The 121,896-nt window shown below is 44.9% G+C and overlaps 7 protein-coding genes and 2 long non-coding RNA genes across 12 annotated transcripts; 4 read left to right on the top strand and 5 right to left on the bottom strand.

Moving 5' to 3' along the window:
* Window positions 1-1,769: 1,769 nt before the first annotated feature.
* On the bottom strand, window positions 1,770-19,101 carry UBA2 (ubiquitin like modifier activating enzyme 2). Its single transcript, XM_071440218.1, has 17 exons — window positions 18,923-19,101; window positions 15,368-15,451; window positions 15,028-15,098; window positions 13,838-13,902; window positions 13,305-13,405; window positions 13,038-13,159; window positions 12,306-12,373; window positions 9,963-10,084; window positions 9,109-9,208; window positions 8,399-8,559; window positions 7,401-7,494; window positions 7,197-7,309; window positions 6,594-6,749; window positions 5,886-5,982; window positions 5,233-5,338; window positions 4,333-4,469; window positions 1,770-3,092 (listed from the first exon to the last, which is right to left on the bottom strand). The coding sequence occupies exons 1-17, from the start codon at window positions 19,064-19,066 to the stop codon at window positions 2,809-2,811; spliced, it is 2,025 nt and encodes a 674-aa protein (XP_071296319.1). The 5' UTR covers window positions 19,067-19,101; the 3' UTR covers window positions 1,770-2,808.
* Window positions 19,102-20,624: 1,523 nt separating this feature from the next.
* On the bottom strand, window positions 20,625-26,293 carry PDCD2L (programmed cell death 2 like). Its single transcript, XM_071440215.1, has 7 exons — window positions 26,053-26,293; window positions 25,788-25,951; window positions 25,564-25,633; window positions 24,137-24,576; window positions 23,018-23,131; window positions 21,278-21,426; window positions 20,625-20,784 (listed from the first exon to the last, which is right to left on the bottom strand). Exons 1-7 carry the CDS (start codon window positions 26,161-26,163, stop codon window positions 20,654-20,656), a joined length of 1,179 nt encoding a protein of 392 aa, XP_071296316.1. The 5' UTR covers window positions 26,164-26,293; the 3' UTR covers window positions 20,625-20,653.
* Window positions 26,294-26,333: 40 nt separating this feature from the next.
* Window positions 26,334-47,010, top strand: LOC139596183 (uncharacterized). Of its 2 annotated transcripts, none has more exons than XR_011681268.1 (5): window positions 26,334-26,468; window positions 29,359-29,492; window positions 29,997-35,195; window positions 46,135-46,268; window positions 46,773-47,010. It is a non-coding gene; the product is annotated as an uncharacterized lncRNA (long non-coding RNA). The 2 variants fall into 2 exon arrangements; XR_011681269.1 differs by having other exon boundaries at window positions 26,358-26,468; window positions 27,228-29,492.
* Window positions 28,659-38,047, bottom strand: LOC139596180 (fatty acyl-CoA hydrolase precursor, medium chain-like). 2 transcript variants are annotated; one of them, XM_071440211.1, is made up of 14 exons: window positions 37,901-38,047; window positions 36,417-36,609; window positions 35,605-35,749; window positions 35,028-35,161; window positions 34,539-34,692; window positions 33,569-33,670; window positions 32,635-32,739; window positions 32,449-32,502; window positions 31,834-31,974; window positions 31,664-31,750; window positions 30,547-30,694; window positions 30,230-30,361; window positions 29,827-29,899; window positions 28,659-29,401 (listed from the first exon to the last, which is right to left on the bottom strand). In XM_071440211.1, the coding sequence occupies exons 1-14, from the start codon at window positions 37,971-37,973 to the stop codon at window positions 29,227-29,229; spliced, it is 1,716 nt and encodes a 571-aa protein (XP_071296312.1). In that variant the 5' UTR covers window positions 37,974-38,047; the 3' UTR covers window positions 28,659-29,226. The 2 variants fall into 2 exon arrangements, with proteins under 2 accessions (XP_071296312.1, XP_071296313.1); XM_071440212.1 differs by lacking the exon at window positions 32,449-32,502 and having other exon boundaries at window positions 37,901-38,046.
* Window positions 45,435-54,693, bottom strand: LOC139596181 (fatty acyl-CoA hydrolase precursor, medium chain-like). The gene is made up of 13 exons (XM_071440214.1): window positions 54,527-54,693; window positions 53,201-53,393; window positions 52,390-52,534; window positions 51,813-51,946; window positions 51,324-51,477; window positions 50,353-50,454; window positions 49,421-49,525; window positions 48,618-48,758; window positions 48,447-48,533; window positions 47,323-47,470; window positions 47,006-47,137; window positions 46,603-46,675; window positions 45,435-46,177 (listed from the first exon to the last, which is right to left on the bottom strand). The coding sequence occupies exons 1-13, from the start codon at window positions 54,597-54,599 to the stop codon at window positions 46,003-46,005; spliced, it is 1,662 nt and encodes a 553-aa protein (XP_071296315.1). The 5' UTR covers window positions 54,600-54,693; the 3' UTR covers window positions 45,435-46,002.
* Window positions 54,694-57,898: 3,205 nt separating this feature from the next.
* LOC139596177 (fatty acyl-CoA hydrolase precursor, medium chain-like) lies at window positions 57,899-68,937 on the bottom strand. The gene is made up of 14 exons (XM_071440209.1): window positions 68,683-68,937; window positions 67,520-67,724; window positions 66,766-66,970; window positions 66,313-66,451; window positions 65,928-66,061; window positions 65,163-65,316; window positions 64,821-64,922; window positions 63,896-63,994; window positions 63,288-63,428; window positions 62,038-62,118; window positions 61,072-61,219; window positions 60,315-60,464; window positions 58,502-58,574; window positions 57,899-58,352 (listed from the first exon to the last, which is right to left on the bottom strand). The coding sequence occupies exons 2-14, from the start codon at window positions 67,593-67,595 to the stop codon at window positions 58,163-58,165; spliced, it is 1,692 nt and encodes a 563-aa protein (XP_071296310.1). The 5' UTR covers window positions 67,596-67,724; window positions 68,683-68,937; the 3' UTR covers window positions 57,899-58,162.
* Window positions 68,938-68,996: 59 nt separating this feature from the next.
* Window positions 68,997-71,321, top strand: CIAO2B (cytosolic iron-sulfur assembly component 2B). The gene is made up of 5 exons (XM_071440210.1): window positions 68,997-69,248; window positions 69,359-69,436; window positions 70,057-70,182; window positions 70,643-70,688; window positions 71,107-71,321. The coding sequence occupies exons 1-5, from the start codon at window positions 69,108-69,110 to the stop codon at window positions 71,202-71,204; spliced, it is 489 nt and encodes a 162-aa protein (XP_071296311.1). The 5' UTR covers window positions 68,997-69,107; the 3' UTR covers window positions 71,205-71,321.
* Window positions 71,322-79,478: 8,157 nt separating this feature from the next.
* LOC139596130 (uncharacterized) lies at window positions 79,479-80,786 on the top strand. Its single transcript, XR_011681253.1, has 2 exons — window positions 79,479-79,712; window positions 79,764-80,786. It is a non-coding gene; the product is annotated as an uncharacterized lncRNA (long non-coding RNA).
* An 8,331-nt stretch (window positions 80,787-89,117) lies between these two features.
* On the top strand, window positions 89,118-93,172 carry RRAD (RRAD, Ras related glycolysis inhibitor and calcium channel regulator). Of its 2 annotated transcripts, none has more exons than XM_071440207.1 (5): window positions 89,118-89,272; window positions 89,505-89,841; window positions 89,965-90,038; window positions 90,556-90,760; window positions 92,308-93,172. In XM_071440207.1, the coding sequence occupies exons 2-5, from the start codon at window positions 89,508-89,510 to the stop codon at window positions 92,583-92,585; spliced, it is 891 nt and encodes a 296-aa protein (XP_071296308.1). In that variant the 5' UTR covers window positions 89,118-89,272; window positions 89,505-89,507; the 3' UTR covers window positions 92,586-93,172. The 2 variants fall into 2 exon arrangements, with proteins under 2 accessions (XP_071296308.1, XP_071296309.1); XM_071440208.1 differs by having other exon boundaries at window positions 89,175-89,272; window positions 89,475-89,841.
* The last annotated feature ends 28,724 nt before the right edge of the window (window positions 93,173-121,896 follow it).

Below are 121,896 nucleotides of genomic sequence, written 5' to 3'. Positions count from 1 at the left end.
ATTGTCTCTATAAAAGCAGCCAGAAACGCTTATCTGCATTAGAGAATTTTGCATGACTATAAGCAAACAACTTGAAAACCCTGTGTGACAGCAGAGCCAATTTATATTACTGCAAATAGCAGTTTGTAGACTGATTTAATGAGCTGGGCTCCAAAATTGTTAGTGAAGACAGAGCCTACATTAGGTTGCTGAGCCAAAGCACTGGGAAGAATTTCTCCTCCATTTTAACATTTAGATCTTGTGCCTTGCAACAGTACCTCCTTCCATATGACCATTCCTGCTATTAGGAGTTGAACAAATAGTCATTTGAAAAATGGAGGGCTTTTTAATTACTTGAAAACTTAATTAACACTTCCATTTTTATTTTTTTTTCTAAAGAGCAAAGGAAAGTTGAAGCTGGAAGATTCTACATTAATACAATGTTGGTGCCTAGCAGCCAATTAAGGACACATACTCCACCAGTTCTGAAAAGCAGCTTTTCATTTTGCACAGCAGCAGTTTGCATTTAGTGGCTCATTCTGTATTGCCCAACTTGCAAAGAACTGACCAGAGCAGCCAAGAGCTGTCCCATGTTCTGTGGGAGCAGCCTGTGGAAAGGAAATACATTACAAATGCTTCACTGCAAAGGATGTGACAGGAGGGGTGCAGGAGCATTCTCAGGAGCATTGCCCAGGCAGGAGCAGCACAACTGCACCTTCCAAATACATCAGCAGGCCATGCCTTGTGCAGCCCATTCTGGCCCTTCATGCTGCAAACCAAATGATGGCACAGGTTAAGAACAGTAAACAAGCAATAACTTGGGGAGCAGCCAGGGACACAGAATAGAACCCCCCTGGTTCTTTTCACCTTTGAATCTGTCAGGGACATTTCAGCCCAGCTCATACTCCACTCAACTTCCAACTCACATTCTCAACTTCAGTAAAACCAGGTTACCAGGATTATACTCTCTACTGTGTTTTTTAAAAAAAAAAAAAGTTAGAAAGTGAAATAAAGCAGTAATTTTATTTTTAATAAAGATTAAACCCAAAATATGTCAGCCTTAATTTTTGGAAGATGTCATTAGACATTAAATTCTCATGCTTCACCTGTTTATGGCAAGAAGTTTTCCACTGTAGCACTGCAATCCTTCCTCTAACACCTTATTTACATCTTTACCTCAGTCTTCACTCCTGCCAGCCAAGCAGCAACTCATTCAAAAGGATTTCACTGTGAACTATTATGCCTCCAAACAAGCCACTGCATATGACTGTTACTGCCTAAAAGAAGAAATAAAACATTAATTGCCTCGTAGAAGCTGTCTTGCACAGCATTGGCAATTTTACCACAATGATGAGCTGGCCTTTGTTTTTTAACACTCTCCTGTAAAACTCACATTTGCTTTACAATTCTCTCAGCCTGCAAACTGGAACAGACTAAACCTTGCTGCTCAACTGCTGTGCTCTGTAAGGCTCACTGCACACTCACCCAGGACTGGGAGCACTTTTGGGTCCCTGGCACAAAAGTGGGAGATTCTTTTGGTACAGTGACAGAAATGGCCAATTATTGCATTTTGAAAACCAACAGTGACAGTTTTTTGAGAGTTAGCAACACAAATGCAATAGGATTTAAGGCACTGATTCTAAACATGACACTTTTGTCCTACACACAAGGTGTAATGTATAAAATCAGTTTTCTTCCTTCTGAAGGCATGATGTGGTGAAAGTGTGTGTGTGTGGTGGTGCAACTGCTGCAGCTGAAGAGCCCAATAATTGATTGTCCAAGGAAAAAAAAACATTCACAAAAGTTTTATTAAAAAAATTCCCCTTTCACCTCAAACAAGTGAAGCTTAAGTTCTGTACTACTAGGTTATGTTTAGAAAAATGGAAATAATACAGTAATTTTTGAAGGCTATACATTGTAAAATCCCATAAGTCAGCATAATTTTGGACTGTGCAAGCAAATATAGCAAGTATTTCAGATGTTATTTATTTGGTCCATCAGATGTACAGTATAGTAGTAGTATCTGAGTTTACAAAACATCAAATATAAATAACCTGAAACTGTAACAATACACAAAAATTTGCTTCTTACATTGACATACCAGGCAGTACGAGCTGAAAAACTGGAGTAAATTAACAGTTTTACAGTAATGTACATAGTGCCAGCTGATGTTTAAGAACACTGTTAGAACGTGGCACTAATTTGCTTTGTTGGATTTTCTTTACTTGTTCAGAGTGTGAAAAATGTTTAGGACTAGGCTAGAAATGTTATTTTTCAAGCATCTGTGATTTTGTGAATGCTGGAGGTGGAGCAGTCACACTTGCAACATGGCCTCAGAAAGGGATAAGCAAATATGCAGGCAGGCCACTGCTGGGAAACTTTAAAGGTAATCACAGAAAAATAAAAAACGTAATTGCTTAAAATGTGGGCATCTGGTGATGGCCCTTTCACTAAACAAAAGTAGGGTTTTTTTGTCCTATTGTATAATACCTAAAAGGTATTTACACAAAAATACCATGCTGTTTTCATGTTTAGGTAGATACTTATCTGTAGGTATTCATAGACTACGTTTCCACTACATTTAATATATGGAATACAGAAAAACCTTTCTGAGTCTATTGATACGAGAGCTTTTTCATCGAGAGAAACACACACCAATTATTTCAGCCAGCAATTTGGTTTCCACTTGAACCAAGGCCTTAGAGTTAGTCTAGTTCTGGACATTTTTCACATCCCAGCACAATTTGCTGTTACAGTATGACATTATGTGAATCACTTTGCCAAGGGGCCTTTGGAGGTTCCCCAAATGCTCTTCATCTTGCTCTTAGCTCAGCACACGCTCTTCGCCCCGACGCACTCGCACCCTTTCTCTTCAAGTTTCCTCTTGTGGCTCCTGCTCTCCTCCTCGCCCAGGCTGCTGGCAGCCCCCTCATCCTCAGACTCCACGATCATCAGGTCATCCTGCTCCTGCTCAGCCCGAGATCTCTTGGCCCCCCCACACTCACAGCCCTTCTCCAGCTTCCTCTTGCGGCTCCTGCCCTCCGCATCCGCAGCGTTGCTGGAAGTGCCTTCGTCCTCAGAGTCAACAATCACCACATCCTCCTGCTCTGGAGCTGCAAAAGAGGTGCCTGGGATTCAAATGGATCCTGCAATGGATGCAGTCTACTCTCAAAGCAGTTTTCCTACATAAAAATTGGACCATTCTTTATCCACATTCTTTGCCATGACACTGCAAGTGTCACCGTTGAAATGACACGGATAAACGAGTGACACACTCCAGGCATTCCCAGAAGTTAATAATAATTTTATTTAGGAACCCATTCCTTTTTATACTCTAGTTCACTACAGGTGGACATGATTGGTCCTTTAATCAAAACACCATCACCACTGGTTCATTAAGAAACCACCCTTTTGGTAAACAACCTTATGGGAAAACCTTGTTAAAAACCACCTGCAGATTATTTACAATTCTTTCTCTCCAGCTCCCTCAGACCAATTAATGGGAAAGTTTATCTAGCTTTCTCTCTCTCTGACCAGACTGTCACATCCACACAAGAGTATCTTTAATGTCCCTGAAATTACTATAAAATATGGTTTTCACACTGGTATTCCTTTTTCAATACAGGTGTGGAAAATACTGCAATAAGCCAAAAATATGGGAAATGCATTAGTTAGCATGACTTTTTTTTGCATGTACAAGGCCAAAGAATTGCTGTTGTCTGCAGTAGTTGCTGCAGTTGCTGGGAAAAGAAGTTTTGCACACAGCAAGCTCTAGAGCAGCCTCTCCTTGCCCTACTGCACTCAGCAGAAACCCAGGAGAGGCCACATTCCAGGAGAGAGAAGTCTCAAAGACAGGGAGAAGTGGAAGGGTGAGCAGACTTACAGAGCTAAAGGATAACAATGGATAGTATGAAGAAGGGGAGAGCCAAATGTGAACTTTCAAGACATCTAGTGGATTTTGTTTGGTTTTAAACACAAATTCACTGGAAAAACTTATCAAATTATGCAATTTTTAGGAAATTTTAGCAATACTCTTAAAATTTAGTTTTCCCTCAAACAAGAGGGAAGGGACTACATACTTTGTGTCTTAAATCTGTGCACATATCTTACAGGCAAAGGAACACCATGTAAGTAACAATTTCAAAGTGTATGTACTAGAAACTTCTGTACCTTTTGTGCTCTTTGTAAAAATTGTAAATGTGCATTTTTCTATTTAGTATTAGTTATACAGAGAGGCAACTTAAATGCCTTTTACTGTGCATTGGCAAAGTTAAATCACACAACTGGAGACAACTTTAACTGGACTGCACTAGAGAAGGACTGTTTTGGTTAATATTGATTAGTGCTGATTACCTGTTGATGTTGAGGGTTGTGCTCCATCATCACTACCATTGCTAATGTTCCTGGATGTTGGTTCTGATGGTTTAGGGCCAATTCTTTCAGGGGTATCACCAACAACTTCAAATTCTACATCTTTTTCTAGGTCTTCACTGCAGAAAAATACACATGCTTTTTAACAGCCAGAAAATAAAATCCTGTCTTTTACACAAAAAACAACCTATTCAAGTATTAGAACACACTGCAACTGTGACAAAATGAGAAAACATACTGAAAAAGAGAAAAATCTGTTCAGTCCTCTTTTATGATTTATGCTTTGTCTATTCCTAAACACTATTCCACCCAGTGCTACCAACTCCAAATGCTTAGGAATCAGAAAAACCATTGCCTGAGCTTGTCCTTCTTCCTTAACAGCACAGCCCTCCTCCCACTGAACATGCAGTGTGAGTTTCTGTGTGTGTCTGTTACTTGCCCAGGGTTCAATACACACCCCAGAGAGTGCAGAGGGACTTCTGAACACAGGTAGGCAAGGAGAGGATCTATTATCCCAGCAGGCTGGGGCTTTTTTGCCTTTTTAAATTTTAGGGTTTTTTTAAAATGCCAGTTTCTTGCTTGTTGGTTGCCCCAAATGTTAATTTGTTTTTGCAATGTATTCTTATGTTGTGTAACAACAAATTACTGAAATAAACCTCTTTCAGTTATTGTTATAAAAAACAAAACCACAACAAAACAAGACTACAACAAAAAAGACACAAGACAAAACCCCTTAAACTATAATTTCATAAAAAATAACCTTTCCTCTTTTGCCTCTATATTTCCTTTCAGCAGCTTAATCTTTGAAATTCGTTGATGTATTTAAATTGTGAGTGAAAAATTCCCTGTATGTACACAAAACATTGATTTCAGAATCCTTACCTGTGAAGCACATTGATTAACAGAGTATAGTCCTGCAGGAAGTCATCTGCCTGTAGTCGACTGCCATTTCGAATTCCAAAGTCTGATAATTTCCTGTGGTTATTTGCTACAAAAACAGTAAAAACCTGCAGTGTACAGAGCTATTTACAGAAAGATCTTTACATCTGAATAAATAGGGAGTACTCCAGAACTTTTATGTAGGAACATATGATTAACATGCAATAGCTATATTTAAATTAAAAGCTGACATTTAAGCCTATTAGGAGTTGAAGCTACTTATGATGTTTGATTTATTTACTCCTCATGCCATCCTGTTTAAGCACTTCACAATTACTGCATCTGGGAATATTTTGGAGGTGCTTTTTGGCATCATGAGCAGAGCAGCACCTATGAGCCAGCAAATGCAGGGTACCTGTCCCTGAAAGGAATCCTGGCATGCCAGCTTTGCAGTGCCCTGTGCTGGAAAGCTGAGCTGCACGTGCAGCTCGCACACAACAGCCCTGGCTGTCCTCAAGCCACTCCAAACACTCACAAACCCTCTTCAAATACGAGTGCACAGGGTGAGCACTGCAACATCTGCTACACACCTGCTCTGCAGAGTCTGTTCCAAGGGTTTGTGTACTCTTACCCCAGACCCTCAGGAGCATACATACCTTCTGTTTCACCTTCTTCTGAAGAGATCAGGATAGTTCCCTTTCCATCTTCTATTTGTACATCTGGTGCTACCATAGCAAATTTTTCTTTCAGTATCTGAAAATACAAATATATTAAAATATATTCAATCTCTGACTTAAAAAGATTTACTAAAAAAAGAACCCTGCATTATGTTGATTTTATTATTCTGGCTCATTTTCAGGCATCTACTGAAAGCCTACACTTTTTTGTTCACTTCCACAAACAAAATTGTTATATTTTGAGGTCTGATACTTACAGGTTCATTTAAGCTAGAAAATTTTTGGAATACTTCATAAAATGACAGAATTACAAATCAATTGTGACTACAACTGTAATGTAGCTACTGAACATTCAACTGAAATGCAAATTTCTTTTTTTTTGCTCTCAGATATGAATAGGTTTTAGAACCACCAAAATTTACAAAATACAAACATTCTTTTACAAGACATACAACACACATGGACAAGAAGCATAAGAAGCATATTGGATAATCAGCTCTTCTTGTAGAGAGAGAATTATATTTATATTTACTATACATTGAGAGAAATGTATAGTAAATATAAACAGCAGATGCTAGGTCAAAATACACTGTATATATTGTATAATATACTACAGCAAATACCTAATTTTAAGAATTTACAGAACTAGATTTGAAATGAAAGCTACAGCTGTAGCTCAAGATTTACCTTATCCTGGAGTGTCAACACAGTAACTTTGTGTGTGTTAAGTTTCACAGTCACTTCTGGCTTACTTGCACATACATAACAATTGGGATTTGGTGGATCCAAAGCACAAGGAACCAATAGCTTCTTCCTGGGATTTGGCTGCTTGTTCAGAAAAATCTTGAGGACAGACAAAAAGAAATCAGGTTATTCTGGAATGACCAGCATGTCTAAAGCCTGTTTTCCTGCAGCTTTCTTGTCCTGGTCTGACAGGCTGTCCTGTTTCCAGATCCTCCCTGCTGTGCCTGCTGAGCAGGAGTCCCAGTGCAGTGCAGCCCGTGCTGACTGAGCAGCTCCTGCCAACAGCTCTGACACCAAACAGCCACACTGCAAGTGATGCCTCTCTCTCCTATCCAGCTGTAAATTTTTATTAACTCACAGGAATTTATTGATCCTTCAGACCTGCACTTCTCTTTTCATTGTGACTGAACGTTCCCAGCGTATTCAGAATCTACTGAAGCAACAAGTGAGGGACAGTAAAACTACATAATAGTGAAAAAATGTTAAATGTAACTTTTAAACAAATAAGAAATAGCAGGAAAGCAAAAGCATTTTGTTCTCACTTACCGTTCTACACTGATCTATTTTCCCCGATAAAATCTTCAAACCCTCCAGCACTATCAGCCCAGCTATCACTGCATTGGTAGTAGCTATAGCTGGGATAATATTTCCTGCCATTGCTGCAAAACAAACCAGTATGCAGATTTTTAACAGCAGAAGAAAACAAGAAGATTGTAATTTAAATAAAACAATGTTCCATTTTATCCTTACACTTGATATCAAATCTGCTCTTCATATTCATTCCAAAAACATGCATCCTGAGGTTTGCAGCAGCAGTGACGAAATCCATGGCAGAAGGGTCATCCTAAAAAGAAGTCAATACAAAAAGCATTTAAAAATCAGATTACTCATTGGAAAGAGTTTGCTACACATGGTTCCTAAAACCTTAAAAACCAGAATTAAAAAAAACCCTGTACAAAATTCCATTTCAAAGTCAATATACTTTCTCTTTCAGATGATGTACTCAGAGCAGTACTACTTTAAATACTAACTAATATTTAGTATTTAAACATGTATTTTAGTAGCAAATTAGTATATCTGTACTAATAAAATGCCTTGTACATTATAAAAATGTTTAAATCCTAAGTCTTACAATGTTTCAAACATTTTCAACATTGAATTTTAACTGTGAATCAGTTTCAAACACTGGGTGTTTCAGAAAGAAGTGTTTGTACTATTGGTTGTTGTAATATTCTAATATTTTGCCCCCACCTCCCCTATTTACAGACTATTTCTTATGCCAAATGATAACTGACTGGAAGTGATACTGTGTGTGGTGATAAAAGAGAAAATTCTTGTCTTCAACAGAACTTGTGTTGCACACCCATCATCAGCTGATTGCTCAGAACCTCAGTAACCCCCAGCTCCTGACACCTGCCTAAGAGCATGTATTGGAAACAGAAAAGGGAAAAATGAAGCTGCATTATTTAAGTATTTTCAAAAATCCAAACACGACAAATACTTGTGAATTTGTGCTTTTATGAGCTGGAGAATTTGGTGAATTAAGTTATTCACACCACAGCAGTTAATCCCTACCCTCAGTGAGTTACACAACATAGTGTTTAAAGAATGAATTTGTTTACATATGGAAACTGCTTCCATGAGGGGCCAGATAGTTTTGTGTTCAGTAGTGTCACTTTTGAAGGACACTGAATGAGCCCAGCTAACACTTGCATTACACATGTAGAGCTCAGACATTGCAAACCAACCTTATCCCATATAAGTGCTTCTCCATCAGCCTTCTCAGCCAGGTGAAGACTCAGGGTTTTAACACTCTTTGAAAACAGGTCTGCATAGCTCCTGACATTGAGAACCTGCTGATCCTTCAGCACTGCAGAGCTCTCATTCTGCTGGTCAGGTATGTTTTGCTCTTTGGGGAAAAGGAGAAAAAAAATAAGATCAGGAATATTTGTAAGTTCCACAGAAGTTCTCTCAAATAACTTTCCAATTTCAGCAGAATTCAGTATATTCTAAATGGAAGAACAATATCCTTAACCCACACTAGCCCAAACATTTTATAACAAATCTGCATTTTAAACTGCAACTATAGCTATGCTATCAGTCACCTAAACACACACAAATTACAGCAAACATAAATTTTCAACCAAACAACTTGCAGAGATAAATCTTATGAGATAAGGGCTTACAGTAAAGTGTCCTAGAATAAGCTGACATAATTTTATTAAATGTGTATTTTCTACAGCCAATACTGAGCATCTAAAACAACAACTTCAAACAGTCTTAGAGAAAGTGTTGTCTATACAGAGAAAACTTTGAAATCTTCAGGAAATGTAAAGAGTTAATATGTTCATTATCAGATCTCAACTGTGGCAGTAAAAAGAAATGTAAATATCACAGAGATGCATTAATAAACAGCAGGCATTATTTACAAATGTACAGTAGGAGGAGGGACAGTTACCTTGCTTTTGTACCTCAGCCCAGTCCAGTGGCACTGGAGGCTTTCTTTTCCTCCACAGCTTATCCATTGTCAGCAGATATCTAATGTCATCTTTGAAAAGCTGGAAACATGAAAAAAAAAATCAAATGAAAGGGGGGGGAAAAAGACACTGAAAAATCAGCATTACATTGATGAGGTTTTGATTTTCTCCTTGACAGTATTTTCAATGACATAAAAACAGATTCTACAATCTTATTGCCTCCTCTCTAACACTCATTGCATAGAGCAGACATAGCTCTGATTAATCTGGGGAGGAGTAAAGTGAAAAATCAAGAACCAATAGTTCAAACAGTGGTTTACCTGTCTACTGAAGCCATCCCTCCAGTTCTTTGTAGGCCCTCTCTGAGACAAGTGAATGAACAATGCCAATGGATTTCCAAAGAAAAGTTATTGCTACCTATGAACATTACATTCAAGCCCATTTCCTCTATTTATCCATTTTCAGTACTATTTAGAACAAAAACTCCTAAATCAGTTTGTCTTTTCTTATGCCAGAGCCTGATAATGCACAGATGACTGATGGCTTTTAGGTGATCAGATTGGTTCTGATTGTGCCCAGTGCAATTCCAGAGGTCAAACAGACCCTTTCCCATGAAAAGTAACTGCATGGAGATTTGTCTGCAGTGGCCAGGCTGCTGCAGCCATCTCCACAGGTGCAGATGGAATCCTTCAAAGAAGCAAATGTTGCAAGAGACCAACACAACAACAAAACTGGTGGATGTCACAACACATAACTGATGGCTAGCATTAAATATCCAAGCTCAAGAACCTCATGCATTTCAAATAAAGACATTTATTTGGTGTAAAGAACATACCTTAGTAAAAAGTTTAACTGGATCATAGCCAGTGGATTTAGCCCACTCCTTAGTTGAAACACGTTTAATCTCACCATCTTCATTGGATGCTAGTGCTCTGGCTTCTGCTTCTGCTGGCTCCCCTATTAACAAAGTGATAACCAATATTTTAAATTAAAAAAAAGAAAAAAAAAAGAATCCTATCCAAATATTACCCCCAGAGTCAATTACCAAAACTATGCAAGGACCATAAAATGGCTTTATAGCACCCAATAAAAACTGAATTAGGCACAGTGGCTTGTTCCTCTTTGCCTCTGAAACTGCAACTCATCGACTTAACCTGGTATCACCCAACTCCTTTATTGGCAGAAACAATAACAATTGTTTCCCACTAATTTTCTCCACATAATACTGCTACTTCAGGAATGTCTTACCACATCCTTTTAGTAGTCTCTTTTCTGGCTGAAGAGTCTTAGTTTGGTTGGGTTTTCAAAACAAACATAAAAATCGGTTTCCTCTCTCTGGTTCTTTTTAAGCAAAAAAAAATCTCTATAAAGATGCTAATAATTTTCTTTATTTCCCAGTCACATCCAACAATTGCTATCACGATTTCTCATAATCAGGTTGATGTTTTCATAGAACTATTTATTAACATGTTGACAAAATAAGAAAAATCAACTCAGAGACCATCACTTTATGTGTAAATTTGGGAATGTTTCCCCTCTTTCACCAACGCCTCATTTGCATTATTTCATATTTATCTGCTTCATATTTATTATTTATGGCAATCTACCATTGCCCAGTCATTCTGTATTGCAAAGCTTTCTACTACTTTTTCAAGTTAGGTCTCATCTTTTTGACTCTGAGTGACTTTGCCTAATCATCTGTGCTGAACAGCACACATCTCCCATCTGAGACTCCTCTAAACACCATTTACCTTCATCATTCAAGTAGTTTATCAATTTCAGGATCTTCAGTCTTTTTTGTCCCTTTGGCTGCTTATGTCCCTCAGGTTCCACTCAGTTTTTGGAGCTGCCCCCTGGACATTCAGAACAGCCTAAACCAGACACACTCTACACAGGCTTGCTGATTCCTTCCAGGGACCCACAGAGCCCTGCTGGGACAACTTCCCTTATAAATATTGCATTAACTCTTCCCTGGATGTCCTGGTTTGGCCTGGGAGACAGTTAATTTTCTTTCTAGTAGGTGGTCTGGTGCTGTGGTTTGGATTCTGCAGGAGATAATGGTGGTAACAGGCTGATGTTTCAGCTCTTGCCAAGAGGTTACTCCAAGTTAAGGACTTTTCAGTTTCCTGTGCTCTGCCAGTGAGCAGGAGCACAAGGAGCTGGGAGGGAGCAGAGCCAGCAGAGCTGACCTGAACTGAGCACAGGGAGATTCCAGACCTCAGAACATCCTACTCAGCACAGAAACTGGGGGAGTTGGCTGGGAGGGGCTGATCTCTGCCTGGGGACTGGCTGAGCAGCCACTGGCCAATGGGCAGTCACTTGTTTGAGTTTTATTGCCCCTCTCTTTATTCCAGCTGTGATCAATAGTATTACACATTTGTTTCACTATTAGTGGTTCTCCCTGCTCTGGGCAGGGCAGTGAGTGAGGGCTGTGCAGTGCTGAGCTGCCAGCTGGGGTCAAAGGTGGACAGTGCCACCCTGTGTGACCCAGCACCCTGACTGTGGGCAGTCTGTCACTGCAGACACCAGGCTCCAGCTCAGCACTCTGTGACTGCCCTGCTGTCTTTACTTAAATAAGTGGCATTGCATTTGCTACCTGCCAACTGCTTCAGCCATTGTTTTAAGTGACTATATTGCCACTCTTGTTAAGACTCACCTATTTCATTCTGCACTTCCTGTAGGAACAACCTGTCCAGTGATCACTATCTGATGTTCAAAGAATTTGAAGAGTCGGAGGATCCTCTAAGCTCCCCCTCCCAAGTCCATTCATCTATCAAAGGATCCAAAAGAAGCAACCAACAATGATGCTTATTCACCTCATAGTAACTATGATAACTGTCCTTACAGAAAAATAATCAATAGCTATAAAAATATCACTCAAAATGGACATATTTCCTATGTAGATTAATGCTGAAGTGTTGCAGGCTAGAAAAGTTCAAACACAATTCCTGAAGTTTCCTTGCAAACCCTCAGCTAGGAGTGGGAAATGCAGAGTGACCACAAATATCACTCAGTACTCTGTTCAAAATACAAGCCTCCCAGAGGCCAGAAACAGAATCTTCTTTAAAGAAAATTGAGCTGAACTCTCTAACCTTAAGAAATGTACAGAAAGGAGTCATAATCTCTGAAACAGAGCATTTCAGTAACAGGGTAAGCCACCAGCTTATATCACACTCACAGGCAGCTTCAGGATCAGCTCTGTCAGGAGAGACTTCTTGATCAGCATCTTCTTCTCCAAACAACTGGCTATATAATAATTAAGAACAACAACAAGACCAGAATTTCAGCATATGTGGTTAAAGACTCATGCATTTGCTAATTGATATATATTCATTTTATGATTCTTGCTTTCAGACAGACTGCCACTTTATCATTGCTTTTTAACATGTTGGGATTCATCACACGTGGATTTAACACGGGCAACACAAAATACCCAATACAAAAATGAATTCAGCCAAACAGTTTTCTGTATAACTCACTCAGCAGCTCACCCAATATTCAGCCTAACATTTACACTGCAGTACTAAATGCATTTTTAGAACCTCTAGGATATCCAAGATTCCAACAAACTTGTTAAAACATGCATTAAACTGAAAAATGTGCTTACTTCATACAAAGATGAATAATAAAGCAACCTCAACCTACACTGCTGCGCCAAACTACTCTGCCAGGTTTTTTGTGCTATTAAAGCAAGGCCCAAATACTAATGAACCTTCCATCTTTATAACTACCCCAGCACCCAGGACAAGGAACCAGAGTTTTTCACCATAATCTATCTAAATCAATTTAAAATGAATTTAAAATCCATTATAATTTTTTTTTAAAGTGTGTCAATTTTATTTCTTCCTCTGTATGCTTAGAAACCAAAAGAATGAAGCATAGCACCTGTTTCTTTAAAGAAGTCACTTACTTGAACAAATACTTGGCCCACACAATGCAATGGATAGGCTCCGAGGGCGTGTTTCGGATGGTGCAGCCTGGGAAAGTTTTCTGAGTTGGTTTAGGCTGACATTCATAACATTCTGTCACTCCCTGGTGAAAAATGAAGCATTTACTTGTCACTCTGAGAAGGCTACTGATCATTTGGGCTATTAACAGATGAGCTGTAACTTTATCTCCAAACACCCACTCCCTGCTGTCTAAAATAGCCAATGCCAAGAGTGACACCCCACCTAACCTTTTTGATAACAGTTACTTGTCCAAGGTAGCCTGCAGTTCCACTCTCTATAAGAGGAATATCAGCAGCCAGACACATCCTGTTCACATGGTTACGGGCAGCTGCAAATCAAGAGGGTTTTAAAGAAAAAATTTGAATAGTTAAGAAAAAAGAAGTTTTGCTTCTCCAAATTCAAACTAGCATCCTATGCACTTATCTTTAACATACCTTGTTTCTCTATAGAGCACTACACCATTTTCACAAAGCCCCATTTCCCACTCTCAGAAGATACATGGACATTAATGAACACAGCAAACCAGCTGACTACAGCTGCCCTGTACCCACAGTAGCCAGCAGTTCCCATGAAGCAGAATTAGCAGTGCACATTTCCTTTCAGAGCACCTGCAGAAGCACTAACCACCCCTTCAAGCCTCTAGCAAAGCCCACGAGGCTTAGTGCAGCTGCAGATGGGCAGGAGGATGCTTGTTATTCAAAGGACACTGCAGCAAGGAGCAAGCAACATGTGCAATATAAAATCATAGTGAAAACTTCACCTCTGTTATCCAGAGCATTCATAACCAACGTAAACTGGCGGAAGAACTCTACGTTATAGTCAGGGCTATGGAAAACAAAAACAACATTTCAAATGGCACATCCAAGCTCTTGGTTATTACTGCACAACAGAAACTCTACACATGCAGCCAACGTGATAAATTACACATTTTTTACATTTATAAATTTAGCTACCCTTTGACTGCCCCATTTGTCTTCCACCCACTTTAAAGCTGGGTGAAAGCATGAATTTTATGCTGCTGGAAGGAAGCTACTGCAATTAGTACTAATTTGACCAATGAAACGGGCAGACAAGGGAAAGTGATTAAACTACTCTGACCTAATGAGTAAATTGGCTGAGCTGTGGTAACTGACCTTAAAAACCATCAGCTGTAGCTAAAACATGCACACTGTAATTACCACAGCTCATCAGACAGTGCATAATTCATTGTGCTGTGACAGCTCCACTGGTTTGACTGTGTGGCCATACCCTGAGGAGCCAACATATGGGACCTTAAATCCTGACACTTCAGTTATCTTTATGTTGCATTTTTCTGACTTAAAGAAGAAGGTGGAGAAGAAGAGAGAGAAAAGAGGAAACAGGATTAACAGTTTCAGGAGAAGGAAGCAGTGAGTCAGTGTTTCACTGGCTAATAGCAACATCAGAGTTCAAACCTCCATGGTACAGAATATTAATTTTTTTACAAGCTGGGGCAAATATAAATTAAAACATGGGGAACAGATAATGGAACCCTACATAATCTTGTACTCTACTCATTGGTTGCAGATCATAAAGACTAAATTTCAACAGCTTGGGGCATATATAAATGACAGTTACCTACACACACACACAGAGGACTTAATTTTCTTAATCACAGACTCAAGATTCACATGTCTCTTAATTTAATTATTGCTCAAGACTTCAGGACATCCTTACAGAGTAGAAACTCATATGGCAAATGTTGCAAATAAAATGAAAAACAGACACAAACAAATTTCTACAGCTTACTACCAGAGCTTAAAACCCATGCAAAAGCCACACTCCCACTCAAGTGCATGGTAGTTCACATTTACAGCTATTTCTCCTTATTGAGAAAGCTTTGTAAAATACCTTAAAGCACACCATTGCAGCATTTAAATAACACAGTACTTGCAAATCAAACATGTAATTAGAGCTTAAAACCAAACATACTTCATGATGCTATCATGGTAAGCTATAATATTAGCTTCTGGACAAAACTGTAACACGCTTTCCTTGGCAACCTAGAAACAAAACAAACAAAAAAAGAAAACAAAAAAAACACTTATTATTTCTTCCTTCCTTCTAAAAGACAGACTTGATACCAGCTGTGTATTGAGTAAGTTGACTACCTTAAGAAATTTAAATACTTTAATAATGAAATGTTGTGGATAGCCATGATCAGCCAACCAACACTTACCTCCTCCCAGCAGAAACTAAATTGTGACATGTTTCTAACACTATCCATAAAATAATACTGAGTAATGAGCTTGAGCTTTGACTTTTTCCTCACCTGTGATTTTGATCTTCCAACATGTTTCTTCTGAAACAGAAACTGTCTGTTGAGATTGCTGACATCAATAGTATCCAAATCAATCTACAAACACAGAGAGGCATTTCACTTTCATAGGAACAAAAGGAACAAAACCAATAACACAGTTTGAAGAAAAGACAATTGGCCAAAATGCAGAAACTTTACAGACCCTTTCTCAGCCCTTTCAGGTGTCACATCAGACCTACAGCACCTGAAGAGGCACAAGTGGCCACCTATGGCTGCTGACAGGGGACCATGGCAGAAGTGCAGGACTACATGAGAACAAAGTTTCTGCAGAGATCCCTGCTGAAACTGCAGCCCCACACAGTGAGCAGAGATCCCTGAGATCCCTCTGAAGTTTCTGCAGAGATCCCTGCTGAAACTGCAGCCCCACACAGTGAGCAGAGTCACCCCTGACGGCCCTGCTGGCACAGGATGAGGATTTCAGCAGCAGCTCCTGAGGAGCACAGCACAAGCTCGGGTGGGAAATGCAGAAATCCATCAGACAGGTCCGGCCAGCCCCTCCCTGCCTGCCCCAGGCCCAGGAAAGGCTGCTCCAAACCAACTGGTCCTTCCACTTCCCAGAGCATGGCTCTGAGCACCTCCACCAGGGAATCAAGGGCTGCTCAGCCATCTCACACACACTGCAGGGCAAAGCTTCTACTGCTGTCCCCAGGACTGCCTAAGTGCACATTAACAAATTATGAAATCCACTTAGAAAAAAAGAAATCCAATCACACAATCAAAAAGTTTAAAAACATACAGCACAGAGCACACAAAGGATGCCATGACTGCAATTCCCTAACAGCTATGCTTACATTTATTAATATATACACAGGAACAGCATAAATTCCAGTACCTTTAGCCCTCACAAGAATTAAGATTTAACTAGAACTTTGACATTTACTCCTAGCTTTGTTACCACTACTTTTTGTGCAATTAAAGATCCTTTGACCAACAACTCTTGTTAGAAGTCTTCTCCTGTCCTTAACATTTTAATGAGGAGAGTGAGAGTTTTTCTGAGATATTTCAGAGATTTTTCTGAGATACATCAGAGATATTTCTCCCAAATTCCCACAGGTAATGCTGACATACTCAGCACAGTAACACCTTCAGCTACCCAGAGAGCACTCAGACTGTGCAGTGTGAAGGTTAAACGTGACCTGCTCAGGCTGCTCTCACAAGCTCCTGACTTTACTGACCAAACCTGAATTATGAAAAAAGCTCAGTGAACACACTCAGTGAACACCTCTGCACGAGGGATCCAAACCCCAGCATTAATCTACCTCTTTTCTCAAGGGAGTATTTTCAACTGAAGGACTAAGTTTTAACATACTAAAAACTGCAATTGCTACAGAGTTTTATTTGAACAGTTAATAAAAGCACCCGTGCATACAGAGCAAACAAAAAGATACAACGTTTTGAAAATATATTCTAGAGCTGAGAGTGTAAACATTGCTACCACTGTAACACAGTAACTACTCATGGCCTTGTCTCTTTTCATGAAAATAGTATTTGCATAATTCACATTTCTACCTCTGTTCCTTCCTCAAAAGACACAGGTTGCTTAGTCCACAGCCAGAAAGCCCAAGAACTTCAAGGGAAAACAATAAAGTGCAAAACTCTGTTAAAACCTTCACTACCCAGAAAGCTTTGAATATTTCAACTGGAGAAGATGACAAGCAACATCAGCTCCTGCTGAGAACAAGAATTACAATTAAAGGGAGCAAAGGGAGTTCTCCAGAGGGAAAACTTGAGACCACTAGACCTCAACAGAAGCTCCAGTCTAGCTAAGAATGATGAGAATTTCACGGCTCACTTATAAAACAACTACACTGCTCCCATTTTGGTAACCTGGAAGAAAAGGCATCATCACTTAACAACATTTACTCATGCTCTTAATTCAGACCTGGATCTGAAAAAACATAATTTTCTTCTTCATTCACAGGGCAAGAGTATGCCTTTCAACACTATACTTAAGTCACATATTAATTAGTTGTCTGCTATACAAAACTACTGATTTTATTTTAGTATTAATATTCTTTAAAAAAAAACACAACTTACTTATAAAAAGTATTTTCAGATGTTCAATTTTGTTAAGATTTAATAACTGAGGAAAACTCTCAACAATATCACAAACGTTGACAAAAGCACTTTCTTCTGCTAATAGCAAATTCCCTCTTTGTGTAACAAATCTTCTTTTGCTCTCACCTTGTCTTCTACCCACCTGTTCCCTGTTATCAAAACATTATTTATGTGTTGCATGAAACACTGCCAGCAATATTGTCATATGAAGGCAGATCCAATGTGTATTTAATTTAATGGGGTCCCCCCAGTCAGCCTGCAAAGGCAATGCCAACCCCCAAACCATAACAAGGAAAACAAAAAGCACACCCCGATGAGATTTATGCCTAATGACAAACTGGAAAACCAGGAGCTTTAGGCTCTGCTGTGATGAACTGCAGGAGTACATAACTGACACAGCAGAGCAGCGGGGGAAAAAAGAGAGGAACAGTGCAGAACAACTCCTCTGCAGTTATTTATTTCCCTGGTGCAATGTTCAAATTGGACAGGCTCTCAAACAAAAAGGAAAATTTGGAATTAAACATATTCTACAAGTTTAAAAAGCATTCCAATAGGAAAGCCCAAGCTGTAAGAACAACAAGGCAAACCAGTAATTCTTTTCATCTAGAAGCTGATAAGGTTTTAGATACAAGCTCCTATGCTCAACAAGTCTGGCTGCAAACCCAAACTCCTCACAACCTGTCACAAAACTCTCAGATGTGACTCCTGGGCACGTTACCAAAAAGGTATTGAAGGAAGCAGACCTCTGCTCTAGCTGGATGTAAAACCATGCGCTCTTCTTTACTACAATAAAGGTCTGGACACCACGCAATCGTAGTTTCACCAACAGTATTTCTCTCGATCTCTTTTCATTACTACCCTCTCACATCTGCCCTTCCCGCACGTGTTCACAGATTAATATCTGGAAGCAAAAGTGAAAGCAGGAGCCCGCGGGAAGCGCCAGCGCTGGCGGGTTTACCTCCCGGGATCTGCAAGCACAGTTCACCTCTCCCGGGGGTTCCTCGCTGCGATTCATCCCCGGACCCTCGCCCCCAGCACCGGCAAAGGCGGCACTCGGCACAACTAAACACTTTCACGGTATCGCGGGGCAGCGAGCTCGGCACAGCGCGGTCTCCCGGGCGGTTCCACCCGCGGGCTCGAGGGGACGTTCGGCCTCGCCAGGAAGGGGCCTGAGCTCGGCGGGGGAAGGAGGAGCTCCCGCGCCCGGCGGGAGCCCGGGCTGAGGGGGGCGGCGATGGCGCGCAGGCCGCGGCCCCTTTGTGGCGCCCGGCCCGGCGGTGCCGCGGCGGCTCTGGCGGGCCGGGGCGCTTTCAAACCGCGCACGCACCGCGGCGGCGGAGCGGCCCCGCCGACACCGCGGCCCCCGCGCGGCACTCGCGGCCCCGGGCTCGGCCTCCCCCCGCCCGCCCGCCCGCCCGCCCCGGCTCCCGCCCCGGCATCGACCCGCACCACGTAAATGTTGCTGAAGCCGGTGAGCACCAGGTTCTTGAGCAGCTCGCAGCCGATGCCGCCGGCCCCCACCACCAGGACCCGCGCCTGAGACACGGCCTGCGCCAGCTCGGGGCGCAGCGGCCCCGACAGCGCCGCCGCCATGACGGACACGGCGGCGGCTCCGCGCGCCTCCTCACGGGCCCGCCGCGACTGAGCGCCGCCCGCGCGCGCGCAGCGCCCCCTGGCGCCCCGGAGGGCCCCGCGCTGCCCGGGAAAGCCGCGGCAGGGCCGGAGATCCGCGGGTTCGAGCCCCGCTGCCGCCGAGAGCCCCGCACTCCTGGTGCAACAGCGGATCATTATTTGTTTTGATATTTTTTAATATATAATAATATAATATTATAGTTTAATATTATATCATTATTAAATTAAATTAAAATTAGTTTATCTATTAAACTATAATATATAAACAATTTTAATATTGAACTATATATAATATTGTCCAATATTAAAATTGAACTATACATATTAAATATATTTATATGTTTAAGATTTCTTTGTATATTATGTTATTATGAAGAGAGCTCAAGGAGGATTTGGAAAACGCTCCCAAGCACACAGCAGGATTCATGGGGTGTCCTGAGCAGGGCCAAGACTTGAAGATCCTGATGGGTCCCCTCCAACTCAGCATATTCTATGATATTTTAGTTATATTTATTTCTTATGTATTTTTACATTATTATATTTATTTTTATGACTTCACCTAAGTTAAGTAACTTGGTGACATGGTAAGCTACAATTCTTCCTTAAAAACACAGTTTTGCCAGCATTCCATCACTCGTGTAATTTCCTCTCCTGCCCACCTCCCCTTATTTTAAACCCACAATTTTAGTGCATTAATTTAACATAAACATAATTAATTAACATAAACATAATTTATTAACATAATTAATTAACATAAACATAATTAATTATGTTGCAGAATTAAACTTGTACAGAATGCTCTAAGGAAACTCAAATTACTTTTCCTTCAGTCAGTAAAGATACTGCAGGTCAGCCTAAGCCAACAGGGAAGGCACAGGAGAATGCAGATGGTTCCAAGCAAAGCTGCACAAAATCGCCCTGCACCAAGGCAGGTGCTGAGCCTGCCCCAGTTTTGTACCTGTGAGAACACAAGGGTTAACTCATCCCTGCACCTTCTCCCCACACAAACCCATGGCACTGGCACAGCTCATTTCAGCACAAAAATGGAACCTTTCCTTCACTGGAGAAACACAGAAAAGCTTCATGTTGGCCAGCTGCAGGGACAGCAAGGCCCTTCAGCCACTGCCCATCGAATTTCCAATCCGTGCTCACATCAACGCAGAATTGGTTTTTAAAATCAGGCTGGCATTAAGTTCTCCACTGCTAAGAGTTTCTAAAAACTGATTCTGTGTGGCTGATGGATACTAATAGTATATAAGAAAGGTTTTCTCCTTTACTTCTTTCCCAAGTGCTAAGAGCAACTAGAACTGTGAAACAATCTCTACACTTCAGTTTCCATGTGTAACTGAAGTGTGCAAATTTTGCCACCACATTTTAGAGGCATGCTAATATCCTTCAATCAGCTACTCTTGGAAATAATCACAATGCTGTCAAACAAATTTAATTTTTCACCACATCTGAGGAAAATTTTTTTATGCAATTACATACGTGTAAAAAAAGAAACCAAAACACCCCAACAGACTTTTGATCTATGCAGAGAAATACAGTTTATTTAAATAATCTCTGATCTGGGTCTTCTTGTACAAAAATAAATTCTTCAAGAGGGGTTTGATGATTTGTCGGCCAACAGCTTCTCTCACATGTGTAAACTATAACAGTTCCAAATTCCACTGACAGATCTAAAAACAAAGCAACAGAGGTACATAAGGGTATGAAAAGTGACATAATCAGGGGCTAGTGCTTACCACTAGACTTCAGTCTTTGCACAAATTAATTCAGTCTCCTCTGTAAACAGCATTTTCTAATGTTAAACATTTTAAAGGCAGCCAAAACAGAATTTTCAAAGGGATTTTTACATGTCTGCAATCTTATCTCACAGCATTTATTATTTTCCAAGGCCTCCTTTAAGAGGTAATAAAGACAGATACTTCCATGGCCACGGAATTATCCCTACTGCAGTTATTAAAGTTCACTAGTGAGCAACTCAAGCTGTAATCAGAGTCTCCATGAAGAAGAGTTCTCTCTTTGCTCACTGAAATCTGCAATGGAGACAGCAGATTCTCTGATCTGTGGCTAAGCACATGTGGGTAGCTGGAAATAACCCAAATTGCAGTACACTGCACTTTCCCAAAAAGGAGACTGCTGGAACATTGATTCAGCCAAGCCAAGCACCTGAGTCACTCTGGAGCATGCTGACCAGCGTGGGCATCAGCTGGAACTCAAACACTCTGCTGCTCCCACAGGTACTGCAGGCTGGAATACCCTGCTCCAGGTTGGCTGGAGGAGACGTGATGAATAAAGGCTGGCCACCCCAGGAGTATCTGAGAGAAGACAGGGAGGAGAAAATTATCATTTTTTAAATATCTAAATTTGATAGGAAATCTTATGTGTTGGAAACAGTGTTCTGGAGTTGCTGAAATCTCTGAACCTGCTTCAAGCAAAACAATGGTGGTGAGTCAGAAGCTTCAAAGGAGTCATGAACCAAAAAATAAAGACAGGGAGGGGGAAATCCTTGGTAGGTTAATGCTTGGAAAACCTTAAGGAAAGAGCTGGATTAAGAGGAGACAAATGCTTTAAATGGACACCTCCAAAATATGCTGTACCAGAATAATTTCATTAAGCAAACTTACACTTCCCTGAAAAATGGAATCCTAAACAGTGGCAATAAAAGATAAAATTCAACAAGATTTAACACCGAATTGGTCTCAAGACCACTGCAGCTATGGCACAGAAGTGATGGGTAATTTGTAAGAGCTATCAGAGCTTCACAGCTAGCAGGAAACAAAGACCAAGGATGGTTTCCACTGAATGCCAAGCAGGAGATTCTGTGCTCTGCAGGCAGGGGCAATGGGAGTCTAAGAGCATTGACAGTGCCCAGGGAGGGCAAAGGGAGCCTATGGAAAGATTGTAACCAGGGACAGCCCGGGGAGCAGCAGAGCTGGCCTTTTAGAGGAATGGCAAATTCAAAGAGCACAATACTGCAAAGGGACAGACCCAGTGAAAAGCTGTCTGAAAATGCTACTTGCACTCTGCATTAGAAAATCTCCTGTATAACCCTTGACAATGAATGAAAGTTTCTCATGTTTCCTTTCTGTCTAAGCAGCCACTCAGACTTTTAACTCCTCATCAAAAAGGGCCCAGTCATTCTACCTGGTACTGGAAAGCTGGTGAACAAAAGCCCTGTCACTACACTGAGACAGCCTGACCAGACAGGCAGCACTGGACTCCCTGGAACAGCTGGTGTGATCCATGAAAACCTGTATTTTCTGGTACTATGAATGATTTATGATTTACTCTTCACTATATCCCATCCAGAATTAACTCCTCTCTCAGGAAGAGCAGCTACTCTGAGGTTACACCTGCTTCTGCTCTAGGAAAAACATCAGATGTACAAGACCTGAAGAGTGCTGGGTGCTGAGGGGAGTCCACAATGAGCTGCAGCTCTGGGGCTTTATTAACAAGAAATTCCCTGCAGGACAGACATTAGAAATTCCAAATAGATAACAAAATTTCACAGGAGCAGATAGCCTTGGAAATGTATCAGAACAGCAGAGCACTGTGTTGCACTTCTACCTCAACACTGCCTCTTGGAAACCTCTGTGCCTGGATTTCAGTGAGGCTCCAAAAACTCTCAGGGTCTCTCCTCATCAGGTCTGAGGTCTAAAGTCTCCCACAGCCAGAGCCATGGTCTCTGATCCTGCTGGGCTTTTCATCTACTTAAACTTTCTATGAAGAAAGCCCAGCCAGGGACTGAAGGCTGACCAGAGACATGGCAACAGCATCCACAGCACCTTTTTTTAAATTATGGAATTAAAACACACACATCTTTCCAAAGAAAGAATTTATTTTGATGTACCAACCATCCATGCCAATGATTTGTATCTCTCTGTTACAACCAGATTATCAACATACCTTAAAATCTGTTCAGGACATACAGATATTCTTTTCATGAATTTATGGAATGTGTGGTCCCAGTTTTTGACTTCACTCTTCTCATATTTTTCATTACCATCTTCACCTGCAAAACTGTATGAAAACAAAAAACAAACTGTCCAGTGACATTTTCAATATGACATGTTTTAAACAAGAAATGGTTACTATAAACTCACGGTAAATTATACTAAATACACTGAAAAAGATATACCTGTTCAGAGAAAATTCCTGTTAGAGGTTGCAAGTGAACATTTTGCTTCTAGTTCTTTGGTTTCTGGTGACCTACAATTTACTAACAGTGTTTTCAACTATCACATGGGAATCAAATCCACCAGATATCTGCTGTATTCCATCAAAAATCCTAGTAACTTCTCAAACATTTATGTGGTTCTTAAATTATGATGTTGTCTTTTTCTATTTTGAATCAAGCATAACTAAAACTCCACAATTTTATAAATGTCATCAAAAATCAACAGGACCCCCACTGCTGAAAAGTCTTCTATGCAGATTCTGCAGTTGACAGCAGCTTTAGCTACAAACAAATCCAATGCTGTCCCCAATCCAGGCACAAGAGGCCAGAAGTCCTCACTGTAACCCCTTAGTTAAATATTTCACTAAGAAAATATTTTCAGTAACCACGCTCAACAACTGTTTTTCAGGCAACCTTTACTAAACCTTCAGGTGTCTTTCCATCAGCCAGCTCTCTAGCCAAAATCCCTAAAAAAGGTAAACTCCTAAAAATGCCACTGAAATGCAAGAAAAGCTTTAGGCCTGTAAAGGGGAAAGTGTGGAATGTCATGATCTAAAGTCCTGCCATTTGGCACAGATCTTGCATCAGAGATTAACCATCCACTGCACCTCCTGGAGCCCATGAACACGGCTCAGTCACTCAGAAGCAGCTGAGCTAAAAGCACCTTGGAGTAACTCCAGCTTTGGCAGCACTGGGTGCACTGCACAGCGCCCCAATGGTTCCTAAAGGAGCTTCCAGCCAATTGTCACCATTCAGGTTTAGTGAGAGTGCCATTGAGATTCTCAGCCAGCATACAGGAAAGCACACAATTCCTTCAGTTTCACCATGAACTGCAGACCTGTTCTCACCTTTCTGCCATCATCTGTTCCAAATCAAGACACTCTCTCTGCTGATACTCCTTCAGTAGCTTATCTGCATGATCCGTATCAAGGAAACCCATGTAATCTTCCTCCTCCACAACATTAATGTAGAAGGGCTGGAACACAGGAGCTGAACCAGCCATTGCCATCAGCATGTCCTCACTGGCTGCAGGATGTGTGTCCTGGGCACCGGGGCCATCCATGTCCTCACTGGCTGCAGGATGTGTGTCCTGGGCACCTGGGCCATGGGCAGGCTCAGACAGGTGGAGCTGCTGGAGCTGGGATGCACACTCCACCTCGCTGCTCACAGCTTCCTTTAGGCCAAGCAGCTCCAGGGAGGCACATGCAGGAGCCTCTGCTCCATCACAGGCTCCCCAGTCATCTGCATCCTCACACCAATCCTTTGCAGCAAAGGTCGATTCTTGTTTCTGAGAATAAAATAAAAAGGGGAAGAGAACATTGCCAAGGTCTGCTACCCTGATGCATTTCAAATTCAGCTTCTCAGAGATGGGAGAACTGAGACCTTAACCTAATGCTCAGTGTTATTGCACCTACTCTCCTCACCGTGGTACTTCCCAACTCACCACGTTTACCTACCACACCAGCAGTTATGGCAAAACCACCTCACACTGGTGAATCTGAGCAAGAATTCATCAACCTTTGAGTGGCCCTGGTGCCTCCTGCTGCCGTGCCCTGGCTGTGACACAGCCCCTGCCAGCTGAGGGGCAGCTCCAGATGAAGCAAGCTCCTGCACCCAAGAGGAATTCTGCACCCAAAGGGCAGAACACAGAAGGAAATAATAATAACACCTCCATCATTTTACCAGAGTAAAAGCCCATTTACCACAGGCCAAGATTCCACACTGCAAATGCACCACCTGAATAAACCCTCTCTGCCCACCTCCACTAGTGTGGTGCCACCCTACTCTTCCAACCTGCTTTAGCCAATATGCAGTTTTTCCTCACAAGTATATTAATAATTATTGAGTCACATTAATTCAAAAGCTCATGTTAAATTTAAAGAGGACAATTTAAAAGAGCAAACAAAGAAAACAGGTTAAAAATCCAAACCTAAACATTATAGCCCATCCACTTGAAGTTGGAAAATAAAGTTTAAACAGCTGAACTAACTAGATTATAAAGTATCACTTTTGGCCATACAGCTGGACTGCAATGCCCCCATTAAAACCAGCCTGGCATAGATCACAAACAGTAGCTTAAACACTCTTTAACTGGCCTATAGTAAACAGCGTAGTGCAGTGACAAAAACTCTGTGCCCACGACTTCTCCACACAAGCCAGGACGTGGCTGGAAACCATCACAGAGAGCAGCTTCTAGAGGAAGATCCCGGTTATTTAAACAAGGCGATGCAGGGTGTGCAGAGCGTCCCCCCGGGCGGGCAGAGCTGAGCCGTACCTGTGTGACGCTGAGAGCTCGGCTCTGTTTATCCTGGGCCTGCGAGTACTGGGAGCGCAGCACCTTCCAGCTTCCATGTGCCGGGCAAAGAGAAACACAGGGTGAGGGGGACAACTGACCAGCGGCAGGAACAACAACCACAATAACAACAGTAATAACAGCAATAATAACAAGCACGATAAGAGCAATAATAACGACAGCGCCGATAAGCGGCCGGCGCTCACCTGCGGGCGGCTCCCCAGCAGCGCGGCGCGGCGCAGGCGAACACGTGGAGCGCGCGGTGCGCGGGGCCGCGCTCCAGCGGGCAGTACACCTGCACCAGCAGCAGCAGCGCGCGCCCGCACCGCGCGCACCGCGGCGGGCCCGCCCGCACGGCCGGCACCCAGTCCTGCAACACCGACACCTCCGCTCAGGCCCGGCCGGGGCGGCCGCGCCCCCCGCGCCCCGGCCGGGCCCCGCCAGCCCAGCCCAGCCCCACCCCGGCCCTACCGCGGTGCCGCCTAGCTTGTTGGTGGCCCACGCGGGGAGCGGCCCGGCCGGGACCGGCCCCGCCATGGCGGCGTCGCGCAGCCCCAGCAGCACGGGCGGCCCGCCCGCCATGGCCCCGCCGCCGTGCGCGCACCCGCCCGACCCGCCGTGCGCGCGCCCGCGGCCCGGGCGTTCCCCTCACGGCTGCTCCGAAGAGCCTCGGCCGGGGGACACGGGCCCGGCCCTTCCCTGCTCGGGGAACATGGGGTCGGCCCCGGACCGGCTCTTCCCTGCCGGAGTCCCGGCACCGATTCACCACACTGCTGCGCTGAAAGGCACTGGGTGGCAAATCCACGAAGCGAGCAGCATGACCAGCCAAACTTTCCACTCTTTACAGCTTTTAGCAAACAGAAACATTAATATGCATTGGTTACAAGGTACGTAGTTCCCCTATTAATTAGTATTCTCTCTTCTATTGGTTAATGAGTGTCTCGCCTCTCCTGCTGATCACTGCCACGCTCTCTCTTTCTCCTCCTTTGTCTCGCTGCTTTCCTGTGGGCCGCTCCGAGAGTTGGTGCTCCTGACCTGCCCCTGTAAAACTGCCACAAAACGGCTTCCCCCACAGCTTTTTCCTTGGAACCAGTCTTAGCCTAAGGCACTGTTTACTGCCTAGAGTTAGGGTTACACCTAGGGTTAAAGCTAGGGTTAGGGTTTTGAAACCACAAAGCCCAGAGCTCCAGGCACACTGCAGCTGCAAAAGGCATCCCAAGGGGAACACAAGACTGCCACAACCTGCCTTCCACCACAGCTTTTCCCTTGGAACCAGCCTTAGCCTAAATTCTCCTTTACCTGCTCGGAGCTGATTCCACGCAGTTACTGAGTGGCCTTGGTTTGTTCCTCGTCCTCGTGGCTGCTGAATTCTGTGTTCTCGGGTATCAGTGGAAATCGGTCTCCTGATCTCTGTTAACTTCCCACGGGGCTGAGATCATTGGAACCTGTCCAGCCTCAAACCTTAACAAGGCAATGCTGCTGACCAGGAATTTGTGTTTCTAACAGCTGCACATCACTTAGAGCTTGTTGGCCGCTCTGTTTCATGGATTAAATCTCCCTCCTTGTTGATCAGGTTTGCAAGGTACAAATTACCAAACAGCAAACAATATTGTATCTTAATAAAAATTTGCATATTTCACACTTAGCAACAAGATGATCTGAGAAGAGGGACTGGCACAGAACAAATATACTGACCACCTTGGAAAGGCAATTATAGTAATTATGGATAATTAATAAACTTCAAAAGAAAAGATGAAGGCTTTTATTGACAGAATGTGAAAAACAGAACAGCAGCAGTTCTTGCTGAATAGTGTCAGTAAATATACTGCTGAGAATTTCTTCAACGATAGCTGCATCTGGGAATCTGAACCAAGTGACCATGAATACTGAAGCTATGAAATAAAATGAGGTTTGGGACATAAGGTAAGGATCTGCTGTTTAAGTGTGGCCTATACTCTGTGGCCGTGGTGTCATTCCTTTCTCTTTAAAAGTGTGTACCAGTCTTTATATTTGGGCTTTAAAATCCACAGATGGACGGAACACTTCCCCTCACACAGTCAGAAACGACTTTGTTCTCATGTATGCCCAATGTGTGCCTCCCTTCTACCCAGGAGTTATACTGATGGTTCTGCATTCCCAAAGACACAGGATTCCTTCTGTCTTGTCAGGATAATGATTTTTGTGAATGTACAGGGACTGACACATTGATTCAACAAACACAACACTAATGGACATAAAGGCTGTGTCAGAGCAAAACAAGGGAAGGGGTAAGAAATGTGTGGAGAAGTGGCAGCATGGTTGCTGCAATTAGCTGTTCCTAATTGCCACAGCTGGAGTTTTTCACAAGTGATGGAAAATGCAGAAAAGGGGGTGGCCAGGTAGTGCAGATAGCACTGCTTGAGATCCAGAGGTGTGCAAAAGCAAGTGAACCCAGGGGTGAGCAGGAAGAAGAGGACACCTGCAAAGGGTCAATACCTGCAGCAGGAGCTTGGGCTGTCCCTGTGAGAGCCCCCTGGGTGCTGTGGGATGTGGGAGCTGGGCAGCAGTGCAAGGGGTAGTTGGAGTAGGGCTGTTTGTTTGTTAATGGCCATGAGGAGAGCTCTCCTGGCTTCCTGGATTCCCACATTGTTCCTCTGTATCCTGCTTGCCATGTAACCTGGCAAAAAGCCACTTGCCTCCCGGTGTGCCCTGAGCCCTTCCCCAGCTGGGGGAGCCTGGGGGTGCACACTCTGCACATCAGCAGATCTTCTCTCTGGTGCTGCTGAGCCAACAACCTGCAGGGAGCACCACCAGCCTTTGCTCCCCCCTCTGCCTCTGTGGGCATCTGTCCTGCCAGCACTGCGTGCTCCTGCAGCCCCTGGACTGGGCAATTGCCAGGAAGGAATGAAGGACACCCAGTCACACCCCAGAAGAGTCTGTGGAAGAGCCTTAAGCCTCAGGTCCTGCACAGACACCTGAAAAGATTCATACCTGAAACCATTTGTGTGGAAGAAAGAACCTGGGCACGTTTCTGGCTCCTCGCATGTGCCTTGACCTCTCGGAATGAGCCTCCATCAGTTAAGTGAAAGAAAAGGAAGTTCCAAAAAATCAAAGCAACATTTATTTAGAACAATTCACAAAGCAATAAAACAGGTAGAGATTTCTGTCCTCTTTTGTGAGATGTCAAGCCCACCTCACAGGCGTAGTTTGATGGATGCTCTGCTGCCTACAAGCTATTTCCAGTTAAAGAAAGCAGAAGGAGTCCCTAGGAAGGACAACTGGCCATGCCTTTCTGCAAGAAGAAGGGAATAAGCATATAAAATATTCTGACACTTATGGTATAGTCTATATATATAATTTCTTACAGATTTCAGTTCATTTGCCCATTCCCACCTCAGTATTCAGTTTTGATTTGCCTTGAGTAGGTACCATGGTCTGTCTGGACCTGGACAGATTTGGTTTGGTTTTTTCTGCTTGCTTCATTAAATAGTGATTTTCAGTCTGACAAACATTCTGAATGCCCCTTGTTTCTGTCCCTTCACTGGGATTAGGACAGCAGATTACACAACAGTGAGTTAGGAGGTGCTTATTACTCTGTATGCTGACAAACTCATTTTGTTTGACTTTCCTTTGGGCTTTAAAAGCAAACGGTGGCCTCCACAGTTCTTATAAATCTGTGTGTTTTCTCCTTCCAGTCTGACTTTGTTTCATGAGCTGTGCCCAAAACTGCACTCTGTGTTCTTTCAGTTTCTTTGCTGCCTTTTGCTCCAGGTCTATTGCCAGGTATTTTTCCTCCAGGTCATACTGAGGCCAATGGACCAAGCCCTCTCCGTTGGGATTTCTGGAAACAACAGAAGGACAAGTTAGCTCTCCATTTGCCAATCCATTGCTGTCTGACTGCCCAGGCTCAGAGCAGTTCAGAAAACCAACAGGTGAGCCCAGCTGATGTGATTCTGGTACCTGAATAAATGGACAGTATTTTATGAAAATGCTCATCAGTGGAACAGCAAAAGTGTAAAAGTTGCCATTCATTTTAGATCTAAAACTCCATTGCAGATGGAGTAACTGCTCTTAGATTTTTTCTTTCTCATTTCTGCTGGGTTTTATTGGTTGTTTTAAGACCATTAAGAAGAGATATTGCTTCAATATTTCTCTTAAATTCTGTCAAATTTCTACAAGCAGCATATAAGTACTGCTTCAGGCAGGTAAGTACCTTCTGGGCAGCACAGACTGAACTTGAGCTGTAATTAGCACTGTGATTCTCACCCATTTTTAGCAAAGTTGGTCCAGTATCTCATAACAGTCCTGCTAAGTTCATTTTCTTCTTCTGTAGCCCCTCCTGCAAAGGGAGAGATGGAAGGGCCACATTAGAAAGTAACTAATGAGCATCAGCTGTATCAATTGCAACACTTCTCCTGGTTGCCCTGTTTTTCTAGGAGGTTTTTGTAGGAGAGACCTGCAGATGAATGATGTAATGAAAAGTATCTGCTACTGAAGACAGAAGATGCTTATGCTCATAATGATGCTTATGATATATAAGGTATGCTTATAATAAGTATAATGTTTTTGAAGCATATAAGAGAGAAATTCTATTCTAAAGCCCTGCAGTAATTGAAATGAGACATAATGAGGGTCTAAAAGGAAGATGGAGTACATATGGGTACATTACCAGCTAAGAATGGCTTTCCAAAGACAAAGGCAATCTCAGCTCCATGATCTGCTTTTACAAACTCTGGTACCAAACCTTCCGCGGAACTCGGCCGATGTTGGAATTCATAAAAGTAGACTGGGTTGCCAGCATCTAGAGGATACAGAAAAGTGCTGGTTTGAGAGCTGAAAATACTGCTCCAGAGATGATAAACATTGATGAAAAACTGTTTTGGGTATATAAAAGCACTGTCAGTGCTCTGGATGGTGAAAAGTGCTGCACACTGTCCACACCAGCCCCCGACAGAATTGTACAGCTGTTCTGAAGCTGCTGGGTACCTCTGTGGTATCTGGCCACTTCCACAGATGAGATGACAAAGTAGACATCTCCCATTGCATCCAGGAGGCCATCTCGGACCTGAGCAGGGCTTTCTGCATCCCCCATGTACTCCTTGTACACTCTGTCAACAACTTCAGATGTAAGGCCCTGAAAGAGCAATGAAAAGTATTATAATGATGATGAATGTTACAAGGAGCAACAGCAGTGGGTGAGTGTGGCCTCTGCACATGCCTGGCTAATCCTCAACAACAGCTTTCAGAGAAAATCCCCAGCTGTGTCAGAGTGTGGCTCAGAGTGAAGTTCCACAGCTGTGGATACAGGTGATCTTGGGGAAAAGAGGGATGCAAGATCAAAGGATCAACCACCTTTAGATAAGCGGCAGTCAGTGATGCTGACTCTTCTCTCTTCTATGGAAACACCTTCACAACAGCATAGAAATCCTGCTGGATTTCATAAAATCCACTGATTGTTGTAGATAACCATAATTTCTCCCGTTCAGTACAAGCTTGGGCTCTGCATTTCCAAGTTCCTGGTGGATGTTTGTGTCATTGAATGATCCTTGCAAGTACTGGCCCTGCTTCTAGAGTCCTTAATTCTTACCTCATAATTTGTACTTTTCTATGGATTAGCTTCAGGAGAGCACAAAGGCACTACAAAGCCAAGAGATTTGTAAATTACAGGGCAGCAAAACCTCAAGAAACCTGAAGGAAGGTGTCAGAGCACCCCAAACCTCTCAGGCTGTCCTTTCCAGTGCCCAGCTACTGCTTTAGGAGGTGGTGTCCCATAGGTGTCCTGCCAGACCTGCTGCTACTCTGCACGTCTTGCATAACCTGGGAGGATCTACAATATCCAAGAGACCTTGTTTATGGACCTGCATCACTGCTGGATTCCCACAGAACTCCTTTGGAGGAAGATGGACATTTAGGCTGGAAATGGAGAGGGTATTTGCAGTCACTGGAGGTAACAGGAATGCAGCACATGTGTGCCTGTTTCTGCCCCAATTCAGGGAGCTGTCCAGCACAATGGCATTTCCCTGTGAAATGTGTCCCTCCAGGGGTGAAACCAGCCTGACCAGCCAAGCAGCAGCACTGGCTTATTCTGAAACTGGTCTCTTACCTTAATGAATACTGCTAAGTTGCTCTGTAAAATTTGACGTGCAACATCTTTATCCAGACCATCCACAAAAGGAGGAAATTTCATCATCTGTGTGATACAGAGAATCATACTATTAAAGAAGCCTCTATTTACAAAATGATGTTTATATATCAACTTTATAATTCTCTTACCATAGGAAGTAGATATCCAAATTCACAGTTATTTAATCCTATGATGTATGGGACAGCATTGATTGATTTTTCTGAGAGTAATTCCATGGGACTCTTTGGAAAAAATTCACCATCTACACATGCACTGATGAAAAAGAAATCCTGAACAAAAAGAGAAAAAAGAAAGCTTCATTAGTGCATTCATTTTGCTTCTGAAAGTAGTTCAGATTTTAACTGCAGTTCCAAAGTGAAGCCAAAAGAAAATACAAAAAGTAATGATATCCATGCCATCTTAACATTTTCTCAGACTGATCTACTGCTCTAGGAAGGAGGTTCTGTGAAGATTAACATTATATTTCTAATGTTTGTGAAGCAGAAGTCATTATGTTCAATTTACATCTTTCCTTTTTTAATTATGGCCATGGATTTGTGGAACAGTGGGGGAAAAACCACTCCTGTATTGAAGTTTCAAAAGCACCTAAGCAATGTGATAAGAACTTTTAAGTTGGACATAATATATGGTTTGATTTTCAGGTTCTCCAGAATCATCTGTGCCATTTTCTGTTCCTTGCCCTGGTAGAGCACGACAGCAAACCACAGGCAGCTCCAAGTGCATGCAGAATGAAGGGCAGGAACCTGTTTGCACTTTTCCGGCGAGGTGTCATTGCAGATCTGCAGTGCTGTCATGTCCTGAAAAAGTCAAGAACGTCAGATTTTACAACCTTCTTCAGGTTGTCCTAATATTACAGCCCACAAAGAGTATTCTCTGGGATGAAAAGATCTGAGGTGTCATTTAAATGCAAGAAGAATCATTTCACCTACCATTTTTTGAGTTATCTGTAGTAGTTCTTCTTCTGTTTTTCCTCTCAAGCATTCAACCATTGCAGCTGAACTGGATTTTTCACAGCCAGAGACAGCAGCAATTTTCTGCAAGCAGTGAGAACAAACAGTTTTGGACACATTTCCTCTGTCTGGCTCTGTGAGACACCGAGTGCAGCAGGAGCAGCCAAAGCTCCTGCACAAAGGGTGCTGGAGCCTGGCTTGTCCCAGCTCCTGAGAGAGGGCACTGGAAGCCCTCACAATCCTTCACACCATGGGCTGGGTATGAAGGGGAAAACCTCTGACTGCAGGTTTTTTTGATACAGAAATATTCTGAGACAATGCTGGTAACTAACAGGCTGGGCTGAGAAGGCTGGGTGACATAAAGGAGTTAGAGAATAAACCATCTGCAACAGGGAGCACATTCTACCACTCTTGGTGATGTCTTTTTGGCTGGAGCAAGAGCTGTCATTAGAGACAGCTGTCTCTCTTATGTCCCAGCTTCCAGGTTCTGGAAATTGTTCCTTGCAGTTGAAGAGAAAAGAAAGGGCTGGAAGCCTGTAGATCTCAAAGTAAAAAAAAACAACTGAATAAAGTCTTGTTTATTTGCACACTACAGGCATCAAACAGGAGGGGAAGAGAAGACTATTCAGTCTGATACTGGTTTCCAGCCAAACAGTGTAAGTTCAGTTTTTTGGAAGACACTACATGTTACAACATTCCTGGACTTTTCATTCTTTTCTCATTGGGGATATTTGGGTGTTTGAAAAGCAGCACATCATTAAACATGTACTATTTGCACACAGAAATACTGTCTTTAATGACTGCTTTGATCCACAAGAAATGTGAATTCACATGATTCAATATTTTGGACTGAACAGTGTAACATATGCAGAACTATGTGGAAAAAGGAATTAAAATTCCCACAAGTACCCACCTGTGCATCCTCCTTAGGCTGGTCAGTGAACAAGCCCAGGGCTGCAGTGCCACTCTCTGAAATGGCCTTGTGGAACAAGCCCTTGGCCAGGGGAGATAAGACCTGTGAGAAAGCAAGGACAAGCATGACAAGCACTGTGTTCTCCCTTGGCATTTTGGGTTTCAGTATCAGCAGTGGCCATTGGGAGCATTTGGAAAGGCCATGTGCTAAGAGTGTCCCTGTGCAGCCTCTGGCCATAGCCCAGCTGTTCAAAGTGCTTTGGCAGCCCTGGCAGGGATGGGGAGTTCAGGGCCTTTCCCTCCCCCTGCCCTTTGCTCCCAGGGCCTCCCAGCACCGCCCTGCAGGGCAGGTACAGAAGGGATGTGCCCAAGGCAGGCTGGCTCTGCTGCAGAAGGGCAGGAAAGAGCTTCTGGCCCGAGGAAGCAGGGATGTGTATGCCAGGTACAAGGAAGCCTGGCTGGGCTGTGTGAGCTGTACCAAAGTGGCCTCCTGGAGAAGGAGAGACTCACAGCCAATGTGCTCCGTGTTGGAGTAAAGATTGTACACAATCACAGGGTCACAAACTGCAGGGCTGCACCAGCTACCAGAACTATTCACCTCAATCACTTTGCACTGTCAAAGCAAACAGAAATTGGGCAAGAGTCCACAACTCCTCCTAAAGGACTTTTCTCATGAGATTAGACCTTGAGGGTTGTTTACATTGGGAAAAAACCCAAACGGACCAAAATTTAATTCAACAGATGAGTAATAACATTCTCTTGCTTAACCACAACATTTGAGCATGAAAATGACACATTTTTGTCATTCAAAAGCTGTGTTGTTTTGCCTTGTTGTGTTATCAAAGACGCAGGTGATGTGTCACTGTAACCCCGTCCCTTTTCTCTCGCTGACTTCCCATGCAGATACTGAAAATGGAAGGAGGGGGTTTTTTCCCCTAAGTAATTACAATTCAATATTACTGTGAACTTACAAGAGCAGAAACACTGATTCCTCCTGCAGATTCTCCAAAGATAGTGACAGATCCTGGATCTCCTCCAAAATGCATGATATTTTCCTGAATCCACCGAAGAGCCGCCACTTGGTCTAAATATCCCCAGTTACCTCGGGCATGCTCATCACCAGTGCTGCAGGGAGAGAACAGATTTGTTCAAGTGCTCAATGCAAGCCAGGAGGCAGAGGAAAGTACAATCTGTGGTGGGAGAAATCATCTGCCATTCTCTGCACAGAACTTCCCTCCACGACTGACAAATGGATGGCTGGGGCATCGCTGAGATTGGAGCAGCAGCCCCACAAGAACAGACCTGGAAGCTGCCTTGGCACTGGAAATTGTCCCCAGTGCTGCACGTGCAGTTCAGAAATGTTTCTTTGCATAAGCAAGTCTTCTGCACTTCTCTTTACAAGGACTTTGCACACATCCTTGTAGAAATCACTTAGGAAAAACTGAGATCAACCAACTTACCTAAAATATCCAGCAATACCTAATCTGTACTGAATTGCTACAACCACCACATTGTCAAATGCTGCAAGTACTGAGCCATCATATGATGAAGCTGCTCCAAAAACTAATCCACCTCCATGGATCCATACTAGGACCTGGAAAAAGGAACACAGGATCAACCCAGCACAGGTAAGAGCCCCCAGTGAGAAAAACTAAATATAGCCCAAGAAACAACATTTGGTGCTATTTCACTCCTGATTCTTTCAGAATACATTTCATAAATTGTAGAAATCATTCAAATCTAAGGCCTGCAGGGCTACAAAATGGCACTACTTTTGTTAAATGCTTACACTGTGTCAGTGCCCTGTGACTTTGGACAGATCCTTTGGATTAAATCAAGCACTGCTTAGCTAAATGGCAATACAATTTTACTTGTAAAATAGGGTTTTGTGTCTCTTTAATTTCAGTTAATATTGGCTGGGACAAAGGATGTAAATTGTTCACCACTACAAAAGTGCCCCTGCATGTCTGCTCATGGCAGAGGTTGAAGTTTCCTGTCAGATAATTTTGCTCAACATGTTTTAAGGATTTTGCTTACAGGCAGCTTCTCCTTTTCTCCTGTAGAAACTGGTGTGTAGACATTTAGGTACAAGCAATCCTCAGACACTTGCAGAGCAACTTTCTCTTTTCTGTTGGTAATCAAGTCTGAAAAATCCTGTCCTTGTACTTGGTCCTGTAGACACCTGAATAAATACAAAAGTAATAGGCAAGCTGAAACTAATTAAAACCTGAAAGCAGTGAAGAGAAGCTTTTTTGTACTTCCACAACAAAGTGCCAAGCAGAAATAGATCTGCAGCAAACTTTTAGATTGGTATGTGAAATACATATGAAAATATAAATGAATTATTTGAAGTCTTCAACCTTTTTCCATTGCAATTGCAGATATTAGCCTTGAGACACTAAAGAAGGCCAGTAGGACAACAGGAGTGAGTGAGACATTTACAAGGTAGATTGGAATTGCTGTGCATTTCCTATGTGCCCTTTTAAGCACTTGACTCGGCAGTTTCCCCCTAAGGCTGTGTTCCAGCATTTCCTCAGCTCCTTTCTGTCCTTGCTCCAAAGGTTTCCAGGGATTGGTAAGGGATGGCCAAGTGCTCCTGAGGCAGAGCATTGTCTGTAGGTGCTGCTCCATCTCAGCTCATCTGTGATGCCTGTCAAACAGCAGCTGCTGGTACAGAGAGCAGCTCCCAGAGTGTCTTTAGAAATGCATCCACTGGGACAGCTGCAGGTGCAACGAGGGGGGGCACCAAGGAATTTGCCTTCATGGATGGCCCTGTGAGCACATCAGTGTCATGGAAGTGCCCAGAGTTTAACATCATGAAAGGTTCAGTGGTTTGGTCATTGCCTTACATTGGTGGGTAGGAAGTGGCATCTCTGACACCTTCCCATGGCTCAGGTGGCTGGGGTTCAGAAAACCTCAGTGCTCCAAGTGGAGGCTTAGCAAAAGGAAGTCCCAAAAAGACATTTACAGTCCTGTCAGCTGTGTCCACTTGGAATTGGTACCCTCGGACTCTCCCGTATTTGGTCTCTGCTTCTGGTTGTTCTGTGGGACAGCAGCACAGAATCACATCACTGGTCTGTTTGTAAGGAATTGCTAGATTTGCTACTTAAATATACACCTTTTGTGCACTTAAACAAGTAGTTTTTATCCATAAAGCTTCAACAAACTCTCATCAGCTTTGACACGATACTGTCTTAATATGCTATATTATTTTACTCTTTTTTTTTACTAATTTGATTACTCGTGTTTACTCAAATAAATTTTACTAGTGTTTACTCAATTAAATTTTAATTTTATTTTTAATTTAATTTTTATTTTATCTACACACTTTCACTTTTATCTTTATTAAATCAGTAGAGCTGCCATTATTACAGCCTTCATTTTGATTGACCTGTATGTCCATCCCTTTCAGGTATCTAATTTGTATTGTCTTACCACACACGCATTGGTGGTTGCATAGAGATTTTAATATTTTTTTTTTCAGCCCTGGGTGGTTAGATAAAAACCCATTTTAAGATCTGTGTGCAAGTTCTAACATCAAATACAGATGTAGTACTGTGGCTGCTCAGCCTCAGCAGGCAAGATTTTGGGACAGGGATTTGACTTTGCTTATTGCAAAGGAGGCAAGTAAAACAAATGACTGAAAGCAGATTAAAAACAGAAATGAATTTTTGCTTCTGCAGCTTAGTTTGTGTGTCCAGATCAGGCGAGGGATTGAGCCCAGCTTTGCCCAGGATGTTTGCCTGGCTCAGTCCACGGTTTGTGTCCATCCCTACTCAAGATTTGTGCTCATTTCAGCCCAGGGTTTTTGCCCATCCCTGCCCAGGGTTTTTGCCTGGCTCCAGCCAGGGTTTGTGCCCGGCTCAGCCCCAGTTTTGTGCACATCCCTGCCCAGGGTTTGTGCCCATCCCTGCCCAGGGTTTGAGCCCATCCCTGCCCAGGGTTTGAGCCCATCCCTGCCCAGGCTTTTTTGCCCATCCCTGCCCAGGGTTTGTGCCCATCCCTGCCCAGGGTTTCTGCTCAGCTTAGCCGAGGGTTTGTGCCCATCCCTGCCCAGGGTTTTTGCCCATCCCTGCCCAGGGTTTGAGCCCATCCCTGCCCAGGGTTTGTGCCCTGCTCCCAGCCCAGGGTTTGTGCCCATCCCTGCCCAGGGTTTTTGCCCATCCCTGCCCAGGGTTTTTTCCCATCCCTGCCCAGGGTTTGAGCCCATCCCTGCCCAGGGTTTGAGCCCATCCCTGGCCAGGGTTTGTGCCCTGCTCTCGGCTGGCCCCGGGAGGCAGGTGCAGGTGCCGTGTCTCGTGCAGGTGCCCTGGGCAGTATCCCCGGTGTTTACCTGTGGCCAGCAGCGCCGTGCCGCCGAGGCAGAGGATCCAGGCCAGCAGCGCCGTGTCCCTCGCAGCTGCCATGGTGCCACTGGCACCGAGCCCGCGGGCCGGGCCTTTATAGGCTCGGCCTGGGCCGCCTTACGCAAGGCAAACCCGGCTGAGGCGAGGCAGCGCTCGGGCTGCGAGCCAGGCCGGCACTGCCGGGCTGGGCCCGGGAGCGGGGAGCCCTCCTGCCCACGGCGCTCCTGCTGCCTCCCCAGCGCTCCTTGGCCACGGCATTGCCAGAATCCCGGGCCCCGCGGGCTCCAAGTGCTTTGGAAACGGCCCGGCATTGCCGGGAGCGCTGTCCTGCTGCTGCAGCACGTCCGGCTGCGGCTCCGGGGGAGGCTTTGCTCAGCCTGCCCCGCACACACCTGCAGGACACCTCGGCTCTGCTCGCTCACATTCACTGCCTTTGGGTGCTGAGATCTCCGTGTGGGAAACAGTCTAGCCAAGACCAAACCTATAGCCCTGCAGGTGTACTTTTACTGAAGTAAATGTGGAGTCATTTTTATTCTCAGAAAAGCATTTTTCTGAACAAAAACACCAATACTAGGAAAACCCCAGCTTTTCCTGCAGCCTGCAGGAGGCAGCTGTGACTCAGTTCTGTGTGTTCAGGGATGTTTGGAATAGTGTTGCAACGCAGTAACAACCAGAAAGAGATGAATGATTAGCTTTTGTCAAGTGGGAGCAATAGTAAAGGGTGGTATTTGGGTGGTAACTCTATATCTAATGCCTCTGGAAAATCCAGAGGATTTATTTCAATACATTGCACACCCATAATTGAAGGATGATATGAAAAGGAGAGAAGAGAATAGCTGAGTAGAGATTTTCTGCTCACATTAACTAAGAGGTTGTGTTGGTTTTATGCAGGTATTAGGCTCTGCCTTTTTCTTCTTTTTTTTTCTGACTCAGTAGCTCTTGCCCCAGAAAGTTTGGCAGTTTTGCAATTTCCGATCATGTGAATTCTCAGTTGTCAGAACGAGCATTTCAAAGACTTTGATGCGTTTCAAAAGCTGATCTGATGACAGAATGGTTTGGGTTGGAAGAAACCTCCAAGCTCTACTCATGCCACCTGTGCCATGGGCAGGGACACCTTCCTGTCCAAGCTGGCCTTGGGCACTGCCGCGGGTGGGGCAGCCACAGCTGCTCTGGGCAGCTCTGGGTGCCAGAGCCTCAGCACCCTCAGAGGGGGGAATTTCTTCTGTGCATCTGATTTAAACCTACCTTAGTTGGTTTGAAGCCATCCCCCTTGTCCTGTTGCTACATGCCCTTGGCAAATGCCCCTCTCCATTTTCCTTGGAGGCTGCCTGGGGCTCCTGCAAGGGGCTCTGAGGTGTGCCCAGAGCCTTCTCCTGTCCAGGCTGAACATCCCAGCTCTCTCAGCCTGTCTCCACAGGAGAGGGGCTCCATTTCTCCAGATCCAGTCCTGCTCACACCTCTCTTTACAGCTCAGTGGCTTACAAGAGCCACAGTCTTCAAATTAGTTTAGCACATCTCTTTTGCTCCTGTTAGTGCTGAGTGCTGTGGCTGTGCTTGTGCACTTTACTCCAAATGCTCCTTGTGCACTTTACTCCAAATCTTCCCCTGTGTATTTGCACAGGTGTGATTTACAGTGCCTGGAGATAAACCCCAGCCAGCTTTAACCTGGCTGCTCCCAGGGCAAACGGGTGGCAGGCACTGCAGGTAACCCCAAGCAGTGCTGGCTGTGTCTGCAGCCTGTGCTGGGTTTGTGGTGGCTCCTGAGCTCTGCCCCAGTGCCCTGCCCACCCTGCCAGGCTGTGCTGGGTGCAGCTCCTGAGGCTGAGGGCACGGCCAGTGCTCACTGTGCACTGCCAGATGGGCAATGCTGTGAGTCTCAGCTGCTGAGAAAACAATGAGGACTGTAAACTCACGGTAAATTATACTAAATACACTGAAAAAGATATACCTGTTCAGAGAAAATTCCTGTAGAGGTTGCAAGTGAATATTTTGCTTCTAGTTCTTTGGTTTCTGGTGACCTACAATTTACTAACAGTGTTTTCAACTATCACATGGGAATCAAATCCACCAGATATCTGCTGTATTCCAACAAAACCCCCTTCCTCTAATAATTTCTCAAACATTTTTGTGGTTCTTAAATGTGATGGTATTATTTTCAATTTTGAATCCAGCATAACTAAAACTCCACAATTTTATAAATGTCATCAAAAATCAACAGGACCCCCACTGCTGAAAAGTCTTCTATGCAGATTCTGCAGTTGACAGCAGCTTTAGCTACAAACAAATCCAATGCTGTCCCCAATCCAGGCACAAGAGGCCAGAAGTCCTCACTGTAACCCCTTAGTTAAATATTTCACTAAGAGATATTTTCAGTAACCACGCTCAACAACTGTTTTTCAGGCAACCTTTACTAAACCTTCAGGTGTCTTTCCATCAGCCAGCTCTCTAGCCAAAATCCCTACAAAAATTAAACTCCTAAAAATGCTACTGAAATGGAAGAAAAGCTTTAGGCCTGTAAAGGGGAAAGTGTGGAATGTCATGATCTAAAGTCCTGCCATTTGGCACAGATCTTGCATCAGAGATTAACCATCCACTGCACCTCCTGGAGCCCATGAACACGGCTCAGTCACTCAGAAGCAGCTGAGCTAAAAGCACCTTGGAGTAACTCCAGCTTTGGCAGCACTGGGTGCACTGCACAGCGCCCCAATGGTTCCTAAAGGAGCTTCCAGCCAATTGTCACCATTCAGGTTTAGTGAGAGTGCCATTGAGATTCTCAGCCAGCATACAGGAAAGCACACAATTCCTTCAGTTTCACCATGAACTGCAGACCTGTTCTCACCTTTCTGCCATCATCTGTTCCAAATCAAGACACTCTCTCTGCTGATACTCCTTCAGTAGCTTATCTGCATGATCCGTATCAAGGAAACCCATGTAATCTTCCTCCTCCATAACATTAATGTAGAAGGGCTGGAACACAGGAGCTGAACCAGCCATTGCCATCAGCATGTCCTCACTGGCTGCAGGATGTGTGTCCTGTAGAGTGTGAGAACCTTGGTAGAATTGAAGCAGGGGAAGGCAGGGTGGCTCTGGGGCTCTGCTGAGCTATGTGGGGTAGCTGGTATGTTGGTGTTGCTTCGGCTGGTGCTGGTAAATGTTTTAGTTTGCCTCTTCAGTGCCCATGCTCAGGAGCTGCTGGTTTCCCACAGGGCTTGGTGAGAGGGTGTCCTGCTCTTAGCTACTGAGTGATGGGGTGCCATGTGGTCAGCACTATTTTTTTGGCAAAGGCAGGTTTGTTTGCTACAGTCCCCACGGATTAACACTCCTGCATGATTTTCCTTCCACCCTTTGCGTGGCAGGAACCCCTGCAAGGGCTCTTCCCACGCTCTGAAACTTACAATTGGCGTTTGGAAATGTAGAAAGGCTCAGAGAAGCTGTGTCAATGGCAGTTTTGGGGAGGGCTGTTGGCAGCAAAGCATCTGTGGTGTGTCACAGTGTGTACCAAGCAGCCATGCAGTGCTGCCCTGCCAGCTGCCACGCTGCAGACTGCAGGGGACACTCCTCAGTGCTCGGGATGCACAGGGGCAGCTAAGGGTGCAGCCCTTTCTTTGGGAGAGCACAGGTGAAGGAAGGGAGTAGGAATTCGGAGGGTAATGAGTCCAAAGCTTTATTAGGAGCCATGAAGAGCTCCCAGCCTCAGGGCTTACCACTCTGAAGAGCCCTGAGACAATCAGAGCAGTATCTTTTATTCAGGGGTGGTACCAAAGGAGGGGGTTTAACTACCCATCAATAGGGGATCAAGGGGGACTGAACTGGGAGCCAATTGACAACTAGAACAACCTTTCAGGAAACTTAGTGGGAGGGATCCCTGAACCTTGACCAATCATTCAACACTCTTCATGGAAGTTTCTAGAGATGAGGGCAGAGAACCAAGTGACAGACGAGGCACTGGGGAGGGGATTTGAGGACTGACAAGGAAGTCTCCAGTGAAATGGGCAGAGTAGGAATAGGATTGACATTGGGGAAAGGAAAGTATCTTAGTTTGAGACCACAAACAGGGGAAAAATCAGGAATAAACAAAATAACACAACAGAACAGCAGTGCTCTCATGGTGTTCTGCAGGGAGACGATGATCCCTTGTGTCTCTGGAAGGCTTTAACTCTGGCAGGGGTGGTTCTGAGGGAAGAGTGGCCCCACTTCTTGGTACTGCAACTGCAGGAGCTCCTGGTGATGTAATTGCCACATCTGCCCATGGAGGCAGGGCCGGAGGCAAGGCCACGCCAGGAGTGATGCTGGCTTGGGGACAGCACCACTGCCCCCCGATGTAGGCTGGCTTGGGGCTGTAGGTACATTCCCCCAACGGAGGCACGGCCGTGCTCCATGGAGCTGGGAATTATCTTTGGGGCCAGGCCACCTGGCCTCAAGAGGAGGCGGTCCTGGTGTGCGTGCGGTCACAGGGGGTGCTAACATGGCAGTGTGGGGCAGTGCCGGAGCGGCTGCTGCGTGGTCTGGCCCCACAGAGAGGGCGGCATGCTCGGCGTGCTATTGCCTAGACCGGCAATGCAGCCCTGGGCAGCCGGAGAGCGACTCAGCTGGGCACAGCAGTCCTGAGTGGGCACTGTGGCTGTGCTTGCCTCCGCTCCAGGCTGAATTGCACAATCCAGCGTGCCACCTGGCCAGGCACCGGCTGCCGCAGCGGCGCGGGCAGCGTGTGGGGTTCCCCGTCTGCTGGACCTGGACCCCGCCAGGGCCGCGCCACCGTCCGGGGCACTGCCTGTGCACACCGAGGTATCGGCTCCGCGCGGGCTCTCGCCGTCCACCGGGATTCAGCTGTCCCTCCGCCCTCGCCACCCCTCTGGGATGTTTGTAATCATCCCTGTGGTGCCTGTTCAGCGCCTCACAGTGCAGCGTGGCTGCTTTTCGCAGCACGCAGTTCTCACCACACATCTTGGTTTTCATCCATCTTATTAAATTCAATATCAGTTTCCAAGGCCTTAGGATTTTAATTGCATTTCTGTTGCTTTTGTAAGCTGCATCCATTATATATTGACCAGTTTGTGTCCTTGTATGAATATTTTATGCATTCTCCTTGGTAGGTTCCAATCCCCGATTTTCAGTTCATATTATCAAATCTAATAAATTCTCTTTTTCAAAGTCATTTCTTTAGTAAATGGGTCCATACCTGCATTGCTGGATGTTCTTCCATGGAGACCGATCCTCCCATGTTCTCTGGTGGAGTCTTCTTCTATTTAGAAGGGGTATATAAAAAAGAAATCCAGATTTTTAGAAGCTTTTTGCCACAAAATAGACCTGGCCACTCTATAAACTGGGTGGATCTTCACGCTTGCCCCTATTTATATTTTGTTATTTGCTGGCCTGGCCACTCTCTGCACTCACCTTTTGATTATTTCTTCATCTTCCCCGCTGGTCTGTCTGGTGGCTCTGCCTGCACATTGGCCTGCCTGCTCCCCTTCTAGCCACAGGAGCTGGCTGAGTCGTATCACGTCGGGGACACCACAACTACCTTGGAATCCACGTGTGCCGTGGGGTCGGTGGTGAGACAGGGATGACACACCCCCAAAGCTCCATGTGACAAACTCTGTGCTTTATTGTTTGGAGCCTTCTTATACAGGGAGTTCCAAACTCCCAGGTCAAGACAGCTCATGGGTCTGAGTCTCACACAGCCCAGCTCCTGAGCAATGAGGTGCCTGCAGCCCAAGGTGGACAGTGAGAAGTGAAGGTGCCTGTCTCTAAACCCAGGGACTCCAATGCCACAGAGCTGCTGGAGCTGGGAGCACACTCCACCTGCTCACAGCTTCCTTTATCCCGAGCAGCTCAAGGGAGGCACAAGCAGCTCTGTTAACTTCCCACGGGGCTGAGATCATTAGAACACGTCCAGCCCCAAACCTTAACAAGGCAATGCTGCTGACCAGGAATTTGTGTTTCTAACAGCTGCACATCACTTAGAGCTTGTTGGCCGCTCTGTTTCATGGATTAAATCTCCCTCCTTGTTGATCAGGTTTGCAAGGTACAAATTACCAAACAGCAAACAATATTGTATCTTAATAAAAATTTGCATATTTCACACTTAGCAACAAGATGATCTGAGAAGAGGGACTGGCACAGAACAAATATACTGACCACCTTGGAAAGGCAATTATAGTAATTATGGATAATTAATAAACTTCAAAAGAAAAGATGAAGGCTTTTATTGACAGAATGTGAAAAACAGAACAGCAGCAGTTCTTGCTGAATAGTGTCAGTAAATATACTGCTGAGAATTTCTTCAACGATAGCTGCATCTGGGAATCTGAACCAAGTGACCATGAATACTGAAGCTATGAAATAAAATGAGGTTTGGGACATAAGGTAAGGATCTGCTGTTTAAGTGTGGTCTATACTCTGTGGCCGTGGTGTCATTCCTTTCTCTTTAAAAGTGTGTACCAGTCTTTATATTTGGGCTTTAAAATCCACAGATGGACGGAACACTTCCCCTCACACAGTCAGAAACGACTTTGTTCTCATGTATGCCCAATGTGTGCCTCCCTTCTACCCAGGAGTTATACTGATGGTTCTGCATTCCCAAAGACACAGGATTCCTTCTGTCTTGTCAGGATAATGATTTTTGTGAATGTACAGGGACTGACACATTGATTCAACAAACGCACCACTAATGGACATAAAGGCTGTGTCAGAGCAAAACAAGGGAAGGGGTAAGAAATGTGTGACAGAAGTGGCAGCATGGTTGCTGCAATTAGCTGTTCCTAATTGCCACAGCTGGAGTTTTTCACATGTGATGGAAAATGCAGAAAAGGGGGTGGCCAGGTAGTGCAGATGGCACTGCTTGAGATCCAGAGGTGTGCAAAAGCAAGTGAACCCAGGGGTGAGCAGGAAGAAGAGGACACCTACAAAGGGTCAATACCTGCAGCAGGAGCTTGGGCTGTCCCTGTGAGAGCCCCCTGGGTGCTGTGGGATGTGGGAGCTGGGCAGCAATGCAAGGGGTAGTTGGAGTAGGGCTGTTTGTTTGTTAATGGCCATGAGGAGAGCTCTCCTGGCTTCCTGGATTCCCACATTGTTCCTCTGTATCCTGCTTGCCATGTAACCTGGCAAAAAGCCACTTGCCTCCCGGTGTGCCCTGAGCCCTTCCCCAGCTGGGGGAGCCTGGGGGTGCACACTCTGCACATCAGCAGATCTTCTCTCTGGTGCTGCTGAGCCAACAACCTGCAGGGAGCACCACCAGCCTTTGCTCCCCCCTCTGCCTCTGTGGGCGTCTGTCCTGCCAGCACTGCGTGCTCCTGCAGCCCCTGGACTGGGCAATTGCCAGGAAGGAATGAAGGACACCCAGTCACACCCCAGAAGAGTCTGTGGAAGAGCCTTAAGCCTCAGGTCCTGCACAGACACCTGAAAAGATTCATACCTGAAACCATTTGTGTGGAAGAAAGAACCTGGGCACGTTTCTGGCTCCTCGCATGTGCCTTGACCTCTCGGAATGAGCCTCCATCAGTTAAGTGAAAGAAAAGGAAGTTCCAAAAAATCAAAGCAACATTTATTTAGAACAATTCACAAAGCAATAAAACAGGTAGAGATTTCTGTCCTCTTTTGTGAGATGTCAAGCCCACCTCACAGGCGTAGTTTGATGGATGCTCTGCTGCCTACAAGCTATTTCCAGTTAAAGAAAGCAGAAGGAGTCCCTAGGAAGGACAACTGGCCATGCCTTTCTGCAAGAAGAAGGGAATAAGCATATAAAATATTCTGACACTTATGGTATAGTCTATATATATAATTTCTTACAGATTTCAGTTCATTTGCCCATTCCCACCTCAGTATTCAGTTTTGATTTGCCTTGAGTAGGTACCATGGTCTGTCTGGACCTGGACAGATTTGGTTTGGTTTTTTCTGCTTGCTTCATTAAATAGTGATTTTCAGTCTGACAAACATTCTGAATGCCCCTTGTTTCTGTCCCTTCACTGGGATTAGGACAGCAGATTACACAACAGTGAGTTAGGAGGTGCTTATTACTCTGTATGCTGACAAACTCATTTTGTTTGACTTTCCTTTGGGCTTTAAAAGCAAACGGTGGCCTCCACAGTTCTTATAAATCTGTGTGTTTTCTCCTTCCAGTCTGACTTTGTTTCATGAGCTGTGCCCAAAACTGCACTCTGTGTTCTTTCAGTTTCTTTGCTGCCTTTTGCTCCAGGTCTATTGCCAGGTATTTTTCCTCCAGGTCATACTGAGGCCAATGGACCAAGCCCTCTCCGTTGGGATTTCTGGAAACAACAGAAGGACAAGTTAGCTCTCCATTTGCCAATCCATTGCTGTCTGACTGCCCAGGCTCAGAGCAGTTCAGAAAACCAACAGGTGAGCCCAGCTGATGTGATTCTGGTACCTGAATAAATGGACAGTATTTTATGAAAATGCTCATCAGTGGAACAGCAAAAGTGTAAAAGTTGCCATTCATTTTAGATCTAAAACTCCATTGCAGATGGAGTAACTGCTCTTAGATTTTTTCTTTCTCATTTCTGCTGGGTTTTATTGGTTGTTTTAAGACCATTAAGAAGAGATATTGCTTCAATATTTCTCTTAAATTCTGTCAAATTTCTACAAGCAGCATATAAGTACTGCTTCAGGCAGGTAAGTACCTTCTGGGCAGCACAGACTGAACTTGAGCTGTAATTAGCACTGTGATTCTCACCCATTTTTAGCAAAGTTGGTCCAGTATCTCATAACAGTCCTGCTAAGTTCATTTTCTTCTTCTGTAGCCCCTCCTGCAAAGGGAGAGATGGAAGGGCCACATTAGAAAGTAACTAATGAGCATCAGCTGTATCAATTGCAACACTTCTCCTGGTTGCCCTGTTTTTCTAGGAGGTTTTTGTAGGAGAGACCTGCAGATGAATGATGTAATGAAAAGTATCTGCTACTGAAGACAGAAGATGCTTATGCTCATAATGATGCTTATGATATATAAGGTATGCTTATAATAAGTATAATGTTTTTGAAGCATATAAGAGAGAAATTCTATTCTAAAGCCCTGCAGTAATTGAAATGAGACATAATGAGGGTCTAAAAGGAAGATGGAGTACATATGGGTACATTACCAGCTAAGAATGGCTTTCCAAAGACAAAGGCAATCTCAGCTCCATGATCTGCTTTTACAAACTCTGGTACCAAACCTTCCGCGGAACTCGGCCGATGTTGGAATTCATAAAAGTAGACTGGGTTGCCAGCATCTAGAGGATACAGAAAAGTGCTGGTTTGAGAGCTGAAAATACTGCTCCAGAGATGATAAACATTGATGAAAAACTGTTTTGGGTATATAAAAGCACTGTCAGTGCTCTGGATGGTGAAAAGTGCTGCACACTGTCCACACCAGCCCCCGACAGAATTGTACAGCTGTTCTGAAGCTGCTGGGTACCTCTGTGGTATCTGGCCACTTCCACAGATGAGATGACAAAGTAGACATCTCCCATTGCATCCAGGAGGCCATCTCGGACCTGAGCAGGGCTTTCTGCATCCCCCATGTACTCCTTGTACACTCTGTCAACAACTTCAGATGTAAGGCCCTGAAAGAGCAATGAAAAGTATTATAATGATGATGAATGTTACAAGGAGCAACAGCAGTGGGTGAGTGTGGCCTCTGCACATGCCTGGCTAATCCTCAACAACAGCTTTCAGAGAAAATCCCCACCTGTGTCAGAGTGTGGCTCAGAGCTCAGAGTGAAGTTCCACAGCTGTGGATACAGGTGATCTTGGGGAAAAGAGGGATGCAAGATCAAAGGATCAACCACCTTTAGATAAGCGGCAGTCAGTGATGCTGACTCTTCTCTCTTCTATGGAAACACCTTCACAACAGCACAGAAATCCTGCTGGATTTCATAAAATCCATTGATTGTTGTGGCTAACCATAATTTCTCCCGTTCAGTACGAGCTTGGGCTCTGCATTTCCAAGTTCCTGGTGGATGTTTGTGTCATTGAATGATCCTTGCAAGTACTGGCCCTGCTTCTAGAGTCCTTAATTCTTACCTCATAATCTGTACTTTTCTATGGATTAGCTTCAGGAGAGCACAAAGGCACTACAAAGCCAAGAGATTTGTAAATTACAGGGCAGCAAAACCTCAAGAAACCTGAAGGAAGGTGTCAGAGCACCCCAAACCTCTCAGGCTGTCCTTTCCAGTGCCCAGCTACTGCTTTAGGAGGTGGTGTCCCATAGGTGTCCTGCCAGACCTGCTGCTACTCTGCACGTCTTGCATAACCTGGGAGGATCTACAATATCCAAGAGACCTTGTTTATGGACCAGCATCACTGCTGGATTCCCACAGAACTCCTTTTGAGGAAGATGGACATTTAGGCTGGAAATGGAGAGGGTATTTGCAGTCACTGGAGGTAACAGGAATGCAGCACATGTGTGCCTGTTTCTGCCCCAATTCAGGGAGCTGTCCAGCACAATGGCATTTCCCTGTGAAATGTGTCCCTCCAGGGGTGAAACCAGCCTGACCAGCCAAGCAGCAGCACTGGCTTATTCTGAAACTGGTCTCTTACCTTAAAGATTAGTGGTAGGGTGCTCTGTAAAATTTGACGTGCAACATCTTTATCCAGACCATCCACAAAAGGAGGAAATTTCATCATCTGTGTGATACAGAGAATCATACTTATTAAAGCAGCCTCTATTTACAAAATGATGTTTATATATCAACTTTATAATTCTCTTACCATAGGAAGTCCATATCCAAATTCACAGTTATTTACTCCTATGATGTATGGGACAGCATTGATTGATTTTTCAGAGAGTAATTCCCTAGGGCTCTTTGGAAAAAAATTACCATCTACACATCCACTGCTGAAAAAGACATCCTGAACAAAAAGGGAAAAAGGGAAAAGAAAGCTTCATTAGTGCATTCATTTTGCTTCTGAAAGTAGTTCAGATTTTAACTGCAGTTCCAAAGTGAAGCCAAATGAAAATACAAAAAGTAATGATATCCATGCTAACTGAACAATCTCTGACTGATTTTTTGCACTAGGAAGGAGGTTCTGTGAAGATTAACATTATATTTCTAATGTTTGTGAAGCAGAAGTCATTATGTTCAATTTACATATTTTCTTAGTGCAATATGGCCATAGATTTGTGGAACAGTGGGGGAAAACCACTCCTGTATTGAAGTTTCAAAAGCACCTAAGCAATGTGATAAGAACTTTTAAGTTGGACATAATATATAGTTTGATTTTCAGGTTCTCCAGAATCATCTGTGCCATTTTCTGTTCCTTGCCCTGGTTGAACACGACAGCAAACCACAGGCAGCTCCAAGTGCATGCAGAATGAAGGGCAGGAACCTGTTTACACTTTTCAGGCAAGAATTCACTGCAGATCTGCAGTGCTGTCATATCCTGAAAAAGTCAAGAACGTCAGATTTTACATCCACTTCAGGTTCTGCTAATATTACAGCCCACAAAGAGTATTCTCTGGGATGAAAAGATCTGAGGTGTCATTTAAATGCAAGATGAATCATTTCACCTACCATTTTTTGAGTTATCTGTAGTAGTTCTTCTTCTGTTTTTCCTCTCAAGCATTCAACCATTGCAGCTGAACTGGATTTTTCACAGCCAGAGACAGCAGCAATTTTCTGCAAGCAGTGAGAACAAACAGTTTTGGACACATTTCCTCTGTCTGGCTCTGTGAGACACCGAGTGCAGCAGGAGCAGCCAAAGCTCCTGCACAAAGGGTGCTGGAGCCTGGCTTGTCCCAGCTCCTGAGAGAGGGCACTGGAAGCCCTCACAATCCTTCACACCATGGGCTGGGTATGAAGGGGAAAACCTCTGACTGCAGGTTTTTTTGATACAGAAATATTCTGAGACAATGCTGGTAACTAACAGGCTGGGCTGAGAAGGCTGGGTGACATAAAGGAGTTAGAGAATAAACCATCTGCAACAGGGAGCACATTCTACCACTCTTGGTGATGTCTTTTTGGCTGGAGCAAGAGCTGTCATTAGAGACAGCTGTCTCTCTTATGTCCCAGCTTCCAGGTTCTGGAAATTGTTCCTTGCAGTTGAAGAGAAAAGAAAGGGCTGGAAGCCTGTAGTTCTCAAAGTAAAAAAAAAACTGAATAAAATCTTGTTTATTTGCACACTACAGGCATCAAACAGGAGGGGAATAGAAGACTATTCAGTCTGACACTGTTTTCCAGCCAAAGAGTATAAGTTCAGTTTTTTGGAAGACACTACAAGTTACAATATTCCTGGACTTTTCATTTTTCTCTCATTGGGGATATTTGGGTGTTTGAAAAGCAGCACATCATTAAACATGTACTATTTGCACACAGAAATACTGTCTTTAATGACTGCTTTGATCCACAAGAAATGTGAATTCACATGATTCAATATTTTGGACTGAACAGTGTAACATATGCAGAACTATGTGGAAAAAGGAATTAAAATTCCCACAAGTACCCACCTGTGCATCCTCCTTAGGCTGGTCAGTGAACAAGCCCAGGGCTGCAGTGCCACTCTCTGAAATGGCCTTGTGGAACAAGCCCTTGGCCAGGGGAGATAAGACCTGTGAGAAAGCAAGGACAAGCATGACAAGCACTGTGTTCTCCCCTGGCATTTTGGGTTTCAGTATCAGCAGTGGCCATTGGGAGCATTTGGAAAGGCCATGTGCTAAGAGTGTCCCTGTGCAGCCTCTGGCCATAGCCCAGCTGTGCAAAGTGCTTTGGCAGCCCTGGCAGGGATGGGGAGTTCAGGGCCTTTCCCTCCCCCTGCCCTTTGCTCCCAGGGCCTCCCAGCACCGCCCTGCAGGGCAGGTACAGATGGGATGTGCCCAAGGCAGGCTGGCTCTGCTGCAGAAGGGCAGGAAAGAGCTTCTGGCCCGAGGAAGCAGGGATGTGTATGCCAGGTACAAGGAAGCCTGGCTGGGCTGTGTGAGCTGTACCAAAGTGGCCCCCTGGAGAAGGAGAGACTCACAGCCAATGTGCTCTGTGTTGGAGTAAAGATTGTACACAATCACAGGGTCACAAACTGCAGGGCTGCACCAGCTACCAGAACTATTCACCTCAATCACTTTGCGCTGTCAAAGCAAACAGAAATTGGGCAAGAGTCCACAACTCCTCCTAAAGGACTTTTCTCATGAGATTAGACCTTGAGGGTTGTTTACATTGGGAAAAAAACCCAAACGGACCAAAATTTAATTCAACAGATGAGTAATAACATTCTCTTGCTTAACCACAACATTTGAGCATGAAAATGACACATTTTTGTCATTCAAAAGCTGTGTTGTTTTGCCTTGTTGTGTTATCAAAGACGCAGGTGATGTGTCACTGTAACCCTGTCCCTTTTCTCTTGCTGACTTCCCATGCAGATACTGAAAATGGAAGGAGGGGGTTTTTTCCCCTAAGTAATTACAATTCAATATTACTGTGAACTTACAAGAGCAGAAACACTGATTCCTCCTGCAGATTCTCCAAAGATAGTGACAGATCCTGGATCTCCTCCAAAATGCATGATATTTTCCTGAATCCACCGAAGAGCCGCCACTTGGTCTAAATATCCCCAGTTACCTCGGGCATGCTCATCACCAGTGCTGCAGGGAGAGAACAGATTTGTTCAAGTGCTCAATGCAAGCCAGGAGGCAGAGGAAAGTACAATCTGTGGTGGGAGAAATCATCTGCCATTCTCTGCACAGAACTTCCCTCCACGACTGACAAATGGATGGCTGGGGCATCGCTGAGATTGGAGCAGCAGCCCCACAAGAACAGACCTGGAAGCTGCCTTGGCACTGGAAATTGTCCCCAGTGCTGCACGTGCAGTTCAGAAATGTTTCTTTGCATAAGCAAGTCTTCTGCACTTCTCTTTACAAGGACTTTGCACACATCCTTGTAGAAATCACTTAGGAAAAACTGAGATCAACCAACTTACCTAAAATATCCAGTAATACCTAATCTGTACTGAATTGCTACAACCACCACATTGTCAAATGCTGCAAGTACTGAGCCATCATATGATGAAGCTGCTCCAAAAACTAATCCACCTCCATGGATCCATACTAGGACCTGGAAAAAGAAACACAGGATCAACCCAGCACAGGTAAGAGCCCCCAGTGAGAAAAACTAAATATAGCCCAAGAAACAACATTTGGTGCTATTTCACTCCTGATTCTTTCAGAATACATTTCACAAATTGTAGAAATCATTCAAATCTAAGGCCTGCAGGGCTACAAAATGGCACTACTTTTGTTAAATGCTTACACTGTGTCAGTGCCCTGTGACTTTGGACAGATCCTTTAGATTAAATCAAGCACTGCTTAGCTAAATGGCAATACAATTTTACTTGTAAAATAGGGTTATGTGTCTCTTTAATTTCAGTTAATATTGGCTGGGACAAAGGATGTAAACTGTTCACCACTACAAAAGTGCCCCTGCATGTCTGCTCATGGCAGAGGTTGGAGTTTCCCGTCAGATAATTTTGCTCAAAATGTTTTAAGGATTTTGCTTACAGGCAGCTTCTCCTTTTCTCCTGTAGAAACTGGTGTGTAGACATTTAGGTACAAGCAATCCTCAGACACTTGCAGAGCAACTTTCTCTTTTCTGTTGGTAACCATATTTGAAATAAACTGTCCTTGTACTTGGTCCTGTAGACACCTGAATAAATACAAAAGTAACAGCAAGAGAATTCACTAAATCCTGAAAGCAGTGAAGAGAAGCTTTTTTGTACTTCCACAACAAAGTGCCAAGCAGAAATTGATCTGCAGCAAACTTTTAGATTGGTATGTGAAATACATATGAAAATATAAATGAATTATTTGAAGTCTCCAATTGCTTTTTCCATTGCAATTGCAGATATTAGCCTTGAGACACTAAAAAAGGCCAGTAGGACAACAGGAGTGAGTGAGACATTTACAAGGTAGATTGGAATTGCTGTGCATTTCCTATGTGCCCTTTTAAGCACTTGACTCGGCAGTTTCCCCCTAAGGCTGTGTTCCAGCATTTCCTCAGCTCCTTTCTGTCCTTGCTCCAAAGGTTTCCAGGGATTGGTAAGGGATGGCCAAGTGCTCCTGAGGCAGAGCATTGTCTGTAGGTGCTGCTCCATCTCAGCTCATCTGTGATGCCTGTCAAACAGCAGCTGCTGGTACAGAGAGCAGCTCCCAGAGTGTCTTTAGAAATGCATCCACTGGGACAGCTGCAGGTGCAACGAGGGGGGGCACCAAGGAATTTGCCTTCATGGATGGCCCTGTGAGCACATCAGTGTCATGGAAGTGCCCAGAGTTTAACATCATGAAAGGTTCAGTGGTTTGGTCATTGCCTTACATTGGTGGGTAGGAAGTGGCATCTCTGACACCTTCCCATGGCTCAGGTGGCTGGGGTTCAGAAAACCTCAGTGCTCCAAGTGGAGGCTTAGCAAAAGGAAGTCCCAAAAAGACATTTACAGTCCTGTCAGCTGTGTCCACTTGGAATTGGTACCCTCGGACTCTCCCGTATTTGGTCTCTGCTTCTGGTTGTTCTGTGGGACAGCAGCACAGAATCACATCACTGGTCTGTTTGTAAGGAATTGCTAGATTTGCTACTTAAATATATACCTTTTGTGCACTTAAACAAGTAGTTTTTATCCATAAAGCTTCAACAAACTCTCATCAGCTTTGACACGATACTATCTTAATATGCTATATTATTTTACTCTTTGATTTTACTAATTTGATTACTAGTGTTTACTCATTTAAATTTTAGTTTAATTGAATTTAAATGTTAATTTTTAATTTTTTAAAATTTAATTTTAATTTATTCTGATGTACTTTCATTATACCCTAATTAAATCAGTAGAGCTGCCATTATTACAGCCTTCATTTTGATTGGCCCGTACGTCCATCCCTTTCAGGTATATAATTTGTATTGTCGTACCACACACACATTGGTGGTTGCATAGAGATCTTAATTTTTTTTTTTTTTTTTTGCCCTGGGTGGTTAGATAAAAACCCATTTTAAGATCTGTGTGCAAGTTCTAACATCAAATACAGATGTAGTACTGTGGCTGCTCAGCCTCAGCAGGCAAGATTTTGGGACAGGGATTTGACTTTGCTTATTGCAAAGGAGGCAAGTAATACAAATGACTGAAAGTAGATTAAAAACAGAAGTGAATTTTTGCTTCTGCAGCTCAGTTTGTGTGTCCAGATCAGCCCAGGGTTTGTGCCCCTCCCTGCTCCGGGTTTTTGCCCATCCCTGTCCAGGGTTTGTGCTCAGTTCAGCCCAGGGTTTGTGCCCATCCCAGCCCTGGGTTTGAGCCCATCCCTGCCCAGCGTTTTTGCCTGGCTCCAGCCAGGTTTTGTGCCCAGCTGAGCCCCAGTTTTGTGCACATCCCTGCCCAGGGTTTGTGTCCAGCTCAGCCCAAGGTTTTTGCCCAGCTCAGCCCAAGGTTTTTGCCCATCCCTGCCCAGGGTTTTTGCCCATCCCTGCCCAGGGTTTGAGCCCATCCCTGGCCAGGGTTTGTGCCCAGCTCAGCCCAGGGTTTGAGCCCATCCCTGCCCAGGGTTTGAGCCCATCCCTGCCCAGGGTTTGTGCCCTGCTCTCGGCTGGCCCCGGGAGGCAGGTGCAGGTGCCGTGTCTCGTGCAGGTGCCCTGGGCAGTATCCCCGGTGTTTACCTGTGGCCAGCAGCGCCGTGCCGCCGAGGCAGAGGATCCAGGCCAGCAGCGCCGTGTCCCTCGCAGCTGCCATGGTGCCACTGGCACCGAGCCCGCGGGCCGGGCCTTTATAGGCTCGGCCTGGGCCGCCTTACGCAAGGCAAACCCGGCTGAGGCGAGGCAGCGCTCGGGCTGCGAGCCAGGCCGGCACTGCCGGGCTGGGCCCGGGAGCGGGGAGCCCTCCTGCCCACGGCGCTCCTGCTGCCTCCCCAGCGCTCCTTGGCCACGGCATTGCCAGAATCCCGGGCCCCGCGGGCTCCAAGTGCTTTGGAAACGGCCCGGCATTGCCGGGAGCGCTGTCCTGCTGCTGCAGCACGTCCGGCTGCGGCTCCGGGGGAGGCTTTGCTCAGCCTGCCCCGCACACACCTGCAGGACACCTCGGCTCTGCTCGCTCACATTCACTGCCTTTGGGTGCTGAGATCTCCGTGTGGGAAACAGCCTAGCCAAGACCAAACCTATAGCCCTTGCTTGGGTGCTGCTGTGCATTCTCTCTCTGCCTTCTCTTACCTGGTACTGTTTGGGTTCCTGGTAAGGGAAAACTCTTTCCATGCAAATTGGAACTACAGGAATCCCTCCTTGTGGCTCAGCTCCCACACTGGTGGGCATTCATGCCTCAGCTCACTAGTGACACACAAGCTACACGAGGTGTCCTTTGCTGCAAAGCCAAATATCCTGTACTCCACCTGCTGCTCTCTCCTTTTGATGAATTTATTATCTATAACCTGGTCTTTGCTGATTTTCCTAGACTCCATATTTTCCCATTTACTTTCCTTTAATTTTCCACCTTCATTACTATTTTAATTTCCAAGCTTTTCTCTTCTTTGTTCTGCTCACTACTTCTCTCTCAAGTACCTACTCTGCAACAACTCTGAGCCCACATCCCATCCACAGGCCTAGAGAAGCAGCCATTCTGAAAATGGTGTGTGTGCAGACCAGTTTCTGTGAACTCCGCCGATCCTACTTACAGTAGGATAAGATAACAAAAAATGGGACTTTAGATCCCTACAGCCTTGTCTGGAGATACTTTGGTAGATCTGCAAGCATGGCATATATGCTTTGCAAATGTGGAGACTCTTACTCCAGTGACACAGACTAGTAGAATCTGAGGACAGTGCTACATACCTGATGAGTATGATTCTTGAATCCTGTTTGGCATTAAATTAAAGAGATTTTGCAGCTTGCCCTCAATCAGTGAATAATGCATAAGTCTTAATGTGACATAATTCATAAGTGAATAATGCACAAAGGTCAATGAAAAAATCCTGCCTCATGATGACCTTTGCCTCTTTGTACTGTAATAAACAGCTACCTGTCCTGATTTCAATAGCTGAAAAAAAATGGACAAATATTGTGGTAATCACATATTTGTGAACAGAGAGAGATATAATTCTCTCCCAGGATTTTCCTGGGAAGCTTTGAGAAGCTGTGAGAAAGCTCAGAGAAAGCAATTCTTATCTCCATTTGCTGCCGCTGTTGTTGTGCACATGTGGAATGTGTTATGGAGATTGTTTACCAAAGAGTGGTTTCTTAATTGGACACTGGTGGTGGTGTTTGGATTCATTGACCAATTGGATCCATGTGTGTTTGTTGGGACTGTCTGTCAAGGAAGATGGGTTTTTCATATAGTATAGTACAATATAGTATAGTATAGTGTAGTACAATAAAGTGATTGATCAGCCTTCTGCAATCACTGACTCAATGCTCGTTATTCCCTGCTCAGGGGCTCACTGCTACAATAAAATATCACAGCCCCTGCTGAGGATTCAATGAAACTACAGAATATAAAACTTAGAGCTAAAGCCTCTGAAGTTTGGAGAGCTTTACCACGTGCTAAAGAAACAATGTGAATCTCACCTCAGGAGCCAAGAGTGTCACAGTGCTTATCTCGACATAGAAATCAGTAAGATCTTCTGACATTTTCCACTGTGATTATTTTTAGTGCTGGCCTGTGCTAGGAAGTCAATTCAACTGCACTTCTCTGCATACACAAGATGAGCATGTATTCTGTGCACACCCATACAGCACTGCCTGTTTATCTCCTTTTAAAGGAAGTGACACAACATGTCAAAGGTTTGTGCAATGAAGATTTAGCACAACTGTTTTGAAATTATATTCCCCTCACACAACAAACGAGGTAAGAAGTGAGGACAGATGCTTAGGAGGAAGTTTTGCTTACCAAAACTGCAGTGGTAAAACAGTCTGACCCTGCTCCTGAGTTCTGCCTGGCAACAGAACTTGGGCAAGAAAATGTAGAAAATCCCACCCTACTTCTTCCAGGAAGTAACTGGGAAAGAAGGGATGGGTAGCTACTTGCTGTAGGACATTATTAGCCATGAACAATAAAAACTTCTTCCAGAGATATAGAGGGAAGCTGAAGGGAGGGGGAACAGATGTTCATTGCCCTGTAGGACGTGTGGAGCTGAATCACTGCTGTGAGGCAGCAGTGTGACCAGGAATGTGGCTGGGATTGTGGTAATCACATAACCTCTGAACAGAGAGAGACACAGCTCTCCCAGGATTCTCCTGGGAAGCTGTGAAAAAGCTCAGAGAAAGAATTAAAACAATTATTATCTCAATCTCTGCACCTGGAAGGCAATCTCTGTTTGTCAGAGATGTTTACAAGAAGGAGTTGTCCCTTCTTGACCAATAGGTGAGAGAAGATTCCTAAAGGCCAATTCAGGTCTTAGGTCCACCATTGTTTCTATAAGAACTGTGGATTCCTAATAATAAAGTGCTTTTCATGCCTTCTGATGATGGAGTCTCTGTATCACCTTTGTCTGTCTCCAATACCCCTTTGGTGATATGGGATAGCTGGAGCAGCCTAGGAGCCAGGTACAGCAAACAAAGACATGGCAGAGAAGTGATTGGCAACTCTGCCATGAAGAGTGCTTCATGTTCTTGGCAGCCAAAGCACCCTGGAGTGGCCCTGGGACAGACCTAGGGCTGGCAGTGAGGCTGTGAGCCAGTGCAAACAGGGACAATGGCACAGGGGACAGCCTGGAGCACACAGAGAAGCACTGGGGAAACAACAGAAATGTTAATCCTTGTAGGGGAGTTACAACTGAATTTAAAAGCAGAGAATTGTGGGTACTAGAGAATTTTTCTCCCTTTTCTAACATTTGGGAGAAATCTTAATTCCAGCACTATTGTTACAGGTTAAGTACCACAGCAGTCAGAACTATCCTGTCTCAGTTGTAAAACCAACAGACAAAGCAGAACCTTCTGTACTTTCATCTTCTTTCCACAGAGGACATTTCTGTATCTACACCACACCAAAGCTTCTGTACCACCAATAAACTTGGCATCAAGAGAATCTTACTCACAAATTGGGTGTTCATTAATTTTCCTTTATTAAAACAACATTGCTGCTACATTCTGTCTTCAGTCATGGGGAGTGACAGAAAAACATGAGCATTGGGGAAATTTGGTAGCTGTATTTGACAAGTGAGGATCAACTGGAATTATTACAGTGAATAATTGCAGGTATGACAACTGTGAAGAAAAGGTGAGGGAAATGCAATTTTATCCTCAAATATACTTCAATTAATTTTTAATATCCTAATATTTTGCATATTATGTGCATGCTTAGACTGTAAACTATAACTCTAATTTAAACTTCTTGTTTTCTGTGCTTTTGCTATTTGTCTTTTCAAGGATCACTTTTTTCCAGAATTCTACCTTCTTTTCTTTCAACTTTCTGTCTTTCTTTTGTTGTAGATTTATCTGCAAGTATTCTTCATCTAGGTTGTAAGATGGCCATTCAACCAGACCCTCTCCATTAGGATTTCTGTAAGCAAGAGGAAAGAAGAGTGAGTGCCCTTTTCAGCCACAAGGGAATTCAATCACACAAGTTAAGACTGAATCAATTAAACCAGCCAATTCCTCATAGAGTCAGTGCAAAGCAGCAATATCTGTCATGAACTTCATGATTCTTACCCATTTCGAGCAAAGTTAGCCCAGTACTTCATTAGAGTTCTGCTGAGGTTCTTCTCTTCCTCTGTAACCTCACCTGAAAGACAAAACACAGAATAGCTACTCTGTGTGGCACAAATCAGGACATGGCTCCTACAGCAGCAGCATTCCCCTCTGTGAATATGCTGGCAATTGCAAAATTCCAACGTGGCAATTGCAACACCACTGGCCAACATCACTCCTACAGCAAGCATCAGGGTATTTCAGCACTCCTCATGAATGACTTCAGCATCATTACCCCACTGTAGAAATCTGGGAATTTGGGAATAAGGAAATAAGGTGATGTGCCTGTAACCTTCCAGGAAATCAGAGCAGAACCAAAAACCCCCCATGTGTCCTGCATCCCAGTACAACTGCAGGAATGGGCCACATGGCTGTGTTTCCTGGATCCCATTCTAGTTTTGTGGGACTGAAATTCTCCCTATTATTCAGAGCATGACTGTGCAAAGATTTCTTCATTCTCACACAAGATGGTGCCACTCCATTTCTCTTAAAATACTTTAAGAGTATTTCTTTAAATATAGTTACACATAACATAAGCTCACTGTATCACTAGGTGGGAATTATTTCAGTTCCTGTGTGTTTTTAATTATAAATGCATCTCAATACACTAAGAAAAATGTTTGGTATTTTAAAGCCCTTGATAAATTCAGGCAAAGGGGAAAAGAGCTGTTCAGTGTTTCCTAGTGCCAAAGGTATGTAAGTAAAAAAAAAAAAGGAAAAGGCTCTGGTAACAGATTAACAAAGGGCTTTACAACATAGCTGGATTGCTCCAAAGTTCAATGAAGTAAAAGGAAATACTTTCATTTATGTAGGCTTTAACCTATATATTTGATCAGACTATGAACTACTGTGCAAATCACAAAAATAAAAGCAGAAAAAATAGTGAATTCACTTAAAATAAGCAGAATTTTTGTGTCTCTGTCAAAATAAGAACTGTTCCTAATACGTTCCACAGGAAAGAAAATACTTCATGCTGAATACTACTGTCTTAGGCATATGTAATTAAAGGATATTGCTGGATTAATAATGTTCCTTAGGAATTGGCATCATGTTTCTTAACTGTTCAGTGATTGGCAGATTCATTGGGAATATAAAAATGTGGGATTCTGACAGAGGGAACTTCCAGAATCCCATGGGAATTTTGGGAGTACACCCTTAATCCTCCCTCAAATGGTTCCATTTGAATAAATGCTCAAGTATTAATTGAATTGTGAGGCAAAACAGTCCTAACCATTGGATCTTCACACAGAAAATGAAACACTAGAATTCCAAGCCTTGCTCTGAACATGGCTGGGGTCACTTCCTGCAAAAGAAGCCAAGTCTCCCATTCTCTGGAGCCTGACAGCCCATGGGATTTCCTCCAAGGAGGAGACACTGGCCTAAACTCCTCAGGAAAAGAAGAGATCCTGGCTTTCCTGCTTCCCAAGCACCCTACAAGTTTAATTGACCTTTCCTTCAATTTCATTTTCAGCCAAAGCCATTTGGCAAATTCAGCACAGTGCTGGGACAATGACAATGAATTTTCTAGGAAATATCCTATTTGCTGAATTGCTGACAAGATGTGGGACTGTGCTTCAGACCAAGCAAACTGTAAAGGAGAGAAGCTGGAGAAGATGGTTAAATGCATAAAACCAATTCTGCCAGGAGAAAGGGTTATGGCTTGGTCTCACTGCCAATATATGCACTTTAATCTGATGGAAATTAATAGAACACTGAATAGAAAAATGCCAGGGCTACAGGAGTCATTCAGGAGTGAGTGGTGTCTGTTCCTTACTGCGGAGCTGGATGTCCCCAGCCAGAAATGGCCCCCCAAAGACAAAACCAACTTCATCCCCATGGTCAGCCTTCACATAGTCAGGTTTGCTGTCCCTGAATGCACTGGCCCGGTGCTGGAACTCAAAGAAGTAGGTGGGAGCTCCAGACTCTGCAAGACATAACATACAGGGAGTTACAGAAGAGATAAATAAACTTCAGCTGTCATCAGCTGTTTAAAATACTGCTTTAAAAAGAGGTTTATACTGGGCACTTTTCTAGTGTAATTGTTACATTCAAATATGTACTTTTACTTTGAATGCAAAATGAAGTGCTTAGCTTACACAAAAAACCCCAAAATTGGAAGATCTACTCTAAGATAACATACAGAAAACAAAATATCAAATTATTTCCACTTTGGAAAATCTTGGCATGACTTGTCTATACCTACACACCAGAAAATTTACAGACCACAGAGCTGCTGACTTCCCAAACAGCCATGGGCCAAAGGACAAAAGTGCTTTGATATGTTTTAATTTTTAAGCCTGTATACTTCAGTTAGCAAATATTTACCTGTGTTATCGTGCTCTGCTCTCAATATATTGTGATTATGAGCACACTTGCACAGAGATAAGGGACACAATCCTGCAGACCTGTATCATTGCTCCCAGTGGCAATCTCAAGAAGGGCTGCCTACATATGACAGGATTTGTGTCTGCATCATTTGATCCAGCCTGCAGTAGGGGGTTTGAGTGTCCCACTGCTGTTGATCAGCTTACCCCTGTGATAATTCAGTGCTTTAATGGCTGGCATGACAATTGCCATGTCCCCCAGCAGGTCCAGGAATCCGTCCCGAAGCTCTGCAGGGTCCTCTGTGTCTCCCAGATATTCATCTAAGATCATGGGCAGAAAATCTGAGGGTACATCCTAAGAGACAAGAAACAAACAGACAAACAATCACTGTCTGAATGAACACCTAAATTTGCCATCTTTTAAACTTCAGAGATTCTGCAAAGGCAAAATGTCCAGGACAGCACCCATGCTGATGGGAAACAAAACCTATTCATGCTTTTTGTGGGCAAAAAAATACCAAACAAACCAACCACCTCAGGTCAAATTTGCTCCAGATTCATATGGGTTAAAACTCTACAGGAATAAGTGCAGATCCAGCAATTTTTCCTGACAATATCTTCAGCTTCTGTCTTCATCAGGAGAAGAGAGATGGGAATTACAAAAGTAAATTCTCAGTCCTTGAAAGATTTATGGACCATTAGACAAGAGGACAAGGCCAATGGGATCTCCAAACAGTGTAAATTTTCAGGGTTAGAATTTGCTGCTTGAGAGATGCACCTCAAAATGAGGAGTGCAAAGTAACTACTTTAAAAGCTACATTTAATGTAAATATACTGAAAAATACACCTTGAAACTCCCTAAGCAGGAGATTAGCCATAAGATTCCTTAACATTAGGGAAGCTATTACAGTAATCCCACAAAGAGGTAAGATAAAAGTATTCTTTGAGGTCTAGAATGAAAAAGGCATTTTCCCAAATCCCAGGTCTGGCTCAATCCTATTTCTGTGTAATTCCATACACCCTGGTCCTGTCAACTTTGCTGGGATTCTCCCCAAAGCCTACCATGGCCTCAGCCCTCAGTAACACTATGACTCAAGCAGTAAGACCCAAATCTTTTACATACATGAAAAAGAAAATTCACTTCTCAGTTTAGATTAGTGCAGCAGTACTTACAATCATTGGTAGAAAAACCTCTACAGTTGAGGCAATTGATTTTCTATCTCCTATCTCCCTCAAACCTTTCATTTTTGATGTCTGTACAGAGAAAAAAAACCAATGTTATTAGCATACCATTCAATGTCTCTATTATTTTAAACATTGAAACTACATTATTCCATTAATTCTTACTACTGGTGTTTATTTTTAAAGCATCATATCATATGCAAAAGTGCAGCACAGTGCAGCAGCTGTCTTGAAAAGCTTGTATTTACTGCAGTAAACGTTGTCTTGGTGAAGGTTTCGACATAAACCACTCCTAATACATAATTTATCCTTAAATCAATGTTAAGAAACTTGTAAGACTAGAAAACACGAGGGCAGAGTTGAAGCAAAAAGCTGCTTATGTCTCACAGGCTTATTGTCATTCTGCTGGGGGAGATCTTAAAAGTCACTGGCAGTCTGTCTCTAGTCCAATTGTTTGAGCCCTTTGAAATAAGACTAATGCAGTGTTCTTCCTCTTTTACAGCATCACATATAACAACTCTTCTGTCTGCAAAATAAATTCAAACAGATTTCACTTTGCATGGTTCTTCTGGGACTTACAACCAGCAACAGCTGCTTCATAGAGTCAGAACAAATGCTTGGTACTACACAAAGGAAATATTTAGGAAATAAAAGAAAGGGACAAGAAAGGAGAGGACACAAATCCATCTCCTGCAGTTTTTGTGCACTGAGAGCATTTGCTCATGTTTTGGAGGCACCCATTGAGTTCCCATGAGAAAGGAGAATGGGCTGGGCACCTGCATTGTGCCCTCACTCTGCTCCAGATGAGATTTTCAGATGAAAACTCTTTCTGCAGGTTATGATACCAAGGGGAAGCTGGTTGAGGTGATCAGTGGCACATTTTTAAGCACACTGTGTATCAACCCTGACTACTGAGCCTTGTGGGGAAAGGATTGGCTTTACTTGTCTTTCAGGAACAAGTCCTTGATTGTTGCATTCTTTTTCCTCTCTCTGCCCGGATGAGGGATCAAAACTGTAGGATAAGAAAGCACTGTACAAAACTGATGTTCCAGCTGATGTGTCCATGCAGTTTAACTTGCAGGATGAAGCCTCTCTTCAGACCCAGTGGTTCTGGGTCACTGCAGAGCCATGATCTATGCAATGTTTACCTTGTATGCATTTCCATCACTGCAAAGACTTGTCCTATCACTTGACACAAACATTAAAAACACATTAAAAACAAAGAATAGACATTAAATCACCGATCTAATGTTCCAGCCAAATTCATTGTTGGTGACTCCTATCATGAACGGGACTGCATTGAATTCTTTTCCAGCCAATATCTCCTCAGGTGGCTTATGAAGAAACACTCCATCCAAAACTAAGGGTAGAAATGAGATTTCCTGAAGGAAGAGGAAAAAAAAAAGATCAAATTAGTTATTAATAGTATTTCCAATTTTTTCTTCAAATCATGTAAGATGTCCACACTGAATATCCAAAATGCAAAAAAGGGCTTTAAGAAATCCAAGTACCTACAGCCACTGTAACATAAATTCAGTTTGGCACAGGAGTGTAAAATGCAGGCCTGGCTGGGTCAAGTGTAGAGGAATGTAATGGGTTCCTGATCCTGGGCTCTTCTGACATTAAAACACAGGGATGCTCAGGCTCACAACTTCACAGGTGCTGTGACACTGCCAAACTTCCAGAAAGAATTGATGTGTGAAATTGCTTCAGCATTTAGGGAGTATTTTGACAAAAGATAAGAAAAATCAACTTTGGAACGGACCATCAATGAACTCTGGTCAGAGGCTGAGCTAAAGTTTTGCAAGTGAGCCATTAAAAAGTTCTGTTGCCATGAAGTCTCACCTACCTTGCTGTTAAGGACTATGTGCTCTGCTTCCAGCTTCCTCAAGCAGTCCAGCAGGGAGAGGGAACTGCTTCTATCACATTTGAAGATTTTGGCAATTTTCTGAAAATTATCAACAAAGACAAGCACTGTTATAAAATCATTATACATGCTGCTGTTAAGAGCTTCTTAGTGGCAGATTTAAGTGAGCTTGATAGATCTTTGAGTATTTTGTTTTACTGGAAATGCTACAGTTTGATCACAAAGTGAAATCATTCTGGTGTACTTCTCTTTCTTGTTGTATTTCCATTCACTGTTTTTTCAAACTTTGCTGTAGAGATAATGCAAGCTTTAGCATAAACCAAATAAAGAAAGAAAATACAAAAACATTTACATTATTACTGTCTGCCATTACAGGAAAAGATATTAAAAGGCACTTATAGAAAGTGATTTTATTTTAAGTTTGGGGGTTTTATGTTGTTTTATATTTAATTAATTTACTTCACATAAAGGCCCTCCTTAAAAAAACTGTAGGTCAATAAAAAACTGAATTCTTCTTCTGGATTCTTGTCAAATTTTCCATAATAAATGCCAGAGTTACTGTATCAAGTACAGTGGGTATAGAAATGGACATTTCCCTAGCTTGATATGTGTGTGACTGAAATGCCTTTGCCAGCCCACAGCTGTTACAATCATACAGTGTCCAATCTGTTTCTAACACCAAACAGACCAAAATTCAACAGGTGTGCTGCAACAATAAACTGGATCAACTTTGTTGCATGGTATACAATGACATTTTCCCCTTTTCTCTTTTAAACAAATTATCACATAGAAGTATCCTTTAGATATCCATATATATCCTATATAGATATTTAATATCCTTCTATCCATAGGAGAAGCCTATTTTAGGCTATAAAGACTTTAAAATGAAAAAAAAAAACGAGCTTACCTCAAGATCTGTTGAAAGACGTAAATCTTTACTGGGGGGAATTATAATTCCACTCTCTGCTATTGCTTTATGAAAGAGACCCTTAGATAAAGGAGATAACACCTGCCAAGAAGGGAAGAACAAAAAGTATTTATTCTAGATTAACATCCTTACCTTACAACTTTATGCTAGTTATAGTCTATTAACTCCTGGATTCAGTTGGGAATTATACATCTTTATTTGCTAAATCTCCAGATTTAGCCCAATGTGCTGTTAAACTTACTGTCAAAAACCAGATTAAGCATGAAATGTTACATTAATTAAGCTTTTGAAGACTTTTATTTTTATCTACTATATACCTACATGTGCAAAAACAGAGCAAGATCCTGCAGATATCCCAAAGAGAGTGACAGAAGCTGGGTCTCCACCAAAGTGCTCGATGTTTCCTTGCACCCACCGAAGGGCAGCGACCTGGTCCAGGTACGCCCAGTTCCCAGGGGCGTGCTCGTCACCAGTGCTGGAAGGAAAGCACAGAGCCCTGCTCAGCACTGTGACAGTGGCACGGCAGAGCCACCTCAGAAAGCACAGAGCCCTGCTCAGCACAGTGACAGTGGCACAGCAGAAAGCACAGAGCAGTGGCACAGTGACAGTGGCACAGCAGAGCCACCTCAGAAAGCACAGAGCAGTGGCACAGTGACAGTGGCACAGCAGAGCCACCTCAGCACTCTGTGCTTGGTGCAAAGTGACCTACAGCCCCTCAGGGTCACACCTCAGCCCGACTCCCGCCATTCTCTGCTCACCCCTGCTCAGGTGCACCCCTGGCCTTCACTCTGCCTGAGTTTTTGCTTTACACAGCAAAGGGTGGAAGCAAAGGCCAGAACAAACATCCTGTCCAGCACCAAATAAGCCCAGCTATGATCTGATAGGCTGCAATCACATGACCATGCAGATGGAATGTACAGACATTTCTCAGTGCTCTGAAGTCCTGATGTTGGTGAATTATGTACATTTAAACCACTCTAACAGTGGGAAGCTGATATAGAAGTTCAGCACATTTAGCAATCAGAACTTCCCATGCTTTAATCATGACAGCAAGTACTTTTTACATAGTGAAATAGGTGTTCTTACTTGAAGTATCCAAGGAGTCCCAGTCTGTACTGAATTAATACCACCACAACATTCTCATAGGCTGACAGTGCAGAGCCATCATACCGAGCAGCACCACCAAAGATGAAATTGCCTCCATGGATCCACACCATTACCTTGGAAACAAGAGGGTGAGACACACCTTTATGCACTGGTTTGCAGATTTCACTTGAAAAAGGAAAACAACATCAGAGAATTAGGAACACCAAATCACCGAAGCACGATGGCTGCTGAATTTCAGATTGGTGGACTTGGAATTTCACATGCTAATATTATCTCTGTTTGTGCAACATCACATTTTCAAAAGCAGGAGCAATCATTATTTGCAAACTTTATAAAACACAAGTTTGTTCAATGGTTTACATACAGGTAACTTGTCCTTCTTGCTTGAGCCAGCAGGGCTGTAAACACTGAGATATAAACAGTCCTCAGAAGTTTGGAATGCAAGGTGCTTTTCTTTAAAGTTTTTTTCAGCTGTTTTCAACAGGGACAGATCTTGAGGACAGCTTCACAAAAAAAAAAAACAAACCAAAAAAACAAAACCACAATTATTAGTACTAAACCTGCAATAGCATCAAGGTAACAACAGTAGAGAAAACTTCTTTTGCACCCAGCTGAATCCCCACAGGGTGCTTGATTTTGTCTTATCTATAATCAGTGAGAGGTGCAGCCTGTAAAAGCACATCTCCACACCTGTACCAGAAACACTCCAGTACTGGCAGTGTATCCACCACCAAATATTAACTCAGGCCTCTGCACCCCAATAAACAGAGCTCTGACCAGCACGGGCAGGCTCTGCCTAGAAATGAGCAGCTCTCACAGCGGTGGGTAAGAAGTTGCATCTCTCACACCAGTCCAGGGTTCAGGCAGTTCAGGCGGAGAAAACCTCAAGGATCCAAGAGGGGCTTTTGCAAAAGGAATTCCGAGGAAAACATTTACAAGCTTGTCTGTGCCCTTCACATTTGTCTGTGTTCCTTTGAGCCGTCCGAGTGCGATGGTCACTTCTGGCCCAGCACCACTCTGTCCTAGGTAACACAAAAGGTAAAAAAAAAATTAAATTGCATCTTCATAATTATCACACAGACTTTTCCATTAAGTATTTTTTAACTGATTGTTTAATTTAGAACATTTCAGGTTATTCCTTTCAATTTTGTTCAGTCTTCATTTTGCTTTGGTGGAGTGACAGACACCCCCTGCCAAACCCCCATGCCAGTGTCACCTGGAGCCAGGTAGGGCAGGATTTTGTCACCCTGCAAGAGCAAATTTCAGAGCAAACAGCAAAACCATTAATACTTCCTAAATTTACCATTCAACAAGATCTTAAAAATATTTTGTTTAGAGAATTCAGAAATGTTGCTGCTTTCTACCTTTTAAAAAAGACAGAAAGCTTTATTTTCATTAAATCATCTGAAAAAGTTTCATCTCACAAAACCAGTAATTTTTGCATCATGAAGGCATTTTGGCAGATTGGTAATCAAAGCAGAAGAGATTTACGGCCTTTATAAAAATCATTGGAACTTGGTGCAGTGGCTTCCCCAGCAGCAAGAATAAGACCAGCAGCTCGCGGGGCTCACCTTCTGCCCCGCACACGAGGAGCGCTGCAAACCCAAACCAGGCACAAAGCGACGCGATCGGGCTCTCCGGAGACATTGTCACCCCGGCCGGGCTCCCGGGGACCCTTCCTGCTTTTATGCGGAACAGGAGGGGACAAAGGTCCCGGCGAGGGCACCCGGGGCACGGAGCGCGGCTGAACTGCAGCGTGACCGGCAGCAGCGCCTCCTGAGCGCCAAAAACAAACAGGAGAGAGAGACAGACCCTGATCAGGGATACAGATCCTGATCAGCGATACAGACCCTGATTATCGATACAGACCTTGATTATCGATACAGCCCCTGATTATCGATACAGATCCTGACCAGCGATACAGACCCTGATTATCGATACAGCCCCTGATTATCGATACAGACCCTGACTATCGATACAGCCCCTGATTATCGATACAGACCCTGACCAGCGATACAGACCCTGATTATCGATACAGACCCTGACCAGAGATACAGATCCTGATCAGCGATACAGACCCTGATCAGGGATACAGACCTTGATTATCGATACAGCCCCAGATTATCGATACAGCCCCTGATCAGGAATACAGAACCCTGATTATCGATACAGCCCCTGATTATCGATACAGCCCCTGATTATCGATACAGACCCTGACCAGCGACACAGACCCTGATTATCGATACAGACCCTGACCAGAGATACAGCTCCGACTATCGATTCAGACCCTGATTATCAATACAGCCCCCGACTAGCGACACAGCCCCTGATTATCGATACAGCCCCTGAACAGCGACACAGCCCCCGATCACCGGCACAGCCCCGATCACCGGCACAGCCCCGATCACCGGCACAGCCCCGGCGCCGCCGCCTCGCAAGGCGGGAGGGCCTCAGCCGGTCCCGGCAGTGCCCAGCGCCGATCGCCGCTCATTCCCCGGCTGTCAGCGCCACCGGCAGAGAACACAGGGCGAGTCGGAACACAGAGCTTAAATGCTACAAAGTTCTTTAAAACCCCCTAAAAACAACAAAAATATCACCAAAACACCGCAACAAGCAAAACAAACAATAAAACCCCCTAACTTGACCCCCACCCAACAACCGGGATTAGACTACAAATAACTAGAAAGTAACAATAAACAAAGAAGAAAACCAAATCAAAATAGTTAATTCTTGCCTTAGTCTCCTTTTAGAGGGGTGTATGAAGCCAAAGTATGTCATTGCCACACTCTACCACTCCAGTTTAAATCTGCGCGGGGTTCTTTTGTTTGACTTTTCAGAGTAGGGAACAGATGAGATAAACAATTGCATCGGAGCATCCTCGGCAGCGCCGGGCACAGGCGGGCACTGCGCCGCCGACTCCATTCGCCTCCAGCCCAGTGCTGCGGCCGAGCCAGGCTCCGGGCAAGCGCCCGAGGAGTCGGGCCCGCCCCGGACCCTGCGCGCCCCGCTCCCGCCCCGGGAGCCGCCCCGGGTCCTTCCCGCCCCGCTCCCGCCCCGGGAGCCGCCCCGCGCCCGCCCCGGGCCCGCCCCGCTCCCGGCCCCTCCCGCCCCGGTGCGGCGCCGATCCCGCTCCGGGCTGGTTCCGGTGTCGGTGCCGCCATGGTGGGCCCGGGCCCCGGCGCGGCTCCGCTGGAGAACGCGAACCCGCTCATCTACCGCCGCTCCGGGGAGCGCCCCGTGACCGCCCGCGAGGAGGACGATGAGCTGCCCGACGCCATCGACGACCGGGAGATCTTCGATATCCTGCGGGAGCGGCGGGCAGGGCAGGGCCGGGCCGGGCGGGGCAGGGCCGGGCCGGGCAGGGCCGGGCCGGGCAGGGCGGGCAGCGCCTCTTTCCTTAACGCGCACATCTCATCCGCTCCATCAATGACCCCGAGCACCCGCTCACCCTGGAGGAGCTGAACGTCGTCGAGCAAATGCGAGTGAAAGTGAGATCCCGCCCGGATGTGCTGCTTCAGGCGTCCGATAATAAATATAATATAATATAATATAATATAATATAATATAATATAATATAATATAATATAATATAATGTAATATGTTTAAATAATAATAAAATAATAATTAAATAATATATTTAAATATTATAATAGTTAATAATATATAACGCAATATTAATTAGATATTAAATAATACATCATAATTAATGCATATTATTTGATAATTGATTTTAAGTATAATAATAAATATAATAATATATAATATATTAAAGCTATTCAATATATAAAAAATAATATATATTAGTTATATTAAATTATACATGTTAAATAATATATAATATAATATTTAAATATATAATATTTAAATATATTTAGAACAGTTATAATTTTAATAATTATAACATGTGTATTATTATATTCTATATTTTTAACATATGATTTACATATTAATGATACATAATATTTTATAATGTTTAGATACATCCGTAGTATGTTACAATATTTAACTGTATTTACAGTAGCACCTGAGCACAGCACTGCCAGGTGCCAGTGAGCCCCGTGCCCCAGGCTGGCTGGGGTTTGGGTGTGAGCAGCGCTGTCCCCGCAGGTGGACGATGCCCAGAGCACGGTGTCGGTGGAGTTCACGCCCACCATCCCTCACTGCAGCATGGCCACCCTCATCGGCCTCTCCATCAAGGTCAAACTGCTCCGCTCGCTGCCCGAGAGGTTCAAGGTGGGGATCAAAGCAAAAGTGGGGGAGGTGTTTGGAAAAATTTTAAAAAAGGAAGAAAAATGAAAGAGCTAACCAGCTTGCAGTGAAAAATAATGAGAGCTTTTTTCATTTTTTGTGTGAGGGACCCTGCAGGAAGCAGAGAGGGCAGTGGGTGAAAAGCAGTGCACAGTTCTGGGGGTTGTTGGGGTTCTGGGGCTGTTGTCTGAGGGCAATCACTGCATGCTCTGTTTCAGGCAGGAGGGCAGCTCTCACCCTTGTCTGGAGCAGCTTAGACACCTGCAAATGCAGAATTCTCTGCAATTTTAGACTTGTATTTTATTCCATTATATAGAGTAACTGATAGTGGCAAGACTGTCCGTTCTCCCTGCTTTTTGTTACTATTTCATTTTTATTAGTTTGAACTTAATCTTCCACTATTTTGTTGAACTCATGCCCTATTTCTTGTGTGCTGCTGTTTCAGCTGGATGTTCATATAACGCCAGGAACACATGCCTCTGAGCACGCAGGTAAGGCTTTTAGTCCTCTCTTGTGTGGTCTTCAAATTTGTTTAATCTTGAAAATTAGCGAGGAGAGAGAGGTTCCCACAGCTGCAGAGCATCTGCTTAGGTCTGGGAATTTCTGTGCAGATCCTGGTGGATGTTCCAGGGCAGGAACACTGAGTGTCACTGAGATTGGGCTGCAGTGTTCTTTAAACATCTCCTCAGGCTCTGCTCTCAGGCAGTCACTGATTATGTGCCTGAGCACTTGGAAGAGGGGAGGAAATTGGGATTTCTTGTGTCCCACCTGAGGAGCAGCTGCTGTGACAGAGACAGAGCCTGGGGTGCCTTGGCATGCCCAGCCCTGCAGCACCACGGAGCTGTGCTCACCCAGCCTGAGCACACCCAGTGCCTCTGTCCTGATGTTTCCTGTGGGTTTTTCCTGCAGTTAACAAACAGCTCGCTGATAAGGAGCGGGTGGCAGCTGCTTTGGAAAACACTCACCTGCTGGAAGTGGTGAATCAGTGTTTGTCTGCTCGGTCATGATTGCCTGCTGAGGAAATCATTGGTGTTCTGATCTACTCAACTAATTTTGTATATAAGTGGTGATGTTACAATTTACATAAAACTGTGAGCAAAATAAAATCACTTAAATTCTCTTCAGATGTTTCTTTGCTCTTTAAGAAATACTATGCTTACAGACAGCTACAAAAATACAATAAAAATTGGTTTCTTAATTGTATGAGTCATTGCATAGGTACAATTTTCCATTAAAAATATTTTTTCAACCTGTTTTTAACTGGTTCCTCACTACTAAAAATAAGTTATAAGCTACACTTTAGAAGTGGATTTTGCACAGTGGACTTCACAAGTACACCAAGATAACTTTTAGTTATAATCTTTACATTCCTGTGACAGTTTCAGACTGTTAATACAGTTTTACTTTCAGACATCACAAGTTGTAGAAGCTGGAGGACATGTAGCAGTAAGTGTCCACACTTCCAAATCATGTGTCTGGTTTTAATTATCTTAACTTAGATTAGCCAGATGTGGAGGGCTCTTTAGACCTGTAAAACATGATTTATTTTTAATTACTACTTCATTGTGGTAGGAAATGCAGTATCTTTGAAGGAGATTTTATTTGTGCACCTGCAATATAGGAGTCATTACCAGTTCTCAGTATGAACAGCCCAGCAGGCTCTGCTGGAAGACTGTCCTGGCAGTGTTTGACAGCTAAAGCACAAGTTTTGCTCTAAATGCTTTGAGATTTAATGCTCAAACCCAGCCTATGCTTCTGGTTTGGGAACTGTGGCATTCACTAAACTGTTGTCTTTGGCAGACATTGGCAATAGAAGAACTCATTAAGAATTCATTTGAATTTTTGTAAAGGATGTCTCTAGTCCTGGACCACATGGAAAAACAAGAACCTGTTGAGAAATCCTGTTGGGTATTTTGGCACATACATCTCGGGTTTCTGTGGTTGAAATGGCTCCTGAGGTGTTTGAAAGTCTCTTTTTTCCCAGCTCTGTGACCAAAGAAGCCAGGATTTGTCGGTTCTGTGTTTATTTTCTCTTATCTGTTCCATTCTTTCTCTGACCTGCTGAGATCTGTCCAGGTTGTGGCACAGTCCCTGCCCTTGGGGTGGTGTTAACTTTTTATATTACAAACTACCTGTACTTTATTTACAATAATTTCCCAATACCTATCCCCTATGTTAGACAGTCTGTGTCTAAACCAATCCAAAAGTGCCACCATCACAGCTGAAGATGGAGGACAAGAAGCAGGAGAAGAAAGACAGGACATGCCCAGATTCCTCCATCTTGCCTCCTGGACCCCCATTCTAAAACCCCAAAATTCTACATTTTCACCCTGTGATAAATTCACTAACACTCTACTCAAACTCTTCTGGCTTGTAACTCCTCACACAAGGTTGGGAATAGTTTCCATGGGTTAAAATCAAAGGCACAGGTGGTTTTGACTCCATGCCAAGGTCTCTGAGCCCCTGCCAGGGTCTGGAATCACCCAGGGCAGCCAGAGCAATGTCCTGGGTCCCAACACATACACCCATTGCAATGTTGCCTTCTTTGCATCAGTTATCAGGAAAATTAGAGGTACACTTTCTATAAATACAGGCAGTGCTCAGCAGTTTGATGGCAGTGCTTTGTACTCCAGTAGCATTTTCCCTGGGAGGGTCTCAGATGCTGTTTGGAAAGGGTGAAGCTCATGGACATTGTGTAAAGCTCAGCCTGGCAGTCCAGTCCAGTCCAGTGCTCCAAGTGTGAGTCCAAAGTCACCCAGCAAAGCAGGAGAGGACAAGGCCAGACCTTCCCAGGGCAGAGCTGAGCCTCCCTCTGCACAGGGCTGCAGAAAACCAACTCTGCAGGAGCTCAGCTCAGCTCTGCTGGGCTCACTTGGCTCAGCAGCCTCTGAATGGGCAGCACTGCTGGGATGTATGAATGAAACTGCAAATAAAGACAGTATTTATGTAATATTAGTGTTGGGCAAGGAACAGAAGGACCCAGCTTTGCTTTGCCTCTCCTGTTGAATCACTGAACTGATGAGTTCTGACACTGCCAGCATTTGCAGCACAGCTGAAGCTCCAGCCAAGGCAATGCATGCAGGCAGCTCCTGGGCACCACGCTTGGGTGGGTTGATTTTGCTTTCTGGTTTTTGGTGGCTTTTTACAAAGAAAATAAATTTTGCCCCCAGATTTTGGGGAAGAAGGAAATGCAGGTATGTGCCAGGGGGAAAACAGGAGGATGACTATGCTGCCAACAGATTGCTTCAACCAGCACTCCAAACAGAGAAGGGATCAGGACATGGTGCTTTGCTGAAGCTCTCTGCTTGCCTTTCACCACTACATAATAGTAGTGTGAAATCATTTATTGGGATGTTGGCACTTGCCTCGTGAAGCACACTGTGCTCAGCAGCCCTGGGGAGGCACTTTGGACTATTTGCCTTCTCAGAGAAGCAACAGAATATGTTTGATGGTTTATGTTTATTGGTAATAGTTGGGGGATGATTTTTCAGTACGGGGGATCTGCTGTGGGTTTTCAAAGCAGAGGTTTGACTTCTGCTATTCAGGGATGGAGAAGCTGGTTGGTTTAGATCTGCTGTGTTTGTTTAGGTGATGTGGGTGTTGTATTTACCACAGAACCAACCACAGTGGCTTTGCTGAAGGCCCCAGGCCCTCCTGTCCAGGCTCCTTCAGCTCTTGCTGATCATGTACCACCAGTTCTGGTGAAAACCTCCCTCCCTGCTCTTGAAGATCATAAACTGATTCCTATTGCATGGAGACAAAGTGGGAGAACAAAACACTAATTTGTTAGAAATATTTCTTTTCAGATGTTTATTATTTCAAAACTCCACCCCTAAATTTAGCCTCTGGAATGCTTTGTAATAGGACACATTCCATGAGAAAGGATGACCCTTTGGAGCAGCTGTGTTGCATACAAACAGTCTCATTCAAATCCAGGAAAAATGCCAGGAGCAGACATCTGCTGTGCATTCCTGAGCTCTGGGCAGAGTCTTCCAGGGCAGCTGGAGATGGCATTCCCCACTCCCAGTGTGCTTCCAGAGCAGCTGGATGGCATTCCCCACTCCCAGTGTGCTTCCAGGGATGGCTGGCTGGCATTCCCCATTCCCAGTGTGCTTCCAGGGCAGCTGGATGGCATTCCCCATTCCCAGTGTGCTTCCAGAGCAGCTGGAGATGGCATTCCCCACTCCCAGTGTGCTTCCAGAGCAGCTGGCTGGCATTCCCCATTCCTGGTGTGCTCCCAGGGCAGATTGATGGCATTCCCCTCTCCCAGTGTGCTCCCAGGGCCAGTGTCTGTGCTGTCCCTGCTCTGGGCTGTGTCTGAGCCCACAGCCCGAGGCAGCTCCTTGGGAGGGGCAGGATCCCCCCAGTGCTGCCCCATGGCTGAGCCCCTGCATCCCCTGCATCCCCTGCATCCCCTGCATCCCCTCATCCCCTGCATCCCCTGCAGCCCCTGCATCCCCTGCATCCCCTGCATCCCCTCATCCCCTGCATCCCCTGCAGCCCCTGCATCCCCTGCATCCCCTCATCCCCTGCATCCCCTGCATCCCCTCATCCCCTGCAGCCCCTGCATCTCCTGCAGCCCCTGCATCCCCTGCATCCCCTGCATCCCCTCATCCCCTGCATCCCCTGCAGCCCCTGCATCCCCTGCATCCCCTCATCCCCTGCATCCCCTGCATCCCCTCATCCCCTGCATCCCCTGCATCCCTACATCCCCTGCATCCCCTGCATCCCCTGCATCCCTACATCCCCTGCATCCCCTCATCCCCTGCGGCCCCTGCAGCCCCTGCATCCCCTCATCCCCTGCATCCCCTCATCCCCTCATCCCCTGCATCCCCTGCATCCCCTCATCCCCTCATCCCCTGCATCCCCTCATCCCCTGCATCCCCTCATCCCCTGCAGCCCCTCATCCCCTGCAGCCCCGGGCTCAGCAGTGCCAGGGAAGCAGCTCAGCAGCTCTGTGTCCAAGGATGCAGCTCAGCATCCATGGAGGAGCTGCACCCTTGCATGGCATTGCTGCTGGTGGCCCTGGGCTGGAGCAGTGTGTGCCACTCACTGGCAATGTTAATTAATGAAAGCTCTATGTTAATTAATGAAAGTATTTCAGCATTCTGGCCACGCTCAGGAGTGATGTGTCTGCGTCAGTGGAGGGCTTTGATAAAGATCTCCCTCTGGAGCTTTGATTTATAAACTCTGTGTTTTACAATTGTTTTTTATAGCTGTTAAAAGCATTTCCCTTTGGCCTGTCAAGCAGAGAACTGCACCACTTTCCTTCCTTTACCAAATGCACTGCTTGGCATAAATGCAGACTGAAGAAGTGGCAGAGTCAACGTTTATCCATAGGCAAAAGAAAAGTTTGTAGTAAAATCTCTCTGATGTTACTAAGTAACAGCAAAGAGAACCAAAGTAGGGAAAGTTGAGGTGTGTTTGAGTTTGCTGGTCTCAAAGCCAGCAACATTTAATAGCACATAAAGTTTTCATTCCACAAAATGCTAAAAATACAGGGCATTTCTACAAAATGCACAAATAGCAGAGAGCCCTCATTTTGTCCAACACACTTGGGTAGCTGCAGAAGACATTCTGTCACACTGAGACCTTTTTACCTCTTTCTTATTATTAACTCATACATTTATTATGTCCTATCTCTGAAGAGCTTTTGCATCCTGCTGCACACAAGTTATCTCCATTCCTTAACTTTTCTTTTGAGGATCTAAGGAGCAGCACTGTCTGCAGTGATGAAGACATCCTGGTTCTTGGGATGGATGGAACTCTTCTCTCCCAGTTTCATTCCCCCTCTGCTCAGGCTCTCTTGCCAGCTCTCATTGGTTTGCTGCCTTGCAGCCTCTCACTGCAGCCCCTTCCCTCAGCGAGGCTCTTGGACAGGAGCTCAGACAGACTCTGCTTCCAGAGCAGCACAGGAGGGAGAGAACAGGCCAGAAGGTAATTTCCACTAAATCTGTGGAAAAAAAATGACCTGGAAATGAGGAGCAGCTGCTGCCAGGGACCTTTGGGAAGAGAGAGAGGTGGCAGGGATGTGCCCCACCTCCCTGAGCTGCCCCTGCCCTCACACGGGGCTCTGTCCTTCCCTTTGTGGGAACCCAGAACGTCCCTCTGGCTGTCCAGGACACCCAGGACCCCTGGCACAGAGCCCAGAACACCTGTGGGTTTGATTATGACCCGTGGAGCAAATTACCAACCTTAGATGAAGATCTGCAAGCCACAACAGTTTAGGTAGAATAATAGTGAAGTTATCACAGGGTGGAAAAGTCGATTTTGGGGTTTTTGGTTTGGGGATTCAGGGGGCAAGATGGAGGAATCTGGGGGTGGGTGTCCATCCTTTCTCCTTCTTCTTCTTGGCCTCCATCTTCTGCTGTGCTGGTGGCACTTTTAGATTGGTTTAGAGTAGAAGCTCAGTGTCTAACACAGGTGATGGGTATTGGGAAGGAATTGTAACCATTGTACAGGTAGTTTTTAGTATAAAGACATAACCCTGCCCTGGGGGCAGGCAGAGTGCCTGGAACTGTCCTGCTGGATGGACCTGGCAGGGCAGGAGAAAGAATTTTATAGATAAGGAACAATAAACAACCTTGAGACTGAGAAATGAAGAGCCCTGACTGCTTCTTCAGGCACCTGGGCTGGGAAAAGAGACTTTGAACAATCTCGGGGTCACAGTGAGCAGCAGAGATCCCAAACCCTGGCAGGGACAGTGAGCTCCCATCACCTCGTGCTGAGCACTCCCTGCCCTCCTCCCTCCCTGCAGGGCAGGATCCCGGGTGGGCACAGCCCCAGCCTGGCCCCGTGCCCGCCCTGCCTGGGCTGTGGCACATCCCGGGCACTGCTGCCCTGCCTGGGGGTCACACACAGCAGGGGTAGGGGACAGCCACTGATAACCCCATAAACCAACCCCACGTTTCAGGCTGCCAAAGCCCACTGGGCAGCTCTGAGTGCAGTGGCCCAGGGTCTGGGCACAGCAAGGCACCCCTGCCAACCCTCCTGGAGCTGACCTGGCCCTCATTGTGCTGTAACTTGGATATGGGGGTTTGTCACAGCACTTTCCCCCCAATCTACCCAAATTAGCTCCATCTGGGCTCCCATCAAATGTGCCACACGTGGCTTTGACTGGAATCACCTCAGGAGGTCGTCAGGAGCTTGCTTAACCCTTAAAGCTTCATTTCCCCACTTTGCTAATGGGAGAGCTGCACATGCTCTGCCTAAGGATTATGGAGGTATCTAAGCAGCAAAATACTTTTTATTTTCCCTGCAAAGTGACAAATAAATCATCCACGTAATCTGAAATGCTTGCAGAGAAAAACAATCAATGCCAACAGATTCCATTCTTTTCCCCTTTTAATACAAGTCACAGTTTTAATACAACAAAACTAGTTTTTATTACTGAAAATCAGAAAACGGTTTCACTAACACTGCAGCCAACTTAAAAAAACCCAACCAAGCAATTGCTTTTTAGGCAGAAAGAAAATAATTAGGGCTGAGTCACATAAATTCTTTCTCTTCAAATTTGTACTGACTTATTTTCATAACAACACATTTATGCACTGGGTTTTTTGAAACATAAGTCAACATTGTAAAGAGTCTGTCAAATTCTTTAGCAATGCTTCTTACTAATGACAAAATTGACTGGGAGCCTGAAACAGGAGCTGTTGTTTAAAAAATTTCTTCCCCTTTCCACTTACCATTTTAGGTCTGATCCTGACAACTGAAGACCTTTAACTGAGGTCATACTCTGGATTATATTTTTAGTATAGAAGTGATGAAGTTTTGTCACATTTATCTTTCTTTGCAAGGACAATATTGGGCCATTCCTTGTAAAACAAGAGAGTGAATTTATTTTTTCAACCAAAAAATAAACATTGTATCAACTTTAATTTCAGTCATACCTGCCTTCCTTTAAGTGCATGTGTCATTTGGGTGCACACAGTTCAGTTCATCTGGAGTTTAAGCCCTTGGCTGCACAGGAGAAGTACCTATGCAGGTACCAAGTCACTCAACTGTTTTTCTGCATTTTATGGCTGAATAAATAAACACTGCAGCTTAGATGCAAGTTCTGTACACATCAGGTAATGCATCATATTACTGCAATATATTCTGCTAATCCTTAAAACCGCAGGAATTTCGCTGGGAGCATTGTGAAGCCGGTGCACCTTCCTGTGACATTCTGCTGCCCTGCGGGCTTCAGCCTCCTAACCCTGCTCGAGTCTTTCTTTCCCTGCTACAAAGGAATTGCGTTTTCCCCCGGCTGGCGCGGCTCCCTGGGCAATCCCAGGATGGGCGAGCCTCAAACCGCGCCTTGGTCCAGCTGGAAGAATGAAAGCCAGCCCGCAGAGCGGCTCTGGAGTACACAAATAAAACAGGATGCCAAGGAGAGGAGAGCTGCCAAGGCTGTGATGTAACAGCCCTGATCAGCCGCAGGCGGCTCCTGCACCGGGAAAAGCGCCCGGCACCGGAGCCCCGCAGGGAGCCCGGGATGGCAGAGCCGGAACAGCTCGGGGGCTCCGGGATGGGATCGGGATGGGATCGGGATGGCAGAGCCGGAACAGCTCGGGGGCTCCGGGATGGGACCGGGATGGGATCGGGATGGGATCGGGCTGGGATCGGGCCGGCAGAGCCCGCACAGCTCGGGGGCTCCGGGATGGGATCGGGATGGGACCGGGATGGGATCGGGATGGCAGAGCCGGAACAGCTCGGGGGCTCCGGGATGGGATCGGGATGGGATCGGGATGGGAGAGCCGGCAAAGCTCGGGGGCTCCGGGATGGGATCGGGATGGGACCGGGCCGGGCTCCCCGCAGCTCTCGGGGCTCTCCGGGCCGGGATTCGTTCGGGCTCCCCGCAGCTCTCGGGGCCAGCCCAGCCTGGCAAACCCCGCTGGGCAGCGCCGCGGGCTCGCTGTGAGACCGCACCAAGAGAGCGAACACGGCCGGCCAGCCGAGAGCGGGGAATGGGGAAATGGGGATGGGAAATGGGGAAATAGGAACGGGGATGGGGAAATGGGGATGAGGAAATGGGGGAATGGGAATGGGAAATGGGGAAATGGGAATGGGAAATGGGGAAATGGGAATGGGGATGGGAAATGGGGAAATGGGAATGGGAAATGGGGAAATGGGAATGGGAAATGGGGAAATGGGAATGGGGATGGGAAATGGGGAAATGGGAATGGGAAATGGGGAAATGGGAATGGGGATGGGAAATGGGGAAATGGGAATGGGAAATGGGGAAATGGGAATGGGGATGGGAAATGGGGAAATGGGAATGGGAAATGGGGAAATGGGAATGGGGATGGGAAATGGGGACGGGGATGGGAAATGGGGAAATAGGGATGGGGAAATGGGGAAATGGGGATGAGGAAATGGGAACGGGGATGGGGATATGGGCATGGGGAAATGCGGACGGGGATGGTCCCCGGGCGGGCCGCGTCCCCGGCAGGTGGAGCCGCAGGTTCAGCAGCGCGGAGCGGGTCCCGCCCTCGCGGCTCCTGCAGGGCACGGCCAGCCCGGGGCACAGGGCACAGACCCTGCCCAGGCACAGACCCTGCCCAGGCACAGACCCTGTCCAGGCACAGACCCTGCCCGGGGCACAGACCCTGCACAGGTACAGGCACAAACCCGGCCCGGGACACAGAACACAGGCACTGCCCGGGCACAGACCCTGCCCAGGCACAGACCCTGCCTGGAGCACAGACCCTGCCTGGAGCACAGACCCTGCCCGGGCACCTCTGCCCATCCCTTGGCCGCGCTCATCACCCTCACCCCGGGCTCCCAGGCAGGTTCCTGCTGCATTATATCGGCTTTTCTGCTTGCACTTGACCAAATCCCTTCAAAAAATCAGTGTATAACATCCACAGAAGCTCTGTCCCTACATACAGTGATGGACTGTTCTTACAACAGGATGTCTTTTCCATTCATAAAACCTTTTTATTTATTTTTCTTTTCTTTTTTTTTTTTTTTTAAGCTGACACAATTTCAGCTGAGCTGAGATACAATTTATTTCAGCTGACTTGGTAATTATTGAAGCATTCCATTTTAATCTGGGTGATGGTTAATGAAATCTGCCATAAAATCGTTTGTGGCTTTAGTCTTTGTAGAAAAACCTCACAAATATGTGATAGATATGGAGAAATAAATAGGAACAATATAGAATGCATTGTTATTTTCTGTCACAGCTAATCAAGGGAAGCCTATACATCAACATGGCTTGATGGTGCCAGGATGACAGACTCATTTCTCCAATGAACCATTTTCTTCTTATATGGCAAAAAAGCACTGCATCTGTATGACATCATCTAGAAAAATCCTCCTTCCTGAAGAATACTATATTCTTTTTTGTTGCTTAGCTACATGCTGCTGTTACCTTAGAAGGCTGTAGATTCATCTGAGTGATCCTGGTGGAGCTGGTGTGCTTGAACAGAGGAGTGAGTGATGCAAATTTATAACCCTTGTAAAGATATGAAAGAAAGGACTGAGTGTGAAAGAAAGGCTTTGCAGCAAAGCAATTTTCTGTGTATGTCATATTTTTTTATGGCATTAATTGTTGAATAAAGAGCAATTTCACCCCACGGCTGGGGGTACACGAGCAGGCAGAGCCTGACTGACACACACGTGGTGTTTTTAACGTGAGAGTCTGATGCCAAGGCAACATTTGCCTGATTCATGTAAATTACTGCTGTAAGCATAGAGGAGGGAAAAGAATGTTGAGGCCTGATTCTGATCTCATTTCCAAAACTGTGACATGGAAAAATGCCATCAAAAGCAACCAGTGTGCTGAATTCCACTGGCACCAGAGAATGGGATGATCACTGAGTCTTTCCCTGAATGTAAGAAGCTTTGATGACTTGGGAAATGAAGTGCCTGAAGCCCAAAGGTTTACACTGTGATGTGCCTGTCAAAAACACCCTGGCTGGAAACCCTTCATGCCTGAGACACCCGAGGCTGGGAGCTGAGCAATCCCTCCCTGCCACTGCCCAGGGATTGGCAGCTCAGGGTGCCTGGGTGAGCTGGGCTGGGCCGGGCTGGGCTGGGCTGGGCCGGGCTGGGCTGGGCCGGGCTGAGCTGGGCTGAGCTGAGCTGGGCTGGGCTGAGCTGGGCTGGGCTGGGCTGGGCCGGGCCGGGCTGGGCTGGGCAGGGCTGAGCTGGGCTGGGCTGGGCTGGGCTGAGCTGGGCTGAGCTGGGCTGGGCTGGGCTGGGCCGGGCCGGGCTGGGCTGGGCAGGGCTGGGCTGGGCTGGGCTGGGCTGGGCCGGGCCGGGCTGGGCTGGGCCGGGCTGGGCTGAGCTGAGCTGAGCTGGTCTGAGCTGGTCTGAGCTGAGCTGTGCTTTGCTGGGCTGGGCTGAGGTGAAGCCTCACTGAAGGCTCCACTGCGCTGCCATTCCCTAAATGTGGAGTTTGCCTCTGGGAGGATGAACAGAAAATAAAGTTATTTCTTACCTACTTCACTGTCGCTGGTTTGGGTGCAGGATGTCCTTGATACCCATCAGGATTTTGCAGTTTTGTCTCTTGGACTGACAGACTTCTAGCACTGGATTTGGGTTCAGATTAATCTAGTTAGGGCTGGCTTTCAAATTAAGATCTGCATTTGCTTTCACACTAACATTTTTCAAATCTACTGCCTATAAGCCCCTTTACATAAGAAACACATTTCATACCATTCTCTTAGCCCAGTCTAGGCTCGTGCTTGCTCTCTGTATTTAACCAAGGGCCTAAACACTGACCATTTTATATTTTTTGAGACAGTGGTGGATTATGAAGCATATTGTGATTATAATAATTACATGATTTCTCAAGAATAGAACAGAATGAAATTTGAAAACTTAAAATGAGAAAAAAAATATAAAAAAAGAAAATTCTTTTCATTCTAGTAGAACTCTACAATTAGAATTGTGGAGGTTTTTACCAAAATGTCTTGTGCAGCAGCAGAGGCAAAACAGGAAATGTGACATTCAAAAGAAGCAGAGATTCCTTTTACTGCTATGATGCAAATGTGGAATTTGCCAAACTCAGCACATTCCAACTGGACGAATTCTGAGTTTTTCCTGGAAGAAATGATAATATCTCTCACATCCAAATTCCCACACACTTTACATGGGTGATTCCACCCACCACAGGAAAAGACACCACAAATTCTGCAATGGCTTATAAAGAAGTACAAAGCTTTTCCAATTCAAATTCCTAAGTGTCCCCTGTGACTGTAATTTTTTGTCCCTGTTTCAAGGTTTCATTTCTGGAAATGTAAGGAAAATGGGGTTTCCCCTCAAGGGAGACAAGAGCAAGCTTTGTCACCCAAAGCAGAGGGGCAGCTCTGTTTGATTCTGTCCCCACAGGTCCCCACCAGGAGCTCACGTCACCTGCAGGGGTTCTCAGCCTTGCAAATGCACATTTGGACACAGAACTGAAGGCATTTGTGTCAAAAAAGATACATTAAACATTCCTTGTCCCCTTTTTCTTATCTGGTACACAGAAGAGGGCAGCACAGCTGCAGTTTCACTCTGTACTGCCATAAACACTCTCAGCTGTGTTTCTGTCCTGTGTCCTTTCTCAGCAGTGCATCCCCGTGGCTCTGAGTGCTGGAAACCTCCTGGGTGTTTCCTCTGAGGACCACAGGGCTGCTCCTCTTACAGGTTTTCAACCCAGGGAGACTTTTCCTTCTGCACCATAATTTTCATGGGAATGTCTACATTATGACCACTCCATCCAGATTTTCAGAGCTGCTAACAGGTAACTTTTGAAGACTCTGTCCTGCAGGTGTATGGAGAATTGAGCTCTTGGGCTAGCAAGGGTGACTTTAGGCTGTTTTTACCCAATGTCCTACCCATCAAATGCTTAGCTCCTCAATAAAATAGAAGTAGGTCTGCAAAAATGTGACTCAGTGCTCAGTTGACAGTGTAAACAGATGCTAGGAATTCTTGGGATTAACAAAGGAAGCAGAAAGCCTCATTCTCTACAGTGAGAGTCCATGGGAACATGTAGTTTGAATAATCCATGCTTCTAATCTGTGCTTTCTGTCCCTAATGTCCAAAGAGATGTATTAGTTAAGATAGAGAAGGGCAAGTAGGGATTATTTGTGTTTATACACGGAGTGAGGAACCCCAGGTTCCTAAGCCACAAGAGAAAACTACTGCAGAAAGCTCTAGAACCACTGCAGGCGTGAGGGAGACATGAGGGAAATCTTATTTTCTGCTTCACCATACAGTAAAGGGGGGTGGTCTATGTGTGTTAAAAAACAATTAGAAAAATATACAGAAAACTCCTCCACCAAGAGCCTCTGGTGGTTGTGTGTGTGGAGTTTTAATTGTGTTTACCATATTCTTATTGTCCATTCTTCTTTAGATACTGCCACAGACAGCTGCTGGAAAGTGGCTGTAAGTTGAGTCTGACCCAGGATGGCTCCTGTAATTTGTTATTGTAAATAGACTCATCCTCTTGCCAGGAGCTATTGCTGGCAAACAGTAAATCTTCCTTTCTCAGTTTGCTTCCTTAGCACTACATGATTCCTGTAAGACAGACACTTACTTTGGCCCCTCCCTAAACCAACTGTCTGTAAATTCAGAAACCTTTTCATGGTCTCTGAATTCCAGATATTTCTCGTGAAGGGGCTCTGACATCCCCCCCTGAAGGAGAATACACGGTGCAGGAACTGTAAGAGGATATTTGGCACTCCAGTCACAGGGGATGATGTATGTCCCACACATTGGCTATGACAGCTTCAGTATGAAAAAGAGGAATTGGGGGTGATTAAAGAAAACAATTATGGAAATGTCTTAGGTCATGTTCTGCTTTTACTCTGCACTTGAAATGCAATAGGGGCAGGCAGCTGAGCACATCCAGTGGGTGCTGTGAGCCCAGGGGATCCCAGGCTCTGCCCCCGCTGAGAGGGAAACCCATGGCTGAAAATCTAAAATAAAGTGGGGCTTTGAGTTAAACTGAGACAGAATCCTTTCCCCAAGTATACCCCAGGATATATCAGTGGTTTACCAACAGTCTGTGGACAGGAAGAGGAGGAACTCCGTGGGCACAGTGAAACTGGAGCTGCCCCTTGTGCGGGTGCTTTTTTCCGGAGCCGTGATTCACCTGGTTCCGCTGGTCACCAGCTCATCAGGGCTGGAAGTTTTGTGGCTTACTCAGAGCAGTGAGAACTTTGGAGCACCTGAAAGATGAACCATATTTCCAGTTACTCTTGACACAAGTTATTTTTTGCACTCCTTCGCAGGAGTTTAGGAAGTTCTTTGCTTTACATTATGAGCCATGGACTTAAAACTGCCTGTTTTATCATTCTCTACCTGAAAATGCAACAGTTCTGCATTCTTTTGCAGTGATCTTTAGAATTTCTGGTCTGGAGCTGAGAGGAAGCACAGCAGCCATGAAAGTTGTGCAGCTGTAACAATGGATTTAGTTGGGTTTCTGCTTGCATTTCCCCCTGGGCACTCTGTGTGAGCTTTCTAAGCTGTATCGATTTCTATTGACTCCAAAGCTCATATTTCTCACATTATTGTTCCAGTCCCAATTCATGGCTACCACTACTCAATCAAAAATATCACCTGCCATTAAATCCAAGAGTAATTCTTTGGGGAAGCTTGCCCTGGCTGCAGGGCTGTGCTGCCTTCCCTCAGCACATCCCGAGGCAGGGGCAGCGTGGATGTGACATTTGTCACCTCCCCACAGAGGAGCTTGTGCAGGGCTGAGAGCTCCACCTCTGCTGGTGATTGTACAGCTCAGAGTCCCCTGCTCTTGCCCCATACATTAACTGCCAGACAATGGAATATAAAGAGGCCTCATGGGAAAAGGACTAATACAAACTGAACCAGTTAGCCCAGGGCTGTTCAGTTCACACTAATCTGTGATTTTAAGGGTGATGGTGAGGAAAACTTAATACCATATTTGTACTATATCCTACTTTTTGTAGGATAATGAAAAAAATGTTGTTTTTCATTTCCCTGTATCTCTCTCTCTTGCTTAGGTTAAAACCCCAACATATTTCATGCTGCTGCCCCTGTCTCTTCTCCCAGTGGCCTGAGGGTGTCAGTTCTGTAATAAAAACAATAATAAATGCTGCTATTTCTTTCTCAGTCCAGGTATTTGGGAGGCAGCCAGGCTCACACTTCTGCAGGAGTAATGCTTCATGTAACTTGGCAAGAACAGACCCTTGTGGGTATCTCTACCATTTGTATAGAAATAACTTCACCCACACAATGGCTGAATAATCAGACTTGAGCAGTGCAGATGAGTTGAAAGGTAGGGAGGAGAGAAACCCACAACTTCAGTGTAGAGCCACACTGAGAGCAATGCTGACCCCCAAACCTCACTGCTGCTGATCCAGCCTTTGGACTGTTCAAAATATTCCTGTTACTCCCAATCAGTTGTGAAAGAGTTCTGATGTAAGACAGCAGTGATCACAAAACTAATAACATTAATTTGATGTAAAAAATAGAAATGCTATTTATAATATGGCATTTGACCTTGAACAAACACTGATGAGGAAGACTCACATAAAGTTCATGAAACCCCCAAATTTTTCTTTTTTAACCTGAAAATTCAAAGGGGAGGGTGTTAGGTGTTAGGTTTTATATGCTTGGTTTAGTTAAGTTTAGTTTAGTTTAACTTAGTTTATCACTGCACCCCCTGCAAAGTCTGTGCTTGTCATTTAGACCATGAAATGCCCCCTGCAGCTAATACAGAATAAAGGAACTCTTTGGCTTTGTTACCCCAGGAAGACATAACTGGAAAAACAGGATCAAACTGCATGTTTTACATTTTCCAGATGATGAAATGTACTCAGGCCGAGAGAGTGCACTAGAAATGAACACTGGCACTTCTCAAAAGCTTGAGGAAAAGTGAGAGGGAAAAGAAACAGAGAAATAATACAACAGGAAAGAGATAACAGAAAACAAGAAACTGGGTGTACTACAACAGTGAAATGCAAAAAAAAGGCACCTTAAGTGGAAAGTCTATGAAATGAGGAAAATTAAAATAATGCAAAGATGAAATGAAAATGAAAATAAATGTAATCCCTTTTTAAGAGAAAAGTAGAAGCTTGAACAATAGAAAATAAGGGTAGAAAAAGCAAGGCATGAAAATCTCTTTTAAATAGAAATAAATTCCAGTTCATGAATCTGTTAGAATCATGGTGAGGCAGAAGTGTAAATGGAGGGCAGGTGAGAAGGAGATGATCCTAAAGTCCTTCAAAGAAACTGGAAAATCACCATTTGAAGCCTGTGGACTCATATGCACCTCACTGAAATCAGTGGGGGTTGCCACAGTAATGTATACATGAAAATACAATAATTATAATAATTACCAGCAAATAGGAAAATACAGTAATAATTACCAGCACCCATATGCTGTGTGAAGAGATATGTTTCTCAAGTGATTAACCTGAATTATCAGGTAATTCCTTCCAGCTTCACAGAATAGCTGGGCCTACGAAGATCAGAGGAGATGGCTCAGCTGGTGACCCCAGCGATCCCCCAGGGATCACAGAGGGAGCAGGAGCAGCCTTGGCACCGTGCTGCTCTTCCCTCCAGGAACCAGCACAGCCCCAGGCCTTCTCACTTTCCAGTAAAGGACACTGCAAGAACCCAGTGCCAGGTCCTGGGCAGGATCCTGTGACCATGGTGGTATTCCATAACCCTTAATTCATTACTTGTACCCAGGTGCTGGCAAAATACCCCCGTGTTTGCCATGGAATCCTGAATTTTCTGTAGGATTTCTACAGGGTATAACTTATATAATTTATTTTCAGTCCCTTTTCCTGCTGAAACACTGTTCTCTCAAGGTTTTTATTCACCACTTTGACATATGCCTTTCCTGATAGTTTTCCTGCAAATGGTCTATCTCACATTTACATCATCAAAATACTCATAATTCTCACCAGCAGAAAGCTTGATTACTTTTACAGGATTACAGGATTACTTTTTCAGCCTGTAAAGCAAAATGCAGTTTCTTTGAGTTGTGCCAGTGAAATCCCCATTTTTAGTGTGTTTCCAGGCCAATAGTGCTCTATGTGGCACAGAAGTGGTACTGTCTCTTTGGTTCTGTTGCTTCTCAGATTTCTCTTTTTTTCACACAGAAAATAATTAAAAACACCCCCACTTCATATGTCAGCTTCTGAAGTGTGACCCTGACACACAGCAAAGTCTGGTGCAAAAGACATAAAAACTCCCTGAGAATAGTTTCAGGTGACAATGTTAGGCAGAAAAACCCCAAATTTTAAGGAAGCCAGCTGAAGGCCAGCCATATCTAGAAGTGTATTTACATAATTAATTGTCTATAAATTCGGAATCAAGGCAGCTTGGCAGATTCCAGTTTTTCCAGCTGAAGTATCCACAGTGTAGTTCCAATGCTACCCATAATTTATTTACCATATGGTTCCAAATGCCAGCCAGAGGTTTCTAACTCGGTTCAGTCAGCTGAAGCACACACGTTTTGCCTCCAAACTCTTCTGTTTGAACTGACAAGGCTATTTTGGTTGCTGTTTTGTGAGACAGGCAGGGATAACTTGCTGCAAGCACTTGACGATCTTTAACTGACACGTTAACACTCCCGACCGCAGTTTATCAGCGTGAAGCGGCCAAAACCACCCCAAAAGTGTGGACTGGAGAATTATAATTGGCTCCTGAAAATAACAGGATATTCACCCACTTAGCCCAAACCCACAGGGTTTTCTTTCCCTTACTTTATTCCCTACATCTCTGACTTGGTTTCCATCACCTCCCTGCCTCTTGCCTTCTTTAACCTTGTTTCTGCCGGTGATTTGGAAACCTAAAAGTGACACGAGTTCGATGGCAGCCGTGGCTGTCCGGAGGCACGGGGATTTTCCCGCTCTGCCGGGGCTGTAATCTTTCGGGAGCAGAGGCCGGGGCTATTTTGGCCGTACAATGTCTGACATGTTTCGGTTGCTAGGTAAACAGCGAGCTGTATACACGGCGCTGGGTGAGCCATGCAGGGGACGAGTATAGTTATCTGCTGAGTCCTTTCTTCACCCGATCACATGCGCATGACTGTGCCGCTCATGAGATAAGACTTTCACTGTCTCGCTTTGCTGCTCAGGTGAAAGCGAGAGGAGAATTCGACCTTTGTGTTGCTGCTGGCCTCTCGAGCCGCTCACCCCGCACGTGTGTGCGTGTGAGCCCCGCACGGGCAGCGCTCCGAGCGCTGGGCAGAGCCGGCACAGGGGATGCGAAGGGTGCGGGTATTGCCATTAACAGCACCGGAGAACGCCCAGCTCCCAGCCGGGACAGAGCCGAGGGAAGCTCCCTGTGCGCTCCGTGCGCTCTCACACGGGCTGGGAGGGGAAACAAGGGACACACACACAGCAAATGCTGCGGGCATGGCACCGGGGCAGTGGAAACAGGGGACACACACAGCAAATGCTGCGGGCATCCCCCCCGGGGCAGTGGAAACAGGGGACACACACAGCAAATGCTGCGGGCATGGCACCGGGGCAGTGGAAACAAAGGACACACACAGCAAATGCTGCGGGCATCCCCCCCGGGGCAGCGGAAACAAGGGACACACACAGCAAATGCTGCGGGCATTGCACCGGGGCAGCGGAAACAAAGGACACACACAGCAAATGCTGCGGGCATTGCACCGGGGGCGGCGGGAGGGGAGCACCGGCCGGCGGGGCAGGGCAGGGCAGGGCAGGGCAGAGCAGCGGGGCCGAGCCCGGCAGCCCCAGGGTTCGCACAGCCGCGCTCCGGGGCCGGCCCTCGCCTCCCCCCGCGCTCGCTGCCGGCCCAGCCGCGCCGACGGGCGGGACCCCCGCGCTGACAGCGGAGCGGAGCCGATCGTGCCTCCCCCCACCCCCGGGGGGCTCCCGCCTCCTCCCGGGCTCCCCGCGCCGCCGCCGCCCCCGCACAGCGCGGCGGAGCCCGCGGGGGCGGCGGCGCTGCCGAGGATGCGCTGGCGGAGCGCCCGGCGAGCGTCACGGCGGGGAGGGCCCCGCGCCTCCGCCGGGACATAAAGAGCGGAGCGGGGAGCGGTGGCGGCAGCAGAGCTCGGGGAGCTCCCGTGGCAGCCACCGGGGAATCCCTCACCGATCCCTCACCGCGCCCTCGTTCTGCGCAGCGCCCCGAGGTAAGCGCGGCTGCGGAGACAGGGGCTGTGCGGGGCTGCGGGGCTGTGCGGGGCTGGGGCTGCGGGGCTGTGCGGGGCCGGGGCTGCGGGGCTGTGCGGGGCCGGGGGCTGTGCGGGGCTGCGGGGCTGTGCGGAGACAGGGGCTGTGCGGGGCCGGGGCTGTGCGGAGCAGCGGGCGCTGACAGCCGTGCCCTGCCCGCAGCCCGGGCTGACAGCCGTGCCCTGCCCGCAGCCCATGACCCTGAACCGCGGGGACAAGCGGCGCGGCAGCACGCCGTTCGCGGCGCAGCAGCACCTGCACCGCCGCAGCATGCCCGTGGACGAGCGCGACCTGCGGCCGCTGCCGCCCGAGGAGCTGTCGGGCTTGGTGCGCTGCACCTCGTACAGCCCCGGCGGGCAGCACCGCCAGAGCTGGGCCTCCGACTCCTCCGACTCCGTCATCTCCTCGGGCAGCGACTCCGACGGCAGCCTCTACAAGGTGATCCTGCTGGGCGAGCACGGCGTCGGCAAGACCAGCCTGGCGCGCATCTTCGGCGGCGTGGAGGACTGCGCGGACGCCGAGGAGGCCGGTGAGGGCACCGCGGGCGCGGGGATGCCGGGGAACCCCGGCTCGGAGCCTCCCCTACGGCCACCGGCAGGCATAGAGGAGGAAAACTTCTTTTGCTGAACTCTTTTTATTTGATTTTCTATAGGAAACACATACGACAGATCAATTATAGTTGATGGAGAAGAAGCGTCTCTAGTGGTGTTCGATATATGGGAGCAGGTAGTTACAGATCTTTCCTCATGCTTTTGCTTTATGGCTTGGTCTGTAGTTCTCTTAGGCAAAGAAAAAAAATAGAAATGGAACAACTATGCCTATTTGTTCAATCAGATAAGTGACATTAAAAAATTAGAATTCATACTGCCTTTTGTTCTCTCTGCAATTAATTTCTTGTAGCTAGGCAGGCAGTTTAAAACCCTGAATAGAGCTGAGTGAGATTCTCTTAATGCTTTAAATAATCGGTATTTTACATGAGCAGCCCAGGGAATTACTGTAAAATCGAGATTGTCAATCTGATCAGTGCAGACCTGATATTATTCCTGGAAACAAGAGAAATTTATTTTGTTTTGTATTTTAAATAACAAAATGTTTGAAATTTTGGGGAGATTGGCTTACTTTTACTGACTTTTTATAATAAAGCTAAGAAAAGAATCTTTAAGGTGCTTACAGTAATAAATGATCCCTCAGTGTTGAATAGATTTTTCAGCACAATAAATCCATTTCTTGTCTGTTGTTTCAGGATGACAGCCAATGGCTCCAGAACCACTGCATGAAAATGGGAGATGCCTATATTATTGTCTACTCAGTGACAGACAAAGTTAGTTTTGAGAAGGCTTCTGAGCTAAGAATCCAGCTGAGAAGAGCAAGGCAGACAGAAGATATTCCTATTATCCTTGTGGGAAATAAAAGTGACCTGGTCAGGTCCCGGGAGGTCTCAGTTGATGGTAAGAGACACTGAATTTTCCAAGTGCTGTCTCAAGCAGTAGCAAAGGCTGTGCAGGATCATGGCCAGCAGGAATGTCTGGGTTTGATGTAGAAAAATGTGGGATTTGAGGATCACTGGGGAAGTGGAGCCAGCTGGCTGGTGCTGCAGGGCTTGGTACCACAGCAAACACTGGAGGTGGCTGTGGGGGAAGATGTGTGGCTGTGCAGAGCTGCAGTGGGAGAGAAAAATGTATCAGCAGCTTCAGCACAGGACTACTAAAGCCAGGCTTTAACTGTATGGTGTGTGTGCAGCGGCACTTGCTGGGCTCAGGCTGTGACAGTCGGAGCTGTGACAGCCTGAGTGTGCTCTTCAGGGGACACAGTGCCATGTCACAGAGCCAGGCAGCCTCAGGACAGGGGATCCCACACAGCCTGTGCAGCTCTTTCTGCTGCAGGTGACTCCAGCACATTCGAGCTGGGCTGGTGGGACCAGGCTCACACAACTCCAAAGTCTTTTTGTGCTCTTCATCTGTGATCAGTGAGAATCCTCTCAGCCAGCTCCAGCTGGCACTTGGGTACCTGGAGCACAGGAACCAATGCCAACACCACAGCCTCGATTCTGCTTATTTAAAAATTTTTGAGGCTTTTTCTTTGGCTGGGTTTTGTTTAGTTTTGGGATGAGTTTTTTTTGTTTTCCACTGGAAAAAATACTCTGAAATATTGGTGCCTTGATGATGAACCATCTCTCCCTATCTGGTTTCCATGCTCCCAGTGTTAAATTCCTGCTCAGGGAATTGACTGGAGCTCATCAGGAGATTACTTTTTCAGGCTGGGGCAGGGCATGATTGACCTGTCCTAGTTCTGACATCTGTACTTTCCTCAGGTTTGCAACTCTGCCATTATTTACCACAGCTGGCTGTGGAAATTTGTGCTGCAGCAATGTTCCAGGGTTAAGTGCTTATGTCCAGAACACTGAATATCTTTTATTTCAAATTCAGCCCTGGTCAGATTCAGTGGTGCACAACTTTGTGACCTCTACTGATGTGTTCAATGACTTGACCTTGTGGCCTGTATCAGCTCCACTTCTATTGGTGTGGAGAACTCACTTGTTGCAGCAAGACAGAGGTGCAGAATTGCTCAACAGCTTCCAGAATAAATCCCATTTCTTTCTGTACATCACTGTAGGGGGTCTGTACCCAAAGTCAGTTTAATGCAAAAGGAGGAGACTCACACTGCTCCATATCAAACCACAAGCACGCTTCCCAGGGCCTCTCCTAAACCAGCTTTAGCTCTTACACAGGCTGCCTGAAGGGCTATTGCTGCCATGTATTCAATTCCATTGATCAGATGAGATTTCTGACCACAGCACAACAAAACCAAGGACAGTAAGGGGGCAAAACCATGAAAAGCAAATTTGGGTTTTCCTATTTTGCAGTAAAGCTCTTTCATGGCATTGAAGGCACTTTGCTTACTTAGAGCCAATTCCTGTTTTGTCCTGCTGACAGCAGGTGTGAAGAGAAAACCTCTCCACTGACCTTCCTTTCTGTCTGTCTGTCTGTCTGTGCAGAGGGCCGGGCCTGTGCCGTGGTGTTTGACTGCAAGTTCATCGAGACCTCGGCAGCTCTGCACCACAACGTGAAGGACCTGTTTGAGGGCATCGTGCGGCAGATCCGGCTGCGCAAGGACAGCAAGGAGGACAACGCGCGCAGGATGGCCAACGCCAAGAGGAGGGAGAGCATCAGCAAGAAGGCCAAGCGCTTCCTCGGCAGGATTGTGGCCAAGAACAACAAGAAGATGGCTTTCAAAGCAAAATCAAAGTCTTGCCACGACTTGTCGGTGCTATAGGAGCCCCCAGGGAGGGACGGACGAGCCCCTGGTCCCTGAGGATCCCTGTGGGGACGGCAGCTGTGGCTGCTCCAGAGACTCTCGTTAATGCCTTAAGGTGCTCAAGCAAGGCTGGAAGTTACACTACAGTGCTTCATTGATAAATGGTTTAAGTTTCAGTGTGTGCAAGTAAATGAACTAACTTGAAATATGAGGCTCGACATGCCCGCTGTGTACATATGTTTTATATCTTCTTGTCTTGTGGATACCAGAGATGCAAAGATAAGAAAGGATAACTATCACCATAGACTTGTCTCGTTTGCAGAGCAAAACTTCAACTTGTACGCAGGCTCGTACACTCTTTTTAGTACAAAGCAAGCAATGATAAATCTTTTTAAACTTAAATGTGGGGAGGGTGGAGTAGAACCACAGTAGAATGGGAGAAAACAAATTATATATATATATATTTAAATACAGAACAGATATCATTTTATTAAGTTAATTTGCACTTCCATTAACTGTTATTCAATTAATTGGTTACTTGTTTACATGCAGATTTTATAATAAAATATTATTTCCTGTTATAATAAACCGTGTTTTTTTCTCATCGTGTGGCTAAAGAATGAGAGAACAGTATTTTTATATTGACCTTTTCCCACTGTACCAAATGTTACACACAGACTGAAGATTTACATGTGATAGAGTTCTGGAACAAGATGAATTGGGAAAATCCTCTGTCCTTTTCTTTAATACAGGGTTTCTTTAAGAAGTAAACCCCGCTTTTATGAACACTCTACTTCAACAGCTCTTCTTGGGAAGGGAGCCCCTGACCCTTCATATTATTGTCCATCCTCAACCTGGTTCTCATCAGCTCTAGCAGGAGCAGGGCTTTATATACTGCCTTTAGTGAGATTGATGTGCTGTGTTTCTATTGATAAATTGAGCCCTGGAACGTTTGAAGTCCTCTCCTGCCTTGAAGGTCTTGTGTTACAGCCAAGAAGCAAATGCAGGAGGTTGTTTTTTTCCTTTTTGGCAGCAGTATAATTGTCCAATGTACTCCCACTCCTGCAGATGTGGTTCCAAGTGGTTTCAAGAAGTTCAAAGCAGGCTGGCAAGGGTGTTTGAAGGAGTTGTGGGATTCAGTTGTGTACAGTGGCCTTCAGTGCTGCTTTTGTGGCAATTTAGTGTGTTATAATAGCTGTTTTTCCATGATTTTTCCCTATTTGCTATTAATGAAGTTAAAACCAAACATGTTGCAGTGCAAGAACTGGGACTGAGGGCATTTTCTTTATAAATTCTGCCTTGTAGGATACATTCTCTTAAAAATAATCCATAAGCTCTGTTCTCAAAACCCATGAAACACACATTCCTCTGCCTCTTTGCACTGTCCCTGCCTGAGCTCAGTTCATTGGAGATTGTTGCAGCTGCCTGGGAGCCCAGCTTGCCCATGGCTTTAGAGGGACTGAGCTTCCCCAAAGCTCTGGGAGGCTTCCTCAGGTCTCACAGCTTTCCTTGGCCTTCCAGAGCTGGGGCAATCAACTCTCCATGGAGTTATGCCAGGGCTCAGGCACTCCTCAGGGAGCAGGGCAGGAATTCACATGGGGAATGCAAGAATTAGCAAATTAGCAGCTCCTGCTGTGCTGCTGGTGAGCCTGGCTGGTCACATGCCCAGTTTAGCTGGTGCTGCTGCTAACAGGTCACATTTCTTGTCAGGTGTTGCCTTTGTGCTCTGAGTGGTCTGAAGTGAGGGATCCTGTCCTGCAGTCAAAGCTAACATTTGCCTGAGCAGACACTTTAATTGGATTTGGCTTTATTTTTCCACTAGCCTTGCTTCCTGGCAAGCTATTTTCTGTTACATATCTATCTTTATCTATTATATATCTATTATTATCCATTTTGGGACATCTGACTCTGTCAGAGTATGGCACCAGACATCTCTATACATGGCAGCTTTTAATGTCAGCACCAAAGAAATTGCTCTGATCCTGACAATTCTCCAGCCAGAGTGCCCAAATCTGCACATCCCTACTGAGGCACAGGCCAAGGACAAAACTGTGTTGGCAAAGCCTCAGTCTTCTGGTTGCCCTTTGCTTTCACAGTGAGCAGGAAAGGACTGAGCTGTCTGATGGATTTATGGGATGAAATCCTGTCCAAAATAAATCCAGGAATAGGATGCACACCCAGAGTGTAAGATTGGGCATTTCACAAAGTGACAATGATGTGTTGCATCTCTGCAGCTGCAAAACCTCCTCAAGGCTCTGGTTACCAGCTGTGATTTCTGCACACTGACCTATAGATCCATGGTTTTTACTGTTCATGAACTCAAAGGTCAGTTTAGGCCAATTCTTAAGCCTGAGATAGTTTTGAGGAGCTCTGGCACATTCCTAGTGGCTCATTTAAACTGTAGAAGAGAATTTGTATTTTGGACCTATATCATATATAGGCACTGTGAGACAATAAACTGTGAGCCACTCTAAAGAAACATGGGCTAGTCTAGAAAATTTTCTATCAGTTAATATTGCACAATAAAATATTTATTCAAATCTTCATTGCACTAATTTTTTCATTCATTCATTTTTAAGTTTCTTTGTACAGGTATTAGCATAATTCAACCATGGCTCTTGAGAAGGGGAAGGTTTGATGCTATTGCAGCTCTGACAATAATATGCTCCAGATCATACTCTATGCTGCAGAAGTATTATCATGAGTACTATTTTGCAGAGATTCTGGAAGGTATTTTGCCCAGAAAAAAAAAATTATTGGATGCAATTTAGTGGAATTTCCAAGCAGACTTTTTGGAAGTACAATATGCAGCACTAGATAAAAACCAGTAACAGGCTGGTAAATGTCTCTAAAAACCAAATTTCTTCAAAAGGTTATCTGTATCCTCAAACATTTGAAAGTCATCTCTAAGTTTTTGTAATTTGAGATGTTTTACTGGTGGGGTTACTCAGATTCTTATCATTAAAGGGCTGAATCTATTATGTGAAAAAGAGTGAGTCCCAGACAGCAACATTTTCTCTAATTATTACCCAAATAGAACAGAATATAAGGGCTAATGTGTGAGTTTTCTTAGTTTTTGCCAATGCACATCAGTTTTAATTTGGAGAGACAGCTCACACAGTCATTTAATCTTTGCTGTTTTCTCTGCTGCTGCCAGCTGAAGTTCCTACTACTGCTAATTGTGGTGGTGGATTCTGTGCTGGCACAAATCCATCTGGAGCAGCCAGTCATTAACAACCCCAGTGCAAGGACATTGCCTTTTCTATGTGACACACGTGTTAGGAAAACAAATCAAACCCTCTGTGCCTGCTGTGCTAAACTAGACTCTCTACAGTCTCCACCATATGAAAAATGTGGAAAATAGCATCCCTCCACCTGCCAGAACCACGAAGCATAAAATCATGTCACATAAATATAGACAAAATGTTATCTGCTGGGGAAGACTTGGCCAAAAATGAAGTTTTACTCAGAAGCATTTTCTCAAAATAGGAGTAGAAAAACCAGAGCATGATCTACATAGTAACATTGCATAACATCAGCATTCCTCACTGAGAAGGAAAATAGAGTGAGTTGACAGTGATTAAGAATGCAGTGCATGACAGAAAACTGGTGAGATGTAGTCTAAAAAAAGGGAGTTAATACTTACTCATATCATGCTGAAATTTACTTCAAGGCTTTTAATGTTTTTGAAAGACAATACAGATTTAATTTCAATACATCACAGAGACCTGAATGAATCTGCAGTTGCAATCAAAGGTGATGTCTGTGCCTCCCAGGAGGTTCCTTTAACTCATTATTTCCCACAGGACCTCTGGCATTGTAAGGGACACCTTGACTCCCTCTTTGCACAAGGGAGCACTGAGCACCAGCACTACTGAAGGTACCAATCTCTAAAGATTGAAATAGCGAATTGCATCTGCTGTCCTTGTGCTCTGTGCCACAGGTGTTGAACAGAGAAGTAAAAGAGGCAACAAATCCCAACTGAATGTCTGCAAATAATGTTTCTGTAGCCACTGTTCAGAATTCAAGAGGAAACAATATTGTTTAACTTAAAAATGTACTAAGGATTCCCACACTAGAGAGTAGGAAGCAGGCTAAGATTTTTTTCACCAATAAAATAGTATCAGTTAAGTACCACAGAAATGTTCTGGCCACTGGTTAACATGGCAGTTGTATGTCTTGAAGACTTTCCTCTCTCTTGCTGATTTCTCCCCCTCCCCTTTTTTCCTATTTATAAATGTGCTGCTGAATGAATCATTGGAAACCAATTAGGAGCCTACAGATCTTTTATTTTTCATTTCTAATAATTCTCATATTTATCACAGGAAATGAAGAAAATATTAATCTGATTTACAATTTAGTGCTCAGAGACAGAAATAAATAGAATATGTTTGAAAATATTAATTTTGCCACTCTCCTAAAAAAGCCCCACTAAGTTCTTACAGAGGGTTGGAGAAAGGAAAGGATTTGGACCACAAGTGCTCCTGCTCAGAACAGAACAGTAAGACCCAGGAAAATCTCCTCAGCTTGTTGCTGGCAGTGAGTCCCACTTCATCAGCCTCACTTTATTAGCATAAATGATGATGGTGTTGTCAAGCTTGCAGCCCCACTGAAGGCTGAGACCCTTTCTTTGGGAATGACAGTTTTCAGTTCAGGAGATGCCTTGGCAGAGGGACAGTAATTTTTGTCACGTTTAAATTGGATTGTTGTAATATTTTGTGCTTAACAAAGAGCTGCAGGTGGGAAATGCAGCTCTGCAAGAGGAGCTGGCAAAAGGAGCAGAGCATTCCCATGTGGGGCTGGGCTCCCTCACTCCCCAGGGCAGGGGTGGCCTCAGATGGTGGGAATGACACTGCACCAATGGCAAAGGTGCCTCACCTCATTGCCTGTCTCTGGGCTGGCTGCAAAGCTTGTTGGACATGCCATGGGTGAATTTGGAGTGGAATTCTATCAGTTCTTTTATGATAGGCGAGGAAGCATCTTGGAAGTTAAGTTGTGAGTGGTTGGCCATGCTTAGGTAGAGATGTGCTGGGTTTTCACCTGCAATTTACTCTTGACAAGGCTATGTAATTGTTTTACTAACATCTCTTTGTGAGAAAGAAACATAAGTGGTCTATGCGGTTCCAAATTTGTGGGAATCCACAAAATTAGAGAGTTTGGGGAAAGCTGCAAAAGGCAGGCCTCAGATACAGCAGAACTGTGATTGGAGCTGAGCAGCAGTCATGAGATAGGTCAGCAGAAAAAGAAAATTATTTAAAAAGTAGAAAAGCAAGGACAAACAGGACAACAGTCTGTGTATTAACACTTGTCTAGAATAACTCCCTAAACTACAGAAAGTTTATCTAGCAAGATATTAGGAAGTTTGAAGCTTAATAATGGAGCTCTGTGCACTGTGTTTGAAGGCTTACAAGCAGGTATTGTATTCGAAATAAGCCAGCATTGTTTAACCAAAGAAAGGGATGTGTGCTTATAGTGGTTGGCTAGAACTACTGTCAATGTGCTTTGCTTTGTGTGATTGGGCAAAAAACTTATAAAGTGAGTTGTAACATTGAGTTCTTGGTCTGCTGCCTGGAATGTGAGCTGCTGGCATCTTCCCATTGTCATGACCATGTAATGAGAGTGATGCTGGAAAATAAACCAGCTCAAGGCACGTTCCCAGCAGTCCTGTCCCGTTTGTGATTTGTACATAGTGCCTGGCCGGCGATAAAATTTGGAGTGGAGAGCAAACTCTCCACTCCAATTTGGAATTTGGTGTGCTCCACAGGAGCAAACTCTCCACTCCAACTTGGAATTTGGAGTGTTCCACAAGAAGCAGCTCTGCATTTCTGGTGGCAGGGACTCGTTGCAGGTGCTGGGGCCACCACAGCTGAAGGCATCTGGCACTGTCTGGGACCTTCAGGAGGTCCTGCCTGTTGGGGAAGATGGAACAGGAAAGCCTTATAAATATGATTGTCTGGCAAAAGATTTTGAGAATATAGAAACTGTAAGCAAGACAGAAATGAAAGCAAGCTTTGAGATACCTCAGTTACTGAACAACTGGAAAACAATGGCGTGGCCAGCTGAAGGTGATCCCCTTTTGATGGAACAACACCCTCTGCTTGCAGACAGGCCCAAGGGTCAGAGCAGACCCCACAGCTTGGCAGAAGGGGCCCAAAGAGGAGTTTTTAGGGTTTAAAATGTAACACAGTGTGGTAATGTAATGATTCTTATAGGCTGTATGGAAATGCTAAAGGGTTTGTATTTTGTACTAGATTGGTTAGTGAGAATCAGAATATTCAACACAGAAGAAGATTTATTGTATTGTATTTATTGTATTGTAACAGGAACCTCACTCTCTTACCCTTCTATGCTCTTACCCCTTTTACTCTCACACTTTTGCTCTCTCCCCCTCTCATCCTCTCTCCCCCTCTCTTCTCTCAGTCCTGCTCTGAGCTGTGGCTGGCAGCTCCCAGCAGGGCCCTGCCCCAGGCCCTTTGCAATAAACCCCAAGTTCCTGACCTGGCTCCAGAGATCTCTTGTGTCCGTCTGTCCTGACTGTCCTACCCCCGACCTCCTACACCTGCCCTGTTCTTCCTTCCTGCAGGCCAGGGGTGCCTGACTGGACTCTCACACACAGGGAGCTTTAAATCCATGATTTCCTTCCAGACCCCTGGAATTCAGAGGGGAGAGCTCACCACTGTCCTCAATGAACGCAAGAATGGAGCTGTGGCTACCAGCCAGGTGCTGAACAACTTTCTCACAGATATTTCAGCTGTGGGACACCTTTGTCCCATGCTTTTCATGTCAGCTGCAGCTTTGTCCCTGCAGCCTCCATGGTGGCACACTGTCACCCTGGCACTGCCCTGCTGCTGCTGCTGCTGCACGACTTTCTGGGAGTCAGCAGCTGAACACCAACCTGGGCCCAGCTCAGTGCTTTACATAATATTATCTGGGTAAAAAAGGTCACATTTTGCTGCACTTAAGTCCCTGATTAAGCCAGCATAGCAAATTAAATTACTCTCTTCCTGAATGTCAGGGCTGTGGTTGCATTTGCAAGGCAAAGGGAATGCAAGATTTCCAGCTAATCTGTGTATGGAGAAAAGAAAGAAAAACTTATGGAATCCAATAGTCTCCTCTCATTTCTACCCTCCAGGCATTTTTTCACTGGAAATAGTTTTGGCTATTGAATATTGTTCTTCTGCCCTCTCACTACTCATGAATTCTTGGATCTCTATCCTTCCTGCCCAGTCCTATACAGAAAATCTTCTCAGAAGTCTAACACATGAAATCTCAGGGAAAACAGGTAAGGTGAAAGATATGAGCAATTGCAAAGTTTGCATGATTTTGAAAGGCACTAATAAAAGCATTTTATTCAACAAATCAGCATTTCTGTGCAGGGTTTACAGCTCACAGTCTGCAGCATTTTGGTAGTTAGTTTTAAAAAAATCTATGTTATAGAAAACACAGAACTATTATTCTTCACAATAATAAAGGTTTCCTGTGTTTTTCTTGATACTCTGCAACAAATCTAAGTCTGTAGCAAACTGTACAGAAGTAGAGAAAATGGAAAGTAAAAAACCAGGCTGTTCCAATCTACCTTTTTGTCATTACCAATAACGAGCTTTCACTTGTGAGATCATACACTTTGTCATACTCATGTGTATGATAAATACACAACAAATGCATCTACATGTGGTCATTACTGCTGAACTGGTTTTCTTCCTCTCTTCTTCTTAGGTAGCAATTTAAAAAATAACAATGGAGGTGGAAGTTACAGCATAGAAATGAATAAACATGGCAATCAGGCAGCAGACAGCACTGAGTGAGCAGAGGATGCCTCCTGCACACCTGTCTCATGTTCAGTGTGAGGTTTTCAGAGCCTGCAGAGCTGTGGGATCCCTGCATTCTCCACATTTATCCAAAGGCTGAGCTGGCCAAGTACCAGAGCAAAACTCCTGAACAGCCAAGTCCAGCAGCACAAAGATTTAGCTGCAAATAAACAGCACTGTCCCTCCTACCTTCCCAGGGATTTCATTAGCAGAGTCTCCAGCTCTGTTTAGAAAGGTTTTGGGGGTTCTAGAAAACAGCACATTATGTTTAAAAATACATTTACATTATATATATATAAAACAGGTGTTAGCAGCTTTTTAACTGACAGATTTATACTCAGCCTTCAGAAAATCAGTAGTAAATTAAATTATTATTTAAGTTTTACAAATCTTGGCTTGGCTAGTAATTGGTTCATTTTTAATTACTGAGTAAATAATTCGAGAACAAATCTTTATTATTTCAGTCCCAAAGTAGCATTCTGCCCCTCAAGGGTAAGATGGATTAAGGGGAACTGCATTTTAACCACAGAAATTGTGAGCTGGTTGACTTTCTCTTTTTTTGCTGGCTTGGACTGTGACCCCTTTAAACTCACCCTGCTCTTACCTGCAGTGTGAGTGAGGACATCTCCAGACATTGAAGTGAGCCCTGCAGTCGAGTGTTTTTCTCGCTTTTCTGCTTTTTCATTTCTTTTTGAATGACTGCTGCTGATACAGTATGCATCTGAGGAGTCTGATGGAGAGCAGGTGTCAAGTCCAAAAGAACAAACCACAGGCAAATTTTGACAGGAGTTTGGATGCTGTGAATATTGTAAAGGCAAATTAGTATTTTGGGTGGTAACTTCAGGTCATCCTTGGCTGGACAAAGACTTTTAGTGCTCTCATTAATAAATATATAGTCATTACAAAAATCATGTCAGTATTTTGTAGCTTTGTTTTCATTTAGGAGCTTGTAAGCATTCAAGTACTGTAAATTTTCACTTTTGTGCTGAGTGGGGTAAGTTTGGTGGCAAGTTCCCAAAATGAAGTATTTCTGTGAAATGACATTTATTGTACATTGAGTTTTCTGCAATCTTTAATTTAGGTGTTGTGGCATTCACATTCTCTGAAAAATCCCTTTGCCCAGGACTTTTCTCCTGGGAAGCTGAGAAGCCTCAGAGAAAAGGAAAACAATTCTGATCTCATTTGCTTCTCCTGTGTTGTGCTCATGTGGAATGTGTTTGGAGATTGTTCACCCACAGGTGATTGTTCCATTGCATTCTGCTGGGAGTTGTTTTCACTCTTTGGCCATTCAGGGCCAAGCTGTGTCAGGACTCTGGAAAGAGTCACAAATTTTCATTATTATCTTTTTAGCATTCTGTAAGTATCCTTTCTGTATTATTTAATATCGTTTATTTTGGTATTCTTTAATATGATATAGTATCATAAAGTAATAAATCAGCCTTGTGAGACCATGAGTCAGATTCATCACTCCTGCCTTCGTCTGGGGGGAACCCAAATACAATGGGGGTGTCACAGTCAGACTGAGCCTGTGCTGGCACCCACTGCAGACACCCAGGGGACAGAGCAGGGAGGGAAGCACTGACATGAGCTCTGGGTGCAGGTGATTTTCCATCCCAGGGCAGAGCTGGAGGGTTTGTGATGCTGCAGCTGGAGGATGGAGAGCACACACAGGAATCCTGCAGGTCCAGGTGCTTTGGGCTGCCAACTGCTCCCTGCCCAAAGGGCACAGCCAGGTCCAGGGCTTCTCAGGCTGGGGCAGGAAAAGGGAGGACAACCAGAGAAGCAATAAAAGCATCACTTGCATTCCTGGTCTCTGAGCTGCCCCAAGAACAGCACGAGGATTGCTTGTCATGGGCATATTTTCTGAAAAATCCTTTGCTAGGATTTTTTCTCCTGAGAAGCTGAGAGGCCTCAGAAATGAAATGTAAACAAGAATTATCTGCTGCTGTGGAGTGAAACAGGTGCATCTGGGATTGGTTTCATGTGGTTGGTTTTAATTAATGGCCAATCACAGTCCAGCTGGCTCAGACTCTCTGGTCAGCCACAAGATTTTGTTATCATTCCGTTCCATTCCATTCCGTTCCATTCCATTCCATTCTGTTCCATTCCATTCCATTCCTTTCTTTGCTAGCCTTCTGATGAAATCCTTTCTTCTATTCTTTAGTATAGTTTTAGTATATAATTTTCTTTTAATAGAATACCTATCATAAAATAATAAATCAGCCTTCTGAAACATGGAGTCAAGATTCTCATCTCTTCCCTTGTCCTGGGACCCCTGTGAACACCACCACAGATTGCTTCAACAAGGAGCTGTGCCTGAAGAAGACCAAGTGAAAAGTCTCCCAAGTGCTCAGGGAGGAGTCTGCTCTTCCATGCCATGGTGGGAAACTTCCTGCATCTCAAAGCATCACCTCCATCCTTCCTACTCTCCCCTCCCTGCTTCCCCCAAGAAAGCTATTTTTAATTCACTGATTGGAAAGCTTTGTTTCCAAACAGCAGGATAGAGGTTTAATTAAAACTCCACCTGGTACTAACATAATCCAGCAAAATCCATCCATTTCAGGAAATAAATCCTTGATGAGGTTGGTTAACCCAAGAGATGCAGTTTGGGTAGTTTTCTGCACTCTTCCTTGAATTGTGCTGTATTTCTGTGAGAAAACTGCCCAAACCACTCAAATCTCTGAAATGTTTTACATGACATTGGAAATGCTTATTAAGGTCACTTGGTGGATAATGGACAAAAAGCATTGACTGCATTTCAATGGGGTTTTTTTGTCATTTCCACAAGGATGAACAGTAAGAAAATCCCGAGCTGAATTTCCCAATTCTCTTGTCCCTACCTGGGTGGCAGAGAAGACACAGAACCTCTGATGTTAGATGAACACACAGCTCTGTAATTTCTTATTCAACTCAGTCCTGTTTATGCAAATAATGTTATTAGGATCCCAGGACAGACCCTGCTCTTTTCTGGGGAGTCAGCAGATCCAGACCCTGCTTTTGGAATCAGCAGCACTTGTGTCCTGTCAGCACAGTGCATTACATGTGTAAAACTGAAGGAATATTTCAGAGGCTGTCAGGTTAGAGTTGTGTTACTGCTACACCATGGGAAAAACAAGAATAGAACTTGGTATTCATCACCTCATGGAAATGACAGGTGCATTTGCCTTTAATAAACAAAATAACTGCAGGGCAGTTTCTGTGAGACACAACCACACTGGGGCAAAGACATGAGCAACAGAGTTCTCCAAACTGATCAGAGCCAAAGCCAAACAATTCCCCCCCTGGTGAGGAACAGTCTGAGCATTAAAGGTGAATGTTATGGGTTTTCCCTTTTCTTTCACAATTCAGACCCATTCCAAGGGCATCTTGGAGAATGGATGGTTCTGGATCCAGAATTGTTGCCTGATGAGATTCCTCCAGTTCTCTCATGCAAACAGAGAATACTTTGAGGGCTGTCCTGAGGCTGGGAATAAGGAAAAAGCTGAATGTCCCCAAGAACTGAGTGGGAGGACGATGGTTCCTGCTGAGCCTGGCAAATACAATTTGTTAAACACCACCCCAGTGAGGACACTGAGCTTTCCCTCAGACCTGACTGTAGCTGCATTTCCTCTCAGCAAAGACTCAGTACCTTGAAAAAGCACAAATGGGAAAAATACTTCTATTTTCAAGGGTATTTTGGACAAAATGGCAAATTATGCAGAGAAAGAATTTGAAACCTGTACCTCATGTTATGTGTTTTGCACAGGAATGTTTTGACAGATGGATGCATTCAGACAGAGAAATTAAGAAAATGAACCCAATAAAGGTTTCCTGATTATTTTTATTTCCAACATCTCAAATATTTGAATGACTAAAAGCAAAAGTATGTTTCTATGTCTGGGAGGCAATTAACAACAACAAAACTGTGGACACGTCTTTCATTCTATTTGATTAAAATAGAGCAGAGGTCAGAGCCCTACAAAGACAAATGCTTGCACCACACTGTCTGCTGCAGAAGGGCTTTGCTGAGCTCAGAGGAGCAGTTTTAATTGAAGAAATCAAACATCTGCTGGGGTTTTGAGGAGCTGACCTGCCCCAGCTCTCTCTCCCCCACCTCTTTGCCAGCAGTGTCACACACATCTTTTATGGAAAATCCTTTCCTTAGGATTTTTCCTCCTGAGAAGCTGAGAGGCCTCAGGAACAAAATGTAACCAATGGTTATCTGCTGCTGTGGGATGCAACAGGTGCATCTGGGATTGGCCCATGTTGGATGTTTGTAATTAATGGCCAATCACAAACCTTTGTTATCATTCCTTCCTTTTCTATTCTTAGCCAGCCTTCTGATGAAATCCTTTCTTCTATTCTTTTAGTATAGTTTTAATGTAATATATATGATAAAATAATCAATCAGCCTTGTGAAGCATGGAGTGAGATGCTCATCTCTCCCCTCATCCCCAGACCCCTGTGAACACCCTCACACTGCAGGAGCATTTCCTGCTCCCCACAGCCCTGGCTGAGCCAGCTCAAGGCCCAGCACCAGGAGTGGGGCTGGAGCATGGCCTGGATGCTCCTCAGCTGGGAGGTGCCACCCTCAGCTGTGACCAGCATTGCACAGCAGTGTCCCAGAGCTGGGACATCACCTCAGCTCTCCCTGCTGGGAGCTCTCCTGCACAGGCTGGGGTGTGCTGAAGGATGGACCACAACTGAAGCTGATGGGCAGCTTTACTAAAGGTAGTTTCATTCTTGCTCCCTCCCTCATTTGCTGACCTTGTGCTTGATGCTACTTGAATAAAATTCACAGTAATTTGTTCACATGTGTTTGCAGAGCTGCAGTGACTGAGCAGGACATCCACTGCACTATTGCTCTTCTTCTTGTGCAAACCAATATTTTTATTGCAGAATAATTTATTTAAAAGACATCAGGATAATACCAACAAATTAAAATAGTGCCCAGTATTTATATGAAAACAGAAGAAATCAAAAGCATTCATTCACTGTTGGATTTAGTGGTTTTATATCATGGGAATGGTCAATTAAATTTATTCAACTCTTTTAATTTAGTTTATACCAGGGATACAATTAAAGCCAGTTTTCTGACACTGAGCCAGAGAGTAGGCACAGCTGGCTTTAAAAATATTTTTTCTACATATTTTTTTACCATTCACCTTCAGTAAACATAAGCATTTCCACACAACTCTAATAATTTAATTTTAATAAATAGTATTTACAATAAATATTCTTCTTTAATGCTCCATTCTGATCAAATTGCTATTTCCAATATCCTGGTACAAATGAGCTTTTATTTCACCCTGAAATCCCTTTCATGGGGCTGTTTAAGGGTCAGGCTCCAGGTGTGTGGCTGGTGCCAGCAGAACCATCATGAGCCTCATTTATGGGGAAAGGTTCCAGTGAGGTGCCAGCACAGCCCTGGGGAGCTCAGCCCCTCTGGAGGGAGCAGGTACCAGCTGAGATTCCTGATATACTCTGATAAACTCTGATAAACTCTGATAAACTCTGAAAAAGCCTCCCCTGGCAGACACCTCTGTTCAGGGCTGCTCAAGGGGGGGTTGCTTTTTATAGTTAAAACTCTGAGCCCTAAAAAGAAACATTTTCTTTGAAGCTGTAAATGAAAAAATATTCCAGAACCACGGTGGGTTAGAGTTAGGCCTTCTAGAAAGAAGTCAGTGTTTCTTTCCTTTACTCTTTCTTTTGACTGAAGGGTCCAAGGGTAAATTTAATGGTCATGGTTACCACTAGATGTGTGCACAGTGGGATACTTGCTGCCAGGGGAGCAGGCAGGAATCCTCCCTATTTCTTGTTTAGGTGCTGTATACTCCTAGTTCATTTATTATTTCATGGGGGCAGCTATATGTATTTTAATAAAATTTTAACATATTATTTGTACCTTACTTCATTAATATATTTTGATTTTTTTTTAGTTATTTCTAAGCAAACCAGAAAATTAAAATAGGGCAAAAAAAATTTCTAGTTATGTTCTTTTGTTTCATTTCAGAGTGTCTAAAATAAAATTTACTGCCCATTTATTGATTATTTCCTTTCCATACTTGAAAATAGAAGCAGTTTTCTTCTAGTAATAACTTTGCTGTGACACATACCTTAGGATTCCATAGACTAGATACTGTAGGACTCCAAGTACAGCAAAATATCAAACAATCACAAAACCCAGAATGGTTTGGGTTGGGAGGAACCTTAAATCCCACCCAGTGCCACCCCTGCCATGGCAGGGACACCTCCCACTGTCCCAGGCTGCTCCAGCCCCAGTGTCCAACCTGGCCTTGGGCACTGCCAGGGATCCAGGGGCAGCCCCAGCTGCTCTGGGCACCCTGTGCCAGGGCCTGCCCACCCTGCCAGAGAGGAATTTCAACACAAGTCCCAGTTAAGAGAAGGAGTAGAATATTATAATAGCTGTGGTCTTGTCACTGACAAGAAATAAAACTGCATTCACTATTTCAACTTATTTTATCAGCATTAAAATAAGAGAATAAGCTTTTAGTGTTAAGTACAGCTTTATGATCCCAGCTATGCTTCATTCTAAAGATGGAAAGTCCCCTCCAATAGAAAAATCCACTACAGGGCTGTCATCCTCCTATGAGTAGCTGCCTTATTCATGTGCCTAAAACTGGATATCTGCTCAAGAAATGGGTGAATCATGGCCTGAATCAAGAGTTATTCTACTAAATTGAACTCACACTGCTGTGAGATCAGAATGGAACACTGAGGGACCCCTTCTGTGCTTCCCTTTTATATTTTCCTGCACAGGGAGTCTCGAGCAGTGAGGAGAGCAGGGGACAGGAGTGAGGTGTCAGCTGCCTGTAGGTAAAGGAGGGGCTGAGGAAAGGTGCTGCTCCTCACCTGGAGGCAATCTCTGTGGCAAATGCCATTTGTGCAGGTTGCTCCTTGCTCCTCACCCCCTGCCAGGCACACTCACACGTGGCAAGGCTGCAGCTCCCAGCAGTGCAGTGATGCTGACTGATCCCTGCCAGGGCCAGCAGGGAAAGGGCAGGCACAGCTTCACTTCTGGCCTCTCTCAACACACTGAGGTCTCAGCAAGGGCCAGCTAAACACAAATATTCAGGAATTTAGGTGGTCAGACAAGACACACCTTCACAGTAATAATAATGGGATATTTGGATCATTACACTGTGACCTGAGAGGACCAGGGGGCCAAAGGAGTCCCTTGTCCCACAGATCCTCCTCCTGGTCATAAAAGGTGTGAGCTGCTTTTGTCCCTAAGGTACACAGTGAACCTGCTCTGGGAGTTTGAACCATGAACAGAAAGCCCATTGTTACAGTCCTATAACACATCTCTCCACAGCCAGCTTATTATTGCATCTGCTCCATAATTAGATATAAAAGGGTGCAGGATGACAAAGGCAATGTCCCAGTAAAGCACAGAATTATGAAAATAAGGTGATAACACTGTAGGAGATAATAACAAAGGCTTACAAAGACTGAGATAAATCTCACAGCTGACAGAATATTGAAGCACAGCCACTCTCTGGCTTTGCAGGAGTGAGTTTGTCTCACTTGGATCTCACCACGCTTCCCAGGAGGGGAGGATTCATCCCAGGGAGCGTCACTGGCATTTCCTGCACTGCTGACGTCTGCCTGTGTGGTGACATCAGCACCACAGGAGCAGAGCCTCCATTTCCTTGCTCTTCACACCTCCTGCATATTACAGAAAGATTTACAGCACTCCTGTGAGGTCTCTTCATCCTTACAAAGAGTTAGAGAAGCAGCCCATAATTATTCATATTCTTTTTTCCCTCTCCTTGGTCGTTCACGATACAGCAAATAGACACAAATTCTTTGCCAAATTTTTCCTTCTGGGCAGGGGAAATCTGTGCTGTTTTGACCCATTTTTCATTGGTCAGGCATCATATAAAGGTACAATGTAGAGTTTTATCCGGGATTTGGTTAAACCCCTGTTTCATTCATTCAGAGGAGTCTAAGCTTTCCTCTCACTGCTTACTGTGCACAGAATTGTTAACTCAGGCAGGGAGTAAATAAAAGGAGGTAACTTACAATTCCTGTCTTTCCTGTGGGTCATTTTAATACAAATAGGGACCCATATCTGAGAATTGTATTTTATACTGATACACAGCTATGCCAGTAATGGCATAGCAGTGTGTAAGTAATGGCATTTGTGTCAAGGGTCCCAGTGGCATTATTTTATTAAATGGGATGAAATGTTTGGGACTCCATTCAGAGCTTTCCTTTATGCTTTTTGCCAAGGATGTAATCTGTGGAAAAACTCAAAACCAAACCATGGAAATGCAACACCTATCAGTCTCCCAGGTCAAGTGTTCTCTGCTTCCTCGTGTCCTCTGATGGTCAGGGCTTTTACAAACAAATGTTTCTGCAGTGATGGCACTGAGGTGAATTTCTTCCACATGACCTTTAGGGTGCACAGTGCTGTCACCTGAGCAGCCACCTGTGCAATCTGCCTGCCTGTTTAATTGCCCTAAGACTTTATTCAGACCTGATTCAAGGTCCATGGTGATTATTCAGATGATCATCAACTAAAAACCCTGAGGGAGAAGTTTTCAGGAGTGCAGGGGTATCTATTGCTCAGTTTTTATTCTGACCAGCTCTCAGTAACCTGCCAGGTGGAGTTTATTAAAGCACAAGAACTTGGCTGTGGTGGATCCTGTACCAGGGACCAAGGGCAGCTGAGGAGCTCAGACCAAACCCAAATGCACAATTACAGCTTGGTCCAGAGCTCGTTCCTGAGCATGAAAAGCTGCTCCAGATTAGCAGATGAGTTCAGGTAAGTGACACAAAGACATTCTGGATGGCAGGTGAGTCACTGGACACTGGCACTACCCAAGATGAAATCCTCTATGACAGTCAGAGCTTATCCTTCCACTGCCAGAAACAGCCTGGACTTTTCCTGAAGCACAGCCAGATTTCAGCCATTGGGTCACATTTAAAGGGAAGATTAAACACACAATGTTGTGTTTGGGTTTTTAACCTATGCACACATTTCTGTCGTGTAGGAGCATTTCTGTTCTGGTCTTAGGGGCACTGTACAAATAAAAAAGCAATTATTCTGATTAGAAAGAGGAGAAAGGAGGACTAAGGTCTGCTCTAATACCTATCAATCAACTTCAGAAGAACAGAACTAATTTTCAGGGAGTTAAGGCACTGAATGAGTTTGGTATTGGTTTCGTTGCTGAGAGGGAAGACACAATTCTGGTTATTTGCAATTGATTTTGTCTGAATTAAGAAGGTAATTTATCTTTTAGGTTTTTATGCTGTTATTGACAATATATCCACTAGAATATGTGGAGGAAGCTGAGAGGTGTGGTGGCTCAATCTCAGTCTCACTGTGTCCTTTGGGCTGCCATGAACCTCACTCAGGACCACACAATTATTGTTCTCCCCTCATTTCCAGTTTAGGAGCACCCCAAAGTCCATGAGATGACTCCACTGTGAACCAGGAATGAGCCAAACAGGCTGAGCTGGCTCACCTGCACTCACAGTCTGGTGCTGCTGACCTTTCAAACCCATCAAGAGAAACGTCAATCTCAGCTTGCTGTGAGCTTTCCCTTCTGCTCCTCCAGGTCCCTGGGGCTGGTATCCAGGAAATGCAGGAAAAAGCAGCTAGTATCAAATAAAAATATATTGATTTTAATATCTCTGTCTTGAGCAGCCTCTTGTGTGCTTTATATCCAAAGAGTCTTTTATACTGATAGCATTTTTGAAACAGACTGAGAATAGAGAAGTTCAGTTTAAATAAGGGACTATAAAAGCTTTGTCTGGTCTTTATTTACTTTAAAAAATTATTTCAATGCTTAAAAGGAATATTTGGAAAAGGTTTTTCCTCCAAGAAAAATATCAATAGAAACATGTAAACATTAAAAAAAATATCACAGAATAATTAAAAAAAACTCCTGAGAACTTGGACCTGAATTTGTTGCTGTGGTAGCTCCAAGAAATCACAGTTCATGCTCCCTTCTGCTGCACCAGCTGGGTCCCTCACAGGCAACAGGCACCCAAAAAGCTCCAAAGTGCTCCTGCTCCTTCCACATCAGAAGAGTTCCTGATCCTTGTGCACTAAAACAAAGAAGTAGGATATCAGGGGGGTAGGTCCACAGAGGAGAGGAGAGCTGTCAGAGAATCTTTCTGGAAGGCTCTGAGGGCCTCCAAATATATTCCTCACTACCTGAAGCTGTAATTTTTCAGTTTTTAGTCAGCAGCCACATTTTCAATGAAGATTTTTACATAGCCAGCCTGTCTTGAGTTCTACAATTACTGTGCTTCATAACCTTTGCACAATGAATGGTGGAAAACAAACACAATCTTCTACATTTGTAAGGACAAGTGCTGCTGACTGGAGTCACTCATTTAAAATATAGTTTGAAAACAATGTCTAGGGGGTATTTGGGTTCTCATAAGGCACAGGGAGATTTTGGAGAAGGCATCAATCACTATTATTCAAAAAAACAAAGTCCCCTTAAATTTTTTCTTCCTGCTCAATCTTCTCATGAAGGCTGCAACCAAAACAAAACAAATGCCATTGATTCTGTTTGCCTTTTAATTCCTAACAACCAGTTTGACTGCAGTAACTGCCCTCTGCTAGAATAACAAATGGAAATTCTCCTTGCCAGCCACAAGCACCATCTGCCATTTCATAGGTGCTTCAGTGACTCATTAATCTGTACTTAAATTGACTTTGCACAGAACACTGCCATTTCATTGCTGCTGTGCTTTGCAGCAGCTCCTCAGACCCTTAAAGTCAATGCTGAGAATGTCAAAAGCCTTGAAAACTCTTTCCAGGTTTGTGTAACCTTTGCTGGGACTTCATTCCCAGTCTTGCATTATTTTCCTCACCTGTCCTCTTCTGAATTCTGAACAGCAATATCATTCAAATATAACTGTGCTATTTTTCATAGACTGAAACTAAAGGACATTTTTTAAAGGGGATTGTAAAATGTTTTTATGAGCTAAAAGTGAGTTTGGATTGTGTAATTGTCCAAGTGTGAGTGCAGAGTTGAGTTTTGTGCACTGAAATAGATATTAAATGCATGTGGAAAAGTATTTCTAGAGATATTTTGGATCTTTCTTGAAAGACTACTCAGAAAATATTAATGGAACTTCTTTAAATAACAAATTGATACCAGTTTGCCTTCTCCTTAAAATTACTTACAGATACATCTATTTCTGTAAACTTTATAGCTATTGAATATAGACAAAATCCTTAAGGTCATATTGCTTAAAAAAGCCCAGAAATTCTTATGACGACCAAGCCATATCTATCAAAAATGTGTTTTTATCCACGTCCCTCTTCTCTTGTGTTTGTCATGTCCTGTCAGACCTGAAGCCTGAACCTGGAGCTCCCTGGGTGGAAAAACCCAGCAGCCCCAGGCAGTTCCAGAGCTCTGGGCAGGGACTTTGCTCCAGCAATGGCAGCACCTGCAGGTCTCAGCTGGAGCCTGGTTTTGTGTTCCCATCACCTTTTTCTGAGGGAAGATGAGGAACAGATTGAGATAGGACAAAGCCTCTCCCCACACCTTGTTCTGTTTCATTTCCCTGTATTTTAAATATGTTTTTAATTAAACATCACATGGCCTTTATTAGTAGTAGCTGATAGAAGTTTTCCCACTGCTCTAGTACCACCATGTGTATTATAAAACACATCTTAAAAATGGGCATTTGGAAAAGATGAAGGTGACCAGCCAGAATTTATGAATTCCATGGGCATAACCACAGCAGTAAAAGATGAAAAAAGGCAATAGGACCAAAGATGTCTTTCTTCTCTGCAGCTCTTAACAAAACTTAGCAAAGTAACAGCAGCCTCCCAGCTCCTTTCTAAAAAGGGACATTCCTGTGTCTTCTCCTACATTCTTTTTGCAGACCACACACATTAATCTTTGTAAATTTAGTCAAACATTTCATTATAATAATTTACTTTATATAAGTTACACTGTTTTTATACTAATGTAGTGTAGAAATTATTTGCATTACCAGAGAGAAGACAAGAACAGAACATTAGGAAAACCCACAAATATAAAATGCCTTCCCTCCCCAAAGATAATCACAACCATCCATGTGGGAAGGAGAAATACCATGCTTTATTCTTTGGGATTAGGGCATTCTTTTAATTTGCCATTTGGCATTCTGAAGGCAGTAAACAAAGAGAGAAAATATAGAAACCATGTGACTGCTTGTTCCACAGCCTTTTGCACGCTGCTGCTGGAGCCTTGCTCTCAGATGTCAGTACAAAGCTGCTGCTCACTGATGCTCAGTAAGAAATGTCAGGGAAGAGATAAGCAGGCTAAAAGGAGACTATTTTAGAAACATGGTCTGTTCTATCATTAGTTCTATAGATAAACTTCCCAACATGTTTTTGAAGAGCAAATGTTTTTCCTTAGCCAAATGTAAAGTCAAAAGGAGACAGTGTTTTATTATGGAAGTGGGGGTGATTTCAGGACCTTCATTTAGGGGAGAAACTTTAAACTCGTCAGGCTGGTGGTTTAAGCTGCTGCTGTACTTAAACTTTTATGTTAAAATGATTCTGCTTGTCAGAAAAATGGGGAAAATAGAAGTCTGAATTTTCAGGACATAAATCAGAAGTAGAAAGGAGATGATCTATCTTCATGTAAGCATTCAGATGATATGGAATGGTAAATAAGGTAAATTGGTAAATAAATTACTAAATTCTTGCTAAGTCTCAGTTCTGCAACAAAAAGAATTCATGGAATCATGGAATGATTTGAGCTGGAAGGGCCCTTTAAAATCCACTGAGTCCTGCAGTGGTCAGGGACATCTGCAGTGAGATCAGACTTCCCAGAGCCCTGTCCCACCTCACCCTGAATGTTTTGGGAAGGAGCATCCACCCCCTTTCTGGGCAGCCTGTTCTGCTGTTTCACCACCTTCACTGGGAAAAATTTCCCCCACCTTTAGTTGGAAACCAATTTGGAAACCCTTTGCCTTGTCACCCCTACTGAAGGGTCTGTCCCCATCTTTCTGCAAGCCTCCTTTAGGTACTGCAATGCCACAAAAAGGTCTCCTCAGAGCTTCTTCTTCTCCAAGCTGAGCAAGCCAAACCTCATCAGCCTTTCTGCCAGGAGAGGGGCTCCAGCCCCCAGATCATTTTGTAACCTTCCTCTGGAGCCAGTCCAGAGTGCCCTCCTGTGCTGGCCCAGGGCTGGGGCAGCTCTGCACGTGGGGCCACACCTGAGCACAGGGCACAGGCAGAGTCCCCCTGCCCTGCTGCCCATGCTGGGCTCAGCCCAGGGCAGGGTGGGCTCTCCAGGCTGCAGGGACACATCACCAGGCAGGGACACATCACCAGGCAGGGGCACATCTGTGCAGGTGCACATCTGTGCAGGGACACACATCTGTGCAGGGACACATCACCAGGCAGGGACACATCTGTGCAGGGACACATCACCAGGCAGGGACACATCTGTGCAGGGACACACATCTGTGCAGGGACACATCACCAGGCAGGGACACATCTGTGCAGGGACACACATCTGTGCAGGGACACATCACCAGGCAGGGACACATCTGTGCAGGTGCACATCACATCTGTGCAGGGACACATCACCAGGCAGGGGCACATCTGTGCAGGGACACACATCTGTGCAGGGACACATCTGTGCAGGGACACATCTGTGCAGGGACACATCACCAGGCAGGGACACATCACCATGCAGGGACACATCTGTGCAGGGACACATCTGTGCAGGTACACATCTGTACAGGGACACATCACCAGGCAGGGACACATCTGTGCAGGTGCACATCTGTGCAGGGATACATCACATCTGTGCAGGGACACATCTGTGCAGGTGCACACCTGTGCAGGGATACATCACCAGGCAGGGACACATCTGTGCAGGTGCACATCTGTGCAGGGACACATCTGTGCAGGTGCACATCACATCTGTGCAGGTACACACATCTGTGCAGGGATACATCACCAGGCAGGGACACATCTGTGCAGGGACACACATCTGTGCAGGGACACATCTGTGCAGGGACACACATCTGTGCAGGGACACATCACATCTGTGCAGGGACACATCTGTGCAGGTGCACATCTGTGCAGGGATACATCACCAGGCAGGGACACATCTGTGCAGGTGCACATCACCATGCAGGTACACATCACATCTGTGCAGGGATACATCACATCTGTGCAGGGACACATCTGTGCAGGTACACACATCTGTGCAGGGACACATCTGTGCAGGTGCACATCTGTGCAGGGACACATCACCAGGCAGGTGCACATCTGTGCAGGGACACACATCTGGGCAGGGACACATCACCAGGCAGGGACACATCTGTGCAGGTGCACATCCGTGCAGGGAAGCATCTGTGCAGGTACATATCACATCTGTGCAGGGACACATCACCATGCAGGTGCACATCTGTGCAGGTACACACATCTGGGCAAGGACACATCTGTGCAGGTACACACATCTGGGCAAGGACACATCTGTGCAGGGACACATCACATCTGTGCAGGGACACATCACATCTGTGCAGGTGCACATCACCAGCTCATGTTGAGCCTTCAGCAGCACCCCAAGCCCTTCTCCCCAGGGCTGCTCTCCATCCTTTCATCCTCCCCCTTGTTCTGACCCTGGAGCCAGGGGCAGGACCCTGCACTTGATTCCTGAGCCCACATTTCCTGAGCTGGTCCCTTGCTCTGGGATCCTCATCCCTGGGCCCTGTGGTACCTGAGGAGCCCTTTGTGTTCACTGTCCCAGCACAGGGGCTCCAAAGAGCAAGAGAGAGCATGGCACTCATCTGCTGGAAACATTCCAGAGAGTTAAACTGGAGGGATTTGTCAGAAAGAGCTCCTCTGAATTGACTCTGTATCTGCTTGTGGTCTGCTGATGGCAGAGAGCAGCACAATCAGCTGCACCACGTTTTACCTGTCAATACAGAAACACAGAAAATGTGTTTGGACCACAAAGGACAAGAGATGATTTTACACCACCTTAGGCAGCACATGATGGACATTATCAAAGACTGGAGGGGTGACAGACTAGATAATATTCCAATTTCTTGAGCTGATCCCAAAAAGGCACTCTCAGTCTGTAGATCACCTTTACCTGCCAGCATATATTCAAATGTTCTAATTTTTTTCCAAATAAAGCATGTTAGTTAACATATTTTTAGAAGTCCTCTTAGTCACATCTAAATGCATGCCAAAGGGATTTAATTTAGACTGCAATTAATTTTCCTCTCCCCTACACAGCAAGTACAAATGGTATAAAAAGCTCCTACATGAAACAGAAAGTATTTTAAAGCCAGCAGAGATGTCAGGCAGTCATGATGTGAGGCAGCAATCAGCAGAGAATGTGACCTATTTGGTTCTTACTCTAGTCCTTGCTTTGTTATAAATCAGGAGTAACTCCACCGAGCTCTGGTTTATTATACTGATGGAAATGAGCTGTAAGCCAGAGAATAATATTCTTGATTAATCACAAGAAATTTCTTTCTGTCTGAAATACTTAGTTGTCTTCAGTGTGAAGGTTTCCTCAATACATTCTTTTGGCTTGCACTGGTCATGCTGTTCTGTATTATTTTGCCACAGAAGGTGGCTTTTGACAGCAATATTTGTTAAATTGTAGACTTTGTAAAGGGTCTGCTGTGCAGTTCCATATGTTTGCAAGACAGGAAAAAGTCACTTCCCACCACAGCAGCAGAGGGATTCATAGTGGCAAGGCTAAATTAGTTTTAATGGGTATTTGTCATTTGCTCCAATCTGGAACAAAAGTCTTGAGAACAAAGGGAAAATGGGTAGAGAAATGGAGGGCTCCAACCCACAGTGCCACATTACTGACATTCCATACAACAGAGCTTCCTTAGAGCCCTTTGCTAAATACTGCAGCTGCTCCCAGTCCTGCCCCTCACATGGGCTGTCTCCACTTCCACAGCAGTGCAAATGCCCTGTACTGGGTGATTTATTCATGCAGAACCCTCCAAGCCATGCTGCACGACTGCCCTGGACCTGCACTGGCCCTCAGAAGAAGAGCAGGGTCCATTTTTGTGGTTCTTTGGGATTCCCCAGCAATGTCAAACCCCATGATTCCAACAACAGCACCGAATTTGCATTTAGCAAATGCTACCTGATTTCATAAGCCACAAACAGTTGGAAATTCTTCACAACATCCAGAAAATCCCACTTACATTGGCAAGGGCAGAGTGTGGCTGGGTTTTGGCCACAGAAAGAGCTGCCTCTAGTGTGGAGCACAAAAACCATTCAGCAGCTGTTTCATGCACACACAAAGTAACAATGGGACTGTTTACTTCAAGGTACATTTCATTTTGAAAGAGTGAGGAGCACAGTGTTAAAATGTAAAAAGGCAAGAATGGGCATTGTTCACATCAGGAAAACTCAGAGTTAAACCAGCACTCCAAGCAGAACGTGTTTGGTGGCTACTTCCACTTTCACTATAGAAATGGGAGAATTGGGTTGCACTCAGAGCAGAAGATGAAAGTTTTTGAAATATTGCCATCCCTGAGTGAGAGTCCTTGACCTGAACTGATGTCTGAGCTGTTGCTGGGCTTCTTGTGCCAGAACTGATCTCAGTGAGGACAAAAGGAAACCCCGTGAAAAATTCCATCCCAGCTGGGGGGGTGCACCAATATCTGTGCCCTGCATCTCCATCATTTCTACAAAACACTGTATTTTGTTTCCATTTTGTACCTTTGGTGAGCCACCAGGAGATTCTGCTGGCACAAGGAGACATGCACAGGTGCCTGAAAATGTGTCCTGTTTACTGCTGGGCTCCTTCCACACATCACACACACAAACAGACCAGAAACAACAGCAAGTTCTTTGACCCCACATTCTCAGGTAAAGTTTCCTGTCTGACAGTTTAAGAATAAAACCAGCAAGGAGCTGTCTGTACCTTCCCCACACATTTCCAAGGCACAGCCTGTGAGAAACATCTCCAGCTGAGCTAAAGGGTTTAAAGAGCAATAACTGGAAAGAACCTCCTGTGCCCAGAGCCTCGGGCTACACTTTAAAGGTTTTCTGTGCAATCATCAAAACTTGCTGTTCCATCACAGCCTGATCAAAACTGTCAGCAGATGGGTTAGTGAGAAAGACAACAAATACTGCCAGAGTTGGTGGGGAAGACAGCAAATACTGGAAGAGCTGGAAACTTTGAGCCTCCAAGATGGGGCTGGTAAGGAGCACAGAAGGCCCTTGGGTGCCTCAGAGAAAAAGTGGGCTGTTCTGTCAATGTTCTCTCTCTGGAGTCTCTCATTTACAGGAGGTAACCAAGGCAGCCCCAAGATTTAAGAACTGAAAGGACATCAGTTTAAAACCAGAAACCATTAAACAGGCAGGGAATGCAGGATCAGCTTGAACACAGTGATGATGGGAAGGAACACACTGAAAAAGCACAAAAAACCCCACACTTTTCCACCTGAAAAAGCCACCAAAGTGCCACATAAAATGCCTATGAATACACTGCATTTAATGCTTTCAGACACCATGATGAACACAGTGATGATGGGAAGGAACACACTGCTCTGTCTTTTCCATCTGAAAAAAACACCAAAGTGCCACATAAAATGCCTATGAATACACAGCATTTAATGCTTTCAGAGCAGGCAGGTGCTCTGGAAACAGGGAAAACAAGTGTGTCTATGCAAAGGATTTGTCCTGCTGGACCCCAGTGGGTTTTAGATGAATTCCTGTGCCACCAGAGCCAGCTGCAGCCCTCCAGCCTGGAGCACCCTTTGGCCTGGCTGTGCCACTGACTCAGACCCCCTTTGTCCTGGTTTGGGCTCCTTTTCCTCCTGCAGCCAGTGCAGTGCTGTGGTTTGGATTCTGCAGGAGGTAATGGTGGTCACAGGCTGATGTTTCAGCTCTGCCAGTGAGCAGGAGCACAAGGAGCTGGGAGGGAGCAGAGCCAGCAGAGCTGACCTGAACTGAGCACAGGGAATATTCCAGACCTCAGAACATCCTACAGAAACTGGGGGAGGTGGCCAGGGGGCAGGAATCAGTGCCTGGGGATTCACTGGCCATTCACTGGTGGTGAGCAATTGTAGTGTGCATTGCTCATTTTGTGTATTGTTTCATCATCATTGTTATTATTTTCCCTTCACTTCCTGGCCTACTAATCTGCCTCTATCTCAGCCCACTTTTTCCCTGGCTCCATTCCCCATCCCACTGAGGGTGAGGGGAGCAGTGAGCAGGCAGCTGTGGGTGCCAGCTGGGCTAAAACCACGACACTTCTCACCAAACACTGAGTTATGGTACAAAACCCTCCCACAGGCTCCAAGTCACCCTTCAGAGCATATGTTCACAGACATTCAAGGACACAAGATATTTCTTTATCTGCAGAAGGTAAGATACAGCTGGGTAATTCTCTCTTGGTTTGTATTGAAGTGTTGGAACAATTATAGATCTGAAGTCTTAGGAAAGAGAAGTCAGTTTTCTATTTTGAGGCCCTGTAGAGCACAGACAAGCATGTGAACTAAACAGAGGAATGTTTTTAGAGGCTCAAGGATGTACTGTCTCTTTTAGAGTAAGGCTCTAGCTTTGGAGAGCTGTTTGGATGCTGCTTCCACATAAAGAAAAACTCCTGAGCTCCCTGCACTGCAATGGTGATGAAACCCTGAATAACCAAATTCACACACAGCAGGGAAACAAGAGCACCCAACTGAGCAGCTGCCACATCACAGAACTGCTTGGGTTTGTATGAAAACAAAGCTCTTTAGTCATTTGTGATGGAAGATTCTCCCTCAGGTTTCAAAGGAGCAGGAGCACAATGCCTTGGCATTACTCACTGGGTGCAGCTCCAGCTGATCTCAGTGATTCTGAGCGAGATTTTCGTGACTCCAGGCTGGAGCTGTACCCCAGCTTGCATCCCAGTGCACCTCCCACCAGATGATGCTGCCCTGATGCATCCTACCCTCACTCCTTTTGGGAGTAAAACCCAGGAAGTTTTACTTTATAGTAGATTATTTTTCTGAATCTGCAGACCATCAGCACAGCTGAGAATGCACAGATTGCTGTCCTTGAAAAGCACTGCCTGATGCTCTGTGCACACCCACACAGTGCCCCAGCACCAGTGGCTGGGATGCTCTGTAGTGCAGTGAAAGGTCTTTTGGAAGTTCATTTTGTGTGCCTGCAGCTGTTTTGTGCTGCATGACATTCTTGAAAGACTAAATCCATGCTAACATAAGAGCCATAAAAAGTTTTGGAATGTGAAGTTAAAATATAGATGTATGGGATGGGGATTAAATAAATCTATCTGGGTTTTTTAAAGCACCTGCAATTTGGAACTGTGTCAACAAACTGCATATTATTCTACATCAGTGGGAAAGAAAAGAGGAAGGGAAAGGGAGCAAAAATACTTCGAGAAAAATTACTTTCCTTTAAAAAACCCCTATAAAATAATAAATGTCAAACATTGCAGGAGAGAAATAAAAAGGTGAAATGTCTGCTCCCCAACACAGCATATCCAGCCTGAGAAGTTTTTAATTACATGCTGTGTTGCCTAAAGAATTAATGCTTTGGCTGGGGCTGTAGTAGATTCACCTTCCTTGGACATTCTGCAAATGACATTTTATACAGAGAAAAATAACTCCAAGATATAACAGCAGAACAGGAAAATGCAAAAGCAATAATGGAAAGAACTGGGAAGGCAGAGTAACCCCAGCATTTAAGGAGCTAACCCAGGTCACAGTGCCCTGTTTAAATGCACAGCACTGCACTTTGTTACAACAACATGCTGGTTATCTCTTCATATTCTTTATGCAAGAGCATGGACAACTTCTATTCATTAATTCTTAATTAAAAGTGCTGGCTGGTGAAGTGCTCCTCAATGTATTTTTCACTTATTTTTACATTTCCCTATGCTATGCAGGGCTCACCACCACAATGGGAAAAACACTTCAAAAAATCCCAATGCTGAGAGAGTCATTTAAGTGTTTTTATGGAACTGCAAAAGAGTTTTTTTCTGATGGCAAGCCAGCTGATGGCCATCACTTGAGATCCTTGTTTATGTTTTAGATACAGGCTGAGGTCAGAGTAGCACTCAGGGACAATGACCAATCTGACAGCTGCTTTCTTATGTTCTGGGAAGGCTGTAACCAAACTACCACTGAACATGTGTGAAAAATTGAGCAACACCAAAAAGAAAGCTTCAAATGAAATAAGATATCCTTCCAGTTTTCTAATTGAATACTGCTCCTCTGATATGTAAAATAGAGCTGTCCTTCAGCTGATTTCCTTTGTTCCAGCAGCAGTTTAACAGTGAAACACATCATCCAGATAGCTCTGGGTAAACAGATAGAAAAGCACCAGGCTCTCCCAACTTCTCTCTCCTGGTTGCTATAACTTTTGTACTGACACAGCAACCTGATACAAATCTCACCTCTGGTACAAAAGCAAATCATCCTCTGCCTCCGCCTGATAACAGCAGTGCCCATCTTCCCTCATTCAAGAGTTCAGAGAAATTTCCGTGGCTTTCAGGTATTAGTCACTACAGAGTCATTACAGAGAGCTGCATCACCAGCTCGACAGAAATGTAGGAGGGAAGAACATTCAAAGATAAATCACTGTCCCCCCTCCAGGCTCCTTCAAGCCCTCCATCCCCTCCCACACCTGACATTCCTAACTGTAGTCAGGGATCACTGGTACAGAGGTAACCCAGCAAAGTCCTGAGCTGCAGGAGAACTGCAGAGCACCTGGGAAGGGAAGGGCAGGGGGGCAGGTAGGAGGCACCAGTGACAAATTGCTGGAGCCCAGTGTTGAGGCTGCCCTCGGTGGGGAAGCTCTGGTCACCCTGAGTCAGGCTGACATCATCCCTGCAGCCTCCATCGTGCTGCAGGGCTGAGGAGCTGCTGTCAGCCTGTCCACATGGATCCCTCCACTGGAAATGGGAAGGGGGACTTCCCTAAATCCAGGTTCTGACAGCTCTCCCCCCTGACTGCCTGCAGCAGCCAGGAGTGTCCCTTGCTGTGTGGGGTGCAGCCACATTGTCCCCAAGCCCCAGGTGAGGGACAGGAACGCAGGCCAGGCCCTGGCCCAGACCCAGAGCAGTCTGATCTTGGGGTGACTGTTCCTCACCTGCCTGCAGCCCCTTCCTCCCTCTGCCCCTCAGCAGAGCAGCTTTCCCCTCAGAGCCTGGAGCTGTGCCTCCCCTCAGAGCCTGGAGCTGTGCTTCTCAGAGCCTGGAGCTGTGCCTCCCCTCAGAGCCTGGAGCTGTGCCTCCACTCAGAGCCAGGAGCTGTGCCTCCCCTCAGAGCCTGGAGCTGTGCCTCCCCTCAGAGCCTGGCACTGTGCCTCCCCTCAGAGCCTGGAGCTGTGCCTCCATTCAGAGCCTGGAGCTGTGCCTCCATTCAGAGCCTGGAGCTGTGCCTCCCCTCAGAGCCAGGAGCTGTGCCTCCCCTCAGACCCAGGAGCTGTGCCTCCCCTCAGAGCCTGGAGCTGTGCCTCCATTCAGAGCCTGGAGCTGTGCTTCCCCTCAGAGCCTGGAGCTGTGCCTCCCCTCAGAGCCTGGAGCTGTGCTTCCCCTCAAAGCCTGGAG

Source organism: Agelaius tricolor, unplaced genomic scaffold (genome assembly GCF_023055355.1).
Source record: "Agelaius tricolor isolate 1412-34295 unplaced genomic scaffold, bAgeTri1.0.p SCAF_15, whole genome shotgun sequence".
NCBI lineage: Eukaryota > Metazoa > Chordata > Aves > Passeriformes > Icteridae > Agelaius > Agelaius tricolor.
Note: the sequence above shows the minus strand (reverse complement) of the source record. Positions and strands in the feature narration are given on the sequence as shown.

Excerpts from the sequence above, each read along its gene's own strand:
- LOC139596180 (XM_071440211.1), bottom strand. The coding sequence starts at position 37,973 with ATGGCAGCTGCGAGGGACACGGCGCTGCTGGCCTGGATCCTCTGCCTC. Across the intron at positions 36,610-37,900 it reads CACGGCGCTGCTGGCCACAG|AACAACCAGAAGCAGAGACC; the intron begins GTAAACACCGGG and ends GCTGTCCCACAG. Across the intron at positions 30,362-30,546 it reads AGTGGCCAGATACCACAGAG|ATGCTGGCAACCCAGTCTAC; the intron begins GTACCCAGCAGC and ends TGTATCCTCTAG.
- RRAD (XM_071440207.1), top strand. The coding sequence starts at position 89,508 with ATGACCCTGAACCGCGGGGACAAGCGGCGCGGCAGCACGCCGTTCGCG. Across the intron at positions 89,842-89,964 it reads CGCGGACGCCGAGGAGGCCG|GAAACACATACGACAGATCA; the intron begins GTGAGGGCACCG and ends GATTTTCTATAG. Across the intron at positions 90,039-90,555 it reads TGTTCGATATATGGGAGCAG|GATGACAGCCAATGGCTCCA; the intron begins GTAGTTACAGAT and ends CTGTTGTTTCAG.
- LOC139596181 (XM_071440214.1), bottom strand. The coding sequence starts at position 54,599 with ATGGCAGCTGCGAGGGACACGGCGCTGCTGGCCTGGATCCTCTGCCTC. Across the intron at positions 53,394-54,526 it reads CACGGCGCTGCTGGCCACAG|AACAACCAGAAGCAGAGACC; the intron begins GTAAACACCGGG and ends GCTGTCCCACAG. Across the intron at positions 48,759-49,420 it reads TACAGATAACTCAAAAAATG|GATGTCTTTTTCAGCAGTGG; the intron begins GTAGGTGAAATG and ends CTTTTTGTTCAG.
- CIAO2B (XM_071440210.1), top strand. The coding sequence starts at position 69,108 with ATGGTGGGCCCGGGCCCCGGCGCGGCTCCGCTGGAGAACGCGAACCCG. Across the intron at positions 69,437-70,056 it reads TCGAGCAAATGCGAGTGAAA|GTGGACGATGCCCAGAGCAC; the intron begins GTGAGATCCCGC and ends CTGTCCCCGCAG. Across the intron at positions 70,183-70,642 it reads CGCTGCCCGAGAGGTTCAAG|CTGGATGTTCATATAACGCC; the intron begins GTGGGGATCAAA and ends CTGCTGTTTCAG.
- LOC139596177 (XM_071440209.1), bottom strand. The coding sequence starts at position 67,595 with ATGTCTCCGGAGAGCCCGATCGCGTCGCTTTGTGCCTGGTTTGGGTTT. Across the intron at positions 64,923-65,162 it reads CTTGCTCTGTTTTTGCACAT|GTGTTATCTCCTTTATCTAA; the intron begins GTAGGTATATAG and ends CCTTCTTGGCAG. Across the intron at positions 58,575-60,314 it reads TGGGGACATCCAGCTCCGCA|GTGAGGTTACAGAGGAAGAG; the intron begins GTAAGGAACAGA and ends TTTGTCTTTCAG.
- PDCD2L (XM_071440215.1), bottom strand. The coding sequence starts at position 26,163 with ATGGCGGGCGGGCCGCCCGTGCTGCTGGGGCTGCGCGACGCCGCCATG. Across the intron at positions 24,577-25,563 it reads GAGCTCTCAGCGTCACACAG|AAACAAGAATCGACCTTTGC; the intron begins GTACGGCTCAGC and ends TTTTATTCTCAG. Across the intron at positions 23,132-24,136 it reads GAACAGATGATGGCAGAAAG|TTTTGCAGGTGAAGATGGTA; the intron begins GTGAGAACAGGT and ends GTTTTCATACAG.
- UBA2 (XM_071440218.1), bottom strand. The coding sequence starts at position 19,066 with ATGGCGGCGGCGCTGTCGGGGCCGCTGCGCCCCGAGCTGGCGCAGGCC. Across the intron at positions 8,560-9,108 it reads GGCTGAGGTACAAAAGCAAG|AGCAAAACATACCTGACCAG; the intron begins GTAACTGTCCCT and ends TTTTCCCCAAAG. Across the intron at positions 5,983-6,593 it reads TGTTGACACTCCAGGATAAG|ATACTGAAAGAAAAATTTGC; the intron begins GTAAATCTTGAG and ends TTGTATTTTCAG.